Raw genomic sequence first — 137,039 nt, forward strand, 5'->3', positions numbered from 1 at the left:
TGGGAGGCTGAGGCGGGCGGATCACAAGCCCAGGAGTTCGAGACCAACCTGGCCAATATGGTGAAACCCCGAATCTACTAAAAATACAAAAATTAGCCAGGTGTGGTGGCGGACAACTGTCCCAGCTACTCGGGAGGCTGAGGCAGGAGAATTGCTTGAAACCGGGAGGCGGAGGTTGCAGTGAGCCGAGATCGGCCACTGTACTCCAGCCTGGGAGACAGAGCGAGACTCTGTCTTAAAAAAAAAAAAAAAAAGAAAAGAAAAAAGAAAATGCCTCTGCCGACAGGATAGCAAAAGAAATAGCCAATGCCTCCACACCCGCTAATATTCCAGCCCCTACTCCAGAAGGCTAGTATTTTTCTTTCTCCTCTATCACTCTCACCTGCTCTTCTTCTGACAACCTGCTCTACCAGTCTTTTCCAACTCAGGGCAAGTGGTTCTTAGATCATGGAAAATTCACTCTTCCTGCCTCACAAGCTCAGTCCATTCTTTCTTCCCTTCATGACCACTTCTATGTGGGATACCAGCCTCTGGCTTGCCTCCTGCAGCCCCTCATCTCCTTCCCTTCATGGAAATTCATCCTTAAGACCATCACCTCTCAATGCTCTGTCTGCCATGCCACCAGCCCCCAAGGCTTTCTCAGGCCTTCTCCTTTTCCTATGCATCAGGCTTGTGGATTTACTCCAACACAAGGTTGGCAGATTGACTTTCCGTAAATTTAAATATCTGCTTGTTTGGATCGACACCTTCACCAGATGGGTCGAGGCCTTTCCCACTAGCTCTGAAAAGGCTACTGCGGTCATTTCTTCCCTTCTAACAGGTATAATTCCCTGATTTGTCCCCCCTACTTCTATTCAATCTGACAGTGGTCCGGCCTTTATTAGTCAAATCACCTAAGCAGTTTTTCAGGCTCTTGGTATTCAGTGGAACCTTCCTACTCCTTACCGTCCTCAATCCTCAGGAAAGGTAGAACAGACTAATGGTCTTTTAAAAACACGCCTCACCAAACTCAGCCTCCAACTTAAAAAGGACTAGACAGTACTTTTACCTCTTGCCTTTCTCAAAATTAGAGCCTGTCCTCGAGGTGCTGCAGGGTACAGTCCATTTAAACTTTTATATGGATGCACTTTCTTGCTCGGCCCCAACCTTGTTCCAGATAAGGCGGGAGACCACCCCTCATATTGTCTTATGCCCAATTTCTGCCTCCAAAGAAAGAAGAAGTAAAAACTAAAGGCAGAAATGAAATCCACAAGCAGACAGCCCGGCGTGTCACCCTGGGCCTGGTAGTTTAAAGATCGGCCCCTGACCTAATCAGCTATTTGCATGAGAAGAGCACTGTGAAGATCCCTGTCCTGTTCTGTTCAGTTCTAATTACTGGTGCATGCAGCCCCCAGTCACGTATCCCCTGCTTGCTCAATCAATCACGACCCTCTCACGCGGACCTCCTTAGAGTTGTGAGCCCTTAAAAGGGATAGGAATTGCTCACTCAGGGAGCTTGGTTGTTGGAGACGTGAGTCTTGCCAAAGCTCCCGGCCGAATAAAGCCCTTCCTTCTTTAACTTGGTGTCTGAGGGGTTTTGTCTGTGGCTTGTCCTGCTACATTTCTTGGTTCCCTGATTGGGAAGCAAGGTGATTAACGGACTGTCGAGACAGCCTTTTAGGTGGCTTAGGCCTGTCTTGTGGAGCATCCCTGCGGGGGACTCCAGCCTGCTTGAGTGACGCGGATCCTGAGAGTGCTCCCAGGTAGGCAATTGCCCCAGTGGAATGCACCCTCAGAGCAGCACGTGGCAGGCCCCCGTGGAGGATCAACGCAGTGGCTGAACACCAGGAAGGAACTGGCACTTGGAGTCCGGACATCTGTAACTTGGTAAGTCTGGTCTTTGGAACTTGCCTACTCCATTTGAGTGGAAGCGTGGCCTGATCACCCACGGCATGCCCGTATCGGCACTTTGGTTTTTGTTTTTGACTTGACTTGGATTGCTTGATACTTTGGTTTTGCTTTTGACCTGGCTTGGATTTCCTGATACTCTGATTTTGGGTCTGATTCTGGTTTGGTGTAAGCTGAAACAGTGCGTGTGTGCCCTTTTTACCCATTCTTTGTTTTGTGGTGTGCGTGTGGTGTAAGCATGGTGTTTTGTCTCAAGGAAACATGGGTCAAGCACAAAGTAAGCCCACCCCACTAGGAACTATGTTGAAAAATTTTGAAAAGGGATTTAAGGGAGACTATGGAGTTACTATGACACCCGGAAAACTTAGAACTTAGTGTGAGACAGACTGGCCAGCATTAGAGATAGGTTGGCCATCAGAAGGAAGCCTGGACAGGTCCCTTGTTTCAAAGGTATGGCACAGGGTAAACTGTAAGCCAGGGCACCCAGATCAGTTCCGTATATAGATTCTTGGTTACAGCTAGTTTTGGACCCCCCCCACAGTGTTTAAGAGGACAGGCAGCAGCAGTACTAGTACTGCAGTCACCCCCACTACTTGGACTGCACCCCAAAACTTGTCATCCCTACTATCTTCTGTCTCGTCATACTCCTATTCACCATTCTCAACTACTCATAAATGCCCTGCCCCTGTTTACACTGCCGGTTTACACTTTTTCTCCAAACCATCGTAGCGGATATCTCCTGGTACTATCCCCAATCCACCACTCTTGACTCCCTCTTGGAGAGGATAGATGATGTTTGCTGACAGGGCACCCTCCAATGCTTTCACCCTGATGAAGTCATATTATTTACTTTTATACTCACTCTTATTCTCATTCCCGTTCTTATGCCACCCTCTAACTCTCCCCATCTATCTTCACCACACTGTCAATCTCACTCACTCTCTCCTAGCCATTTCTAATCCTTCTTTAACAAACAATTGCTGGCTTTGCATTTCTCTTTCCTCCAAAATCTCCAAGGCCTTGACTTACTCACTGCTGAAGAAAGAGGACTGTATATATTTTTAAATGTAGAGTGTTGTTTTTACCTAAATCAGTCTGGCTTGGTATATGACAACATAAAAAACTCAAGGATAGAGCTCAAAAACTCGCCAACCAAGCAAATAATTACACTGAACCCCCTTGGGCACTCTCTAATTGGATGTCCTGGGTCCTCCCAATTCTTAGTCCTTTACTAACTGTTTTCCTCCCTCTCTTATTTGGACCTTGTGTCTTCTGTTTAGTTTCTCAATTCATACAAAACCGCATCCAGACCATCACTAATCATTCTATACGACAAATGCTCCTTCTCTAACAACCCCACAATATCACCCCTTACCCCAAAATCTTTCTTCAGCTTAATCTCTCCCACTGTAGGTTCCCATGCTGCCCCTAATCCCGCTCGAAGCAGCCCTGAGAAACATCACCCATTATCTCTCCATACCACCCTCAAAAATTTTCGCCACCCCAACATTTCACCACTATTTTGTTTTGTTTTTCTTATTAATATAAGAAGACAGGAATGTCAGGCCTCTGAGCCCAAGCTAAGCCATCATATCCCCTGTGACCTGCATGTATACATCCAGATGGCCTGAAGCAAGTGAAGAATCACAAAAGAAGTGAAAATGGTCAGTTCCTGCCTTAACTGATGAAATCCCACCATTGTGATTTGTTCCCGCTTCACCCTAACTGATCAACTGACTTTGTGACATTCCTTCTCCTGGACAGTGAGTCTCAGGAGCTCCCCACCGAGGGCCTTGTGACCCCTACCCCTGCCCACAAAAGGAAAAACCCCCTTTAACTGTAATTTTCCACTACCTACCCAAATCCTATAAAACTGCCCCACCCCATCTCCCTTTGCTGACTCCTTTTTTGGACTCGGTCCACCTGCACCCAGGTGATTAAAAAGCTTTATTGCTCACATAAAGCCTGTTTGGTGGTCTCTTTACACGGACGCGCATAATAGGCCAATACAGATTTGCCTGGCTCTGCCTTTGTGCCTTCATGAAGATAGTCACTATTTTTTTGTTGTTGTTGTTTAGACAGAGTCTCGCTCTGTCACCCAGGTGGAGTGCAGTGGCATGAAATCGGCTCACTGCAACCTCCACCTCCCGGGTTCAAATAATTCTCCCACCTCAGCCTCCTGACTAGGTGACTGCAGGCACATGCCACCACGCTTGGCTAATTTTTGGTATTTTTAATAGAGATGGGGCTTCACCATGTTGGCCAGGCTGGTCTTGAACTCCTGACCTTAAGTGATCCACCTATCTCCACCTCCCAAAGTGCTGGGATTACAGGTGTGAGCCACCATGCCCGGCCAAGATGATCACTATTTCTTAGGATTGTCTCTGCTACTGCAGTGCCATTCCCAGGCAAACATATCTAAATTTGCACATTTTCAGGGAGGCATTCTAATAATAATCTCTTTAACAGTTTGGGAGTTGCTTTAGTTCCCTAGGGCTGCCACAACAAAGTACCAAAAAATGGGACCTCATGCGGTAGCTCACCTGTAGTTCTAGCTACTTGGGAGGCTGAGACAGGAGGATTGCTTGAGCCCAGAGGGTTGAGGCTGCAGTGAGCTATGATTATACCATTGCACTCCAGCTTGGGCGATGGAGCTAGACTCTGTCAAAGAGAAAAAACAAACGAACAAACAAAAAATAGGTGGCTTCAAACAACAGAAATGTATTGTTTCATAGTTATGGAGGCTAGAAATCTGAAATGAAGGTAATGGCAGAGTCATGCTTTCTGATAGCTCTATGGGAAGAGAATCTTTCCTTGCCTTCTCTGGCTTCCAGTGTTTGCATTCAATTCTTGAGTTCCCTGGCTCAGAGATGCATCATTCCAGACACATGGCTGTCTTCTCCCTGCATGCCTTAGACTGTCTTCTACATGTGTCTGTCTCTGTGCACAAATTTCCCCCTTTTTACAATTAGGCTAGTCATATTAGATTAGGGCCTGCTCTAATGACCCTATTTTAACTTGATTACCTCTGTAGAGATCCTATTTCTGGATGAGGCCCCATTCTGTGTACTGGGGATTAGGACCTCAACATATCTTTTTAGGGGGACACAATTCAACCCATAACAGGAGTCACACAGATCTGGGTTCAAATCTTGGCCCTACCATTTATTAGATATGATCTTGGTCAAGTTATTCACCTTTCTGAGCCTCAGTTTCTCCACTTTTAAACTTGGAATGATATTATTAATTACCTCATAGGGTTGCTATGAGGATAAAAAGGGATAATGTTTTCCAAGGGCCTGGCAAGTGAAGAAGAGGGGCATTTTCACGAACCTATTACTTTTTTTTTTTTTTTTTAAGAGAGAGAAAAGCTCTTCCCAGAAGACTTTTGGAGAAACGGGACATATTCCCATGTCCTAGTTACCAAGGAAGCTGGGAAACTGAATATTTGACATTTCCAGCCTAAACAAAGGGAGATAAGGCTCTGACAGCATGGGCAACATGGGGAGATCCTGTCTCTACAAAAAAATACAAAAATTAGCTGGGTGTGATGGTATGCACCTGTAGGGAGGCTGAGGTGAGAGAACCACTTGAATCTCAGAGGTTGAGGTTGCAGTGAGCCGAGACTGCACCATTGCATTCCAGCCTGGGAGACAAAGTGAGACTTTGTCCCTCCTCCCCCCACCCCAAAAAAAAGTACCTGTTGTTACGTTGTGGGGAGGTTATTCCTTTTTTTTTTTTTCAGACAAGGTCTCACTCTGTTGCCCAGGCTGGAGTTCAGTGGTGTGATCTTGGCTTACGGTAGCCTTGACTTCCCAGGCTCAAGTGATCCTCCTGCCTCAGCCTCCCGAGTAGCTGGGACTACAGGTGCCACAATATCCAGCTAATTTTCATATTTTTAGTAGAGACAGGATCTTGCCTTGTTGCCCAGGCTGATCTCGAACTCCTGGGCTCAAGTGATCTGCCCGCCTTGACTTCCTAGAGAGCTGGGAATGCAGGAGTGAGCCATCACACCTGGCCTATTCCTTAGATTTTATTTAGTCTTAGATCTCCAACCATCTGGTAGGATTTAGGAATAATAGTAGTCAAACTCAAGAGGATAGAAACTGTCATTTACAAACATGGTTCTTGACATGGAATCCTTCCTTCAAACAGAAGCTTACAAGGAAGCCTAACATATAAAACACATTTCAGCAGCCCTATTCTGGTTGAAATGGGGTGGGTTGGGAAAACTCAGGCATATTGCACTTACCTTGTTTCTTTGCAGTGTCTCTTAAGACACCTTTGTGGAGCTCCTCAGCCACCTTGAGAGTTAAAAAAAAAAACACTGGGTTAAATGTTCATTGGTGAAGATGCTATTTATACCCAGATCTGTCATATTGGTGTTTGATTTTGAATCTGGGAAAGGAGAATGAAACCCCTTTGCAGCAGCAGGGATCCCAAAGTCCTGTAGACCCATGGGAAGGCTGTTTTCCTGTGGTGTCTCGTGAGCTCTATAGTGCTCTATCTTTCTGATGGAGAGGGCTGTCTGCATTCCCAATAGGATAGCGTCACCCACAAGTTTCTCCCAGGCATTGAGTCAGCTGCAGATCCTGACACTGACTTCCAAGGACAGAGGATTTCTCAGCCTTTTGGTTCATGCAAAGCGTCTAGCTCTTGCTCCCATAGGATTCAGTATTGCTACAATGACCTCAAAGTATAGGAATGGAATGTATCCTCCATAGCATTGCTTAGGACCACAGGCAGGTGTCAGGATTCTTGTAACATCTGAATATGTATTTAAATCTAGTTGTGCAGCCGGGTGTGGTGGCTCACACCTATCATCCTAGCACTTTGGGAGGCTGAGGCAGGCAGATTACCTGAGGTCAGGATTTTGAGAGCAGCCTGGCCAATATGGAGAAACCCTGTCTCTACTAAAAGTACAAAAAGTAGGCGGGTGTAGTGGTACACGCCTGTAATCCCAGCTACTCGGGAGGCTGAGGCAGGAGAATTGCTTGAACCAGTAGGCAGAGGTTGCAGTGAGCTGAGATTGCACCATTACGCTCCAGCCTGGGCAACAGAGTGAGACTCCATCTCAAAAAATAAAAAAATAAAAAATAAACAAATAAATCTGGTTGTGTGCTAATATAGCCCAGTGGCTGAGACTCAGGTTTTGCATCTGTTGTGATGATTTTGAACCCAGCTTTGCCTCTTTCTTATTGTACAAGCTTGACCCAATTACTTCTCAACCTTAGTTTTATTATATATAAAGTAAGGACAACAATATTTTCATCTTAGAGCCGTTGTGAGTATTAAGTGAGGTGATATGAGCAAAAACACTTTTCCTTGTGTATATTCTCAGTAAGAACCCCTGTCGCTGCTGTTGCAGAAGACAGATGTGCCTTCAACACTGGAGAACACGTTTACTTCCTAGCTGGGACATGTCACAATTTTTGCTGTGAACATTACTTTTGACCACTTGACCTTTTCTTCAGAAACATCATCTTTGCTGCAAAAAGCCTCCCCCTACTCCCCCACTCCCTCTGTGTAGCAGGGAAAGGCTCTTAGGATGTCCTATAGTAACCTTGCCACCACTTCCAGTTCAGCACCAGGAGCAGCGGTAGAACAGAAAGAAGTTGGTTGGGATGTCAAGCATACCTAGATAGCCTGTTATTTTGGCACAGGCATGGGTGAAAGGGCTGAGAAGTACATAGTGAGCTGGACAGGAAAGGCAGAGGCAGAAAAAATGGAGCGTTCTAAAAAGAAAAAAAAAAAGCAATGACCTTTTGATTACCTAAAGCCCCAGGCCTGAATATTAAATGCTAAATGTTTGGAAGCGCAAAGACAATTTGAGTTTCTCTAAAATCAAACCTGGGTGTGATCATTGTACTACAGTTATGATGGAGTTGAATGCTTAAGTGTTTAAGGATGAAAACCTCTCTCAAACTTCTGGTTTCAATCTCCAGGCTGCTAAACAGACTCTAGATAATGAGATCCAAGCATCCATATTCTAAACAAGCTCTCCAGGTGATTCTGTTCAGCCACTCACTGGTTGATTTTTTGGGGGGATGCATTGACTTACTCCAAACCCACATCCCTGGGATACATGCTCTTTCAATGTAGTGCAGAAGTGCAGGATTTCTTTTGATGTCTAATAATAATGATCATATGGGCAGAATTTCATAGAAGTTGAAGGAAGTCTGGTTTGGGATCAGGAAACCTCAAGTTTAATAATAATTTTCTTTCAGTTTCCCCATAGGAGCTTGGCCTAATCCTGTAGCTGCTGTCTCTCAGAGATAATGGTTGCTCTTTGCATTGCCTCATGATTATCACAGGGTCTGTACAACAGCAGGGGCAACCATGATTATCTCTTCTATGCAGTGTGACAAAATTTCTTGTTATCTTAGATTTTTCTATGCTTCTCAATTTTTCTAGGCATATTATAAACTGTCATACTTTACTTATCTTGAATTTAGCTGTCTTACAGTCATAGTAAAAAACTAGAAGGGAAAAATACATTTATGTGCACACACATACATATATACATTCTCTTTATTCTCTCTCTCTGTCTCTTTCTGTCTCTGTCTCCCTGTCTCTGTCTCTCTCTCTCTCCCTCTCTCTCTCTTTATCTCTCTCTCTCACACACACACACCCTTTTAATTAAACAGCCAGACCAGATGGCACTAAGACTTAAGATACTTTACATGTAGGCAATCCTCTTAGACTCATACTCAGAGCTTATTTACTCTTATTTTATGCCTAATTCTAACAGAACTTCTTATGTAACTTCCAAGCTTCAAGTAGAATAGGTTCAGCAAACAGACAGAACAAAAGTGGGCAAAATAGGTAGATATACTGAAAGCACCAAAATCTGAGAGCTAAATGCCCAATAACCAGGCAGAAGAAAAATAAAAAATTATATATACCAGGTAGAGAGAATTTTGGAGTCACTAAATTTAAGAGTAAATAATCCTCTGTGCCTCCATGGATCCTGGCAATGCTGTGATATTGCACGGTACAATCCCTCCTGTTTTCGGTCATGACAAATCTGAATCATCAAGAAGGCTAGATTAAGTTCTGTATTTTATGTTTAGGAAGCACGGGTGTAAGTGTTCTAGCTAAGAAAAATTTATATCTAAAATGTTTAAACTTCCAGACAAGATTTGGCTTCTGGGAATCATAGAGTTTTAAAGTTGGAAAGCATTATAATTATTATTATTATTTTGAGACAGGGTCTCACTCTGTTGCCCAGGCTGGAGTGCAGTGGTGCAATCTTGGCTCACTGCAGCCTCAACCTCCTGGGCTTATGTGAGTCTCCCACTTCAGCCTCCCAACTAGCTGAGACTACAGGCTTATGCCACTATGCCCAGCTAATTTTGTTTATTTTTTTTGTAGAAATGAGGTTCCACTATGTTGCCCAGGCTTGTTTCAAACCTGTAGACTCAAGCGATTCTCCTGCATCGACCTCCCAAAGTGCTGGGATTACAGGCATGTGTCACCGTGTCCAGCCAAGCATCATGATTTTAATAAAACTTTAATTTATGAAGTGGTATAGGACGATAACCCTCTCCATTGAGCTGACCAACCAGGTGTGACCTTCTGTTACCCATCAATTGAAGTTGGTGAGCTAGACAGAGGAAGACTTTTTGCCATCCTAGTATTAGACGAATCCTAAGACCCTTTCTAAAATTGCAGAGAAAGAAGTTAGAGGTAAAGGAAAGAACTTGTTGGTTGCCACACATAGCACGTGTCCATACTTTTTTCCTACTTCTTAGGCCCTTCAATTATCTTATACTCCCACCGCATCCACAACATCCTCCCCACCTTTCATCTGCCCTACCCTGCCTATCTCATGGGTCCAAATCTATTCCTATTCTTTAGCCTAGCTTCAGTGCCACCTTGTCCAAGAAGTTGTCTGGAACCTACAACTGAAACTCATCTCTCCTTCTCCAGGCTTCCACAGGCTGCTACCAAGCACTCTCATTGTACTTTTCAATTCAAATCTTATAGATTTTTCCTTTTTAATTTTGGTTTCTTCCTCTTAATAGCCTATAATTTGCTTGAGGACAGAATCTGGATTGATTCATTTCTGTGTCTTCAATAGCACCTGGCATAGTCTTTCACATTTAGTGGGCGTTTTATAAGTGTTTGTTGAACGGATAACAAAGAGACAGCTTTCATATTTGTCATTATTACATTGATAACTACCTTTATCCTTTGCATTTGTCATTGTTACATTGCTGACATAGAGAATTAGAGACTACAGGGAAAACATGTACTTACTGATAGAGGCATTCATATGGAAAATTAGTGCTCTTACTCTTTTTCCCTCAGAAGAATAACAACTTTCCCTTAGAAGAATAACAACTTTCCCTTTTCTTAAAATGTGAGACCTGAGAGTAAAGGCATCTGTCAAATAGAGAGAAAGTCATTGAACATTGTAATGCAGCATTATACTTACGACTATAGCTTCAAGTTACATTTGTTTGACACTCTGGTTCATTGGGTCTTAACAAAAGTAGTCTAATAACATATTTGTGTAACATACAGAGATTTCACAATGTGCACAAACTCTTGGCTGTCAAATGGCAGGCCAAATAGATGCTATTATCCTTGCTTTTTTGATGAAGATTCTGAGGCTCATTGAACTAATGTGAGTTCCTCAAGTTTACATAGGAAGCAGCAGAACCAGGGGGATTTTTTGTCAGCTCTGTCTAACGTGAAAACCAGCAGAACATTCAGAAATTACAAATTCAAATGTTTCTTGTTTGGTTTGGCCTGAGTGCTCTATCCCACATATGAACACTCACAGTAAGCATTGATTCTACCACTTTTTGCATTTTCTACCCTGAGATGCTATTGTTATTTTAAAATATGGAGACAGTGTAATAGTTTATTTTATGCATCAACTTAGCTAGGCCACAGTACCCAGATATTTGGTCAAACACCAGTCTAGATGTTGCTAGGAAGGTACTTTTGAAAAGAGATTAACATTTAAATCAGTAGAACAGTAAAGCAGATGACCCTCCATCATGTGGGTGGGCCTCCTCTAGTCAGTTGAAAAGCTTAAGAGACGAGGACTGAGGTCCAGACTGCCTTCGGACTTGAGCTGCAACAGTAACTCTCCTCTGGGTTTCTAGTCTGCCTGCCTGCCCTACAGATTTCAGAAATGCCAGCCCCCAAAACTGTGTGAACTAATTTCTTTTTTTGAGATGGAGTCTTGCTCTGTACAGTGGCACAATCTCGGCTCACTGCAACCTCTGCCTCTGGATTCCAGTGATTCTCAAGCCTCAGCCTCCTGAATAGCTGGGATGATGTGTGTGTACCCGCTAATTTTTGTATTTTGAGTAGAGATGGGTTTCACCACACTGGCCAGGCTGGTTGGTCTTAAACTCCTTACCTCAAGTGATCTGCCTGCCTTGGCCTCCCAAAGTGCTGGAATTACAGGCATGAGCCACCGTGCTCAGCCTGTGTCAACTAATTTCTTAAAATAAATCTCTCTCTTTTTCTTTCTCTCTCTCTCTACACATTCTATTAGCTTTGTTTCTCCAGGGAACCCTGACTAATATAGACTGCTCCTAATTTATGAGGATAATTTATTTTATAAATGTATTTAAGCTTAGCATATAAGAGCCCATGAATTTATAATGATACAAAATTTTTTAAACAGAAAAAAATCACCATAGCAAAAAACAAACAACCAAAAAAACCTCAAAAAAATTAATAAATTGGACACCACTTGAAGTAACTAAGGTTTCAACTTCCCGTTCTGAAAATTGACCATTAAAAGGAAAGAGTTAAGCACTGATTCTGTATACATTGCACTGCAGGATAACCAAGCCCTAACTGAGAAGGGAAAGTTCTTTACAAAAAAATTCTAGCCAATAAATATGGAAGGACTGATAGAGCTAGAGCTGTTTTCTAACATCGAATGTAATAATTGATTCAAGCAATTATCAACAAGGAATGAAACCGTGAGATGAAAGGTAGATGAAGAACTTTACAATGGCTTGATCATGCTTATATTCCCAGAATTCACTCATCAATTTGAGTACCACTAAAAGTGGGACAATCACACATTATAAACCTCCCAGTACAAGGATATTTGCAGCAAACAGAACCATCTGGGAAGAATTCTTATCAAAAAAGATGAGGCTGCATCAGGCCTTTCGCTAATGTCAATGTATAGGAAATATGGCAGATAGAACAAATTAGAGCAGACAGTAAAACAAAAAGACAAACTCCCAATGGGTAGGCAACTAAGAGTAGAGGAGTGTTACTCATAATTGTACTGGGACAAAAGGTATAAACTGGGGCTGTCTCATGCAAAACTTGAGGCGTGGTCACTGTAAGCATGTGGTACATTCTAAAAGATGACTGACCTGGCTTCTGCAAGAAGTCAATGGCATGAGGCAAAGGCAAGAAAGCTTGTTCTAGATTAAAGGAGAGTTAAGAAATATTAGGACCAAATGTGATGATGGACCTGGTTTGGATTCTGATTTCAACTATTAGGGAAATATGCTGCCATTGACTGGGTTTAGCTGATACCAAGAAATCCTTATGTCACAGATACTGTAAGAAAATTGAGGTAATGTGAGAGACTATCCATATTTTTTAGAGATGCATAATGAAATATAGAGGAGTAAAATGACATGATATATATGATTTTCTTTAAAATATTTTATTAAAGGATAGATTAGGCTAATATGGCAAAATCTTGATAATTACTGGTGATAATTTTATGGAGACTGTCTACCATTTTCTCTATGTCTTAGTATATCTGAAAATGTTCATAATCAAAATAAAAATCTAAATCTGAAAAGAAACATTTTCTCTCTTTTGTTTTGAGACAAGGCCTTCTTGCTCTGTTGCTCAGGCTGGAGTGCAGTGGTGTGATCACAGCTTACTGCAGCCTCAACCTTCCAGACTCAAGCAGTCCCACCTCAGCCTCCTAAGTAGCTGGGACCACAGGTGTGTTCCACCACACCCTGCTGATTTTTTTTTTTTTTCTGTACAGACGAAGTCTCCCTATGTTGCCCTGGCTGGAGTTGAACTCCTGAGTTTAATTGTTCCCCCCACCTCGGCCTCTCAAAATGCTGGGATTATAGGCGTGAGCCACTGTGTCCAGCAGAAAAAAGCATTTCTTAAAAACCAACATGGTCTATGGTTGTTGGGTCTAAGAACACAACTATTTGCCTATTTATAGTTTATAGAATAATGTTAATATCTAATATACATTGTACTTGCTAATGAAGTTCTAAGTACTTTATATGTTATAGTTAATTTAATTCCATAAGCCCTGGAAGGCAGGTATCTACTGTTATCATTCCCATTTTACGTATGAGGAAACGGAGGCACTGAGAAATTAGCTACCCAAGGTTATATGTCAAGTGAGTTTAAAGCTAGAGTTTGAACTAGGCAGTATATCATTAGCATCCATATGTATTCTTATCCATTCTACTATTTTATGCTTAATGTTAATTTCCAAGAATAGAGTAGTATTAATTCTTATGTGACATAAAACAATGAATTGAGATGAAGAAAAGAAAGAAAGAGCTTTCTTTTTTTTTTTTCCTTTATTCTTTTTTTTTTTTTTTTGAGACGGAGTCTTGCTCTGTTGCGCAGGCTGGAGTGCAATGGCGTGATCTCCACTCAATGCAACCTCGCCTCCCAGGTTCAAGTGATTCTCCTGCCTCAGCCTCCCAAGTAGCTGGAACTACAGGCCCATGCCACCATACACAGCTAATTTTTTTTTTGTATTTTTATTAGAGACAGGGTTTCACCATGTTGGCCAGGATGGTCTCGATCTCTTGACCTCGTGATCCACACACCTCTGCCTCCCAAAGTGCTAGGATTACAGGCGTGAGCCATGGCTCCCCGCCCAGTAAGAGCTTTCTTTTATGGGGAATCTTAGACAAAATTTCAGAACAGATGAGGTTTACCTTGGCATGTTCCTCTCTCTATCCCTGGGTGCTCCTACCTCCATCTGCATCTCTCCTCATGACCCCAAATGTCTAGTAACTTTAGGCCTTTCTAATTCCTCTGATCAGAACTGGCTGACGATGAATGAAGCTCCACATGCCCATTTCACTAGATTCTAGGTAGTGTGGGTCTGGGTTGGGGCCTTGGATGTTGCATTTCTAATAAGCACTCAGGTGATTTTGATGTAACTTGTCACACTTTTAGAAACAGGGCTGGTGTTTCACTACCCATAAGCGTGCATCATACCCTACCTTATATTCTATCCAAAGTGAACTACTGTTCTCCATTCTAAGAATTTCATCTCCAAGTCAAATTTCAATTCCCTATTCCTTACTTTAACATGAAAGGAAAGAAATGGAATCAGACAAATGAATTCACACTAAAATGAGAATAACTAATATCAGCTCCCTCAAAATTCCCAGAATTGTTTGCATTTTCCTAAAAAGAAGATAATTTGCAACCAATTTAAAGATCAATTGATGGATGAATGAACTCATTCATTTAATTATTTGACAAATGTGTGTTGAGCGCAGACCATGTGCTGGGCACTGAGAATACAAAGGAGAATAAGGCATGGCCTCTGGCTGCGAGTTGCTTATGCTAGAGTTGGGAAGAGAGACCAGGAACAAATGATTCTAACATAATGGAAACGTGTCCCTATGGAACAGAAAACCAAACACCGCATGTTCTCACTCATAGGTGGGAATTGAACAATGAGAACACTTGGACACAGGGCGGGGAACATCACACCCTGGGGCCTGTCATGGGGTGGGGGGTAGGGGGAGGGATAGCATTAGGAGAAATACCTAATGTAAATGACGAATTAATGGGTGCAGCAAAACAACATGTCACATGTATACCTGTGTAATAAACCTGCACGTTGTGCACATGTACCCTAGAACTTAGAGTATAATAAAAAATAAATAAATAAAAAAGTGTCCCTGTGGAGTTTAGGACAGGGTTCTATGGGGTCACAGAACAGGGTTTCCTAATCCAGAGTGGTGGAGAAGGCAAGGGATCAGGAAAGACTGCACTGAGAAGGAGGCACATCGGCTGATCTCTGAAGTTGCCAGCAAAAATTCCAGAGGCTAAAAAAGGGGAGGGTTTATGTAAGAAACAGAATACTCAAGAAACACCAGAACAGAGTGAGATGGGGGAGGATAGCAACAAATGAAGCTTGAATATATGGGTGGGGGCCTTTGTAGGAACTGAGGGATGCCTGGGTCAGTCCTTGTGAGTAAATGGGAAGTTCAGCTCACTTGGGGCTTTTCCTTCTCTTCCCTCCAGCAGTATCACCCTTGGGGAGCCCAGAAAAACATCACAGAAAGGAGAGAGTGGCTTAAGTAAAATTCCAGTTCCTTTCTTCCTTGAGAAATTTGGAGATGCAAGGCTGAGACCCCTTGCAGCTGACTACTTGGAGGAGTGCTAACAGCCTTTGCTGTTCCGTGGCAAATGGCTAAAAGGAGCCTACACGGAGTGGGGATTCCAGACCAGCCTCAAACAAGGCTGCTAGCTGAGTCTGATGGGAAGCTGCTGGAAATTTCTGAAAACCCCAGTAAGAGGCGAGGTGAGTAGCTGTCTTTGTCTCCCCTTGATCCTTGGAAATTGAACCTTCAATTCTTGGAAAATTAAACCTTTTTCAGGTTGGCTGATGGCAATGACATGGCCCAGTTTTCCTTACTATTTACTTCTTTGGCCTTCAGCCAACATCTCAAAGTCAGTCTCCTGAGTCAGGCCAGGACAGTAGTCCCACGTCTGCTGATTCTGCAGTAGAGACTGGAAAAATGTGCCCACTTGGTCCCTGCAGGCTGGAAGCACTTGCATCTTCTCTGGCTCCAGGCAGAGGCATCCCTATTGCAGTCTGTTAGCGTGGAGGCTGCATTATGAAATTCTCTCCCAAAGTCCCTTTGCCTTTCTTTCAAACACTTACACAACTAATAGAGATTCATTGTAGAAAAATTGGAAATTATACCCAAGCATAAAGAAGAAAATTTTTACAATTTCCCAGGGTTTAATACTGTGCATGCAATTTTAGGATGTGTGCTTCTAGCATACATATGTACATTATACTTTTTGTAGTCATGGGATCATATTGTATATGCTGTTCAGAAGTTTGCTTTTCTCATTTACTATTATGTGATTATTAGCCTACTACAATATCAGTATATTTGTTGCTGCAATGAGGACATACTATCCCATTGTAAAGATGCACCATATGTTATTAAACTATTTTCATTTTTGAACATTTAGCTTGTCGCCGATGTTTTTTTCTTTATTCATCTTTGTATACACTTCTTATACACTTACTCAACTTTTTCCATAGAGGACATTTTTGCAAGTGGACCTGCTGGGTCAAATGTCTTCACATTTTAAAGGCTTTACACATATACATCTGATCAAATGGCCCTATAACTTGTATGAATGCGTACACCTGGTAGCAGTATAAGAGTACTCATTTTCCATCATCATCATCATTGCTAATATTTAATGAGCACTTAGTGTGGGTCTGGCAAATATCCAAGCATTTTTTTCAGAACAATTCATTTAATTGTCACAACTCTGTGGTAGATACCATGGTTATTCAACATGTACAATAGGGAAACTGCAGTACATAATTATATTTAGAAAACAGAAATGTAAGGCCGGGCACAATGACTCATGCCTGTAATCCCAGCACGTTGGGAGTCCGAGGCAGGCAAATCACCTGAGGTCAGGAGTTGAAGACAAGCCTGGCCAATGTAGTGAAACCTTGTATGTACTAAAAATACAAAAATTAGCTAAGCGTGGTGGCGCATGCCTGTAATCCCAGTTACTTGGGAGGCTGAGGCAGGAGAATCGCTTGAACCTGGGAGGTGGAGGTTGCAGTGAGCCGAGATCACTCCACTGCACTCCTGCCTGGATAGAACAAAACCCTGTCTCCAAAAACAAAAAAAAAAAAAAAAAAAAAAAAAAAAAAAACAAGAAAAGAGAAATGTGTAAGAAAAAAGGAAAAAAGGAAGAAAAAGTAATTTCTCCATCTTCAAACCGCATTATCTGTGAAGCAGCCACTTTTAAAAGTTTTGTATTTGTCTGAATGTTTTCTATGCATATAAAAACATATAAGTGTGTGAATGTACTCTTTTGCTTTTAAACTACAAAAGAGATCATACTACATAGACCAACACACTCCTCTGCAATCCGGATTTTTCTTCTAACAATATGTCATGGCCATCTTCCCATGGCAGTTCATGCAGATTACCTCATTTGCAGGTGCACGGCATTCCACTGTATGAATATACCATATTGGTTCATGTGTCTCCCTCATCTTCCCAACCAGGCTGTAAATTTTGCACATCTATAGCATAATCCTATGGCTCTTATCAAAAGTCTGAGCTCATAGCAAGTGAACACTGAATGGAAAAAGTTATTTTCTCTAGAGTGTATGTTTTCACCAAAAACCCAAGTGCATTAAATGGAACTGCCAGTTGGAGACAATCTACCTTGGGCGTTATAAATCTCTAGGTTTTAGTTAATACCATTAGCAACTGGCTGCAGTTGGGTTGGGGGATCTTGGGGAATCTCATGGCTCAGTTTTTTTTTTGTTTTTTTTACAGAGTCTCGCTCTGTCGCCCCGGCTGGAGTGCAGTGGCACAATCTCGGCTCACTGCAACCTCTGCCTCCTGGGTTCATGCCATTCTCCTGCCTCAGCCTCCTGAGTGGCTGGGACTATAGGCGCCTGCCACTGCGCCTGGCAATTTTTTTTTTTTTGTATTTTTTGTAGAGACAGGGTTTCACCATGTTAGCCAGGATGGTCTTGATCTCCTGACCTCGTAATCTGCCTGCCTCGACCTCCCAAAGTGCTCGGATTACAGGCATGAGCCACTGCGCCTGGCCATCGATGAGTATTTTTGTGGGAGTCATAACACCTTTGAAGTTTACCAGTTAGTTGCATCATCAAAAGCATCTAAAGTAGGGTGGAAAATCACTAGAAAGGCACTTGGGGTCCTGGGTTCTGGCACTGATTCTGCCAGGTGGTATCCTGAGCAGGGCGCTTTTCCTGTCTGCTTCTTTTCGCTGTTACATTAGTGGTTTGGACTGACAGCCATGGGGGCTTTTTCTAGCTTTGACATCTCATGAATTTATAAGCCAGAGCAAAACCCACTTTTGTGAGCCATACGGTAAGAATGGGCCTGACAGCTCATGTTCTAAAGAATAATTTTAACTCTTGGTTTGTACACTTGACATTTTTTGAGATAGAAAAATAAAGAAAGGAGAGCATATGATATGGTCTCAGAGTGAGAGTGAGAAGTGAGCCAAATCTGCCGTATGGTCTCCCAGAAACAGTGCAGGGGAAAATCAGTCCATGCTATTTGTTCTTTCCTACTTCAAGCACTTTCCAAACAGATTTGCAACTGAGATTCGAAATGCTGTGTTATGAGGACCCAGGAATACTCGAAGTAGGGTCATATGTAAATTTACTTATTTTATTTATAAAGTGAGAAAAAGGTGTCAACTTGTACATACACTATGATCATAAGTATGTAAAATATATACTTAGAACAGCAGAAAATACAACAAAACGGTATAGTATAATGTGGGTAATGGGATTATGGGTGATTTCCATTTTTTTTTTTCTCTACACTTTGCTGTATTTTCTCAAAGTTTCCCAAGTGAATAGGCATTACTTTTAGAATCAGAAAAATACAATCAGGCTGGGTGCTGTGGGTCCCACCTGTAATCTCAGCACTTTGGGAGCCTGAGACAGGAGGATCTCTTGAGCCCAGGAGTTTAAGACCAGCCTGGGCAACATAGTAAGACCCCATCTCTACAAAACATTAGCCTGATGTGGTGGTGCTGTAGTTTCAGCTACTCGGGAGACCGAAGTGGGAGGATTACTTGAGCCTGGGAGGTTGAGGCTGCAGTGAGCCATGATTGCACCATTGCACTTTCGCTCAGGTGACAGAGCAAGACTCTGTCTCCTCACCAAAAAAAAAAAAAAAAAAAAAGGGCGGTCAGAAAATAAATCTTCAAATATTAATTAAAAAAAGAAAATAATCACACAAATGCTACTAGAGATCACTTTGAGGAGTTAATATCATCATTATCTTCTCTTTCTTTTCCTTCGCTCCATTTTTTAAGTTTGCCTTAACAAATGTGTATTAATTTTAGAAAGAGAAACAACCCCACTAGGGCAGCTGCTACTCCAAATTCATTCTCTCCCTCTTTCTTTTTACTGGAACCCTGATTTTGTTGGAAATGGCAATGTAACTAACAAAAATCTATACCTTTCAGTCTTCCTTGTAGATAGAAGTAAACATTTAATTAAGTTCTAGCTAATGAAATATAAGCATACATTGCTAGTTGGGCCTCTCAGCTAACTAAATGGGCTTGTGCCTGTTTGCCTATTCCCTCTTTCTCCCCTCCTGGCCTCGAACTCAGACGTAAAGTTTGGAACTGCAGTGGCCAGCCTTTAATGAGAAGACAACCTCAAAGATGAAGTAAAGCTGATAGAACAGAAATAAAGGTGCCTGCAATATTAGTGGCATGTTGGAGCCACTGCATCTGGCTCAGCCACTTTTCTTCAACATCAGAGTGAAAGAAAGAGAGCAAACTCGGCGGGGCGCGGTGGCTCACACCTGTATTCCCAGCACTTCCGGAGGCCGAGGCGGGGGAATCACGAGGTCAGCAGATCGAGACCATCCTGGTTAACACAGTGAAACCTCATCTCTACTAAAAACACAAAAAATTAGCCGGGCGTGGTGGCAGGCACCTGTAGTCCCAGCTACTCGGGAGGCTGAGGCAGGAGAATGGCGAGAACCAGGGAGGCAGAGCTTGCAGTGAGCTGAGATGCTGTCACTGCACTCCAGCCTGGGCAACAGAGTGAGACACCATCTCAAAAAAAAAGAAAAAATTAAAATAAAGAGAGCAAACTCCTCTTGATATTGATATTTCTTTTTTCTTTTCTTTTCTTTCTTTTTTTTTTTTTTTTGAGACAGAGTCTTATTCTGTCACCAGGCTGGATTGCAATGGCGCGACCTTGGCTCACTGCAACCTCTGCCTACCAGGTTCAAGCAATTCCCGCCTCAGCCTCCTGAGTAGCTGGGACTACAGGCGTGCGCCACCAAGACTGGCTAATTTTTTATAATATTTTAGTAGAGACGGGGTTTCACCATGTTGGCCGGGATGGTCACGATCTCTTGACCTCATACGTTCTTTCTCGTGATCTGCCCTCCTCAGCCTCCCGAATTGCTGGGATTACAGGCATGAGCCACTGCGCCCGGCCTCCCCTTGATATTTCAATCACTGTAGCTGTTAGTCATAGCTGAGCACAATTTCTAACAAATACACCCACTTAAAAAAAAAAAAAGAAAAACACACACACATCAATTCCTAACTATTGCGAACATCTTATAAAAAGGTTTTAGGGGCAATGCAATTGAAATTCACTTAAAATTAAGGAAATAAAAGGCAATGTTCTACTAAAAATTAAGGATGGTCCCTGAAGATCCAACACATCTAATATGTTTCACATTGTTAAAGTTCCATGCACGGTGGCAAATTCATTATTTTTTACATTTGGGGACAATAAGTTTGTTAATACACGCCAGCAACTAGGAAGTCAATGCATCACCATATGCCTGAACTGAGAACATTTGTCACGGTTTACGTTCTTTCTAAAGAGTGCAGAACAGACCTTGACTTGTAGAATCACCAACGCGGGGACAGTTACTTGAAATGTCAGATGGAAAACATGTTAGCAAATGGGGTGTGTGCATGCATCCTGTGAAAGGAAAGGCCTCAGCCCCCTGTTAAGCTTCCTGCTGCAGCTCCCTCATCAACAACAATGCTGTAGCCACGGGCAGTTTTTCAGGACAAATCCTCCTGTCACTAGTTTCCTCATTCAGGGAGGTCAGGTTAGAAATGAGAGGAAAGATCAGAAACAAAGAAATAGGCAGGGTCAAACATGCCATAGCCAAAAGGTCCTTGGCATGTTGTTAATTAACTCCACTCCTACTTTTGTGTAGCTGAGTAAGTGAAGCTAGTGCCTCCTAGGAAGTTAGTGGCTGGGCTAAGAATTAGAACCCCATAACCCCAGGCTGCTGCTCCAAGGTGTAGTCTGTAGAATCAGGAATATGGATGAGAACCAAGCACAGGGTCAACTGAAGCAGAGGTGTTGGTAATATCAAGTCAAGGGTCGCACCTATTTTCCTGATAGTTCAGTAAAGGCACCTCCACTGAGGAAAAGAAGTTTGGGCTGGATGTGGTGGCTCAAGCCTGTAATCCTAGCACTTTGGGAAGCCAAGGCAGGAAGATTGCTTGAGTCCAGGAGTTTGACGCCAGCCTGGGCAACGTGGTGAAACCCCATCTCTACAAAAAATACAAAAATTAGCCGGGTGTGGTGGAGCACACCTGTAGCCCCAGCTACTTAGGAGGCTGAGGTGGGAGGATCCCTTGAGCCTGGGAGGTCAAGGCTCCAGTAACCCGAGATCGCGCCACTGCACTCCAGCGTGGGCAGCAGAGCTCTCTCTCTCTCTCTCAAAAAAAAAAAAAAAAAAAAAAAAAGCAGCAGCAGCTTGGGTAATTTGGAGCCAAAGTGGGCAGAGAGACAGAAGGACTAATCTGTTGAATCACTTTCTCAACCCTCACCTTCCCTGTGCTTGTGGAATTAAGTGTGAATCCTGGCTTTCTCTCCGTGGCCTCATTCATCACAAGACTACCTGCTGCGCTTTCCCAGCCCTCTATGCCTGGGGACATCAAAACAGCCCAACTTATTCTCTCCTGTGTCTAGGAACAGTTTGTTTCCATAGGATAGTATTCTTATGCTACAGTGGATGTAAAAATCCTCTCTCCTTTTTCCCATGAGAAACAAAGTCATCTCCAAAGGATGGAGAATTCCTGACATGTTCATTTGTTTATTGGGTGCTGCAGGGAGGTGAAATAGATGTACGAGACACACACTCCTTTTTTGAGGTGCTTAAGATCCAGCCAGGAAAAAGAACACAGGGGAAAGGACTAGGATTTACAAACTAACAGAAGAACTTTCCTTTGTGTATTAAAAAACTCACCAAGGAACTCTGCAAAGCAACCTTAGCAATACAAAAACCAAATTTGAAATGTACTGTTTTTTAATTTTTTAAAAAAACTTCCTGGATCAAGTTCTTGGCAAAGTTCCCACCCCTACCAATCTAGACCAAAACCTGGGGTTAGATGGGGGAAGATTGGAGGTGGATTATTCCCATTACACATAGACAAACTCCAAGGTGATATGGTGGAGTGGTGCAGAGCCGGTCTTCCAAGTGAGGGATACAAGAAGATTCAAATAATGTACATATAATTTATAAGAATATGCGTATGTGTATATGTAATATGTAAGTATATACAAATGTATACTTTTGTATGTTTTGTTTGAACACACACACACGTACACACACGAGTGCTAAAATTATAAGTATATAAGTATATACAAATATAAGTATAGATAAGTATATACAAATGCATACTTTTGTATATTTTGTTTGAACACACACACACAGGCACACACGCACACACAAGTACTAAAATTATCTTCACTGACAGGAATGCATGATCAAAGGCATTTGAAAGCCACTGGTTTAGAGAATGAGCTTCAGAGTTCCAGTTGCCTAAAATATATAAAGTTGGGAAGATGACTTTACCTCTCAGGGTTACAGTGAAAATTCAGGCAATGTATGCAAAGCGCTTGGTATAGTCTTTTTCTGCCACTTGCTAAGATTTACAAAGACAGAACTCATGTCTGTTGTGTGCATTGATTGTATCCTTCAGGCCAGGCATAGCATCTGCACAAAGTAGGTGCTTTACAAATATTTGTCAAATAGATAAGTGGTCTGTAGGTATATCCAATTCTTTGCACGTTTACCGGACCTCCACCTGTATCTGTGCTATATAAGCAACAAAATTGGAGTACACAGAACTGAGAATAACATTATGATGGAAACGACCTTCAACTCACCCTCTGTATATTAATAGGTAAATCATTCACAAACTTGGGTAATTTATTATTAGAAACAAACTATTTACAACACACCTGACGGCTGATGGTGATTCACCAGCATGCTACAAACCCATGGATTTGAACCACTGCTATAACCATAACTTATTACACTTTGTGATCTAATCTGATGGGATTCGTTCATGAGACACACTTATAAAAATCTCTGTATAAACAGTGCTTATTTATAAAACCAATAATGGACTGGGCATGGTGGCTCATGCCTGTAATCCCAGCACTTTGGGTGGCCTAGGTAAGGATCGGTTGAGGACAGGAGTTTGAGACAAGCCTGGGCAACATAGTGAGAACCCTGTCTCTATAAATTTTTTTTTTTTTTTTTTTTACAAAGGAAATTATGAGGGGGTAGTGGCAAGCACCCAAGTAGTCCCAGCTACTTGGGAGGGTCACTTGACCCCAGAAGTTCAAGGCTGCTGTGAATTATGATTGTACCACTGCTTTCCAGCCTGGGCTGTAAGAGCAAGACCCTGCCTCAAATTTTTGTTTTTGAAAAAGACCAATTATGGGTAAAAAAGAGAAAATGAATATAAAGTCTAAGAGCAGAAGAGATGTAGGTTAAATACAGAGAAATATTCTTGATCGTGAGAGTTGTCAAATCCAGTCTTGCTGCCATTTAAGAAATCAATTATTCCCCTTTGGCCCCTGGATCTTCTGGTTTTCCTCCTGATCATGTGTATAATGACTGCTGCGTATACATTTTTGTCTCCAAAATTCTATAATCATTTTTCTCCCTCCCCCAATGGCAAACAACTTTTCACAGACACATTTCCATATAAGAATGTCTTTATCAATTCTGACAAACAATCCAGATTCCAAATTCCACTGCCACGTTTCCGCTGAGCCACTCTTGAGCAAACCCTCCCTTGGAGCGGCACACTTTTCTCTCCCTGGGTCTTCCTGATTCCTCCAAGCCAAGTACTTTTCTTCCTAGTGTCTCCTGAGCTTTGTATTGTACCCCTGTCAACTTCAAATTGCAGTTGAGGCCACCAGGCTGGCAATGCGTCAAGCAGAGAACCAGCAGATCCCAGCATATGGCTGGTGTTTAATTAAATAATGGCTGAGTACAGAGAAGCCTTGAGAAAAAAAAAATATGCGCAGACAACTTCCTACTATCTTGGGAGGATGTGAAATAGCTAAAATCTTTCTCAATCCTGGTGTTACAAAACCCTTATCTGGAACACTGGCAGCCCAAGAAAGTCAAAGTCGAAATAACTGTACAACAGAGGTAGATAATAAGTGATCTCATACTTTCTGTATCTCAATCACTAGTGTCTTCAGGGAAGATGACGTGATGAGAAAGAGACTGTTCTTGCTCCTCTTGGGCAATACTTGTCTGTGTCTGCCCTCTAGTTCTCAGGAATTGTTCTAATCAAAGAGATTATGTTATTTTGCACTCCCCAAAAGTGATGGCAGGGAGAGACAGATCTCAAAAGTGTGACTTTTCTGCACCCACCTTGCTGAATCATCGTGTTGCTCTGCATGGATTCTGGGCAGCTATAAAGTTATAGTGTAAACTCAGGACTAAAAGTCAGGATCCCTGGATTCTGCTGATCCCACCCTTTCAACCTAAAGGTGTTTGCATGACAGTCTCAAACTCCCTTGTTTCTAAAATAAAAATAACAGTTCCTCCTCTTACAAATCTTCAGGAAGATTAAATGAGGTGTCTGGCACTCACTAAGTGGCTTTTGAAGTGTATATGGGGTATCGGAAGAGACTTGGATACTTTAGGGATAATTCCGAACTGTCTTTGCTTCACTCTAATAGTTTTGTGCTTGAACCCCATAATATCTTCCCTTTGTGATTTGTCCCTAGTCCTTCTCTATGGAACAGAGAGATTTTACCTCTATTCCTCTCAATTATACCTTACATTCCATCTGGCAAAACCACAAGCACATTTTTCTACTAAGGATTTTTTCTTCTGTATTCTACCCTCTTATTTATTTATTTATTTTTTGAGACAGAGTCTTGCTCTTGTTGCCCAGGCTGGAGTGCAATGGCGTGACCTTGGCTCACCGCAACTTCTGCCTCCTGGGTTCAAGCGATTCTCCTGCCTTAGTATCCTGAGTAGCTGAAATTACAGGCATGCGCCACCACGCCTGGCTAATTATTTGTATTTTTAGTAGAGATGGGGTTTCTCCATGTTGGTCAGGCTGGTCTCAAACTCCTACCTCAGGTGATCTGCCCTCCTCGGCCTCCCAAAATGCTGGGATTACAGGCGTGAACCACTATGCCCAGCCTACCCTCTTAAAAAAACACAACCTGGTGGTGTGCTCCTGTAATTCCAGCTACTTGGGAGGCTGAGGCAGGAGGATTGCTTGAACCCAGGAGTTCAAGACCAGCCTGGCCAACATAGTGAAACCCTGTCTCTAAAACAAACGAACAAACAAGCAAAACAAAACCCCCACAACAAATGGTTACTCAGCTTGTGCAGCATCTATTTCCTAGGCAGCCTCTATTAAGTTTGGCCTTCAAGTTTCTCCCCCCAGACTCTAACTCAGCATAATGTCACACCCAATAGAATCATGTAACTGACCCTAAAGAGCTTTGACATGTTAAACAACTCATTGCACATCCTAACCATTCCTTTTAGATACTGAATTAGTTTGTTAGGGCTGTCCTAACAAAGTACTGCAAACCATGTGGCTTAAATAATGGAAATTGATTGCGTCACACTTTTGGAAAGTCTGAGGTCAAGGCATCAGCCAGGCCATGTTCCTTTTGAAGGTACCAGGGAAGGATGTATTCCAAGCTCTCTTCTACCTTTTGGTAGTTCCTTGGCTTGTGATTGCATAACTCCATTCTTCATATGCATGCATATCTGTGTCCAAAATTCCCTTTTTATAACGACACAGTCCTATTGGATTAGGGGCCCACCATACTCTAGTGTGACCTCATCTTAACTAATTATACCGGTAATGACACTATTTCAAAATAAGATTACATCCTGAGGTACAGGGTAAGGACTTCAACATATGAATTCTGGGGGGACAAAATTCAACCCATAACAGACACTATGTTTTCTTTCCAAATTTCTACAGCACGTGACAGCTGTCTAACCTTTCATGCCCCTTCCCCTCAACACCCCCATAAATGTGTCTAAACTATCCTGAGCCGTCTCTAGCCAGCAGGTCATGAAGTCCTCTACTTATTTTCATCTTATTTGCTGGTAGTGGCTTCACTTTTTTTGAAATATCACAATATGCCAGATACTTTATGTGTGTGATTCTAAACCTTGTCCATCTTAAGATTATATCCCTTTTTTTTTTTTAGAGATGAGGTCTTGCTATGTCGCCTAGCCTCGTCTCAGACTCCTGGGCTCAAGGTATATATCATTTTTTTAGTTGAGGAAAAAGGCTCAGGAAGTTAATTGATGCACAAAATGTTAAACAGGTCGGGCGTGGTGGCTCACACCTGTAATCCCAGCACTCTGGGAGGCCGAGGCGGGTGGATCACTTGAGGTCAGGAGTTCAAGATCAGCCTGTCCAACATGACAAAACCCCGTCTCTCCTAAAAACACAAAAAATTAGCCTGCATGGTGGCATGCACTTGTAATCCCAGTTAATGGGGAGACTGAGGCAGGATAACCACTTGAACCTGGGAGGCAGAGGTTGCAGTGAGCTGAGATCTGGCTGCTGCACTCTAGCCTGGGTGACAGAGTGAGACTCTGTCACCAAAAAAAAAAAAAAAAAAAAGCAAAAATAAACGAACAAAAAACACAAAATAGTAAACAGCAGATAGTGACAGAGGGGAAATTGAGCGAGGCTTTTCCAGTATAAAGTTCAGGCTTAGTCCAACTCTGTCCTGGTGTCTTTTGGAATATTAGGAGATGTTCCAGCCAAATTACAATAATTTATTTTTCCTCTGATAGGGCATCTTATTCACAGGAGAAAATCTGAAAGTCCTTTGGATTAAACAGATGCTTTTGGAGCAACTTCCTAGGCATGCAATTCTAGCAGAGGAGAGAGACGGGGTTGGTGGAACAACCATGGGTTTATTCCTGCTCTTTAATAGCTGTGAAAAAACAGATGGTAGGAGGTGACCCATCTAGAATTGAGTTCAAATCCTGCTTCTTACATGGATAAACTGCATGGCCTTGTGCAAACTCGAGCTGTTCTATGAGCCTCTACTTCTTAATCTTTGAACTAGTTTTAGATGTGACTATCTCACAGGGAGCATGAGGATTAAATGATATCATGAATAAAAAGTATCTGGCACGTAGCAAATTCTTGATAAATCTCCATTTATCTCCCTCCCTTTCCTTGCCTTGGAAGTGTTTAGTTTGGGTCCTTCCCAAAGCTATCATCCAAATTAAGCCAAAACACTACATTTGCTTTAATGCAAATGTGCATGATAGAAGAGTAATGAATTAAAATATACTGGAAAAAGGGAGTCCTAATTCCATAAGGAAACAAAAATAAGGCAGTATTTGAATGTCACATAAACCTCTTGGTTCTAGCTGGCAAGCCATTCCACCAGGTCTTAATAGCAAAATATTAAAACATTAGGTGGAACCTTGCAGTTGTGCAACTTATAATTCCATTAAAAAATAAAGCTATATTTAAAAATAAGACACAATTAATGAAGGTTTAAAATAAAAGCAAGTAAACAGATCATGCTGTAGGAAGGTAAGTGGCAGGGGCAAATAGGAAAAAGGTGATAATAGGACCTCAGTTCCTGGGTTGTTGTTTTTTTTTTCTTTTTTTGTTCTCCTCTTTTTTTTCTGTTAGCTCTGAGGCCAAATATTCTTGGGAAGAAATCGCAATTTCTTCTGGGCTTATTTCCTTGCTGGTAATTTAAAAAAAATTTTTTTTTAGACACAGGGCCGTGCTCTGTTACCCAGGCTGGAAGGTAGAGAGTAATGTGATCATGGCTCACTGCAGCCTCAAATTCCTTGGCTCAAGCGATCTTTCTGCCTTACCCTGCTGAGTAGCTGGGACTACAGGTGCCAGCCACCATACTCAGCTAATTCTTTCACTTCTTATAGAGATGGGCTCTTGCTATGTTGCCCAGGCTGGTCTCAAACTCTTGGTCTCAAGTGATCCTCTTGCCTCAGCTTCCCATAGTGCTGAGATTACAGGCATGAGTCACTGCTCCTGGTCTGTAAAATTCTTAGTTCTAGTCTTTACAAGATTCTAAGGCTTCATTTTATATTGAAAAGATTGTTTTAAAGACTGAGAAGTTGGTTCCTTCTTGAAGAACAAATTGAATGAATCACAAATCAAATGAACCAGAGGCTTGGAATAACTCAATGCCGTCTATTCCAACACTCTCTTTAGAGTATTTTTAGTTTTTTCCGAGAGAGAAATATAAAATGTTCAATGCATCTGATATTGAAGTTAAGAAAATAAAATATTCTTCTCTCTTGGATTCCTATTAAAAATAAAATTTTCAAAAATTTTAAAAGAATATGAAGTAAACATTCATTTAAAAGTATTTCACTTATGTTTTATATTTTATAATATATAATATATTATTATATATTATATTATATATTATATTATATAATATATTATTATATATTATATAATATATTATATTATATAATATATTATTATATATTATATTTTATAATATATGATATATGATTATGTATTATATTTTATAATATATGATATATGATTATGTATTATATTTTATAATATATGATACATGATTATGTATTATATTTTATAATATATGATATATGATTATGTATTATATTTTATAATATATGATATATGATTATGTATTATATTTTATAATATATGATACATGATTATGTATTATATTTTATAATATATGATATATGATTATGTATTATATTTTATAATATATGATATATGATTATGTATTATATTTTATAATATATGATATATGATTATGTAGTATATTTTATAATATATGATATATGATTATGTAGTATATTTTATAATATATGATATATGATTATGTAGTATATTTTATAATATATGATATATGATTATGTAGTATATTTTATAATATATGATATATGATTATGTATTATATTTTATAATATATGATATATGATTATGTAGTATATTTTATAATATATGATATATGATTATGTAGTATATTTTATAATATATGATATATGATTATGTATTATATTTTATAATATATGATATATGATTATGTAGTATATTTTATAATATATGATATATGATTATGTAGTATATTTTATAATATATGATATATGATTATGTAGTATATTTTATAATATATGATATATGATTATGTAGTATATTTTATAATATATGATATATGATTATGTAGTATATTTTATAATATATGATATATGATTATGTAGTATATTTTATAATATATGATATATGATTATGTAGTATATTTTATAATATATGATATATGATTATGTATCATATTTTATAATATATGATATATGATTATGTATCATATTTTATAATATATGATATATGATTATGTAGTATATTTTATAATATATGATATATGATTATGTAGTATATTTTATAATATATGATATATGATTATGTAGTATATTTTATAATATATGATATATGATTATGTAGTATATTTTATAATATATGATATATGATTATGTAGTATATTTTATAATATATGATATATGATTATGTAGTATATTTTATAATATATGATATATGATTATGTAGTATATTTTATAATATATGATATATGATTATGTAGTATATTTTATAATATATGATATATGATTATGTAGTATATTTTATAATATATGATATATGATTATGTAGTATATTTTATAATATATGATATATGATTATGTAGTATATTTTATAATATATGATATATGATTATGTAGTATATTTTATAATATATGATATATGATTATGTAGTATATTTTATAATATATGATATATGATTATGTAGTATATTTTATAATATATGATATATGATTATGTAGTATATTTTATAATATATGATATATGATTATGTATTATATTTTATAATATATGATATATGATTATGTATTATATTTTATAATATATGATATATGATTATGTATTATATTTTATAATTATTATATATGATTATGTATTATATTTTATAATTATTATATATAATATAATATAATATATTATGTATTATATAATATTGTATATAATTATATACAATATTATATATATCATTATATACATAATAATTATATATTCACTGGTTATATATAAAATCAGTGAATATATATTAATCACTGAATATATATAATGAGACATTTAATATATATTGAATATATAATATATATATTTTATGGGTGTTTATATATAGTCCCATGAAATACATACATTCAATATATATATTCTCTCTCTATATTCCCATAAAATATATACATATTTTATATATATATTCATAGGAATATATATATATATATTCATAGGAATATATATATATATATTCATAGGAATATATATATATATATATATATATATATGAACCTGCCCTTTTCTTAATGTGAGCTTCATCTGAACTAACCTTATTTCTTTCCCTTTCATGGGAATATAAGTATATAATATATAAAGGGTAGGTTCTTGGAAACTGCCTGTGAATTTATGGTGTTTCCTCATTCACTTTATATTTTCATTATAAAAGTGAAGATGGTGGCTGAGCGCGGTGGCTCACGCCTGTAAACCCAGCACTTTGGGAGGCCGAAGTGGGCGGATTACCTGAGGTCGGGAGTTCGAGACCAGCCTGGCTAACATGGTGAAACCCCGTGTCTACTAAAAATACAAAAATTAGCTGCGTGTGGTGGCAGATGCCTGTAATCCCAGCTATTCGGGAGGCTGAGGCAGGAGCATTGCTTGAACCCGGGAGGCAGAGGTTGCAGTGAGCCGAGATCGTGCCATTGCACTTCAGCCTGGGTGATAAGGGCAAGGCTCTGTCTCAGAACAACAACAACAACAACAAAAGTAAAGATGGCTTCTTGCTCATAAAGGAAACAAATTTCCTCTGAAGGGTTTTCAATATAGTTTTTAAATCACATACTTAAGAGAAAATATAATCTTCTGATAAAATAAGAAACAAATTAAATTAAAAATAAACATCAAAACCTGAAAACAAAGTAACTGGGATTATCTTCACGTTTGTTACAGATACTTAACAATCCAAAGGCAAAACAGTGCTCATTGTCAAAGCTGGCAGGGCAGGCTGACCAGGCCCTCCTCTTCAGTTTTCTACAGGAGAAACTGAAATTGAATTTCTCACGTTTTCTTCACATGTTGGACACCATCAGACCTTCACAACCAATGGCCTCTATAATTATTTTGCTTTCAAGCTTTGTTTTTGTTATTTCTTCTGTCTAAAAGGCCATCTCCTGTCCTACCCTTCAAGATTCCAACATACTTTGGTTCTTCTGGAAAAATAACTACTTATCTTTTAAGACAAATCATCTTATCTTTGGTACCTGAGTCTAAGATGAAATTGGCCATTCAACATTATTCGAATATTTCTTGAGTGTCTTCTGTGTGCCAGACACTCGTGTCTCTGTTGACTCCTGCATCCTATGCAGACTTCTAGCAGAGCATCTGCAAAGCTTTCTTATCTTTCATTGTCTAAGTCATGCCTGACCCTGCTTCCTTCTGTTGGGCGGCAAAGATCATATGGCAGGGTCATGACACTCATTTCTCTTTATTTCCACACAGGTCCTGATGGAAAGAAGAGGTTCAGTAAATCTCAAAGTAAATACATACGTTTCTCTGAGCTCAGGGAAGGGAGGGTTAATAAAAATACACACAATGGAGATAATAATTCAAAAATTTTGGAAATAGACTAATGAACAGGGGAAAAAACATACAATTCAACATCAACAAAGAGAGTGAAGGGAGAGCAGGCAGTGTCTGGGGACAGATACACCAAGCTGTGGGGTCTCAGAATTCTTTCAATGAGTTTTCAATAACTTTGTATTGGATCAGGCCGGATTTGAGGATTGGAGATTAAATTTTTTATGAGGCATATGGAAGGAAATATTATCAGTGATCATCATCATAGCTAACCCTGTGTGTCAAGAACTGTCTCAAGTGCTTTGGGTGAATTAACTCATTTAAATAGCCCCAAAAGCTTAGTGGTCCAATCACTATCCCTGAGGCACAGAGGTGGCTCAACTTAACCATGGCCACACAGCTAGCAAGTAGAAGAGGCAGGATTTGAACCCAGGCTCCAAGCTTTGTTGTTTTAGTTGTATGCATTCCTTATTCTGTCTTGGAGTTGGGAATAGAACGTGAAGAGCTGGTAGGTACAGAAATAATAATGTTCTGAAGTCTGAACAAGTTCAATGGGGTTGCCTTGACTGGGTGCAGCAGCTCACATCTATAATCCCAGCATTTTGTGAGACTGAGGCAGGAGGATTGCTTGAGGCCAGGAGTTCAATACCAGCCTGGGCAACATAGTGAAACCCCATCTCTACAAAAAAAAGACAGGCGTGGTGGCATGACGTTAGAGTCCTAGCTACATGGGAGGCTGAAGTGAGAGGTTGCTTGAGCCCAGTTCAAGGCTGCAGTGAGCTATGATCACGCTGCTGCACTTAAGCATGGGCAACAGAGCAAGACTCTGTCTCTTAAAGAAAAGAAAAATAACAACAAAAAACTGGTTGCCTTGGAAAGAAAGAATTTGCAAAGAATAGACTAGACTGGAGTTAGTCTCATTCCTTATCACATACACGCACGTGCACGTGCACACACACACACACACACACACACAATATTGCATCCTTTCTCAAAAGTCATTCTCTCCTGTGAGTTGCAAGGACAGCAACATCAGAAATGTACCAGTAACCAACTTCACTATACTACAGCATTGCTGACAGTTTGCATTTGGAGAATTTGACTAAAGACCACTTTGGGCTTCTTACCTTAAACAGTTACTTTTGTCACAAAGAAGGTGACGAGAAAACAGCAAGTAAGGCAGAGCTCTCACTTCCTTCATCAAGCAGGATACATGTGCTGAGAGAATTGGAGCCACGATAGGGAGCAGTTTGTCTCTATGGAAAGTCTAGTGGTCTCTCCCCTGTGTCCCTTAGCCAGCCTCATACCATGGTGCTTTTCTTTCCTAGTGGAGCAGGATCCCCCAAAGAAAGGCCAGGCCCCTTTGGCCAGTGGGGCCCAGCGACACTTGGGTGCATCACCACCAACCGGATGGAGGGCTGGGCCTCGAGAGTGGCCTCGGGCGCGTACTCCTTACTGGGATCCTTGCCTCGGCAGTCGTATAGCACGCAGGAGATGAGGAAGACCAGGAGCAAGATGACGTAGCTCGCAACTAGGATGATCAGGTTCAAGGTAACAGGGTCGATCTCCAAGTAGAATTCCATCACTTCTCCCACGGTGGAGAAGTGGGTCTAGAGAAAGGCAATTGGGGTCAGTTTGGGCATTGCAGAGAGCAGATCTTAGAGCATCGGAATAGCTACATTGGCTCTGGAGTAAAAATACATTAATCCCTACTGCTCCAGGAGACCTCGAGGATTAAAGCTGCTCGGTTTAATAACTTAAGCTTGCTGTTAATACCACAGCCACCAAAACACAGAAGCTGTCTCTCATCAGTTCGCCTACACAGAGAGAGAAAGAGAGAGAGAGAGATGGCTCATGAGTTACTGGATCATGGTATATAAGTAGAGCATTCACATAATTCAGCATCCACACAGGCAGTTTGGTGAGCAAAAGTAAGTGTTGTTAATAAGCACTCCAAGATGACAGCTAAAAATTGGATTGTCCTGGACAACTGTGCTGTCTTTGTATAAGGGATGTTTAGTGCCATGTATGGAGTGATTTGGAAGATTAGGTCAGTAGGCTTTGGAAGTAGATGTGATTCTTCAACAAGAAGAAGATACTAGTGCCTGATATTTTCACCCTTTCTTCATTTGTTGCCATGTTTCTCATTAGTTAATTCAAAACTACTTTTTGAGTACTTACTTCCTGTGTTTCAGACACTTCACTAAGCAAAGGGGATATGGCAGTGATAAGACAGAGAAGCAAGTAGTCTAGCAGGAAAGATAGCCTTTAAAGAGATAATTGCACAATTCACCATTTAAGAACAGTGGAAATCAGTTTATAAGGGACAAATAGAGGGTAAGAGGACAGCGTGTCCCAGTGTGGGTCAAAAAAGCTTCCATGCAGAAGCGACATTTAACCTATGACCTGAAGGATAAGTAGAATTTAGCTAAGTGAGAAGAGACAGGGAAGATTCTTATAGCCACAAAGAACTGCATATGTGAAGACCCGAAGAGAAGGGAGCCTGGAAAATTGCAAGCACTGAAACAAGGGCAGTGTGACTGGAGCATAAAGAGAATGGGAGCACAAGGTGGGAGAGGTAGACAGGGGCCAGAAGGCACAGGCACTTGTGGGCCATACTCAGGACTTTAGATATGATCCTAGAGCAATGGGATGCCATTGAATGCTTTTGCACAGGGGAATGACACTACTGAATTTGCATTTTAAAGAGATTCCCGTATGCTGCCTCAAGGATGCAGAAAAACAAGCAAATTGAGAGGAAGATCAGATACTGATCAGATTACAGTTATTCCTTGATGTACAAATCACTGTCCTGCCTCAGTTGTAGCCTGGTCCCAATAGTCCCGCATAGGCTACTTCATGGGCATGTGCCCTGCGCAGCTGCACAACGTTCCATTCTCAGAAAGAGCTCACACTTGGTTTAATGCTCTGCTGTTGCCATCTTGAAATTCTTCTTTTCAACTTTGCACTGGGACCCACAAATTACGTATCTGGTCTTGGTCTCATATATGTATTTTTGGCCAGCTAGGGCATCAGTAGCCTTTTCTCCAATAGCTAATAGGACTTTTTGGGTACTCCTAGTTAAAAGCTGAAGTTCCCAAAGGTCTGCTGGTTTCTTAGTGTTAAGCTTCAATGGGCTAGTGTCTTCCTGTCAGCCTCCTTTATACTGAGCTTCCATGGGAACCTGAGCATTTGAAGATGTTGTAGTATGGGGTTCTTATGCATCTGGAGACGTTTTTCCAAATAATATTGTCCATGATTCTATGGTCCTGGACTAACTTATGGAATTATAATCCAGAAGATGCATGATTCTGAAACACCATAGATTTAGGGTCAGCCTTATTGGAATCTATTGGGTCTCTTTTGAATACAGATACCTGGATCAACCCTAGATCTACTGAGTTAGAATCTTTGGGACTAGAGTCTGGGGATCTGTATTAATACAAATCTTCATGGATAATTTTGATCTGCAACCAGGATGGAGAATCATGGCTATAAAAGTAGAAAAAAAGGACGTGAAGAAAATGGGCCAATATGCAGTCACCAGGGCTTTGGTGATCTGTGAAGAGCTATTCCAGGGGGCATTCAGACACAGAATTCAACACTGTCCAAGGTTTTAAGTCTGACAGATTCAGAGAATTAATTTTGTGCTTGCAAGGACATAGCTTTTTCTTCCTGAAGGCAGATCTACAGGAAAAGTCCATTTATAATTGGAAAGTTTCTGGTAAGCACAGAATCACACAGCAAGTAGAGTTGTCTGTTGCATCTGTAAGTCACGTGCAATGCACCAGACAGAAGCGAGGCTTTAAAAGGCAGCATTATGTACCAGATGCCTACTTTCTTTTGCCCACTCGGGACTCTAGATTCGTGACTTCTATAGTAAACTGAGTCTGGATAGCCCAGGTGCCTCCATGTAACAATATTTAGGGGAGTTATTTGGTGACTTTAAATAGATGACACAAGGATTGGTTAAAATTGACTCTGAAATAAGAACTACATACAGTTTAGTCCACATTAAATTAAACTGAAATATATGCAACAGATCTGCTCTATTGAGTGGAGTTTTCATATCAGATCTAGGTTTCTCTGTGTAATGGTGATAATCATTAATCATGGTGAGTGATCTGGTCTGGCCTGTCTTCTTGGATTGCCCCCATTCTGCTGATACCCGTGGTGTCCCAGAATGTTTTGTTCAAGGCTATTGTCTTTGGTTCCAGTATCTTATTTCTATTAGCAGAGAGTTTTTTGTTTCTGTTTCCACCAGTGCTCAAAGTTCATTTGAAGTCCAGTCTCATGAAGGCTTCACTTCCTTGCAATGTCTTCGGTGAAATGCTGGGTGCTTGTTTTACTTAATTAACCTGGGTGGCTCCTTTATTCATACTGGGGCTAACCTCACCCATCTTTCCTTCTTTTGCTGTCTTTAAGGAACTTTCCTCTTGTGCCATCTAGTGGCCAAAGCAGGGGCTGCTAAATAAAGAAAAAAACTTGGCAATACACAAACTGGGACGGATGACAGGGTGACATAGGTAAAAACAATAACAAGCGGCATTTCAGAAGAACCCCTTGAGGTAGTCCGGACATACTAATTCCTTCGTTTATTCCAAATATGAATTGTGCACTTACCATATGCTAGCAAGGTACTAAGCACTTTAGAGCTTGATAATGTGATACTGAAACCACACTGTAAAACAAATGTAGAGCTCAGAGGAAAAAAGGAATTATCAACCCAATTTTTTAAAATGAGAAAATTGAAGCTTAAAGAGGCAGTGGAATTGAATGAGCTTATTCTCATTCCCTTTTTCCCTCTCACCCTCTCATCTCTCTTTTCTACTGCATAAAATATGAATAAAACAGGTACATGCATAACTTATTCTATGGAGTATTCAAGACCCATTGGGCAGGTATTCCATGGGTCTTCAGTTGTTTACATATTTATTTGCAGTGTAGTTCATTTTGATGGCTGGCCTGGAATATTACTTAATAATACCAGATAAATATGTGTCCCATATAAATACATTTTTAAGTAAGTAGAGTTTATTACTTAAAACAAACATATTTTTGTATATCAACTATTCTGGATGAAAATTTATCTCTGGTATTTCAGAGTGCCTTGCTTCCTTGATAAAATATGGTATCCCAAAAGTCTTAGTGCCTTAGAGAAGTGCCAACTTCAGAGGTAAAAATGTTATAAACTTATTTAAAAAAGCATTGGGAGTTTGATTATTTCACAGTTGAGGACATTCAGGCACAGGGACGTGACTTTCTCGAGTCCAAACAGATAGTAAATGACAGAAGCAAGACATTAAAGCAATGTTTTTGAATTCTAGTCTAGTGTTGTTTTTTTTTTTTTTTTTTTTTTTTTTGCGCTGGAACTATTGACTACATAGAAGGGAAAGTGAAAGAGGGAAAGATGCTGTAGATGCTAGAAAAGTGAGAAAGGTAATAATGAACAAAACCAAATACTAGCCATCTAGATTTTCAAAAGTCCACTTGTCCCTCAAATTTGTGCTAAGAGGACCATAACCTAACTTTCAACCTACCACCCTTCTCAGCCTCCTACTTGTAATCAAGCAGGTGGCTCACTTGGGAGCCTCACCTGGGAGCCTGTGGAGAAATACTGCCATATTTTGTCGCAACTTCAAAGTCTTTCCTTCCATCTATACTGGGTTGAATAATGTCTCCCCTCAAATTCATCCACCTGGAATCTCAGAATGTGGCCTTATTTGGAAATAGGGTCTTGGCAGATATAATTAGTTAAGGGTGAGATTTCACTGGAGAAGTAATGTGCCCTTAATCCAATGACTGGTGTCCTTATAAGCAGGCTGTGTGAGGGCACAGAGACACACAGGGAGGAGATGCTATGGAAAGATAGAGAGAGATCGGAGCGAGGCATCTTGCAAGCCATGGAATGCCAAGGACTGCAGGCCACCACCAGAAACTGGAAGACAGGCCTGGGACAGACCCTCCCTCAGAGCCTCCAGAAGTAAACAACCCTGCTGACGTCTTGATTCCAGACTTTCAGTCTCCACAACTGTGGGAGAATAAATTCCATTATTTTAAGTCATTCATTTTGTGGCATTTTGGTATAGCAGTCCTAGGAAACTAACATACTACCTATCTAATGTGTGAATAAAACCAGATGTGGCTTGCAGCAAACCATGAGGTATACCAAGCTCTTTTAGATCCTCTTCTATTTTATTTTGGTGCTTGCCCCTTATAGACTTGAGCTTGGTTCCTGGCTCTTTCTTCTCAGGTATGGCTCCATGAAGAAAACGCATGGGATGAAAGAAAATTACTGTATGTAAAATTTACTTCTATAAAAAATAAAGACCTTCAGTTTAAAATAGCACTTGGCTGGAAGCCCCTGATGTAGCCTTTTATATCTTCCCAGTAAAATTCCTCAGAAGACACAGAAAAAAGATATAAAAACCTACAAAACAATGAAAAACAATGTAGCTAGGGATAATATTTTTAAGATGCTATGGTGTTGGTTCTCCCTCTCCTTCCCAAGACTTATTTGAACCAATTTCTCTTCTCCTTCATCATCCAAGATTTCTAAGGGTATTGACTCTCAGGAGAGACACAGCCTAGAAGAGTCACATTCATCATTCTTGAGCTCCTTTGTAAAATTCTGTACACTTATACCAAAGTCCATAGACTCTGAGCCAGGCATTGTGGGGGAAAGCAAAGGCCATTTTTAGAACTACAAAATATTGGCTTTGTGTATCAAGAGACCAAAAGCATAAAGTTTATATAACAGGCCAAAATGTAGGAAAGAGAAAGTGAGGAATGTGAACAGTCTTCCTTTTTTTTTTTTTTTTTTTTTGAGACAGTCTCACTCTGTCACCCAGGCTGGAGTGCAATGGCACAACCTTGGCTCACTGCAACCTCTGCCTCCCGGTTTCAAGCAATTCTCCTGCCTCAGCCCCCTAAGTAGCTGGGGTTACAGGCACCTGCCACCACGCCCGGCTATTTTTTTGTAGTTTTAGCAGAGATGGGGTTTCACCATGTTGGCCAGGCTGGTCTCAAACTCCTGACCTCAGGTGATCCACCTGCCTCGGCCTCCTAAAGTGCTGGGATTACAGGCATGAGCCACTGCAACTGGCCAGCCTTCCTATTCTTGAGGAAGATTTGAAAAAGGAATTCTAAGGGGAGGTGACAAGAGATTAGATGTTAGTGTATCCCTGAGAAGACGCTTCTCCCCAACACTCCCTATACCATCTTTTAGAAGAAAGACTATATAATCACCTAGATGGGCACTCCAAGGCAGAAAGGGTTCAGCTTTGATTACATAGTATATTCTTGGAAGACTGCCAGGTTCCTGGAGAAGTCTCATGCCCTATATAACACTGAATGGCAATATGCTGGAATAGTAGAGAACAATGTCCAGGAAAGGTAGCTAACTAGAGAAACCAGGGCTACCTTACTATTGAAGGTATACTAAGATGGTGCAAAGAAAATAATGGAGAGTTTCTAAGACTCTGAAATAGGATTGAGATGCAAAAGGTAAGAGATGGGCCTGGCATGGTGGCTCACACCTGTAATCCCAGCACTTTGGGAGGCCAAGGAGGGTGGATCATCTGAGGTCAGGAGTTCGAGACCAGCCTGGCCAACATGGTGAAATCCCATCTCTACTGAAAATACAAAAATTGGCCAGGCATGGTGGTGCACACCTGTAGTCCCAGCTGAGGGAGTCCCAGCTCGGGAGGCTGAGGCAGGAGAATTGCTTGAACCTGGGAGGTGAAGGCTGCAGTGAGCTGAGATCGTGCCACTGCACTTTAGCCTGAGCGACAGAGTGAGACTCTGTTACAACCACAACAACAACAAGTTGAGAGATGCCTGATTGAAAAGACTTCATGGTTCTTATTACCAAGGTCACAGAGTGAACAACTCGGGTATATGGAGGTATCATTTAGTGATGTGGATGACTGAGGGAAAGTAAATTTGGGAGGTGAATCAAGAGTTATCCTTAGGATTAAATTGGAGATGATGAGAAGACAGCTGGATATTTGAGTTCAGATCTTAGTGGAAAAGTCAGTGTTGCAAATATAGATTTTAGACTTATCAATATATAGGTAATATTTACAGTCATAGAACTGAATGAGATGACATTAAAAGAAGGTGTACATTAGGAAGAGAAGAGGGATAAGGACAGAGCCTAGAGTATCCCAACATCTAAATGTTAAACAGAGAAGAAGAAATCAACAAATAATAAAGAGGAGTGAACAGAGAGATAAGAGGAAAATCAGAAGCACTTAGTGTCATGGAAATCCAGGGAGAAGTATGTGTCTTAGTCCATTTTGTGCTGCTATAATAGAATACTTGAGACTGGATAACTTGGCTTACAGTTCTGGAAAATGGGAGATCTAAGATTGAGGGGCCACCATCTGGCGAGGGCCTTGTTGCTGTGTCATCCCATGGTAGAAGGTAAAAGGACAAGAGAGAGCATGAGAGCAGAGCACGACAGGGTGAAGAGGGCTGAATTTGTCATTTCATCAAGAGTCTACTCTCTTGATAACTAACCCACTCCCACAATAAAAGGATTAATCCATTCATAAAGACAGAACCCTCATGGCCAAATTTCCTGTTAAAGTTTCCACTTCTCAGCACTGTTGAATTGGGGATTAAGTTACCGATACACGAACTTTGGGGAACACTATTCAAACTATAGCACTGGGTTCAACAAAGGCAGTGACCAACTAGGTTTAAAGCTGCTGAGTGATCGATCAAGTAAAATGAGAATAGACAGTTGACTGTTAGTTTTGAGATTTTGCTAAAATTAGAAGGGGTTTTCATAGGGTGGGATGAGAAAGAAAACCCCTAAAAATAGGTGGAGAAAAGAAGGTAAAAAAGTGGACCGTGAGTAAAAATAATTTTGAGGAGTTTGGTTGCGAAATATTGAAGAGAAATGGGAAATAGCTGGAAAGCAGGGTGTCAGTGAAACAAAGTTGTTTCGTTTTTGTTTTAGATAAGTGATATGAAAGCATCATGTGAGCCCATGGGTTGTGAGTTGTGAAAGGGCAATTGATAATATGAGAGAGAAAAGGAAAAGTTGTATGAGACAGAAAAGGATAATATGAGAGAGAAAAGGAAAAGTTCCTTGAACAGCGATGAAATCCAGAGGAAACGTGGAACTAGAGGTAGGGACAATGCTTCCATTTATCAAAAGAGAGGAAAAATAAGTAGGTTTAGAACAGCTTTGGTGGTGAGAATATGAGGTTTGTTTCATCTGATATTTGGGGTGTTTTTTTTTTCTCTCACCTAGGAATGAGTTAAGATCATTAGCAGAATTTGAGTGGAGGAAATGTACTGTGTATTTTAAAAGAGGTGAATTTTTGAAATAGTTATTTTGACAAAAAGGAAGACAAATATCCTAGAGAAGTAGGGTAGGAGTGCTGGGCAGTGTTGAATTCCCCTTTGACATGGGTTGTCATGAATTTAAATTGAGATAGTAGTTCAAAGTAGGCAGATAGTTTGGTTAAGCAGATTGGAGGTTAGTCAGTGAGCAAAATAGAAGGTTGGCGCAAGAGGGTGTTAGGAAGGAAATAGTTCTGTTACTACACCAAAACCTGTACACTGGGTAAGGAGGGATATGAGGGCATGTGGTGTGTGGGTGGAATGTGGCGGGAAATTGTGATAAATGGTGGAGTGAGTGCAATGGTGGTCCCTGTGTGGTCAAAGAGAGTTGGAGCAGAGAAGAGGAGTTGGCACACTGGGAGGACTGGCAGTGGTGCTTCAAGAGGAGTATGACCGGAATTGAGATTCTGAAATTATTTGCAATGACAAGATGTAGGGAAGACCATTAGAGTGTATAGCAGAACGGCATATCTTTGGAGTTGAGATAATAAAAAATCTGCAGGGGCAGAGCATTGCTGAAATTGTCTAGAAGAACAAAAGTGTAAGAGGGAAGAGAATGAGGTGAGCTAAGTGCTCAAGTCCTTGGTAAGACAATGGTGGTCAGGAGGTTGCTAGACAATTGTTGTTGCTCACCATATGAAAAGAAGAGGCATTTGGTGAGTAAGTCTGACAACATGTCCTTCACTGATGTATGGACACCACGCCAGCTCAGGATTTTGATGGAGAAAGGTGAAGAAATGTTTAGAAGCAGCTGTTCAGGGTTGTAAATCACCTACTTAAATTGTAGGTCCTGAAGTACGTGGGTATGTAAATTTTTTGTGGTTGCTGTAACAAATTTCGTGGCTTAAAAAATTGGCTATTTATTCTTTCATGATTCTAGAGGCCAGGAGTCTGAAATCAGTACTACTGGGCCAAAAACAAGGTGTTGGTGAGGCTGTACTCCCCTCAGGGGATCAAGAGGGAGAAGTTCTGGTCCTTGCTGTTTTCAGCTTCTCATGGATACTGGTATTGTGGTCGTATCACTCCAATCGTCAAAGCCAGCATCTTCAAATCTCTCTCTGTTCCGTCTTCACATTGCCTTCTCCTCTGTGTGTGTAAAATCTCCTTTTGTTTCCCTCTTATAAGGAAACATGTGATGGCATTTTGAGCCCACCCAGAAAATCTAGTAGAATCTCTTCATCTCAAGTATGTAGTAGGCACAAATTTCTTTTTTATCCTTCACAATTTCATGGATAGAAAATTCATTCTAACCACCAATCTTAGCAACCTCTAGCATAAATTTGTTTTCTTATTAAATAGAGAACTTTCACACTTTCATTTAAAGGAAGCAATTTATGGCTTCTGTTTGGCATATCCGAATTGCTGGCATCACTACTCTTGCACTTTGGGGCTAAGTAAAATAAGGGCTACTTGAACACAAGCACAGTGATAAAGCAACAGTTAGTCTGAAAACTGAGATGGTCACTGAGTGACTAATGGGCAGGTAGCATGTACAGCGTGGATACAATGGACGAAGGGATAATTCAGGTCCCAGGTAGGACGGAGTGGGACGGCATGAGATTGCATCAGGATGCTCAGAACAGCACACAATTGAAAACTTATGAATAGTTTATTTCTGGAATTTTTCACTTAATATTTTCAGATTGTGGTTGGCAGAGGTTCACTGAAGCTGTGGAAAGTGAAACTGTGGATAAGAGGGAAGCCACTGCAATAGTAGTAATAATAACTTTTACTTAACAAAAATTATCTTGACCGGCAGGTGCTGTGGCTCACACCTGTAATCCCAGCATTTTGGGAGGCCAAGGCGGGTGGATCACCTGAGGCCTGAGACCAACCTGGAGAATATGGTGAAACCCTGTCTCTACTAAAAATACAAAAATTAGCCAGGCGTGGTGGTGCACGCTTGTGGTCTCAGCCACTGGGAGGCTGAGGCAGGAGAAGCTCTTGAATCCAGGAGGTGGAGGCTGCAGTGAGCTGAGATTGTGCCACTGCACTCCAGCTTGACTGGAGTCTTGTGACAGAGCAAGATTCCATCTCAAAAAAAAAAAAAAAAATCTTGACCTAACATCTCAGAATGTATGAAAGAAAAGCAAGGAAGGAAAAGATGAGTAGAGCTAGGCTAACTTCTTTGTCTTAAATAAGGAAAACAAAAATGACACCAATTCCTCTTAACTTCAGCAATTAGAGAGAAGAGTTTTGTAGCTTGCTTTTGAAAGTATTGACAAGAACCCTTAGAAAAAATAATTGCATCATGCTAGCTACCCTGTTTTAGGGATAACAAATGTGATCACTTCCCTGGTCTGCTTTCCTTTCTGCTGCTCTTGTTCCCTTTTCTGGTTAGAAATGTTTCACACCCATGATGACATTCTGTATTTCCTTATCTGAATATCATACCATCTGGAGGCATTCTGCATTCCTTTTGGCTTTGGACTTTTTATAACCTGTGATTAGGGTATAGATGAATAAAGATGTCTACTTTATCTTTCTCTAGTTTCCTATGTAGGATTTATATAATGTTAGTGTTCATTTATTTGATGTGTAGATTGGACTTGGGAGGACATGCGTGGATTTTAGATGTATCCTTGCCTCCAAGATGTAGAGAATGCTCAGATGCAACTAAAACTTTGACAGTGTTAATTGTCAGGATGCTGAAAGCAATCCGGAGAGGGAGGTACAAGCACCATATGGAATAGCAGAAAATCCTGGGGGCTCTACATTTAAAATATATTGGGAATGCAAACTTCTCTTACCATGTTCACCGCTTTGACTTTTTTTTTTTTTTTTGCCAACCCACTCTTACCTCCCAACTTGATTAATGCAACTAGCATACCTGCTTAGATTTCTCCACCGCCCCTCACTTAGTCTATTTTCAACACAATAACCTGAGTGAGCATTTTAACACATGTCAAACCATGTTATTCCTTTGCTCAAAACCTTCTAATAACTCCCCATTTCACTCCATCAAAAGCCAGCATTCTTACAAGGGCAGTAAGGCACTGCACAAGCTGGCTAACCTACCTCTGTCCTCTCATTTTCAAATACTTTCTCCCTCACCTGTTCTACTCTAGCCACTTCGGTGTTTTTTGGACACTCTAAGCCACTACCATTTCAGGATCATAGTACTTGCATAGTACCTGTTCTATCTACATGAGATGTTCTCCTCCGATTATCTGCATAGCTGGTTCCCTGCTTCCTTCAGATCATTGCTCAACCATGACTTTTACGGCTTTCCATGACCATTCCTTATAAAAGAAAAACCTCCTGTATTAGTGTGTTCTCACATCGCTAATAAAAACACACCTGAGACTGGGTAACTTATAAAGGAAAGAGGTTTGATGGACTCACAGTTCCACGTGGCTGGGGAGGCCTCACAATCATGGCAGAAGGTGAATGGGGAACAAATTCACATCTTACATATAGGCAGGCAAGAGAGTTTGTGCAGGGGAACTCCCACTTATAAAACCATCAGATCTCATGAGACTTAATCAGTACCATGAAAACAGTATGGGGCAAACTGCCCCTGTGATTCGATTATCTCCACCTGGCCCTGCTCTTGACATGTGGGGATTATTACAATTTGAGGTGAGATTTGGGTGGGGACACAGCCAAATCATGTCACCTCCATCCCTGGGCCACTCCTTTTCTCCTTTATTCTGCTTATTTTCTATGGCACTTGTCCCCATCTGACATGTTCTTAGTGTTGTCATGCATTTTGTTTGTGATATGACTCTCCCCACTAGAAAGTAAGTTCCATGAAGGCAGGAAGTTTGTTGTATTCATTGTATCCCTGTACACGGGCCCAGAGCATGGCAGGCACATTCTAAGCATTGAATATATATTTGGGGAATGAATGGATGAATAAGCCATTCACAAACACATCTCTTCCAATATTAGGAAATAATGGTGATAAAAAAAGATCTTGGCAGGGGATTAGAGAAATATTGTAATGAGGAAAGAGGTCCTAGTTTAATGCTGTGGGCTGAATTGTGTTCTCCAGAATTCATATATTGAATCCCTAACCTCAGAATGTGACTGTATTTGGAGATAGGGCCTTTAAAGACATGATTAAGTTACCATGAGGCCATTAAGGTGTCCTTTGAAGAAGAGGAAATTAGACCACACAGGGAGACAGCAGGGATGTGCATGCTCAGCAAAAACACCACGTGAGGGGCTGGGTGTGGTGGCTCATGCCTGTAATCCCAGTACTTTGGGAGGCTGAGGTGGGCAGATCATGATGTCGGGAGATCGAGACCTTCCTGGACAACATGGTGAAACCCTGTCTCTACTAAAAATACAAAAATTAGTTGGGCATGGTGGCACGCACCTGTAGTCCCAGCTACTTGGGAGGCTGAGGCAGGAGAATTGCTTGAACCTGGGAGGCAGAGGTTGCAGTGAGCTGAGATTGTGCCATTGCACTCCAGCTTGGGCGACAGAGTGAGACTCCGTCTCAAAAAAAAAAAAAAAAAAAAATGTGAGGACAAAGCAAGGAAGCAGCTATAGACAAGCCAAGGAGAGAGGCCTCAGAAGAAACCAGACCTGCAGACATCTTGATCTTGGACTTTCCAGAGCCTCCAGAACTGTGAGAAAATAGGTTTCTGCTGTTTAGGGCACCTAATATCTGGTATTTTGTTATGGCAGTCTTGGCCGACTAATACATCCAGCTTCAGGGAAAAGTAATATTTTGAGTTGGGCTTTCAAATTGCCTGGCTCTATTTATATGAAGCCGAATGGAAAACATAAGCTCATTAAAAGTTTCTTTTTTCAGAAAAATTGTTTCAAGTTTTGAGGATAACATATTAATATCTAACCTCCTAAGAAAGTTTTTCTTTTTCTTTTCTTTTTTTTAACTTTTATTTTAGGTTCAGGGGTACACGTGCAGGTTTGTTACATAGGTGAACTCATGTTACAGAGGTTTGCTGTACAGATTATTTTGTCACCCAGGTACTAACCTTAGTACCTAATAGTTATTTTTTCTGGTCTTCTCCCTCCTCCCACTCTCCACCCTCAGGTAGGCCCCAGTGTCTGTTGTTCCCCTTTGCGTCCATAAATTCTCATCATTCAGCTCCCATTTATAAGTGAGAACATGCATTATTTGGTTTTCTGTTTCTGCGTTAGTTTGCTAAGGATAATGACCTCCAGCCCCATCCATGTTTCTGCAAAAGATATGATCTCATTCTTTTTTATGGCTATGCAGCATTCTGTGGTGTATATGCACCACATTTTCTTTATGTAATCTGTCATCGATGGACATTAGGATGATTCCACGTCTTTGCCATTTTGAATAATGCTGCAATGATCATACACAGCATGTGTCTTCATGGTAGAAAAATTTCTATTCCTTTGGTTATATACCCAGTAATGAGATTGCTGGGTTGAATGGTATTTGTTTTTTAGCTCTTTGAGGAATCACCACACTGCTTTCCGCAATAGGTGAACTAATTTACACTCCTACCAACAGTGTATAGGCGTTTTCTTTTCTCTGCAACCTGGCCAGCATCTGTTATTTTTTGACTTTTTGGTAGTAACCATTCTGACTGGTATGAGATGGTATCTCATCGTGGTTTTGATTTGCATTTCTCTAGTTCACTAAAAGTTTCTAAGGGTCCAGTAGTTTCAGAAAGTCCATTATTACTAAGAGAAAATGGTATTCTATTACTAGTAACAATTGTATAAAGCTAGCGAAAAAGATGCCCTATTACTAGTAGCAATTGTATAAAGCTAGGATTGACTTCAATCCTGGAATAGTGAAGGATCACCTAAGAGGTGGGCTATCATTACATTGTCATCATCATAATTCACATAGACTGAGAGCTTACTATGTGCTAAGTTCTCTTCTAACTGCTTTACATGCACTGAGCCATCTGATCCTCCCAGCAACTCTATGGAAGTTTATCCCTCCATTTTACAGATGAGAAAACTGAGGCACAGACAGGTTGAGGAAGTTGCCCAAGGTCGTATGTTTTTATGTGGCAGAGCCAAGGCTTGAATCTAGGCAGTGGCAATGGAGCCTGCACCTGTAACTTCTATACTGTACCTCCTTTTATATATGTTCCCCTGTCTACAGAAGGCTTTTTCTGTAACATTGAGATGTGCTAGTTCTTAGCTTAGCCTTCTGTTAGCACCAACCTACTTTTCAGCTTTATTTTCATTATTCACATATATTTGGAAAAACTGTGTCATCCCTTGTCTCTCCACTTTTCCTTAACTCTCCTTCCCATTACCTTGCCTCATTGATTAATTGATCGATTGATTGCTGTTCTAGTTTCTTATGCCTTCTTTGCTCATCCTTACCTAAAATCCATCTTTAATACCAAGTCCAAATCCTACCTCCCCCATAACATTTTACATTACCCTTCTCCTCTGAAAATTTCATTGTATGCACAACTAATTTAGAATTAATAATGTACTTCCCTATTAAAATTCTTTTGATGACTGAATATTCTATACAAATCTTCCTAAGATTTAACTTTTCACCAGTTTTGTGTTGTGTCTTCAAAATAGATTTAATTCACTGAGGATAGGGACAAAATATCTACTATATATGATACTTTGTACATAATGAAAGTGTAATAGACATTTATTGATTTTTTTTTTTAAAGACAGGATTTCATTCTGTCATCCAGGCTGGAGTGCAGTGGTGTGATATCGGCTCACTGCAACCTCTGCCTCCTGGGTTCAAGTGATTCTCCAGCCTCAGCCTCCCGAGTAGATGGGACTACAGGCAGGCGCCACCATGCCTGGCTAATTTTTGTATTTTTAGTAGAGATGGGGTTTCTCCATGTTGGCCAGACTGGTCTTGAACTTTTGTGCTCAAGCGATCCGCCTGCCTCGACTTCTCAAACTGCTGGGATTACAGGCGTGAGCCGCCACACCAATTACAGAGCTGTAATTGATTTGTTTTGATTTGGGAAAACAAACAAAAAACTGGAGATAGAGAAAGGAAACAAATGTGGCCAACAAGGCCATTCTAATTTATAGCTAGCACCATTTTGAATGAATTATATATGTTAGCTCCTTTAATCTTTACAACGTTTCTCTAAGAGCAATACTACTATTATTATTATTAATTATGATTATTATTTGAGATGGAATCTCACTCTGTCCTCCAGGCTGGAGTGCAGTGGTGCGATCTCGGCTCACTGCAACCTCCACCTCCCGGCTTCAAGCGATCCTCTCGCCTCAGCCTCCCAAGTACCTGGGATTACAGGTGTGCGCCACCACATCTGGTTATTTATTTATTTATTTATTTTGTATTTTCAGTAGAGATGGTGTTTCACCATGTTGGCCAGACTGGTCTTGAACTCCTGAGCTCAGGTGATCCACCCGTCTCGACCTCCCAAAGTGCTGGGATTACAGGTGTGAGCCACCGCGCCCGGCCGAGAAAGACTATTATTATCCCCATGTTATAGATGAGGGAAATGAAGCCTAGAGGTAGTATGCAGTTTGTCCACTATAACACAGTGCAGGCAGCTGCAGTCTGCCTCCTCGCCAGCAGAGGGCATTAAGAGACCACGACCATGTGTAAGTCTAAGATTTATGGTCCAATTTTCCTTCCCATCAGGATCAGGAAATGGACAATAATGGCTTTTGGATGATCATGGAGTTTTCTCATTTTCCACTTCTTTATATCACCAGTGACATTCTTTGGGCAACAACAGAAAAAATAAGCTAATTTTTTCCCACATGACCACACACAGTTTGCCTCTGGCTCATTTCTTTCCCCTCCCCACACTCTCAGTCTCCTTCCCCACTTCCAGGAACTGTTTTCCCCTATAATAATGCATTTGCTGGAATTATCTGTGGGGAATGTCCAAATCCCAGGATACCACCAAGCCTCAGGGCTCAACGGTGGCTCTACTCCCCTCAGCTGTTGGCTCTCAGCACTCTTAAGATCATTTTATTATTGCAAGCCTGAAAAATGAAATTACTTCGGAAGAAGATACCCTCCCAGTTCTGCAATGCACTCAAAAAGTGTCTTTTGGATGATCTTTTGTTTGGCAGATTTGTAGTTTAAAATGGTGGTGGGGGTGTTTTGTAGAAACAGAATGTGATTCTGCTCTACGTCCTCATGTTATTGACCATCTTCGAAAAGGATTTTTACTGCTAGAATGTGAGAAAAAGAGAAAGGAAAAGTTATATGGACCAATTATCTCTGGCTGCTAAGGAACATTCAGAGATGAAAGCTGCCACAGCCAGAAACAATATTTCTCTCCTGGTGGGGATTCTCTGGTTTCCTCAGAGTCCTTAACTTCTGAGAATATGGTTTAAGTAGCAAGAATTTTAAATTTAGCCAAGATCTAGTGAGCCATAGCTTCTAGAAGTCAGGGTACATCAGAGAAAGGAGGGACTAAGAACATTTGGCGCAATCCACTGATTTTATGATCAGGTCGCTAGGCCTGTGGGATCCAGTTTTTCTCAGTCTGTGGCTCTTTCCCTCACATCTACTCTTATTGTCAACTAAAGTGACCTGTCAGGGAAACTGTGTTTTCTTTATAGGTTTGCATGAGGGTGACACTATAGGCAATTTGAAGTATCTTTTTCCTTCTTTTTATAGGTTTGCATGAGGGTGACACTATAGGCAATTTGAAGTATCTTTTTCCTTCTTGGAGAGAAACACTGCATGTGCATGCTTACCAAGAGAGGGCACCCTCTGAGCAGGAATTTTCTCTTGTAGTCCATTTTACAGTCAGAAAAAATAGGCTGCCACTCTACAGATCAGGGGAGAAGAGAACTATCAACTTAGGTTTGAACACCTTGTGTCTGTCGTCAGAAAGCATTAAACTTAGCAGGGGTGGCAGAAATCAGGGTCTGCCTACTTAGCCCCAGAAGACTAACACCTACCCCTTTTTCTGCACCTGCGTGCAGCATCATATGCGTGTTCATGCTGGCCTTTTCCTGAAATGCCTTTCCCGTTCTTCCTCCTCTGGAAAACTCCTAGTCACTGGTCAGAGTCTTAGGTTGCACCCTTCACTTTTCAGCCTTCTCTCCTTTATATTCCAGAACTTTTCACATGCCAGGATTAGAGCACATATTACCCATTATTTTAGTCTGTCTTACTGTTTGCAATATGAAGCCCTTAAAAATCTACATTGTGTTATCTCATTGTTCTCCAACTGCCTAACCTCATGTGAGGCACAATAATAAATGCCTGACAAATGCTTGTTGCCTATGTGAACACATAAATCAATACCATTGCTCACGATTATTTACTAACCGGGATAACATCACAGGTGGGTGGGATTATTCAAGGAAGTTCTTTTTTTTCAATTTTATATAATATATATATTTAAAGATAGGGACTTACTCTGTCACCCAGGCCTGAGTGCAGTGGTGCGATTATAGCTCACTGCAGCTTCAAGCTCCTGGTCTCCAGTGATCCTCCAGCCCCAGCCTCCCAAGTCGCTTGGATTATAGGCGCACACCACCAAGCACAAGCACAGCTATTCAAGGAAGTCTTTTTTTTCTTTTCTTTTCTTTTTTTTTTTTTTTTTGAGATGGAGTCTCGCTTTTGTTGTCCAGGCTGGAGTGCAGTGGCACGATCTCAGCTCACTGCAGTCTCTGTCTCCCGGGTTCAAGCAGTTCTGCCTCAGCCTCCTGAGTAGCTGGGATTACAGATACCTCCCACCACACCTGGCTAATTTTTGTATTTTTAGTAGAGACAGGGGTCTTACCATGTTGGCCACGCTGGTCTCGAACTCCTAACCTCAGATGATCTGACCATCTAGGCCTCCCAAAGGGCTGGAATTACAGGCGTGAGCCACTGCACCAGCCTCAAGGAAGTCTTAAACCTATAACGTAATTGTTTTTACTCTTTCTGCTAAGACAGTTGGAAGAAAATGCAATTTGCATATACAGAAAAGTAGCTAAAGAGCTCTGGATGAAGAACCAGGAAATCTGGGTAGAATTGAAGCTCTGCCACAAACTGCCTGTGTGACATTGGATAAGTCACTTATATTAGTGACCTCATATTTTCAGGGGATTCCTTCAGATGTTTGCTCTGGGTCTGTCTAGCACCAACTATTTAAACTTGTGTAAAGAAGAACTCATAGATGTTGACATTTATTCTGAAGAAAAAATGGAGGTGACAGAACTATCCTTCTCAGGTTTCCTCTTGCTGCAGTATAAAAGAGATATTCATACAGAGACAATACAAAGCAGAATATGGTTAAAAAAATGCTAGTTTGTTTTACAAATAAGCAGCCAAATTTTGCCCAACAACTCATAATTAATTTACCATTAAAAATATTTCATACTATATATCCAGGCTGGGAGCAGTGGCTCATGCCTGTAATCCCAACACTTTGGGAGGCTGAGATGTGTGGATCACTTGAGTCTAGGAGTTCAAGAACAGCTTGGGTGACATGGTGAAACGCCCTCTATACAAAAAATACAAAAGTATCCAGATGTGAGCCTGGCACGGTGGCTCACGCCTGTAATCCCAGCACTTTGGGAGGCTGAGGCGGGCGGATCACAAGGTCAGGAGATTGAGACCATCCTGGCTAACACAGTGAAACCCCATCTCTACTAAAAATACACACACACACACACACACACACACACACACACAGTATCCAGATGTGGTGGCACGTGCTTGTAGTCCCATCTACTTGGCAGGCTGAGGAGGGAGGATCACTTGAGCCCAGAGGTCGAGGCTGTGGTGAGCTGCAATGGCACCACTGCACTCCAGCCTGGGTGATGGACCCAGACCCTGTCCGAAAAACAAACAAACAAACAAAACAAACACATTTTATATAATACTGAAACCTAACTTTTCCTTCTCAATAAGTTAGCCTATGCAAATACAGCTCAGTTGTAGCAGATGAATCTTCATTGCTCATTTAGGTAAGTGCATCCTCAGCCATCTTGCTGATAAACTGAGACTGTTTCCATCAACGTTCATAGAAGATGCAAATAAATCCCTTTGGGGATGATGTGTTTAACTAATATTTCATCATCAAACTGGAAGCTGAGTTCTCCTCCTAAGCCCTAGTGAGGAAAGAGAAATAAAAGAGAAAGTTTGATCTGAAAACAACAAAGCTTTAAAAATCCCCAGAAGGATCTCTAAACTCCATGGGGATTTGGCAAAAGGTCATTTGGAATGGATTGTATGTAGCCAGGATAGGAACCCAATTTGGCTTCCAGAGATTGACTGAGGTGGTAAAGGTCGAGGGTAGGAGAGAGGAGGATTACAAATCAATCCAGCCCAGGGATGTGAAAACAGTTAGTGCTGCTCTAGGAACTCAGAATGATGTGGACTTCACCTTCCTCTCTGCCATTTACACACTACGCCCTATGGTCCTCCTTTGGCAATTGAAATATTGGTGGAGGCAGAAGGTTTCCCTTTTAGCAACTGGGATGGGAATGTAAGAGATTGTAGAGCTAATTAATACAGACTGCCCCAGACGCAGTTAAAAATGCAGGAGAGGCTGGGCGCGGTGGCTCACGCTTGTAATCCCAGCACTTTGGGAGGCCAAGGTGGGCGGATCAAAAGGTCAGGAGTTTGAGACCAGCCTGGCCAGCACAGTGAAACCCCATCTCTACTAAAAATACAAAAATTAGCTAGGCATGGTGGCGGGCACCTGTAATCCCAGCTTCTCAGGAGGCTGAGGCAGGAGAATCACTTGAACCCAGGAGGCGGAGGGTGTAGTGAGCCGAGATCGTGCCACTGTACTCCAGCCTGGGTGACAGAGCTAGACTCCGCCTCAAAAAAAAAAAAATGCAGGAAAGCAGAAGGAATTGCTTGGATGTAGAAATTCTCATTTGGGAATTGTCTGGGGGGAATGAGGAAGAAATAAGTGACAGGTTTTTTTTTTGACCCTCTTCCCTTAGGCAAGTTCAACTATTAGATTCAGGCAGCCAGGCACAGGGAAATAAATAAAATTTCCTATTTAAGCCTACCTAATAATAATGATTTAATTTCCCTTTTCCTCCCCACAGTCATGACAAAAGTTGTGGATTTTGTGGACTTTCAGATTCCATTTCTATCTCCTTCCAAGCCATCCTTCTAAAGCAAGATATCTTCTTAATCACTCCTATCATTACCAACTTTCAGTGGCTCTCCATGGTTATTAAAGGCCAAACATCTCAAGCATGCAAACATCTCCACAACCCCAACGCTGCCTGCCTTTCCCTTTTCTTCCGCTGACCTCCCCACATGACCAAACTTCCCTCAATAATGTGGCAGTTACTTGTAAGTTCATGCCCTTGCCCTACTTTTGGCTTGGTGAACCCTCATGGATTCTTCAAAACTGGCTCCAATTGTCACCTTCTTTTGAAGTTTTTGTATCTTCCCATGCCAGAGGCTTTTGATAACCTCCTTATATTGTCTTAGCCTGGTGTATATACCGGCTTCCAGTTTTGTTTTCATTTCTCTTTCCCTAACTACATTGTGACCATTTGTTATTCCTACTGTGGCCCTACCCCCTAGTAGTGTCAGTCATAGGACTGATGAACAATAAATATTTGTGGAATCAATGAAGCTCTTGGTAGTTAACCTTTGGCCTTGATAAGGTGGACATGTTTTTATGTATTGGCTGACGTACCGAAAGAAATCAATGTCAAAGGGAAAAAGTCTTAAATTGTGTTTGTCCTTTGAAATCCAACTCTTTTTTACTTTGTATGGGCTACTTTTATTGTGACTAAACATCAGTACACAGTCACTGTTTTACATAAACATGGAGCTATAGTAGACATAATTGTTTAAGAAGCAGAATGTAACCATAATAAATGAGGAGGACACAATAGTACGGAATAGGCCCCAAGTAGGAGCTAAACAAACCAGACAATGGTAAGATAAAGTGAAAGATAAGGAGATAACACTCACAGGGATATTTGCCATCATGTAGAAGAGGTATTTCTCCATTGTGTAGGAATACATATGTCACCCAAGTGTCAGTTGTGTGGGTGACCCCAAGTACCCTCACTTTCTGGTCTGAGCCTGAATTTTAAAATTGAAGTAAGATATTGCTATCAAAAAGTCTCACCTGTGTAATTTTGTAGAGTTTACATGTCTTTATGCCCCGTTATGCTTCCTAAATATTGCTCCTCATTTCTGCTGTTAACTTTCTTTTTCTCTTTTACTGAAGCTTTGCAGTAATGGAGGGATGATGGCATAGCATCATGTAGATAGCAACTTGAAACTGAACATTAGATAGCTTTGTGCTGAAATTCATCAGCCATTCTTCACCACAGGGAATATCTTGCTGGTTTGGTGGAGGGCTGACCTTCCTTCTTGTAGCTCATACCTTCTCCTTATCTCCATTCTCTTCCTATTGTCTTGCCTGAGTTATTCACTGAGATTCAAAGTTCTTCTCACTTAATTGTGCAGTGTTTAACTTCTCTTTTAATTTTCCATGTCCTTCCAGACTATGCCCTGGAAAGGTCACATAGGTGAGGTCCAACACAATGGATGTTACTTTTTCAGTGAGCAGCATCTCCATGGATCTGATGCTACTCTGTAAATGTGCAGATGAGACCACAGTTTGCTCTTGTTTCATGTAGCAGTTTTCTTCTTTGGGACACCCATAGAAATAGCTGCTTTCTAGACTTAGAATTTTCTGAAGCCAAAACCATGAAAATCCAGAATGTCTGACCTGAAAACATTAAAACTCAAACAAATAGAATATGTATATGTTTTTTATGTTCTTTTTCTTTTGTGTATACATTTTCAGCAATTTACCCTCATGATATGAAATCCAGAAGTGTAAAGGCAACATGGAAAGCTATTCTTGTAGCATAAAAATTGGCCATGATTCAAAAATGAATCAGATGCTATCGGCAGGCTTTCTTCAGACCCATTCTTCCTTATCCAATCATGCTTTATGTCACCCCAGTTTAGTGATTTACTTTTAGTGGAATTTAACTTGAATGTCTTAAAATACCATCATTACATATATTTAGCTTTGGTTACAGTTATAAATTTGTTTAACAAGCTACATGAAATATATAGTTGGCAATGGTCAAAGTAAATATACCAATGAGATGCTCATAACTAGTTAGCCTGTTTAAAAAAAATCCTCAGGAATAATAAAAAAATAAAAAACCAATATAGCTGTCATTAATTGAGTACTCCTATGTGCTACTCTTCCAAGCACTTACTATGTAATAACTACCCCACAACCACCATATGAGGTAGGTACAAGTAGCATTTCCCTTATACAGTTGAGGAAATGGGGGCATAAAATGTTTAACAACATGTTCAGAAAAAGAAGGACTTAGCACATGGTCTATTGAGCTACTTTTGGCCTTTGGATCTCATGCTGAATTTTCTGTATTTCAAATGAGATGAAGAAGCTAAAATTCACAGAAGTGAAGATAGTTGCAAAGACGGGTTCACATCAGCGGACACCCATTTTGGTGCTCTTTGCATTGTAGCACCTGATCCTCCTTTTTTCTCTAAGGGGTTTGGGGTTTCAGTTTTTGCCAAAGAGCATGTGTGTTTTGCAGCTATCTGGGAGTAATTAACAAATGGCAGCCATAATACTCCAGTAGCTATTTGATTTGTCTGTTGCTAGGAATGCTTTGCCATTGTTTCCAGAGAATAATTATTATGTATTAACCTGTGCCTGATTCAGGAATGCAGTTGTACATTACAATAAAAAGTTCCACTGCTGTGTCCCTCCATTTAACCTCATAAATTCAGTGTATCATTCTCATTATACAGTAAAGCTTAAGCTTTATAGAACTAGAGACTGGTGCAGAAAATAAGATAAAATGTCCTCAATATGAATCATGTTTTAGTTATCTGAAGTCTCTGGTGCCAAGCCACTTCTCTGTATAGTTAAGCTACAAGTTAATGCAAAAAAAAAAAAAAAGCAAGCTATAGTTTTCAATTCAGTTACAAAAAAAGCCTATTTAGCGGATTCTTTTTGTTGATAATAACGGAAATCAATTTTAATTAGTCTAAGCAGGAAGGGAGAATTTAAGATAATGAAAGAAGACATGAATGTATTCTGGAAGCCAGCAGCAGAGATGGAGCCGTGACTCAAAAGGGACTAGAGATGGAGAGCCATGAGGAGCCCAGAAAACAGGCTTTCTTTATTTTGTCCTCCATTTTTCTCTTCAAATGTCTTTGCAAATATATCTCTATTACTCATCTACTCCTAAGACAAGGGCTGAGCCTCAGTTCTCAAGTTAATATAGTGTCTGTATAAGTGAACTGTCATTGAGATTTTACTTTCAGTCACAACTGTAAATTCCTAAGAAGGGGCTCTGATTGGCTCAATTTGGTTCTGGTGCTCAGCCATTGTGCACTTAGCTGAGTTCTAGGCAATGGTGTTATGTGACTAAAACATGGCTTCTAGGGTACCATTCTTGTCACCCAGGGGCTAGAATGGAGAGCTGTTCTTAGAGGAGAAGGAATTATAAGCTGGGCAGACACCACAGAGCTCTCTGTTGTTACCATGCATAGTAGTCCATTTTCATATTCCTATGAAGAAATACCCAAGACTGTGTAATTTATAAAGAAAAATGGAGTCACAGTTCCACATGGCTGGGGAGGTTTCACAATCATGGCAGAAGGCAAAGGAGGAGCAATGGCTTCCCAAGTAGCTGGGACTACAGGCGTCTTACAGGGCAAGAGAGCTCGTGTGGGGGAACTCCTCTTTATAAAACCATCAGATATCGTGAGACTTATTCACTATCACAAGAACAGCACAGGAAAACCCACCCCCATGATTCAATTACCTCCCACCAGGTCCCTCCCACAACATGTGGGGATTATGGGAGCTATAATTCAAGATGAGATTTGGGTGGGGACACAGCTAAACCATATGACCATGTAACTAGGTCTCAGTGTAAAACAGCCCTTAGAAATTCAACGACTGTGTCAAATTCAAGAATATTATCTCTTTTATCTAACTAGGCATATTTGTAGACTAGATGGCTTGAGTATGTAATTAAGGCAACATATTTTAAAATCAGCCTGAATAAACCAAAATGTTAATTGGAATCTACGGCAAACCAAAAAATATAATGAATCCCAAAGCTAAGTGGAAGTGTTTTGGATTATTCTTGATACCACACCATTAATTTGTGGGGATAATTGGGATGCATCCAAGCTTTTAGTCTTGCTGACGATGTTTAAGAGTTAAATTAGTTGACCACATTTCCTGCTGTAATTGTTGGTCAGATCCTTGGAAATGGTAGGGTTTTCACATGCTTCCATATAATTATAGAAATCAATCTAGGGGATGCACAAAAAGAGAAAAAGGAATTTCTTGTTATGTTCTTAGTGTAAATTTTGTATTCTCCTATGACTTGAAAGAAACTTGATGGATCATCTGGTCTGATCCCCTCATTTTACAGATGGAAAATGAAGTGGAGAGAGGAGAAGTGACTAGCCTTGTTGTCAAATGACAGATGAGTAACAGATCCAGGACTAAAATCCTAGATTCCAGTCTTTTATTATGTCCTATTATAAAAACTAGGATTCACAAAACATATGATAGTACTGCTGGGTAGTTACATTTTCACTAGTTTTGTTGGTGGTGTTGTTGTTTGAGACAGAGTCTCACTCTGTCACCCAGGCTGGAGTGCAGTGGCACCATCTCAGCTCACTGCAACCTCTGCCTTCTGGGTTCAAGTGATTCTCTGCCTCAGCCTCCCAAGTTGCTGGGACTACAGGTGTGCACCACCACGCCTGGCTAATTTTTGTATTTTTTGTAGAAAGGCAGTTTTGCCATGTTGGCCAGGCTGGTTTCGAATTCCTGGCCTCAAGTGATCCACCCTATCTTGGCCTCCCAAAGTGCTGGGATGAGCCACTGTGCCCATGAGCCACTGCACCCAGCCTATTTTCACTAGTTTTTAAATTGCTTTTTTTCCCAACATCTGGACTTTACTTATTCAGTATAATATTTTTTCAGGCCCTGAGTATAAATTCTTTGGGTAATTTTTTGGCTAATTTAACTTACCTGTAGCAATACTCAGCAGCATAGACGATTAGATAATAAAGAAAAAAATTTCCTAACTATTATTTTGGCAAAGGACTAGGTTTAAATTTTCTTAATTACAGAAGAAAAAAACAGCAAACAAATAGCATTTTAGTTTGGAGTAAATTTGTTCTTCACTACAAATTGTTCAGATATCTATAAGGACAAATTTCCATATTATAATTTTGTGTGTTGCAACTATAAAAATACTTTATCTTAAATGCCTTTTATCCTTGTTTTCCCCACTCCATCAAGACAGACTCAAAGAAGAACTGGGCTTTAGATTAGAAGTTAAAAACTGGCTCATAGATTTATATGTGCACAGTGCTCTTTCAATCTTTCTGTTTTCATTGTTCATAACGAACAGAGGAAATATGACTAAAGAGATTTTACTGATCCAAAGATGCTAAATTCCAATATGCATTCTGAATTCCAAATAATTTGGGAAATGAAGCATGATGATAAACAGGAAAATGAAAAAAAAAATGTAAGTGTAATGTGCCAACCTTCCTTGGCCAAATGGTCCGGGGTTAGAGTTCTGAATTCCTGGATTGTAATTTATCTGATTTTTAAATGTATATAACATTAATTTGCTTTTTCAATTCTACAGAATAAATTATTTGATTCTCAAATGAATATTTTTAATTTCAAGAACAAGTTTCTAAACAATAAAAAAGAGCTTTTATTATAATTTTAAGTAAGATCCTTGGTGATTATAATTAAAAAATTAATAAAAATTATTATCAAAGAACAACAGAATCATATTGTAAAAAAAAAAAAAAAAAGAACTACAGGGGTCCTGCTCCCTAACATTGAGTCATGTTCCCCAGAAACATAAACTTTCAACTCTTAGCTGACTCTTCTGAATTTTAACCCCATATTTCTAAATGTGCTAAAAATGTATTAATTTTTTTTCAGTCGTAGACATTATTTTATTGATTGACTTTCTGTACACAGTTTTTCAACTCCCTGAGCTACAGCTGTCGCAGTATTTGCATAGTCATAATATTATGAATGATGAATTTTTACTTATCCAAAAATTATAATATCAAGAAGATGGGGTTAGCAGAAGTATGTGTATGTGTGTATATAAGGGATTTTCTTTTTTTTTTTTTTTTGAGACAGAGTCTCGCTCTGTCGCCCAGGCTGGAGTGCAGCCGCGTGATCTCAGCTCACTGCAAGCTCCGCCTCCCGGGTTCACGCCATTCTCCCGCCTCAGCCTCCAGAGTAGCTGGAGCTACAGGCGCCCGCCATCACGCCTGGCTAATTTTGTTTTTGTATTTTTAGTAGAGACGGCGTTTCACCATGTTGGCCAGGATGGTCTCGATCTCCTGACCTCGTGATCCGCCCGCCTCAGCCTCCCAAAGTGCTGGGATTACAGGTGTGAGCCACCGCACCCGGCCAAGTAAGGGACTTTGGTATACATGGATCTACATTTTTGTTTTGTTTTGTTTTTTGAGACAGGGTCTTACTCGCATTCAGGCTGAAGTGCCGTGGTGCAATCATAGCTCACTGCAGCCTCGAACTCCTGGGCTCACGTGATCTTTCTGCCTCAGCCTCCTAAGCAGCTGGGACTACATGCGTGCACCACCATGCTCAGCTAAATCCTTTTTTTCCATCATCAATGGATGAAATAATATCTAAAATAAGAAAACAATGATCAAGCATTTAAAAGAAAGAAAAGGAATGGAATCACTGGGCAGATTCTGCTCCTTGATGAATATATTTGTTTTCAATTAAAATGTATATTTTAAATCAAAGAAATACACAATTACATGTTTCTCTTTTGAACAACTTTTTGTTTTTCCCAGCATTAATCATTGCCTAAATTTTTGATTAGCCCTTTTTCCCATATTTCTGTCACTAATTCATTCTATATTCCACCAGTTGAATATGTTTTTTCAGCACAATCAACATTTCAGATAGTCTATCAGTTCTTTTTTTTTTTTTTTTTTATGGAGTCACCCTGTTGGAACTTTCTATTCTCTTCTGCCAATCTTGACAGGTCTCTAGGCTTGATGACCAGCGAACATCCTGCGACTTCCCTAACTTCATACTGGAATTTCTTCCCCTTCCTGTGTGAGATCCTCTATTTCCTGGATCCTCTGTCTTGGGCTACTTTCTCATTTTGTAGATTTTATTTTCCAGGCACTTGTTAAGAGGGGGTGCTTGACCATTAAATTTCTTGAGACAGTATCTCACATATCTGAAAACATTTTTATTCTACCCTCTTATGTGATTAATAGCATGTGTGCACATGCATATGTGCTTGTGTAGAGAATTCTATGTGGAAACCGATTATTTCTCCGAATCTTGAAGACATTACTTCTTTGTCTTTAAGCTTCAAGAGTTCCTGTAAAGAAAGCTAGTATTATTCACAATATTTTATATATACTATTTTTTTCCCTGAATTTGAATTTTCACAATGATGTATGTTAATGTGGGTTTGTAAAAAATTCATTGTGCTGGATACTCAGTGCAATATTTTAATCTGTAGATTTCTGTCTCTTTTCTATTTCAATAGGTTTTTGGGGAACAAGTGGTGTTTGGTTGCATGAATAGTGGTAATTTCTGAGATTTCGGTGCACCCATCACCCAACCAGTATACATTGTACTCAATGTATAGTCTTTTATCCCTCACCCCCTCTTCCACTCTTTCTCCCCAAATCCCCAAAGTCCATTGTATTATTCCTATGTCTCTGCATCTTCATAGCTTAGCTCCCACTTCTGAGTGAGAACATACAATATTCGGTTTTCCATTCCTGAGATAGTTCACTTAGAATCAATGGTCTCCAATTCCATCCAGGTTACTACAAATGCCATTATTTTGTTTCTTTTTTTGGTTGAGTAGTATTCCATGGTGTGTGTATATATCACATTTTCTTTATACACTCATTGATTGATGGGCATTTGGGCTGGTTCCATATAATCTATAAATCTCTATCTTTCAGTACCAGAGCATTTTTTCTTGAGTTATTTCTTAAACTTCTTTCCTCCAAGAAAACCTGAATCTCTATGGGTGGGTTAGGGCTTGTTGACTTCATTTTAGAGAGACTAGGAATGGACCTGGCTGATTTGTTGGGGGAATTCTCAAAACTCCTGAGCCTCTCAGTTTCCCCATAGAGGAACTCTTCAATTTCCTGACTAGGTGTTATAAGCCTGGCTACCAATGTTGAGAAACCAAGTGGAAGAAGAGAGCCGATTGGTTATTCTCCAAATGACAAACTTCCTGTGTGTGTTTTTGTTTGTTTGTTTGTTTGGTTGTTTTTGCTAGACTGAAGAAGGGATAGGTAACCAGTTTGCTGAATGGTGGAGGAAGTTGGGGAGTATAACTCCTTCTTATATAATCCTGAAATCCCATCCTTCATCTTGATGTTTTGAGACAGCTAGTGACACAATATTCTGAGCCTCTCTGAGGTTCTTTGAAATGAGTTGCTTGGATCTTCTTGGCTTTCTCTTCTGTAACCTAGATTTCTATCAAATCTATTAAGCCAATTACTACTTAATCATTCTTTTCAAGTTCCAATATTTTGCTGACACCTTTTATATACTATTATCATCTCTATCATTCTTTTTATTCCTGTGTATTTATATAATTTTAATTTATATCTATTTAGTTCTTTTATTTTCTTCCTTTTTGGAAGATTGATGGAAAGACAGATAAATAGATATGTTCTTCTACCATATTTATTCTTTAGGGGAATCAGGACTTGACCCTACTATGCTGACTACTTGACTCAGTTCTTATATTTTTGATTTCAATGATTTGTTTTGGCAGGCTAATCTCTAATGTTTTCTCCACATTGTAATATCAAATAGCTATTGAGAGAAATATTGTACCTGGCTGCTTAACTTGCTTTTCTGATTAGAATTCTTTCTAATTTCTCTTATTTCTTGCAAGTCATAGTAAAAAAAAGATGCAAAATTAGTAGAAATAGATAATACATTGAAAGTATAATCCCAGCGCCTTGGGAGGCTGAGGCGGGCGGATCATGAGGTCAGGAGATCGAGACCAGCCTAGCCAACATGGTGAAACCCCGTCTCTACTAAAAATACAAAAAATTAGCCAGGCGTGGTGGCAGGCACCTGTTACCCCAGCTACTTGGGAGGCTGAGGCAGGAGAATCACTTGAACCCAGGAGGCGGAGGTTGCAGTGAGCCGAGACTGTGCCACTGCACTCCAGCCTCAGCAACAGAGTGAGACTCCCTCTCAAAAACAACAACAACAACAAAAAACAAACAACAAAAACACAATTAAAATGAAAAGATGTGAAGTAAACCTGCACGTATGAGAAAGCATATAATCTCACCAAATATAAAATATTGCACTGAGGTTCAAAATGCTGATTATAGAAGATAGGATGAAGACTCCTATCATAGTTAGCTGTTCACATGAAAACAAGTTGAGAGTTTAAAGGGTATATGTGACACACATTTTGCCAATGTTATTAAGAAAACAAATGTATTTATAAGTTGCAATGTATAAGTATATAATTTAAGTTTTAAAAGATCAGACCACACCTAGAATTTTGTGCTCATTCTCAGTATAGTACTCTATTTTTAAAAGGGAGATTTTCAGCAGAAGTATATCCAAATAAAAGTGTTTAGGATGGTGACAATTTCTGGAAGCAGGTCCCATGGGGAATGATTAATTTTACCATAGACAGCCTGGAGAAGGGATAATATGATCTAAAATATTTGAAGGGGTATCAAGTGGGAGAGGGAGCAGATTAATTTAGTCTCATTCTAAAGGTCAAAAATAAGATGAATTTAGTGATTCATATCTAACGGGAGCTCTCCTGTTAGATATGAATTCTTAGGAAGACAGACTCTTGAAAAGATTCCTCTTTGAGGCGAGGTTTTGAACCAGACACTTGAATCATCTGTCAACATCCTTTTAATGAATAACTTGTTGGAAAAGTGCCTTTGAAAACATTTTTGGCTTCCTGTGACTTGGCTTAATTTAGAAAACACGTGGTTACTTTGTCTTCAACAGATTCCTTACAGTCACCTTGAATTCATGAATGATGTGATTGACTTTTGGTCTACAGCTTTCGATAGTGAGTCCCTCAGTGAAGACCTTCCCTATCACATTTTTTATTCTCTGCCCTTTTCTCCTGTCTACTTTTCTTTTATGTTATTCTATTTAATTTTTATTTTTAATTTATTTTTAAATTTTAAATATAATTTTATATATTTAAAAATATTGTTTGTAGTTATTATTTGTAATTATTATGGATACATAATAATTGTACATATTTATGGGGCTACATGTGATATTTTGATACAAGCATACAATGTGTAATAATCAAGTCAGGGTAATCGGAATATCCATCACCTCAAGCATTTATTATTTCTTTGTGTTAGGAACATTTTGATTCTACTATTTTAGTTATTTTGAAATATACAATACATTATTGTTGACTATAATCACCCTATTCTGCTACCAAACACTAGACTATTTGTTTTAAAATCTTTATTAAGCTATAACCGACATATGATAAACCAAGAATATAAAGTGTACAATTTGACAAATTTAGACATATGTATACACATAAAATTCTTTTGTTTTTCTAATTTGATGATCTCTTACCTTTAATTGAGATGTTTAGACTAATTACATTTAGTAATTGATGATTAATGATTGTTATGCTTCAGTTTAAATATGCCATCTTGCTGTTTGTTTTGTATTTGTATCATCTATTTTTTTATTCCTATTTTGTGCCTTCTTTTGGGTTATTACAAGTGTATTTTCATTCCTCCTTGCCTTATCTTTGTGCTATTTTTGCCACATATATTACTTCTACCTAAGTTATATATGTCATACTGCATTCTTCTTATTTTGACTTAAACCAATCTTCTGGTGATTAATCATATATATATATATATATATATATATATATATATATTTTTTTTTTTTTTTTTTTTTTTTTTAGACAGAGTTTTGATCTTGTTGCCCAGGCTCGAGTGCAATGATGGGATCTCGGCTCACTGCAACCTCTGCCTCTTGGTTTCAAGCGATTCTCCTGCCTCAGCCTCCTGAGTAGCTGGGATTACAGGTGTGCAACACCATGCCCAGCTAATTTTTGTATTTTTTGGTAGAGAGAAGGTTTCCCCATGTTGGCCAGGCTAGTGTCAAACTCCCGACCTAAGGTGATCCACCTGCCTCAGCCTCCCAAAGTGCTGGGATTACAGGTGTGAGCCACTGTGTCAGGCCTCTTTTATAAGTCTGAGAAAGTCTTTATTATACATTTTTGTGAATGGTACTTTTTCAGGTTTAGAATTTTAAGATGTGAGGGTTTTCTTCTTTCGGTATTCTAAAGATGTTGTTCCACTGTATTCTAGCTTGCATTGTTACTGAACAGGAGTCAGCTATTATTATTTATATTACTTTATATATAACATGTCTTTTTCTCTCTGGCTGCTTTTAAGATTTTTTTTTTATCACCGCCAGGCGCGGTGGCTCATGCTTGTAATCCCAGCAATTTGGGAGGCCGAGGCAGGCAGATCATGAGGTCAGGAGTTCAAGACCAGCCTGGCCAAAACAGTGAAACCCCCATCTCTAGTAAAATACAAAAATTAGCTGGGCATGGCGGCAGGCACCTGTAATCCCAGCTACTCAGGAGGCTGAGGCAGGAGAATCGCTTGAACAAGGGAGGCGGAGGTTGCAGTGAGCCGAGATCCCGCCACTGCCCTCCAGCCTGGGTGACAGAGCTAGACCATCTCAAAAAAATAAAAAAAAAAAAAAGATTTTCTATCACTGGTTTTAAGCCTGATGTTTATGATGTTTTATGGTTTACTTTTTTTGTGCTTTGGATTCATTGAGCTCCTTAAATCTGTGGTTTTATAGTGTTCATTACATTTGGAAAAAAATTACACTTTTTTACTTCAAAAATTTTTTTCCTACTTATTCCTCTCTCTCTTCTCCTTCAGCAATTCCAATTACATCTTATTAGGCCTCTTGAAGTTGTCCCACAGCTCGCTAATGCTCTGTTTATTTTTTGTCTGCCGTGCATGCACGCGCGCGTGTGTGTTTGTGTGTGTGTGTACTTCATTTTGGATAGTTGCTATTGTTGTATCTTCAGTTTACTGGTATTTTCTTTCACAATGTGTAATCTGTTATTAATTCCATATAGTACATTTTTAATCTCAGAAATTGTTGTTTTCATCTCTAGAAGATTAATTTGGGTCTTTTGGAAAATATTTTTTATATATCTACAAAACCTGATTAGTTTTACACCTACCATCTTGAACACATGAAATATCATTAACAATTATTATTCTAATGTCTTTTTATACTAATTTTATTACCTTTTTCTTTTCTGGGTCTGTTTCTATTGATTAATTTTTTTTCTTTTTTAAAATTATACTTAAAGCTCTGGGGTACATGGGCAGAACGTGCAGTTTTGTTACATAGGTATACACGTGGCATGGTGATTTGCTGCACCCATCAACCCATCACCTACGTTAGGTATTTCTCCTAATGTTATCCTTCCCCTAGCCCCCCCACCCCCTGACAGGCCCCGGTGTGTGATGTTTCCCTCCCTATGTCCATGTGTTCTCATTGTTCAACTCCCACTTATGAGTGAGAACATGCAGTGTTTGGTTTTCTGTTCTTGTGACAGTTTGCTGAGAATGATGGTTTAATTTTTGTCCTTAGCATAGGCCATTTTTTCTTGCTTCTTTGCATGCCTGGTAATTTTTGATTGTATACCAGACATTGTGTAATTGTTGGGTGCTGGTTATCTTTATATTCTATATCTTGTATCTTATATTTTTATATTCTAGTAAATATTTTTACCTCGTTTTGGAACACAGTTACATTATTAGCAAGTAGTTTGATCTTTTTGAGTCTTGCTTTTAAGCATTTTAAGGTAGGACTAGACTGGCCTTTGATCCTGAACTAAATTTTCCCTTTACTGAGGCAATACCTTTCTGAGTGCTCCACCTAATGGACTATGAATTACAAGGTGTTCTACTCTGCCTGGTGAGAACACGGACTATTCTTGGATTTGTGAGCCCTAGCAGTGGTTACTTGTGCTCTTTTTTGGATGTTCCTTCCATAGTCTCATACAGTTTTCTCACATGCATGCACCTGTCAATACGCAGCTGAACATTTGAGGGGGACCTTTTGAATAATTCTGGAGCTCAATCTTTTTCTCTGCATGCATAATTTCTCTCCAGGGACCTGTCTTGCAAATTCTAGCCACCTTTGCCTTCTCAGACACCCAGCTCTCTCTCCTCAATTTAGGGTGACGGCTGGGCTCTGCGTGGGTGCTGCACCCCTGCAGTGTTGCCTGGACAGAAATATCTGTCTGGGCAGTAAACTAGGGCAACAGTGATTACCTTATTTGTTTCTCTGAGTTTCAAGTATCTCTGTCCTATAGTGCCTGATGTCTACTGCTTGAAAACCACTGTTACATGTTTGTTTTTTTTGGTTGTTTAGTGAAAGAGTAAATCCAATCACTTGTTACTCCATCTTGGTTATATGTAAAACTCCTGTTGTTCTATTTTTGTGATAAAACTTAAGTTCCAGGCCACGTGTGGTGGCCCGGGCTCATACCCGTAATCCCAGCACTTTGGGAGGCCGAGACGGGTAGATGACTTTGAGGCCAGGAGTTTGAGACCAGACTGGCCAACATGGCCAAACCCCATCTCTACTAAAAATACAAAAATTAGCCAGGCATGGTGGTGTGTGCTTGTAAGCCCAGCCACTCGGGAGGCTGATGCAGGAGAATTGCTTTAACCTGGGAGGCAGAGGTTGCAGTGAGCTGAGATTGTGCCACTACACTCCAGCCTGGGCAACAGAGTGAGACGCTGTCTCAAAAACAAAACAAAACAAAACAAAACAAAGCAAAACACAATTTAAGTTCCTTGGCTCTGAACCACTGACTTCTACTTCGGAATGCTTACATAGGCTGCTTTAGGTGGCAGCATTAGGCATCATGTCATCATTCCTAACTTTACAAAAGCTATTATGAGGATCCTTATTTCTAGCATGTGTAAAGCAGTCCCATTCCTACCTCAACAGATATTTGATGAGTGCTAGATCCCTGATACTTGGGATGAAGCGGTGAAGAAGATAGATAAAACCCTTTCCTTTAAAAAGAAAAATTTAAATAAATAATACGGGCCGGGTGCAGTGGCTCATGCCTGTAATCCCAGTACTTTGGGAGGCTGAGGTGGGCGCATCACAAGGTCAGGAGTTCGAGACCAGCCTGACCAACATGGTGAAACCCCATCTCTACTAAAAATACAAAAAATTAGCCAGGCATGGTGGCATGTACTTAGAGTCCCAGCTACTCAGGAGGCTGAGGCAGGAGAATTGCTAGAACACGGGAGGCGGAGGTTGTAGTGAGCCGAGATCGCACCACTGCACTCCAGCTTGGGCGACAGAGTGAGGCTCCGTCTCAAAAAAAAAAAAAAAAATAATAATAATAAATAAATAATACGATAGCTCCCTATCAGTACTTTTTTACATTATTTATTATTCTTTGCCACCTGATATACCATATGTCCATCAGTTTATTTTTTGGTTTTTCTCCAGGGAAATCGTAAGCTCCGTGAGAATAAGGACTTTATTTTCTTTCATTTCAAGTGGTTAACATACAGATTTTTGACCCCTTCCTCAGATTTATGGATACTGAATTTCTGAGGGTGAGGCCTGAAAATTAAAAATTTTAGCAATATTCCCAGATAATTTGTGCCGACTCTGTGGTTGGTGAACCACTGGTTTAGGGTATAGTAAAGGTTGAAAGGAAATTTAGTCATAAGCTGCGTAATGACCTTTTGGCCAACGATCAACAGCGTATATAGTGGTCCTGTAAGATTATGATATCGTATTTTTACTGTACCTTTCCTATGTTTAGATACACAAATACTATTGTGTTACATTTGCCTACAGTATTTGCTACAGGTTTGTAGCGTAGGAGCAATAGACTATACGATATGGTCTAGGTGTGTAGGAGGCTATGCCATCTAGGTTTGTGTAAGTTCAATCTATGCTGTTTGCACAACAGTGAAATCCCCTAATGATGCATTTCTCAGAATATATCCCTGTCATTAAGCGACACATGACTGTAGTTATTTAAATGAAACTGAATGATGTGAGTGTGTGTGTGTGTGAGTGCACACATGTGTGAATGTGGGTTTGGGTGTGGATTTAATGCTGAAGGGTTAGTATTTCCAGGAGAGGGAGCGGCATAAGCTCTAGGTAGTAAGGAACTATTTTAGGAAGTATTTTTAGCTGGAGAGGGATATAATTAGTTCTACATTTTTAAAAAGATCGCTCTGGCTGTAGTGAGGTAGTTTTATTTGTCTAAAAACTTCTGCCTTGTAGCTGAGAGGTACCATATGCAGAGAAGAGATCATGTGCTGGGGATCAAACAGAGCAGACACAGATTCTCACTAGCTGTGTGACTGACAAAAAGCACATAACTTCTCTGAGTCTTACTTTCCTCATGTGTAAAGTGGGGAGAGCAATACATTTCTTATTGGATTTTCTAAGGGATTGACTGGCTTACTTCAGTAAAACACCTTGTACATAACAGACCTGGGAATAATGCTAGTTTCTGATGGTACTCATTCTCAAGGTGCTGTTGCCCTTCAGAAGAAAACCAGAAAAACACAGCCAACACTGGCATCTCAGATCAGTGTTGGCAAGTTGTAAAACCAGCCACAGGTTGGAGAAGTCCTGCACAATGGGTGGGTGTGTGTGGGTGGTGAGACTGTGAGTAGGATGGATCTTCTAGAGTCAGTGTCAGAAAAAGGAGAAGGAAGTGGTATGACCAGTTCTTGCTGAAAAAAAGACATGAGGCCAGATGCGGTGGCTCACGCCTGTAATTCCAGCACTTTGGGAGGATTAGGCAGGAGGATTGCTTGAGCCCAGGTATTTGAGACCAGCCTAAGAAGCATAGTGAGATCCTGTCTCTACAAATAATTTAAAAAATTAACCAGGAGAGGTGGCATGCACCTATAGTCCCAGCTATTTGGGAGCCTGAGGTGGGAGGGTTGCCTGAGCCTGGGAGGTCAAGGCTTCACTGAGCCATGATCGCACCACTGCACTCCAGCTTGGGCAGCAGAGACAGGGCACCACCCTGTCTCCAAAAAAAAAAACAACAAAAAAAAGAAGACATGAATAATTTATACACAGACAGTGTTTATCATCAGGGACTGCTGAGACTGGCAGCCAACTATTCAGTAAGATCTTTCTCAAAGACCAGTACAGATCACTTTAGTTCCGGCAATGAAGTTTTCCAAGTATTTCATCAGATTTCCCTCTTCCCTGGTTATACATTGCTCTTGAATGAGAATAAAACCATTAAGAACATTCTGTGCTTTCTCTTCTCTTTTCTTCTTTTCCCATTCCTGTCCTTCCTTCTTTCTTTTTCTTCCTAACTTCTATCTTAAACAATTAGCCTCTAAGAGTTGGACCTGTTTTACATTTTCCTCTTACTGGAAGTGAATGATGATTTGAGCAGAGATCTATGTTCCCAAGTCAGCATCATGTTCTTCCCTCCCACACAACCCACTGCTGTGTGTAATCATCTCTCATTAAGTTTCATGTCATCTGAGTGCAACTCCTTTCCCCTTTCAGGTTGCCCTTAATGTTCATTGTACCCTGCTTTCAACTGGATAGAATTTATGGGGTGATATCCAGGGTAAACCATGCTTTGCTGAAACATTATTTCATTCAATAATACAAATGAACAACTGACCACACACAGTCATACACACATAATCTTGAGTACCTACTGTGTGCCTGGCAATGTTAATACCAAATACATATTGGTGAATAAAACAACCAGAATCCATGTATTTGTGGGAGAGGCAGACAAAACACACACATACGTATATGTATATAATAAGAAATGGTGATAAGTTTCATAAAGGAAATAAACAGGGCACATTAACAGAGAATAACAAGGGGAGAGGGAAGAAGCTTATTTGGCTTGGCCCTGGAGGCATCTGTGAAGATAGGAAATTGCAGAAGGAGGTGGGTCAACCATGCAGAAAGGAGGGATCAATGCACTTAAGACAGAAGGAACAGTATGAGTGAAGGTCCTGAGGCAGGAAAGAGCTTTGTGTGATGAACTGAAAGGAGACCAGTGTGGCTTGGGCATCAGGTGTAAAAGGCAAGAGTGGCCCAAGATGAAGCTATACAAGGATTAGATTATGCTGATCTTTGTAGACTCTGGGTAAGAATTATGAGTTCTATTTTAAGTGCATTAGGTAGACTTTGAAAAGTCTTGTGAAAAGCATGTGATTATCTGATTGTTATTTTAGAAAGATTTCCTCTAGCTTCTCTGTGGAAAATGAATCGGAGGAGCAAAGCAAAATACAGGAAGCCCAGTGCAGAGGCTATCACAATGGTCCAGGAGAGAGATGGTAGTGGCGTGAACCAAGATGGTAGAAATAGCTATAAGAAAATGAGCATATATCATGCTTATTTTGGAAGCAAAAATGAAGGCATATATTTGGGGTTGAAAGAGGGTGATGAAGGATGACTTACAATTTCTAGCCATTTATTGAGTGGAGGAAAGGCCAAAGAGGGGTGGTTTGGTGGTGAAATCAATAGCTTCATTTTGAAAATGTTAAGTTTGAGATTCTGGGAGATATGCAAGAATACATATCAAGTAGGTAGTTAATTTATAAATCTGAAGTTTAGAGAGGAACTCAAGGTAGTGATTACAAATTATAGCTCCATCAGGTATTATATAGATGGTATGTCAGTGGGAGATCAATTAAGATTTTTAAAATGAGGCACCCAAATATAGTGGATCAAACAAGGCACAAGTTTCTTTATCATTCATGTCATAGTTCAGAGATAGGTGGGTGATCTAGTTAGACAGCTCCACTCCACAAGGTCATTCATGGATTCACGGCACTTTTATTTGTCATCCCTTGAATATTATTTTTCTCTGTATGGTGGAAATTTGTTCATTAGCACCAAGACCACATCCTATCATTCAGAAATAGGGAAAAAGGTGCACCTTCTTTTTAAGGAAATGACCCAGGGGTAACACATGTTATTTAGCTGCAAGAGAGGCTGTAACATAGACTCTATAAACTGGATGGCCATATGCTACCTGATGAAATGTCAATTCCATTACTAAAAAGAAGGGGAGAATGGATACCAGAAGACAAGACATACTGTCTGCTACAGACAGTAAAAAGGCAAAGCCTGGATGGGCAGGGTTTCTCAATGTACCAGCAGCACTTTGGAACAGATAATTCTTAGTTGTGGGAGGCTGTGCTGTGCATTTTAGGATTGTATACTCACTATCAATGTTTAGCAGTATTTCCAGCCTCTGTCCTTTAGATGCCAGTGACATACTCCCAGTTGTCACAGTAAAACACGTCTCTAGTCATTGGCAAATGTCCTCTAGGGGGCAAAATCACACCCTGTTGAGAACGACTGGGTTATATCAGGAGAACGAGTATAGAAAAAGAAGGAGTGCTGCCACTGGGGTTTGAGAAATGCCAACATTTAAAGATTGGGTAGAAGAGGAGTAAAGGAGACAGGCAAGGAGTAGGCAATGGTATATAATGAAAACCAAGACTAAAGAGTGTCACAAAAGCCAATATAGGAGGCAGTTCCAAAATGGTAGGAGTGATTGACTATGTGGAGTGCTACTATGGAATCAACTGAAACGAGGGCAGAAATGTGCTCATAGGATTTGGTAACATGGAGATTACAGGTGACGTAGACAAGAGTAATTGCTGTGTAGTAGTGGAGGTGAAACTCAGCTTGTAGTGAGTAAAGAGTAAGTGGAAAATGAATAAGTGGACGTAATGTTTGTAGACAACCCTAAACAAATGAAAAAGTACAGAGAAATGGAGAAGCATCTGGAGGTTTATGAGAGTTTAAAAGGGGTGTGGTTTTGTTTTTAATGAGAGATACTAGGAGGTGTTTGTATGAGCCGAAGGAAATAATCCAGTACACAAGAGTGCCACCATCCAAACATGTAAAGTGCTTGGAACTGCATTTAACAAGTAAACTGTATATTAAATATTAATATTACTCTATCAATTAGAGATTAAGTGGGCAATTGTGCTTTTAGATCTTGCTACAGATAGAACATTTTTGTCCCCCTCCAAATTCCTATGTTGAAATCTTAACCCCCAAGGTTAAGATTTTTTTCTTTTCAGAATTCCTTCAATTTTGATTGTGGGGATAAAATCAGACAGCCACTGAAGATAGAATACAGTTACTGGGAGTAATCACAATGCTGTTCTCTTTTATAAAGTGGATATGATGTGTTATTTATTCAATTAATGCACATCACCAAAAATTGTCCTTATTCCTTGATTGTCTCTTTTTTTTTTACCAGTCTCTTGTTGAAGTGGCCTCATTGTCTGGGAAAATACTTGAGGTTTGTTGTCTCACAGCCACGGAGATCAAGGATGTGGACACACAATGAGTGAGGTTAACAGCGGAAATTTAATTGGGAAAAGAAAGAGAATAGCTCTCTGCTACACAGAGTTGTCCTGAAACAATAGGTTGCTGGTCCACAGCAAAATGCAGGGGTTTTTATAGATGAGCTGGTGGGGAGGTGGTGTCTGATTTACATAGAGTGCAAAAAACTGGTTAGGACCAGGTGTGCCATTTGCCTATGGCACAAATCTCTGGCCGCCCCCGCGCCAATCTTCTATTATGCAAGTGGGTTCCCTGCCTGAGCTGTGCCATGTTGCCCATTTTTTTCTTAATGTACACGTGCTAACAAAAAATGGAAGATGGAGCTTCCATGGTGCACACGCCTAGCCCCCAGGTAGCCCTTTCCTATTGGTACAGCTGCTGGCATTCCCCTGTGCAAGCTTCCAGCTTGCTTATCTATATTTGCAGCTTGATTTTTCAGGCTGCTCTTTGTTGGAAAAGAAATGATTTTTTGGGCTGCTTTTTGTTTGAAGGGAAGCTCTGCTAAGGACTCGTTTGCCCTCACTATCTGTCTAAATAATTTCTTTCTAACTAAATCTGCCTAAATAATTTCTTTCTACCTCCTGTATCATTGCTCTGCAAAGAGAGGATACCTGGCCACCACATTGGCCCATATGGTGCTGCCACTGGTCAGATTTCGGACTATGCTAGGCAGCTCAGAGACCTCTGCTGTTATCTGTCACATTGCATCTCAGTCTCTCAGAGTTGCAGTGTGGGGGGTCTTGTTCATTGTGTTAAAGTCAATGGTGACACTGAAAGCCACACCAATCTCATCAGTCCTGGCATAGTGTCTCCCAATTGACCCAGAGGAATCATCTACTTTGTGAGACAACCTGTGCCTGGTCAGGGCTTCCGATAATTCCTTGATAAATGGCATGAATGGTTTTGGCTCAGTGAGAGGGTATAACATTTGAATAGAGTGACTATAGCAGGGAAACTGAGGAATGTTCTCTGTTCATCTCCTTCTCTTACATGGAATATATGTTCAAATACCATATACATGATCCTGCACAGGCTGAAGGAGGGTTCAGTTACATTCAGAACAACTTCTTCCACATAGAGTGTTTTCTGGAATCTCATCACGTTTGGCCACATCTTTTGTTAGCCGAAATGTTTTCCCTTCGGGCTCAATTGTAAATTCCCCTTTCTCATTCAATTGCATCTTGATTTCTGTAATGTAACATTCATCACAAATGGCGAGATACTCCATCACCAGTTTTGCATCCTTCTTATACGCCTTACCAACTGCTCCCTTATTGGGTATTAGGTAGACAGCTTCATATTCCTTCCCTGTGAATTGAGACTCTGCACTCAAACAAACGTCATGGTTATTTACATATTTTGGATACTAACCTATTATTTGTCATACACATTGCAAACATCTTTTCTGGTCTCTCACTCATGTGTTAACTTTATGTTTTGTGCTCACTTTTGCAGCACATACACTAAAATTGGAACGATACAGAGAAGATTAGCATGGACCCTGTCTGTGCAAGGATGATATGCAAATTTGTGAAGTGTTAACTTTATGTTTTATTTTGTCATTCTAACATTTTCTTTTTGTCATGTACTCAAATATATCAAACCTTTTGTTTAATATTTTTAGGCATATTCTATTCAAAAACTTTTTCTTTATGGGTTTTGGTTTTTTATGTCTTCCTCTCCCAATGTCACAAAGATATTTCCCCTAATTTAGAATCTTTTCTAAATGTTTAAAAAGTTTGCTTTTCAGATTAATGTTTTAAATTCATATGGAATTCACTTTTTTTTGCATATGGCTTGATACAAGGATGTATCCACTTTTATTAACTTCCAAATGGATAGCCAAGTGTCCCACACCATTGACTGACTAGTCTTTCCTTTTCCCACTGATTTGTAACACTGCTAAATCTCCATATGTGTGTAGTTTGGATATTGGTTCATTTGTCTATTGCCATGCCAATATGACAGTGTTCTAGTTATTGTGATTTAAAAGAAGTCTTGATGCTTAGTCAGGCAAATCCTTTCCTTGTTCATCTTCTTCCCAATATTCATGTTTCTTCTTGTTCCCTTATTCTTCTATGTGAATTTTTGAAGTAGCCTGTTAATGCCGTGAAGAAAATCTTTGGACTAACATTTATGTGATATACAATGTTTTAATCCCTTCATTTTAAATCTTTCTGTGTCCTTACTTTCAGGCCTGTCCTTTGTAAACAAAATCTATTGGGATAGAAAGCAGAACAATCTAATAGTTTATCTTTTCAGAGGAAAGTTACGTTTATTTACATTTATTGGGGTATATTTGTGCTGCTTTAAAAAATCATTTTACTTTGTGTTTTCTATTTTTTGCCTTCTCCCCTCCCCTTTTTTTCTTCCTCCATTTCTGCCATCTATATGATTAATTGCATTTTACTTATTTCCTATTTTGCTTCTCTGTAGAAGTTCTACATTCTATTTCTATCCTTTTAGTAGTTGCCTTTACACTTTAACATATATACAGTCCAAAGTCTAAAATAAATCAATTTCTTTAATCTCTTTTTAAACAATAAAAGATTCTTAGCTTCATTCCATCTCTATTTCCAAGTTTTGGTTCCTTAGTTTGAACTGTTTTTAATCACCTCCACCAACACTGGTCAATATTATTTTTTAAATATCAATACATTAGCTTTACTCACAAGTTTGCCAATTTCTTTTCTTTTCCTTGCTTCTTTAATGCACCTCTTTACATCTGGGTTTTGGGTTCTTTTAGCTGAACTATATTCTTTAGAAGCAGTTTAAGTGAGAACTTAGAAACTCAGTTTTTTTTTTGCCCGAAGATATATTTACTTTGCCCTCATTTTTTCTCATGAGAATTTAGTTGAGTGTGGGAATATAGATGGACAAATATTTTTCCTTAGCTCTTTGCAGAAATCGTTCCATTGTTTTCTGGCATCTATTATAATGAATGGGGAGACTTTTCGATGTAATGGTCATTCTTTTGTGAGTAATCTCGTTTCTCTAGGTGATATGGATATTTTCTCTTGCATTTCCTATTTTGTTACTTCCCTACAGTATATGTAGGAGAATTTTGTTGTTTTTTTCATTGCTAGGAATGATCTTTTGATGTGAGAATTTAAGTCATTCTTAAGTTCTGAAAAAGTTATTATTCGATTTCTATTTCAATATTGCTTTTCCCCTCACTCTCTGTGTTCTCCTACAATTTTTTTTTAGACCCAAGTGGGCCCGTCTTTCTCTCCGCTTCAGTTCTCTTAACTCTTTTTTTCTGTTTTCTTTTTTTTTCTTTCTTTCTTTATTTTTTTTAGACAAGGTCTTGCTCCATCATCCAGGTTGGAGTGTAGTGGCATGATCACAACTCACTGCAACCTCAGTATCCCGGGCTCAACAGATCCTCCCCCCTCAGCCTCCTGAGTAGCTGGGACTATAGGTACTTGTCATCATGCCCAGCTAAGTTTTAAAATTGTGTTGTAGAGATGGGATCTTGTTACGTTGCTCAGGTTGGTCTCAACCTCCTAAACTCAAGCAATCCTCCTGCCTTGGCCTCCCAAAGTGATAGGATTATAGGCATGAGCCACCATGCCAGGCCTTAACTTTTGTATTTTCCATTCTGTTGCCACATATGATGCATTCCAACATCTTCATCAGCTCCGTTTTCTAATTCATTAATTATTTCCTCAGCTATGAATAATCTGCTTTTGGCCCAACCATTAAATATGAAGGTTCGTATGTACTTATTTCAGTGACTATGTGTTCATTATCAAGATTTCTATTTGGTTAAAAAATGTTTTTAATTCTTAAAAAAATTAAAACGATTATTTAAAATATTTTAATAATGCATTGTGTTTATGCTCCTTCTCTCTTTAAATATAAAAACATTTATTTAACATTTTTATACTGTTTTATTTGCCATTTTCTATTGCGAATTCCTACTATTTATTGCATCTTCTGACTTTCTTTTATGTGGCTTAACTCATGTGGTTCAAAATTATTTTCCGTAGTAAACTCATTCTTAGTGAAAGTTGAGTCTGCATGACTTGAGATATATCTTCTTCTTTATAGGATGATCTGAGTTTGTTTCTTCTAAAGCTCAGTGGATTTTTACCAATTCTGGATCTGTTTTTGTGATAATTTCTTGGCTTCAAGTGTCCCATCAATTGGATTGTGTCAATTTAAGGCCAACGATTTCTTATGAGTCTAAACTTTTAGCCATGACACCTGATGGGTAGCTTTCTTACCATGTATCCAGGCCAACAGAAGAGTATTTCAAGTCCAATTTTATGGTATGATGGCATTTTTCATCACTAGCTTTTAGTAGGGATTCAAGTTCAGCACCTTGCCTTGCAGGAACCTGAAGTACAGGAATGCCTCTTGTCCCTACGGTTTTTGCCAGTTTCTGATCCTTCTGGGAGTTCTTTGGCTTTGTCTGCTGTTCCTCACCCTGCCTTTCATTTCCTGCTCTATTCCTGGACCCGAGAATTTTCTTTTATTATTGTTATTATTATTATTTTTGAGACAAGGTCTCACTCTATTGCCCAGGCTGGAGTGCAGTGGTGTGATCATGGCTCACTGCAACCTTGACCTCCCCAGGCTGAGGTGATCCTCCCACCTCTGCCTCTCAAGTAGTTGGGACTACAAGCACATACCACCACACTTGGCTAATTTTATTTTATTTTTTGTATTTTTTGTAGAGATGGGGTCTGACCATGTTGAGCAGGCTGGTCTCAAACTAATAGTTTCAAGCCATCTGTCTGCCTCAGCCTCCCAAAGTGCTAGGATTACAGATGTGAGCCACCGCGCCTGGCTCCTTTTATTATTATTGAATAGTTTGGTTACATATTTAATTTTTTCTTTTTGTTATATTTTCTCCAGTGTTTCTATGTTTATCATATGGAAGGACAGCCTTTCCACATTAGCTAAGCTTGCCAGATTATCAGAAGTCGCTTTTTTTTTTTCTGGCTTTAGAAGAGATTTTTATTCCCCGACTAGTTAAGAATTCTCAAGTTCCCAGTGACACAAAAGATGGCAGAAAAATAGCTTAAAACCTTTTCTTCTCTTTTCCATCCATCTATCGCACCCAACCACACACGTTTCCTGACACCCACGGTGGGTCTGACACCGCGCAGATAAATGAGACGTGGTCCCCAAGAAGGCGCCTCCAGGCTCTCCAGGACAAGGATCACAAAACTGCAACACAGAGTGATCCCGCCCTGGAGAGGGAGCTCCAGGAGGAAGAAGTGTTAGTCCATCTCTCTGGCTGCAGATGTCCCCAGGGGTGTCAGCCTGGGCACCGGCAATCGGGGGCGCCCTCCTCAAATCTGACAGGGATACCCTATGATGTGACACTTTCCCTAGACACCCATCTTCCCACCATCTTCAGAGGGCGTGACCCCTCTCTCCCCACTCGGTCCCTTCAGGAACAGATTCCATCTCTCGTTCTTGCTATCTCAGTCCTCATCCCCACCCCCCTGCTCTAAGCTCTCAGGGGCCCACAGATCAGATGGCTTCCCCGGCGGGCACTGTCTCCCCTCTGTATGTCCTGTGGGCAGCCACAGGTGGGCATGCACGGCAGGTGCACAGCATGAGCACAGCAGGCACACACACTGACCCGGTGCCACTCAGCACCCTGCGGGTGGCTGCTCCTGGCTGAAAGCTTCCTAGCACACTCGTGTGGGTGGCTGCTCCTGGCTGAGAGCTTCCTGGTGCACTGGGCTGTGGCCTCTGGCTTCTAGCTTATCCCTCCAAGAGCTACCCTGGTCCACACAGGAGGCGGCAGCAAGGCCAATCCAGGGTCTTAGGATGGGGGTGGAGGGAAGGTCGAGCAGTTTGTAGACAGGGGTGAGATCTCCCCAGAGCTCAGCTTCACGACATGCTGCTTCCAGTTGCAGCCAAGTGCAAGGTATGGACTCTGTGTGGATCCCGACTTGAACAAACCAATGCTAAAAAGAGGTTAGGATCAATATGGACTAGATATGCATGACATTAAGGAGTTACGATTCATTTGTGATAATGGTTGTGATATTGGCATGGTGGTTATGTAAAAGTAAAAGTAGTTCTCTTCAACTGAAATATCTACTGAGGTATTTACAGGTACAATGACATGATATCTGGGATTTGACTTTAAAATGCTCTAGCAAATTCTCTGTTTGTCTGTTATTGGTGTATAAGAATGCTTGTGATTTTTGTACATTGATTTTGTATCCTGAGACTTTGCTGAAGTTGCTTATCAGCTTAAGGAGATTTTGGGCTGAGAAGATGGGGTTTTCTAGATATACAATCATGTCATCTGCAAAACAGGGACAAATTTGACTTCCTCTTTTCCTAATTGAATGCCCTTTATTTCCTTCTCCTGCCTGATTGCCCTGGTCAGAACTTCCAACACTATGTTGAATAGGAGTGGTAAGAGAGGGCATCCCTGTCTTGTGCCAGTTTTCAAAGGGAATGCTCCCAGTTTTTGTCCATTCAGTATGATATTGGCTGTGGGTTTGTCATAGATAGCTCTTATTATTTTGAGATACGTCCCATCAATACCTAATTGATTGAGAGTTTTTAGCATGAAGGTTGTTGTATTTTGTCAAAGGCCTTTTCTGCATCTATTGAGATAATCATGTGGTTTTTGTCTTTGGTTCTGTTTATATGCTGGGTTATGTTTATTGATTTTCGTATGTTGAACCAGCCTTGCATCCCAGGGATGAAGCCCACTTGACCATGGTGGATAAGCTTTTTGACGTGTTGCTGGATTCGGTTTGCAAGTATTTTATTGAGGATTTTTGCATCAACGTTCATCAAGGATATTGGTCTAAAATTCTCTTTTTTTGTTGTGTCTCTGCCAGGCTTTGGTATAAGGATGATGCTGGCCTCATCAAATGAGTTAGGGAGGATTCCCTCTTTTTCTATTGATTGGAATAGTTTCAGAAGGAATGGTACCAGCTCCTCCTTGTACCTCTGGTAGAATTTGGCTGTGAATCCATCTGGTCCTGGACTTTTTTTGGTTGGTAAGCTATTAATTATTGCCTCAATTTCAGAGCCTGTTATTGGTCTATTCAGAGATTCAACTTCTTCCTGGTTTAGTCTTGGGAGAGTGTATGTGTCAAGGACTTTATCCATTTCTTCTAGATTTTCTAGTTTATTTGTGTAGAGGTGTTTATAGTATTCTCTGATGGTAGTTTGTATTTCTGTGGGATCGGTGGTGATATCCCCTTTGTCATTTTTTATTGTGTCTATTTGATTCTTCTCTCTTTTCTTCTTTATTAGTCTTGCTAGCGGTCTATCAATTTTGTTGATCTTTTAAAAAACCAGCTCCTGGATTCATCGATTTTTTGAAGGGTTTTTTGTGCCTCTATTTCCTTCAGTTCTGCTCTGATCTTAGTTATTTCTTGCCTTCTGCTAGCTTTTGAATGTGTTTGCTCTTGCTTCTCTAGTTCTTTTAATTGTGATGTTAGGGTGTCAATTTTAGATCTTTCCTGCTTTCTCTTGTGGGCATTTAGTGCTATAAATTTCCCTCTACACACTGCTTTGAATGTGTCCCAGAGATTCTGGTATGTTGTGTCTTTGTTCTCGTTGGTTTCAAAGAACACCTTTATTTCTGCCTTCATTTCGTTATGTACCCAGTAGTCATTCAAGAGCAGGTTGTTCAGTTTCCATGTAGTTGAGCGGTTTTGAGTGAGTTTCTTTTTTTTTTTTGAGATGGAGTCTGGCTCTGTCACCCAGGCTGGAGTGCAGTGGCACAATCTCGGCTCACTGCAAGCTCTGCCTCCTGGGTTCACGCCATTCTCCTGCCTCAGCCTCCTGAGTTGCTGGGACTACAGGTGCCCGCCACTATGCCCAGCTAATTTTTTGTATTTTTAGTAGAGACGGGGTTTCACCATGTTAGCCAGGATGGTCTCGATCTCCTGACCTTGTGATGTGCCCACCCTCAGCCTCCCAAATTGCTGGGATTACAGGCGTGAGCCACCGCGCCCAGCCTTGAGTGAGTTTCTGAATCCTGAGTTCTAGTTTGATTGCACTGTGGTCTGAGAGACAGTTTGTTATAATTTCTGTTCTTTTACATTTGCTGAGGAGTGCTTTACTTGCAACTATGTGGTCAATTTTGGAACAGGTGGTGGTGTGGTGCTGAAAAAAATGTATATTCTGTTGATTTGGGGTGGAGAGTTCTATAGATGTCTATTAGGTCTGCTTGGGGCAGAGCTGAGTTCAATTCCTGGATATCCTTGTTAACTTTCTGACTTGTTGATCTGTCTAATGTTGACAGTGGGGTGTTAAAGTCTCCCATTATTATTGTGTGGGAGTCTAAGTCTCTTTGTAGGTCACCAAGGACTTGCTTTATGAATCTGGGTGCTCCTGTATTGGGTGCATATATACTTAGGATAGTTGGTTCTTCTCGTTGAATTGATCCCTTTACCACTATGTAATGGCCTTCTTCGTCTCTTTTGATCTTTGTTGGTTTAAAGTCTGTTTTATCCAAGACTAGGATTGCAACCCCTGCCTTTTTTTGTTTTCCATTTGCTTGGTAGATCTTCCTCCATCCCTTTATTTTGAGCCTATGTGTGTCTCTGCGCGTGAGATGGGTTTCCTGAATACAGCACACTGATGGGTCTTGACTCTCAAACAGAGAGCCAAATCATGAGTGAACTCCCATTCACAATTGCTTCAAAGAGAATAAAATACCTAGGAATCCAACTTACAAGTGATGTGAAGGACCTCTTCAAGGAGAACTACAAACCACTGCTCAATGAAATAAAAGAGGATTAAAAAAAATGGAAGAACATTCCATGCTCATGGGTAGGAAAAATCAATATCGTGAAAATGGCCATACTGCCCAAGGTAATTTACAGATTCAATGCCATCCCCATCAAGCTACCAATGACTTTCTTCACAGAATTGGAAAAACCTACTTTAAAGTTCATATGGAACCAAAAAAGAGCCCGCATCACCAAGTCAATCCTAAGCCAAAAGAACAAAGCTGGAGGCATCACGCTACCTGACTTCAAACTATACTACAAGGCTACAGTAACCAAAACAGCATGATACTGGTACCAAAACAGAGATATAGATCAACGGAACAGAACAGAGCCCTCAGAAATAATGCCGCATATCTACAACTATCTTATCTTTGACAAACCTGACAAAAACAAGCAATGGGGAAAGGATTCCCTATTTAATAAATGGTGCTGGGAAAACTGGCTAGCCATGTGTAGAAAGCTGAAACTGGATCCCTTCCTTACACGTTATACAAAAATTAATTCAAGATGGATTAAAGACTTACATGTTAGACCTAAAACCATAAAAACCCTAGAAGAAAACCTAGGCAATACCATTCAGGACATAGGCATGGGCAAGGACTTCATGTCTAAAACACCAAAAGCAATGGCAACAAAAGCCAAAATTGACAAATGGGATCTAATGAAGCTAAAGAGCTTCTGCACGCAAAAGAAACCACCACCAGAGTGAACAGGCAACCTACAGAATGGGAGAAAATTTTTGCAACCTACTCATCTGACAAAGGGCTAATATCCAGAATCTACAATGAACTCAAACAAATTTACAAGAAAAAAACAAACAACCCCATCAAAAAGTGGGCGAAGGATATGAACAGACACTTCTCAAAAGAAGACATTTATGCAGCCAAACAAGACATGAAAAAATGCTCATCATCACTGGCCATCAGAGAAATGCAAATCAAAACCACAATGAGATACCATCTCACACCAGTTACAATGGTGATCATTAAAAAGTCAGGAAACAACAGGTGCTGGAGAGGATGTGGAGAAATAGGAACACTTTTACACTGTGGGTGGGACGGTAAACTAGTTCAGCAATTGTGGAAGTCGGTGTGGCAATTCCTCAGGGATCTAGAACTAGAAATACCATTTGACCCAGCCATCCCATTACTGGGTATATACTCAAAGGATTATAAATCATGCTGCTGTAAAGACACATGCACACGTATGTTTATTGCAGCACTATTCACAATAGCAAAGACTTGGAACCAACCCAAATGTCCAACAATGATAGACTAGATTAAGAAAATGTGGCACATATACACCATGGAATACTATGCAGCCATAAAAAATGATGAGTTCATGTCCTTTGTAGGAACATGGATGAAGCTGGAAACCATCATTCTCAGCAAACTGTCGCAAGGACAAAAAACCAAACACCGCATGTTCTCACTCATAGGTGGGAATTGAACAATGAGAACATATGGACACAGGAAGGGGAACACCACACACCAGGGACTGTTGTGGGGTGGGGGGAGGGGTGAGGGATAGCATTAGGAGACATAACTAATGCTAAATGACGAGTTAATGGGTGCAGCACACCAACATGGCACATGTATACATATGTAACAAACCTGCACATTGTGCACATGTACCCTAAAACTTAAAGTACAATAATAATAATAATAATAATAAAATGCTCTAGCAAACAAAACAAAACACAAAAACCTGATGGGGACTTAGGGTTCATTATACTTTCTATTATTTTGGATATTGAAATTTCCTTTCCAACTCATATTCTTTCATTCCCACGTTTACAGTCTTCATTATTACCTCACAGTGGGCCTCACTGGAGATTTTACTGGTGTAGTGCAGAACCTCCAGCTCTATGTCCGTCTTAAACACTCGGCACTCAACGATCTCTGGGTGAAGAATGGTGTTGTTGACTTTGAACTTGCTGATGCCCTCGAAGGAAGCCTCCCTGCAGACGCTGCTGCTGTCTGTGTTGACGCCACGCAAAGTGAGGAGGACAGAGGGCTTCTGTGACGTCAGGACAATGGCAATCTCATCTGCGTCCTGGACGTCGTCCACGGCATACTTCTCCTTGAAGTGCTCCTTGGAATGGATCTTTCCCATCCAGGTGGCATGGCTGGCAGGAAGCCTGGGCACAAACAGGGCCGACTTCCCAGTGTCAGCGTCGATGAAGCCGTAGCAGCCTGGCTCGGTGACACCGAATGCGCAGTGAAAGAAGGACTCCTGGCGGAAGAGGAACCAGGTGTAGGTGCAGTAGCGCTGAGTCTCCTCTTAGCCCTGCAGGACCACTACTGAGCCGGCCTGCACAGCAGGGTTCTTCCGCAGCCCCTCACACCGGCGCTGCCGGTTCAAGGCAAAGAGCGCCAGAGGCACCTTCAGGGTTTCCTTCCCCAGCCAAAAGGAAGGTCCAGTGGCCACCGCCATGTTCGCCCAGCACCGGCGTCACGTGAAGTCTGAAGTCACTCTTATCCAGTTACATTTGACAGATGAGAAAATTAAAGCTCAGAAAGGGTAAGTGCATTGTCCAACATTTCCATCCAGTCAACGATGCAGCCAGGAGTGGAATCTGGTTCTGTTAAGCTCTAGAGCCCATCCTCAAGCACTACAGCACACTGTTAAGTTTGAGTGGTAAAGGTGGATGGATGGCCTGTTAAACAGCTCAGAGGTAGGAATGAGTGAGTTATGCATGGGAACCAGCAGTCAGGGGCGAAGAAATGAACCAATCGGTCACAAAAGAAATGATTCATAATGTGGATCCAGAAGGGAGATATTTGTGAATGGCCAAGATCAGGATTCAGTTTTTGTATGTATTGTGACAGATAAGAGAAAATCTCTATGTGTTCTTGAGTTTAAGAGCTAACACAATGGGTGAGATTAATGGTCATAGTGCTCATTGTGAAAAACATGAAAACACATGAATTCTGCAGTTGTTGCAACTTGTGAGATGCAGTGAGAGCTTGTGAGATGTCAGATTTGGCCCTGAGTGAAAGATGTAGGAGAGGTCTTTGTTATGCAAGTCTCTGGCATTTACTGCAACTGACTTGAACAACAAAATAAAAGATCTAAAAACACTTTGGGAATAGGTATGCATCATTCTGAAAGGGTATTACTGACGATAATGAAACTTCATGATAACAGTGACTAAACTAACAAATGCAGCAGAAGGCTCTGATCTCCTGAATGTTCACTAGTTGCTCAAGTGTAAACCAAGGGTCTCAACTCTACCTGTGCAGCCGTGTGCCCATTTTGTAGAGGGGAGCATCAAGATTTGAAGAGGTTAAATATTTGCTTTACATTATGCAATTAGAAGTTATGATTGGCCAGGCGTGGTGGCTCACGCCTGTAATTCCAGCACTTTGGGACGCTGAGGAGGGCGGATCACGAGGTCAGGAGTTTGAGACCAGCCTGGCCAACATGGTGAAACCCTGCCTCTACTAAAGATACACAAAGTTAGCCTGATGTGATGGTGCATGCCTGTAATTTCAGGTACTCAGGAGGCTGAGGCAGGAGAATCGCTTGAACCCGGGAAGCAGAAGTTGCAGTGAGCCGAGATCTTGCCATTGCATTCCAGCCTGGACAACAGGGTGAAACTCTGTGTCAAAAAAAAAAAAAAAAAAAGAAGTTATGATTGAGACTCAGGTCTGTCTGACTCCAGCTGTTAACCACTATGTTCTAAGCTCTACTATGGTCAAGAGATATCCTTTGAGCACATTTTTCAAGGTAATATGATAAACACCATGGGGAAGAGAAATCTTAATCAGACATAGTATATATCCTTGACAAATTCACAGTGTACTGGGAAAGTACTAATCTCCTATAATGCATGGTGGAAAGTGATAAGAAAACAATGAATTCAGGGATGGAGAATTCACCTTTCAGAAGGCTGCCTGGAGGATGTGGCAGTTGAAGTAGGCTGTGAAAAAGGGGTAAGATGGGGCTATACTGCACCAAAAGAATAAGAATAGAGAGGAAAGAGGCGAGTGTTCCAGGTGAGAGGCAGGCCAGCAACAAAAATGAAGAGGTGGCAAACACAAGGCAGTTTTTGGAAAAGTTAAATGGCCAGTTTGATGGGACAGAAAGAGTATGTGTGGAAGTAGAGAAAATGCTGAAAAAAATACAATGCAGATTTAAATAGTATGAGTAATAATTATAGCTCATATTTGCCAGGCACCTAAAATGTGCCAGGCACTGTCCTTGGGGCTTTAAACTTATTATCTCACTGAAAAATTTCTAACTAGACTGTGAGATTGATATTATCCCCACCCTCATTTTACAGATAGATCTACCTGTAAAATCAGTTATCAATTTATCTGTAAAATGGGGGTGGGAATAACACCACTCTTGCAGTCTAGTTATTTAGAGAAGTAACTTGTCTAGGGCCTTATGAAGATACTGGTGAAACTGAAACTCAAACACAAATTTATCTAATGCTAAAATTCTTATTCATGAAACCATATGGTCACCCAGTAAACATTACTGTTGATGCCAAATAAACTCTGCTTTAGAGCCACAGTTTTGATCCACTGGTCTTATTTTTTTTCTCCTCTGATTTATACATGTCTGACATACGTTGTCATTTCTCTGCAAACTTTCAGAGGACTAGGAGGGAAGAGTAGGTTCTAATTTCATCCTGGGGAGAAAAAAAAAGAAATGGAAAATGAGTTTAATTACTCTCTGCGAAAAAGCTGTCTCTTCTCCCCAAACTTAACAATATTAAGATTAGGTCTTCACATGATGCTGTAAGAGAACGGACTCATCCATCATTAGACATATCCTGGAAGAGGGACTGAGGGGATTATTTCCTGAGGCTCTGGATAGTATATCACTTGAAGCACCTTATAAGAAGGGATACTGTGCTTGGCTTTACACAGGATTGCTGATTTAGGGTGATCATACAACCTGGTTTGCCAAAAGGGGTCTTTATTTATGCCTATTAGCCTGGCATAATTATTAATGAAACCATCTTTACTCCCAAGTTGTAAGAGTTTAGAAGATGAATTATATGGTTTCCCTACTGAAGGTCAGAGTAATGAGAGGTTAGAGCAGCTGCCAGCACCGTTGCCTTGGGTGAGGTTTCTGTCTCACAGGGAGTTGCAGCCAAGAATCTGAAGGATTCTGCTTCTTCACAGTCTGGATGAATAAATAATGCCATAGGGATGTGAGCCTTACCCATTACTGAATGACTGTGGGTGTCCTTGACTGCTATCCAGAGATAGTAACATCAAGTAGTCTTCTTGGCATTTGAGGGGATGAACTGTGGGTAGGAGAAGAGGAGGGGCTTTACTCATCCATGAAGTCAGCAGTTTGGGGAATAGGAGGATATGGGCTAAGAACTTCAGTCTCAGGGGATCTCATTGAATTAGGGTCATGTAAAGGGAGACACATTGCACCTTGGTGATAGAAGGCTCCTTAGTGAGGCATTTATAAAGCCCCCGCTTAATCTCAGGAAGAATGTACCGACGTTGGAACAGTTATTCATAGTTATTGAAATTTCTTAGGCCAAAAATTAAAAAGTGTATAAATGACCACCTATCTTGGGTCACTTCTTAACTTGGCATGCTTTATTATTATTGATGGTTTGGAGGCTATTTTGTAATGCAATTTATTCAGAAGGTATGTATTGGGTACCTAGAAGATGCTGGGCCACTGGGCTCAAGGCTGAGATTGGAAGAAATAGAAACCAGAATAAGATAATGTTGTTCTTGTTCATAAAGCTCATTCTCAGCATCCACTACGATATACCATTTAAGCAAATATTTAAAAATACCCCAAACAATACTGTATGTTGTTTATGGAAACATTCATATATAATGAAAGTACAAAAATATGCATGAGAATAATGCAACAACTTTTGGATACTGGTTAATCCTAAAGGGAGTGGGAGGGAAGGAAAGGGATGGCTCCAGGCTTTAGCTGTATGAAAAGCATTTTATTTTGGAGGAGGAGGGGTAGTGGGGGTGGGGAAGAGAGAGAGACATGAAATAAAAATAGCAACATTTTATCATCCATTATATCTTATTTAAATGTGTTAAATCTTAAAATATACCAGTGCACTTTTCTAAATGCCTGAAATATTTTATAATCAAAAATTAAAGTAAAAAAGGCCAGGCGCTGTGGCTCACACCTGTAATCCCAGCACTTTGGGAAGCTGAGGTGGGCAGATTACCAGAGGTCAGGAGTTCAAGACCAGCATGGCCAACATGGTGAAACCCCATGTCTACTAAAAATACAAAATTAGCCATGCGTGGTGGTGCATGCCTGTGATCCCAGCTACTTGGGAGGCTGAGTCAGGAGAATTGCTTGAACCCAGGAGGTGGAGGTTGCAGTGAGCCGGGATCATACCACTGCACTCCAGCCTGGGTGACAGAGTGAGATTCTGTCTAAAAAAAAAAAAAAAAAGAAAAAAGAAAAAGTGAAACTGTCTAAAAAAAAATTAAAGTAAAATTGTACCCAATAAATGTATACAACCATAATTTGTCAATTCACAATTAAAAAAATTAAAATTTACAACAGCCTTGTAAGGAAGATAGACCCATTAAAATGGATGGACCTTTTGTCATTACAAAGGCTTTTCCACAAAGCTGGTGAAGAAGAGAGATGGAAGGAGGAAGAGCGGGCAGAGAAGAGGGTGAGGCTAGGGCTCCTGGGGTCATGGAGTCTATGAAAAATCTGCAAGTGTGGTTGGACCATTTCACAAAAAGGGATATCTATACGCAATTGGAAGTTGTGTGAGATTCTCTAATGTGAACCTCTTCATCTACTCACATACAAGGGCCTGGTAAGAGTTGTTTTTTAAACTGAGGGAAGTGTCAGGTTCTTATCCTTGGTGATTCTGGCACAGAAAGAAATAGCATAGCAGGCACAGAATCAATAACCTACACGGTTGGTTAGCTCAGTGGAAGCGGTAGTTGAGAGTCAGAGTAGACCAAAAGGATCTACCTCTTGAGGAATTCACAGACAACTTGAGGAAGACTTTGGATTTTCACAGGGCAGGTCTTAAGCGTGAGTGAAATTGAGGCCATCTTCCCCAAAGCTGAAGAGCAGGGAGATCTCATTGGATCCTGGGTGATGCGGGACTCAGTAAACCCTTCAATGACAGTCATAAGTGAAACTCTAGGAAAAGATAGGGAAGGTATTTTCATTAAAAAAAATTTGTGGATACATAGTAGGTATATATATTTATAGGGTACATGAGATGTTTTGATAGAGGCATGCAATGCGAAAAAATCACATCATTGAGAATGGGGTATCCATCCCCTCAAGTATTTATCCTTTGAGTTACAAACAATCCAATTAACTCTTTAAGTTATTTTGAAAAGTACAATTGTTGTTATTGACTATAGTCAGTCCCCTCAAGCATTTATCCTTTGAGTTACAAACAATCCAGTTACACTCTTTAAATTATTTTAAAAGGTACAATTGTTATTATTGACTATAGTCACCCTATTGTGCTATCAAATAGTAGGTCTTATTCATTCTTTCATTTTTTTTTGTACAATATGGGGATGATAGAAGAAAGACAGGGGTAGATATAATGTGAGGGAGACAGAAAGAAGGAAGTAAGAATAAAGGCAAATGCATGTCATAGGAACTTGGAGAGAGGCACTTGGGGCTCCCCGAGGTCTCACTGAGGGATGCTTGAGGAAGAAGCAGCCATCCCGCTGGTCCTTGCTGGCTGAGAACATCCCCAGGTCCTCATGGAGCATGTGCGACAATAGAGGACTTCACTGTCCATACTCATTAGTGTCCTGAAGGAGATGGTGTTGGAGCATGGTGGCTGGACTTACCCACATGATTTGCTTTGTCCTGCCTTTCAGACTGTGGGCCACCAGGTGTTTTTTTACAAGGAGTCCTACCTGCAAACATACCAGGTACTTCCTCCAAGTTGATGATTTATGACCACAAAATGGGCTGAGGTTCACAGTCCCTTTAACACCATAGGCAAGAAAGTAATAACCTAGAAACACAAAGGAAGAGGAATTATATTTTGCCATCTGCTGCAGTCACTGACCAAGCTTTAATCTTTTTTATTTTCTAGGTCTAGCGTTAGTGGGGGGCAGGTAGTAGCTTAGTTCCTAGATGGGAAAGAAGTTGGTCACAAGCAGATGGAGTAAGGGGTGAGATGATGAGGGAGGGGTAGGGAAGAGGGAGGAGGCAAGAGCCTGGAGGACTTCAAGGGAGGAGAAGCAAAACAGGTTTCTTGGAAATGAAACTGCTTCCCCACAAGAACAGCCTGATGTGATAAGGGCAAAGTAATGAGAAACAGACAGCTCACATTTCCCTGGAAGTGCAGAGCCAAACAGCAACTGGATTTTGGCTGTTCCCAGATCACTGTATTAACCTAAGTCCCTCCCCAGGCCCCAAGTGGGAAATGGGGTGGGGGAACCTGTCTTCAAAGGCTCCCCACTGACTCCATGGCAAAACCCAAACAGCAAGCTCTCCTCTCTCCACCTCCCAACCAATATTGCTCTTACCAGCATTGCAAATAGGGGGTGAATAGTCCTCCCTCAGCCCACTGCGTCCTTCTTCCAAATCTCCCCTCCTGTGTCCCCCACAGCTGCTTCACTAAATCATCCAGCTCAGAAAGACCTGTCCACATGCTTGCCACTTATTCTCTTGCTGTGTGGAGGGCTTGTCTAATTTTAAGAGGCAGAAGGTAAGTGGAGTCTCCAATTTCATACAGCTCGCTGGGAGAAGGCCTCATTTGATAGTCCTTGTTCAAGGGAGTCAGTGGTGGGATCTGACGTTGGATCAAATGGATTACCCCTCCCACCCCCTCCTAACCCAATATTTTGGCTGAGCTCCCCCTAGGCAGGATCCCCAGAGTTTTCTGCCGCTTGTAGCAAAACAGTCTGACTTCTTGCACCATCAAATGACCATGGTTTCTGAAACCTGGCAGGAGCAGCCTGCTTCTTTGCCAGCTGGAAAGTGGAAGGGGCAGGTCTGTAAGAAGAAAGTGAGACCTTGACTTCAAGCTGAGAGATCCATGGACCTGAAAAAATAAGGCCAATGTTCTCACCCAGAGTCCTCATCAGAGCCTAAGAACAAAACTAGGGGCAATTCCAAAGCAGAGACAGCTATGCAAAGGCAAAGATGGACATCTGTCACTTCAACGAGAGCCCTGCTGAGGAGGTTAAAAGAATAAGAAGGGGCCGGGGGTGGCGACACACATGTGTAGTCCCAGCTACTTGGGAGGCTAAGGTCAGAGGATTGCCTGAACCTGGGAGGTTGAGGCTGCAGTGATCATGATTGCACCACTGCACTTAAGCCTGAGAGACAGACTGAGACCCTGTCTCAAAAAAAAAAAAAAAAAAAAAGAATAAGAAGGGGTAGTAATGTAAATTTCCCATGTTTGCTGGAGACTGGTTTCTCCACAGGGTTTCCTCACTTGGTCCAAATGGCCTCTAGATTTCTTAGTCCTAGATCCAACTTGGTGGAACATGAGCTCTCTTTTTCTTTTGTCATGGAGCCTGCGCAGCATATTGTTTGAGGTTCAGATTGCCTGTGCGTGCTGAGGGCTCTAAGTAGTGAGCTGGGTACTGCTGGGTGACTGTGGAAAGAATTGAAGTCTTGATCTGTGGGCTAACAGAAGAAGGACACATGGATTGATTTACAAATGGCTTAGTTTAGACTCACAAAGGTGTTCAGATGACTGCAAATTAAAAGGAAAAGCATGGGGTACAAAATAATCTATGTATCTGACACTTAAGAAACAATTATACAAGAGTCTTATCCACTAGAATTAAAACTCTATTCGGTTAGGGGTTTTGATTTGTTTAATTTCTTGCTGCATCCCCAGTGCCTAGTATTCTTCCTAGGCATACTGAACGTATTAGACACTCAATAAAATTAATTTGAATGAACACATCTATTCCAGCACCAAATCTTCTTTCATAGTAATACTTGTTAGAAATATTTTCTAAATTTTATTTATTTATTTACTTACTATTTTTTACAGATATCTCTCTCTGTCACCCAGGCTGGAGTGCAGTGGTGTTATCATAGCTCAGTGCAGCCTCCAAACTCCTGGACTCAAGCAATCCTCCCTCCTCAGCTTCCTGAGTAAGCTGGTGCATACCATGCTCCTGGTGCATATCACCACATTTGGCTAATTTTTCAAACATTTTTTGTAGACGTGGCATCTTGCTTTGTTGCCTAGGCTGGTCTCCAACTCTTGGCTTCAAGCAATCCTCCTGGTTCAATCTCCCAAACTGCTGGGATTACAGGCGTGAGCCACCGTGCCGGGCCTTCTAAATTTCTTGTAATTTTATAGCAGCTGGAACAGCCTCAGACAATTGTCATCTTAAGTCACAACTGCAATATGCATCTTGCCATGCCAGACTTCAGTGTTGCTGGATACAGCCCAGCAAAGGAATATTACATGGCAATTAATTTTGCATTCAAGAAGAGACTGTAAATCTGTTCATTCAACTAATATTAATTGAGATCTTACTTGAGCCAGGCACTCTACCCTGCTGGAGTAAGGACTTCATTGTTCCTTCCCTAATGGAGACTCCAGTCTGGTGGAAGTGAGAGGCATCATTACTTAGTCAAATGAATAAATATATCATTACAAATCATAATATAATGATGATGGCAGCTAACATTTACTGAATGCATAACTGCCTGCTAGGGATTGTGCTAAGCATTTTGCACGTGCTATTTAATATTCTTAAAATTGAAGTAGCCAGGTAGCCGGGTGTGGTGACTTGCGCCTGTAATCCCAGCACTTTGGGAGGCTGAGGCGGGTGGATCACCTGAGGTCGGGAGTTTGAGACCAGCCTGACCAACATGGAGAAACTCTGTCTCTACTAAAAATACAAGAACACTGAACTGAACGCTTGTTGGGATGACCTGCCTGCAGAGAGGAGCTACTGTCTCTGCTAGGAGCTGAACTCTTGTCAGGACACCCTGACTATAGAGAGGAGCTGCCCAGTGTGGGTCTTCTCTGAGCTGTTCTATTGCTCAATAAAGCTTCTCTTCATCTTGCTCACCTTCCACATGTTTGCATACCTCATTCTTCCTGGTTGCAGGACAAGAACTCAGGACCCACCAAATGGTGAGGCTAAAAGAGCTGTAAAACAAACATGGCTGAAACATGCCCCTTGCTCACCACGTTGTGGGTGAAGAGAAGGAGAGAAAAGCTGCAGCCCTTCAGGAAGCCCAGACCTGGGAGCTCCCTGAGTCAGGGTTATGACTCCCTCTTCGGGGCCCTGCAGTTCCTGGCATCTCCAAGCTTCCAGGCGCCACTGCATTCCCTGGTGCCAGCTGGAGAAGCTGCTTCCGGTGTGCCTGGTCAGCCATAGCCTCACAGAGAGCCGGTGCCCATGCTGGCACCTGGAGCTGCCTACCCTGTGGTAGCAGCAGGCGTGTCTGACTACACAGTGACTGGACCCCACGCTCCCTCACACACCCCTCGTTCACTCACACACCCCTCGCTGCTCCATGCCTGACTCAGTCTCCCTTGGAGACATGGGATCCAGGCTGGTAGCATGAGCTGAGTGCAGCCTGCCAGGCCAAAACAGAGGAACAAGCCCAGCAGGCCTGAGTAAAACTCGGGCAAAGGCGTCACTGGCCACAGGTTTCTAGCCAGAAAAGTGACACCCCAAAGATCTCGTAACAGTAATTTACATTCCCACCAGCAATGCATAAGCATTCCCTTTTCACCATATCCATGCCAAGATCTCTTGTTTTTTGACTTTTTAATAATGGCCATTCTGGCTGGGATAAGGTGGTGGTATCTTGTGGTTTTAATTTGCATTTCCCTGATGAGCATTTTTTTCATGTTTCTTTGTCATTTGTATGTATCTTCTTTTGAGAAATGTCTATTCATGCCATTTGCCCACTTTTTGATGGGATTATTATTTTTTTTTCTGGCTGATTTGTTTGAGTTCCTTGTAGAAGCTGGATATTAGACCTTTGTCAGATACATAGTTTGTAAGTATTTTCTCCCTCTCCATGAGTTGTCTGTTTGCTCTTTTGATTATTTCTTTTGCTGTGCAGAAGCTTTTTAGTTTAATTAGGTCCCATTTATTTACTTTTGATTTTGTTGCATTTGCTTTTGAGGTCTTAGTCATAAATTCTTTGCCTACGCCAATGTCCAGAAGAGAAAAGCTAGTATATTTTTGAAACAGAAAGTCGGTGAATGATGTAATGATGATTAATCCTATGGCCCATCATGCTCAAATATAAGAGAACCAATGCCACAATTAAAATATAAAACTCAAAATTTATTTTTCCACTCTTAACTTTAAGATTAGTAGTTTACCCAGCACTTTGGGAGCCTAAGGCGGGCGGATCACAAGGTCAGGAGATCCAGACCATCCTGGCTAACACGGGGAAACCCCGTCTCTACTGAAAATACAAAAAATTAGCCGGGCGTGGCTGTGTTCACCTGTAGTCCCAGCTACTTGGGAGGCTGAGGCAGGAGGATGGCACGAACCCGGGAGGCGGAGCTTGCAATCAGCCAAGATCACACCTCCGCACTCCAGCCTGGGTGACAGAGTGAGACTCTGTCTCAAAAAAAAAAAAAAAAAAAAGATTAGTAGTTTAATATCAGCAAAACAATATTATCCATCACATTAAAGTAATGCCTCTGATTTGAACTTTATTAGCTGAGTAGAGTTTGACATTTATTTTATAAATTGGTGTACGTTATATTGTTGTATAAGTATAAAGAGCTTATGCTTATTTTATATTTGTAGATATTTAAGTAACCTTATGATAAAAATAAAATACTGTAAATCAACACCAGTTTTTTACACTAGTGATTTACACTAGTGTCTGTGAAACTTTTTTCTCCTCTTTATGGGAGACTATTTGTTACTGAATTTTGTGATGACAATATTATTTTAATTTTTCTATATCAAAATTACTCATCGATGATATACTGACTGGCACTACATATTAATGACTGTCATTTGAACAATAATCACTTCGAAGCTCTCCCCTCCAAATGCACAGTGCATATGCATAACATGTATGAGTCTATCTACGCAATGCTTTTAGCTTTGAAATGCATATTCGCTATAACTGCATTTATCAAAATTTTATCTAAAATATACTACATTTCTACTATGTTTCATATACATATGCAGATTACATCATGGAACTATAACAATAGCTCTATGAAGTATACACTAATACTGGACCCATTTTATTGGTAAGCAAGGTGAGGCTCAAAGATAAAAAGTGAATTGTTCAAGGTTATAGGGTTAGTGACACAGAGAAGGGATTCAACTGAAACAATATGACTCTCTATATGTTCTCTTAACCATCAATTTTTGATAGCTTGTCCTTTAGTAATACCTATAATTTGTGTATAGATTGATTTTCTCCATTAGACATGAACTCTTGTAAAGCAAAAATAGTGTCTTAATTTTTTAACAACTTTAATTGAGGTAAAATTCACATACCCTATAAAGCACTCATTTGTATAATTCAGTGGTTTTGTGCATGTAACATTATTACTTTTTATAAATTGTGATTATATATAATAAAATTTGTCGTTTGTTCATTTTAAGTGTACAATTCCGTGACGTTAATTCCATTTACAATGTTGTGCAACCACCTTCTCTATCTATTTCCAAACTTTTTCATGACCCCAAACAAAAACTCTGTAACCATTAAGCAATAATTCCCTATTCCCCTCTTCCCCAACACCCTGGTAATCTCTAATCTACTTTCTATCCTTATGAATTTGCCTAGAATGGTACATTATTGATCTTTATTCCCCATTACCTTGAACAGATGCCAAACTTGTAGGAAGTGGTCAATCCATATGTGTTGAACCAATGAGGAATAAAGACATGTTGTCCTTGCATCTTTGCCTAGACTATAATTTTTTTAAATGCTCCTCATTCTTCTGCACCAACATTCCTTCTTATACCGTCTTCATTTACAACCCAGTTTATTAACTTATCCTCTCTAGGCAACTCTCCTCTTGTCCATGCCCTTATGCTCTATCATCCAGAAATATATAACATACTGCTTCAGCTGCACAGAGGTAAATGAGCTGATAAAACAGCCAAAGATTCTGAGATAAATGAAAAAGGCTCCCACACAATCAAATGAATGACCATGACTAAGGGCATCTCACATGGGCATAGATGATTAAATAGCAAGTCCCTGAACCGCTATCACTAGAAGGTATAGAAAATGAATTTTCTGTAAGAATTCACATCTTTAAGCAATGAGAGATGCATTTTCAAGCTGAACTCACCTGAATGTCATTCTCTGTCAACAAAAGCCATGGAGGTAACCAACAACCTCTTCTTTCTACAGTACAGAACAGAGAAGGGCAAGAGGAGGAGCAGGTTTAGCAGAGAGGCAACACTAGGACACGTTGTTTCTGAAGTGGTTTACGAATGACAAGTAGAAGTGGTGAATACAAAATGAAAATTAGAGGAGGTAGTTCTTCCAGTTGTTTAAAAAGAGAGAGAAATAAGCAACAGCTGCAGCTTGTGTTCTGCTATTTGAAGGTGAACTCTTCCTTTAGAATTTCAGACTTTTAGCAAGAGCATAGCGGTTGAAACTACAGAAATGATGTTGATACACTTAAATTCAGTACTTTCAGCAGTTGCAAATAGATAAAGAATTTTCTGCATTTTGTATAAAACCACCGATAGAATAAAGTAATAGTGGCCAGGCACAGTGGCTCACACCTTTAATCCCAGCACTTTAGGAAGCTGAGGTGGGTGGATCACGAGGTCAGGAGTTCAAGACCAGCCTGACCAGGATGGTGTAACCCCATCTCTACTCAAAATACAAAAATTAGCCAGGTGTGGTGGTGGGCGCTTGTAATCCCAGCTACTCAGGAGGCTGAGGCAGAGAATTGTTTGAACCCGGGAGGCGGAGGTTGCAGTGAGCCGAGATCGTGCTCCGGCCTGGGCGACAGAGCGAGACTCACTCTCAAAAAAAGAAAAAAAAGCAATAGTAATATATGGATCCATATATTAAAACAATAAGTAATATATGGATCCATATATATTAAGACAACAAGTAATATATGGATCAATAATTAAAACAAAGAATGGGATCAATGGACTATTAAAAACATGAACAAGGTGAGAGAGATAAGAGGGAAAAGGAAAGAGGGGAGAATATTCAAAACATGAACAAGGTGAGAGAGATGAGAGGGAAAAGGAAAGAGGAGAGAAAAAAGAGACTCTAGGACATACCAAGACAGAGGTTTTGCCCTGAGCTACACCTGAATAAGAATTCACTAATTTCTTAAAAACGAGGAAATGAAATTTAATACTGGAACACTATATATTTCTTTTATATCATATGTATAGATTTATGCTTAGGTTAACAACTTAGTAAAGTGAATGTTGTTTCTCCCATATTGTGGATTAAGTCATTCTTAACTAATAATTTTGTGGTCTTTAAGGAGTCCCAGATCAAATCCATACCTGGGTCACTTGTTTGCAATAGGCACTATAAAAAATTATATTGAAGATTCTGTTGCTAAGCTAAGCAGTGCCCCCTGAAGATTGTTGCCTTGACAAGGATAATCACTCTTGGATGAGTTAGACATTGCAGAGGTACTTGATGGGTGACCTGCATGGGCCCTTTCTCAGAGCCTTATTACCATGTATTTTTCCAAACACTTAGTAGAGATAAGAGTTGGCCTCATAAACCTTAGTTATATTCATTAGGTCCTAGGCCAGTTTATTCTTTCATTTAGGAAGTATATATTGAGTATAGACTCTGCATCAGGGGCTTTACTGTGTAAAATGCTGGGAGACCATGAGAATACCTGTCAGTGTACAATTTTCAAAATGTTAAAAACATAATTCTCATGAAAAACACAGAGAGCAAATGTCAAAGTTGTATTTGAGTCATTCATGAGGGATTCATCAAGATAATCAAGCCGATTCAAAGAAAGATATGGGGTAAAAAAAATATGCTATATATACATATATGAATACATATGTACACGTAGAAAAGGAGAGAGAGAGATAGAAGAAGAGAGTCAGTGTAACCAAAAAAAGTGCTGGAATAAGATTTCTAAATTGGATTAAAAAACGGTCAATTTCTACAGTATAGTAAAATCGTAACTTTGGGGGTAATAATTCTGTCTACTAGACAAAAATCATTTACATATTATCAGTTTCCTACAAGTTCGACCTTAACTTTACAGAGTCTGGCCCTTTATTAAAGTAAAAAGTACGTCAAATGAAAACCAGTTGACCCATGGACAGGCTTATTACCCAATGCTCTATGACATGGACAGAACACGCAGTCATCCTTCTTTCCTTATTTCTAAGTTTTGGGTGATCTTTCTTCACATGATGAACAAAAGCAGAGTCTCTACGCTCAAGGATCTATCACCTAGTCACATTATCATTGCATTACCGATTACACAAATACATGGAGATTTCAACTGTGTTGAGAGTTGTGAAGGAGGGTACACAATGGTTATAAGCGTTTACAACAGGGATTTTTCTAAGCAGGGGATCAGGAAGGCACCAGTGAGGAAGGAGACACCAGAGGGGGAAACACTGGGGAACATTGGGCAGCAGTGAACCAGATGGGCCCTCATTTCTTCCCTACCCACACATCTCTCCATGGCTTTAAGCACCATGTATGTGACGATTTCTCTCACACGTACACATTTAGTCCTTTCTCTCCTCAAAACTTCAGACCTGAGAGTTCACTTGGATGGCACACAGGCATCTCACCTTGGCATGTTCAAAGCAGAATTCTCAGTCCTGCTCACACCAAACATCAACCCTTCTCATAGCCTTTCTGTTTTAGTAAGTGGCACCACCGTCCCTCCAATTGATCAAAACAAAGGTTTAGGAATTCTTTCCGATTTTTCTCTTTCCCTCACTCTTTCCCTACCCCAAAGCAGTTTGTCAATTAACACTGCCTGCTCCTCCCTTATAGTATGCAAAATCCACCACTTTCACACCACTACCCAGGGCCAAGACATCAACATCCCCTCTCTCGTGAACTATTTCGATGTTTGCATCAAGACTTCATTCTCCACTTAGCAGCCAAAAGGTAAATCTCAGCTAAAAGGTAAATCCTATCCTGTCGCTCTTCTAAAATCCCTCCAGTGGTAATTGGAATAAAATCTAAACTCCTCCCACTGACTCACACAGCCCTACGACACCCGACATTCGTAACTTTTGACTCAACTGTTACTATTTCCACTCCCACCCCGAGCCCCACCCCTAACTCCACTCTGGTCACACAATCCTTCTTTCAGTTCTTCAAACATTCCATGCTTATTCCCAGCTTATGGCCTTTGAGCTTGTAGTTCTCTCTTTCTGACATATTTTTCCTTGTTACTTTTGCCTGTCTGTCTCCTTTCGTTATCCAGATCTCAAGCTTAAATATTACATCTTTAGAAAGGTCTTCCCTAACCACCCATCCAACCTACACCTAGTTTCTCTCCATCAGATCTTTTGACTTTAATTCTCTGCATGATATCATCATGAGCTGCTATTTCTTCTTGTTTACTTCCTCTTTTTTCTCTGTCTGCCCTTCCCAACCCAACCCCTCCATACATGTCTTGAATTTTAGTTGTAACTCCAGTGCCTACAACAGTGCTTAACACATAGCAGGTTCTAGAAAATAGTTTTTGAATACATGAACAAGCAAAGAGGGAAAGGACAATCACTCAGACAAAAAGAGACAAAAGGAACATAAAGGACTGAAAAAAAAATTCAGCGTAGTGAGAAGCTGGGAGCACAGAGAGTAGGAGGGAGCAGGGTGAAAAGGACAGCGGAGAGCAGAAGCCTCCAGCCCACGCAGCACTCGGAGGGATTTTAAGGAGTTTCATCTTCATCCAAATACTAATGAGAAGGCAGACACAGGGCTGAGAAAAGGATAATATGCTAGTGATCTTGAACTCAAACTGAAAGAGACTTAATAGGAAAAATAAGGCCACTGCTGTAGTGATGGGCCCCCGGGTAGTCAGAGCAGAAATGCACTGACCCACATCAGTTCATTTCTCTCCCCATGACACACACAGTCATCATCGCTTCCAGCCTCGCCACCATAAAGTGAACAACAGCCCATGGAATGAACTTTCACTTCTTCAAGAGCATAATGCTGCTTTCCAACCCAGGCCCGCCCTGCATGCGGTTTCCTCTACATACAAAGCTCCTCCAACTTCCACATGCCTAGTTAACTCCTTTTTTCCCCTTCATTTCTCTGCTGAAACCTCATTTTCTCAGGAAAAGCCTTCTTGGACCCTCTCCCCGCCCCATACTGTGTCAGGGCCCACTGTTATAGTTCCCTGAACTGTAACTCCAAGAAATTACCATTATTTCTTTCATAGCAGTAATCAGTATCACATGCGGTTGAAAATGAAAGCTGTTAGACTGCGTAGCATCCCAGATTTTCTACGTGGTAGCTGTGTAAACATAGGCAAATTATATAATCTCCTTGAAGACTTCAGTTTCATCATCTGTAAAATAGGAATAATAGTCCCTACTTCAAAAATTTTTTTTTTTTTTTTTTTTTTTTGAGACGGTGTTTCGCCTTTGTTGCCCAGGCTGGAGTGCAGTGGCGCGATCTCGGCCCACCGCAACCTCTGCCTCCGGGTTCAAGAGATTCTCCTCCTCTCAGGGGAGGCCTTCCCATGCCCCGATAGTGCAGAGATGCCTGACTGTGCAGCCTGGGTTGGGTGGCTGCAGCTGTGCCCGAGGGGGTGGGGCTCCTTCCTGCTCTGTGGAGTGGGAGGCCCGAGTCTGCAGCCATGACTTGGGCTGTTGTAGCTGCACATGGGGAATTCCCTCCCCATCAGCTCGGAAGTGTTGTGATTCCCACTTGTTGCCAGCTCCACGGAGTGTGCAGCCCTGGCTGAACTTCGCTGTTGCAGCCAGCGTAATGGTAGCGGCTGCCCCAGATGGGCTGCAGGCACCATCATTAGCACAGCCCTCTAGGAAAAGCATTATGGCGATTTCTCAAAGAACTAAAAGTAAATCTACCATTCAATCCAGCAGTCCTACTACTGGGTATCTACCCTAAGGAAAAGAAGTAGTGATATTGAAAAGACGCCTGCATGTATATGTTTATGGCAGCACAACTCACAATTGCAAAGATAATGGACCATCAATTGATAAGTGGATAATGAAAATGTGTTATATATACACCATGGAATACTACTCAGGCATAAAAAATGAACAAAATGATGTCTTTTGCAGCAACTTGGATGGAGTTAGAGGCTATCATTCTAAGTGAAGTAACTCAGAAATGGAAAACCAAATATATATTCTGACTTCTAAGTGGGAGCTAAGCTATGGGTACACAAAAGCATACAGAGAGGTATAATGGACACTGGATACTCAGAAGTGGGGGGAGTGAGCGGGGGTGAGGGATAAAAAATCACATATTGGGTACAATGTACACTCCTTGGTGACCAGTGCACTAAAATCTGACTTCACCACTATACAATTCATCCATATGACCAAAAACCACTTGTACCCCAAAAGCTATTGAAATAACAAGATTATATGTATATGCGATTATATATATATAATTATATATATGTGTGTTTTCCTGGTTTATATATATAATTTATATATATACATATATATACGTATATATATGTATATATACAAAACCAGGAGAAATTCTAACTGGGTTAAATATATAAATATATATTTATAATTTCTTGTTTGTTTGTTTGAGACAGAGTCTCACTCTATCACCCCGGCTGGAGCGCAGTGGCGCCATCTTGGCTCACCGTAACCTCTGCCTCCTGGGTTCAAGCGATTCTCATGCCTCAGCCTCTTAACGTAGCTGGGTTTACAGGCATGTGCCATCCTACCCTGCTAATTTTTGTAATTTTAGTAGAGACAGGGCTTTGCCATGTTGACCAGGCTGGTATCAAACTCCTGACCTCAAGCAATTGGTCTGCCTTGACCTCCCAAAGTGTTGGGATTATAGGCGTAAGCCACTGCACCCAACCTATAATTGTTTTTAATAATTATTATAGGCATTACAGCCCAAAAAACTGAATGACATTTCTTCACGTGAATCTATTACTCTTACTTATACTGAGAAGTGGATATCATAGCATCCACTCACAACTTAACAGACTACTGGCAGACACAGCACAAGGAGTTTTGCATTTAAGGTATCTATGTGATGTTCTTCTACGTGATGTTTCAGTTCTTTCAATTCCTTTCTCTGCACAACTGTAAACCTTCAATTAAAAAGTGCTCTGTGGGGTCATTTGGCCTTTACTTAGTGCTAATGCAATTAGCATCACAAAAGCAAGGGCCCTGAAATTGTATGGAAAAACTCTGTTATCCAGTGGTCATCTAGAACAGGCAGAATGTTTTTAGATTAAGTTCAGTGATGTATTATCATTGAAGTGAAAACAGAATTTAAAATTCACATGGAACTTTCAGACCTCAGGGTGTGCTTTTGCTGATACTCATGTGTGTGCAGTTGACGGTTTGTTACAGTGCTACATATTATTGATGTTCCAGTGCTCTTTTTGTATTTCCTCTCTTCCTAAGCTTCCTGGCTGACACAGCATCTCTGTGCATAGCCTTCTACAATCATCATGTTACCATGCAAATGGAAAGTCTAGTTATATCTATATCTACATTTATCTGTCCTTTTTTTTTTGAAACAGGGTCTTGCTCTGTTGCCCATGCTGGAGTGCAGTGGTGCGATCTCAGCTCACTGCAACCTCTGCCTCCAGGTTCAAGTGATTCTCCTGCCTCAGCCTCCCAAATAGCTGGGATTACAGGTGCACACCACCACCCCTGGCTAATTTTTATATTTTTAGTAGATATAGGATTTCACCATGTTGGCCAGGCTGTTCTTGAACTCCTGACCTCAAGTGATCCACTTGCCTCGGCCTCCCAAAGTGCTGGGATTACAGGTATGAGCCACTGTGCCCAGCCTGTGTATTTTTATGTAAATTTAAGGTAAAAAGTAGCACCATTGGGTGCCTTTTCAGAATTGCTCTTTGTTGTATCTTGCATATTATTCCTCCACTGATGAGAAATTCTGATAAGATAAATACCACTGAGCAACTATAATTCATAGGAATACTTTGTTTAAGGTTCATGACTAAATTTCTGTATCACAGATTCCCAAATCTGAAATTATCTGAAATTATAGCCCATATCCAAATATGCAGCCGCTAAACTCAAGTTAGAACTGTGATTCTTTCTTAGCTGCGTCTTTATTTTCTGTAAATGTGAGAGGATTGCATAAAATAATCACTGGCACTATGGTTAGGCCAAGTATTCTTTGATTCTCGGGTTTCTCATCTGATTTAATTAATCTTTTTTATGGACTACAGTAATGTCCCCACTGGACAAGAAGATTCATGAGGATTGGAACTTCATCTATTTTCTTTATGCTTTATTCCTCAGCATGAAGTTTTGCACATATTAGGCACTCAATAAGTAAGTATAGAATTAGCATTTATTGAATCTCAATAATATAACCCCAGACATCAGATTTGTCTCTATTCACCAGCCACACAGATTTGATCATGATATTCTTCCACTTCACAATCTCTGAAGGGACTCGCATTGCCTACTTAGAAAGTGAAATCTAAATCCCTTCCAGTGGCATCTAAGGGCATTCACAATCCAGTTCGCCGTACATGATGATGTAGTAAAATGTCAGCCAGGAAACTTAGGAAGAGAGGAAAAACAGAAAGTATTAGTCCCATTTCCGCCACTCTGCCCTCTGTACAACAGCCACATTAAACTATTTATTGTGACTTACTATTATGACTATGAAACTGTCATTTCATTGCTCCATCCAACAATTTTGAAAGTGATACCTTTTTACAAGTTTGATTTGCATCTCCAGTAAATGTAGAGAGCTGAGATTTCCCCACATATTTTAAGTAAATGACTTTGTTTTTGTCATTTTTGCTATGGGTATATGGGTATTTCATTTTTTCTCTTATTAATATGGGCATTTTACTGATTTGGAGCTTGTGTTTAATTCTTAATATATGACTACTACTAATTTTTATGATAAATCCTTTACATAATCTTAACACTCCATTCATTTGTTCTTTTAACTATTGTTTCATAATTTTTTCTTTATTTTAAAATATTTTAGTTTGTGTAATCCAAACTTTTTCTGGAAGTCTGAAAATAATTTATCTTCTCTAAACAATGAAAAAATATATGCTATTGGTTATAGGTGTTTTACATTAATTATTAATATTCCTCTATTCAAAATGTCTGTTCAATTTCTCCTATTAGTTTACTAAATTTATACCTATGATATCTGTATGCATTTAGCAAAATTAAACTTTGAAATAATTAAAAATGGTATAATTTAGCATTTCCAACTTCTTCCTCTTGCTCTTATTTTTATTTGATCTGTTGCTAACTATATTTCCTTTGGCTTATAGTTGAATGTTTGAAAGTTCAAGTTTTTCTTTTTTATTTCCACTTGGACTTTATCTTGTCATTTCTAAGCTAAAGAAGTTAATTGCTGAATTTTTTGAGTCCTCAAAAAAGCTTACTGAAAGTTTATGGGAAACTGAAAAGATGTGGAGATTTCTAGGCAACTGAAAGTTTTAAACATTTTTTTACTTATTGTAAAATTCCCTTCCTTCCTTCCTTCCTTCCTTCCTCCCTTTCTCACTTTCTCTCTTTCTTTCTTTCTCAGAATCTTGCTCGGTCACCCAGGCTGGAGTGCAGTGGCATGATCTTGGCTCACTGCAATCTCTGCCTCCTGGGTTCAAGCGATTCTGCTGCCTCAGCCTCATGAGTAGATGGGACTACAGGCATGTGCCACCATGCCCAGCTAATTTATTTTATTTTTTGTATTTTTAGTAGAGATGGGGTTTCACTATTTTGGCCAGGATGGTCTTGAACTCCTAACCTCAGGTGATCCACCTGCCTCAGCCTCCCAAAGACTGGGATTACAGGTGTGAACCACTGCGCCCGGCCTGTAAAAGTAGTTTCTATACTTTCATTTAACTGGACAATCCAAATAATAATTTCATTTTCATTCATGTCAATTGAGAAGTGCAGTACCACATTCCCTGACATCAGGGAACTCTCCATCTAGTTAGGAGCACAGAAGAGGAACAGATAATGAACAATACTGCAATTCATTAAGGGCCCTGCTAGCTGTATGAGTAACGCATTACAGGAGTGTAGAGGTAAGAAATTATAGCACTTAACCTTTCTGAAGTAGAGAATTCTATGATGACTTCATTAAGAAAATCATCTTCCCAGAATTTTAAGACTGAGTAGATCACAGCCAGTAGGAAAAGGATATTTTACCTAGGTCATACTCATTGTATTATGGCTTGGAAGAATGTTTCCTTTCTAAGTATTTTACTTTTAGAGAGGTGATAGTGCCTTTGATTTTTCTCAATGCTTTTGTCCCTTGGCTATGCTACTGAGTGTGAACAAATTTCCTATTGTCTAAGGGACTGGTCATGAGATATAGGATACCACTGTTATAAAACTTTCTTTCTAGGGTTTTTGTTTTATTTACTAATGGGATTCATCCAGCATTTTCCAGTGTTTTCCATGGTACATCATTAGGCCTGAAGGATGTGCTAAGGAAACAAAAGTTCAAATATTTGCAAATAGCCACATGTGATTCCTTTCTTGGAGATTAACAATGCATAGCTCTAACAGTGAGGTTAAAAAATCATACTGGCAGGCACAAGATTTCATCTTTAAAAAAGTGTTGTATTTCTTTCATAAAATACCTTTATAAGCTGCTAGGAGAAGAAGGTGTGGCACCGAGGACTTGGGTTAGCAAGATACAAAATCGCGCAAGAGACAACTAACTCACTGTGCATTGGAAATGCAAAGGAATTTGAGGGTGGAAGAAGAGTAGAGAAAAGAGTGGGAGCAAGAGAAAGGAGAAATGAGTGTGACTCAGTGATGTGGTGGATTTTAGTTATTTGCATTGCTGCCATGTCTGTTTATTATAGTCTGTTGCACACACCAAGAACTTGTACAAGAAGAATGTAACTGATTTTTGCATGTAGATCAACACCAGACTGGAATTAGAGTAAGGCACAGTAAAGAACCAAGATTCAGAGAAAGCCAGAAGACAGAGCCATTGGTGATTACAGGCACGTAAACCTTGTAGTATTTCATTGAAATCACGGGGAAGATAATGGATTTTACCTCAAGGCAAAAAGAAGGGGTTCATACAATCTTTTTTTAATCTTAAAATACAGGAGACCACAGCTGGCACGGGGATTGTATGCATGCAGTAAATGTGTTATTTTTATAATCAGATTAATTAAAGATTCTGTTTTTATTTCTAAAAATAATTCTCAAATTTTGTTTTGCTCTGATAGGCTTTTGGTAGGTATTTGGCAGCAGAGTACTCCACAAGACTATCTTCTCCAAGATTACAAACCCCACGAAGTGTCTGGAATGTAGCTATTTAAGGTTGCCTATTACAAATACACATGTCTTAGTAGATAGTCGAGCTGAGGTAAGGTTGACATTTTTAAGTGCAAATTGTTAAGTCTGAGAAGCACAGGTGATGAACACAAGGATATCTCACCACTTCTATTAGGTGGCCTAAAGGAGTGTCCTCAGTTCAGCATCTCATAACAATCAATATATTGGTTTAGGCTTAAAACATTCTTTAACTTATTCCTGATTTTCTTTTGTTTGGGAGAACCAGGGAGCTGGAACCTCACCTAATTGCAACTTTTAAGGTCATTATCTATTCTTGAAAATGTATTCATACTGTTTATATTTCATTTTCAACCATCTCGATCCCTGGAAATACACTGTTTGGTCCCTAGGTTCACCTATCACCTTTAGGTCATGACCACAGGTCTACAGATTTAACCTCCATGCCATGGATTGGCCTTGGACCTAGAGTTTTCTTAGATCTGGTATACCACAGCTTCCTGGAACTTCTCCTGGTGCTTTGCTTCTGCCCACATGGGTAGGTGCTTTGCTTCTACCCAATCTCTGCCTCAAGAGTCCAGGTAGCATAGGGGTTAAGAGTGTGCAATTGGGTGCCAAATGGTTGACTTCTAATCTTGGCTTGGCTGTTTAGGAACAGTGATTGTGTAAGTGATTTGACCTCTCTAACTCTCAGTGACTCATCTGTAATGCGGGAATAAAAATACTTCCTTCCTCAGAGATTGTTGTGAAGATTAATTAGATAACGCATGAAAAATCCTAGTACATTCTCTAGCATATCATAAGTGTTCAGTAAACAAAAGCTGTAACTTTATGTATTATTTCAATTTCTATTTTCCTCCTACCTTCTTTGGTGCTTTTGTTGGGCTGACAACAGAGCCTGCCGAACCTCCATCAGTTCCCACACTTTCCCTTCTTGTCAGCAGGATGCAGTAGAAAGAGCATGGACCTGGAAATGTGATAGACCTAGTTCAGAACTGTGCTTACACAACTTTTGTGAACTCATGGCCTTGTATTGTATAATATTTAATGTCCTGAAGCCTTAGTTTCCTCACCTATATAGTGGAGATAATAAAACAAACTTATAGAGGTTGTTGAAAATTAATAGATATCCTCACCCTTCCCACTCCAGTGAGCAAGGTGCCTTGCCCATAGTCAATTGTTATTGAAAACAAGCACCCCACTTTTTCCTCGTATCTAAATTTCTTTCAGATTCCACCCAGGTCATCCAAATTCTGATCTGGGATCAACACTGCTCTCCTCCTATTCCTACCTTACCAGAAAGGCCATGTCTTTAGGCCTTATGCAAGGATACACTAGTAGAATGGTGAAAACCTGGATTTGATTCCTACTTTTCCCCATGTTTGTGCTCAGTAACTTCAGGTAAGTTTTTAAATTTCTGACATTTAATTTTCTTCTTAAAATAGAGAGAATGAAACTCATTTCAAAAGGTTGTTGTGGAGATCAACTTAAATTTGCTTACATAGTAAATTTTGAACACCTGCTATGTGCCAGCCATAGTGCAAGGTACTGGGATTTCAATAGTGAGCCACCTAGAGAGTGCAAGTGTATGGTGCTTAGCACAGTGCCTGGTATACAGGAAGCATGAACATGTAATGTATGTCATCATCATCATCATCATCTCTACATCATGCTACATAAGCACAGAATAATTCAATAATTACAAATAAAATAAATACATTTTCTATAAAATATATTTATATAAAATGTAAATAAAATAATTACATTTTAAATTATCTAATCCAAATCAAAATAAATAAATCTTTGAATTATTTTAGGAATTCTTGGGAGCTATGTCTTCTCACAGAGGTTTCCGTGATCCCCATGAGCATCTAGCTACAGTTAAAAGCCACAGTAATGTAAAAATGTATTCAAATGATGCCAACATACAACTGAGGTTGTAAACCACTGGTGTAGAGTCTACTGTAGTGTAGTTAGTACCCGACTGAAGGAGATGAGTAGGCCAGGTTGTCCTAAAGAACTAATAATATTTTCAAAATTAAGTGATTGAACAGTGGAATGGATAAATTGTGGTATATTCATATAATGGAATACTACACAGCAATGAAAGAGAATCTTGTTAAATGTAACAAAGTGGAAATCTCACAAATATTATATTGGCCAAAAGATGCCAGATGGCAAAAAGAGTACATACTGTATGATTCAATGTATATGATGACAAAGACAGACAAAACTAATCTATGATGACAGAAGTCAGCATAGTGGTTCCCTCCAGTGGTGGGTATTGATTGAGAAGGTTATGAAGGAAGCTTTATAGTTAGATAGACAGATAGATAAACAGCTTTGTTTAATTCATACACACATACACATGTGTGTGCACATGCATGGAAATTTACCTAGGTGTTTATTAAAGATACGTGTACATTATCAAATGTAACATTTACATCAATAAAATATAAATTAAAAATTAGGTAATAAATATCTGCATTAGTCTGTTTTCATACTTCTGTAAAGATGCTACCTGAAACTGAGTAGTTTATAAAGGAAATAGGTTTAATTGACTCAGTTCCACATGGCTGGGAAGGCCTCAGGAAACTTACAATCATGGTGGAAGGTGAAAGGGAAGTAAGGACCTTTTTCACATGGCAGCAGGAGAGAAGAGCCAGCCAGAGCAGGGAAAACTGCCTTATAAAACCATCAGATCTCATGAGAACTCACTCACTATCATGCGAACAGCATGGGGGAAACTGCTCCCATTATCCAATCACCTCCCACCAGGCCCCTCCTTTGACATGTGGGGATTATGGGGATTATAATTCAGTATGAGATTTGGGTGGGATACAGCCAAACCATATCGGTATCTGTATAGACCTCTCACTCTCTCTGATATATAGTGTGTGTGCATATATATAAATATACATATATAGTGTGTATATATACATATATAGTGTGTGTATATGTATGTGTATATATACATGTGTGTATATGTATGTGTATATATACATAATATATATGTATATTGTATATATGAATGTATATTGTATGTATATAGAAATATGAATAATAATATATACATATTTCTCTCTCTCTCTCTCTTTCTTATTTGCCTTTCAGTTCTTGCTTGGTTGATGCTGGCACCATTAAATTTTTATCATTAAATTTTGTTTGTGTTTTCCAAGTGTCTTTACTCTTCTCCGCCTTTCTCAGGCTTCCCAGCAGCACTTAGTGAGGAGGAGGCTGATCAATAGGTGGTGGGGAAAGTAGCTGAGCAAACATAAAGGTAGACTTGAACTTAAACTGCCCTGTCAATCATCAGTCATTCTTAAAGTGGGTCATCTGTATATAGATGATCACTTGTTATAAGGGGATGTTAACAATTTTTTCCCTTGGAGTTGGCAGTGGAGCACTGGGGTGTCTCACACTGGCCCAGAAGAACATAGAATAATGGTAGTGACAAGATGCAGGTTTTTAGTTCTCCAAGTTATTATTTGAGTATGTGATAATGGCCTTGGGTGTGTTGGGATAGGATAGAGGTAAGAATAGGGAGGAAAAATACGGGCTGAGAACACTTTCCTACATACAGATTTTGGCATCTGCCATCCTTTTCTTTAGATTTGGTTGATACCAGAGAGGGTAAGAGATGGTGCTGGCCCAATTTCCTGTCTCTTTATGACTTGGCAGTGGAGAGTGGCCATGCTGGTGCCTGTGTAGAGTATGGCTTGCCCCCAGAAGTTTGAAAAAGAAAGTAATCGATAGGCAGACACTCACTATGTTATATGTGACTATGTGCTCTGAAAATTCGCTTCCCAGCTGGGCCTGCAGCCATGGAGAGGAGAAGAGTGGAGGCAATCACCAAGGTCTCTAATGGATTTTTTTTTTTTTTTTTAAGAGTAGATGAGAAGGAGAAAGAGAGAAATAGGGCTAGAACAAAAGAGAAAATAGAAACTGAGTGGTGCTGGGAAGGTAGAAAAGACAGAAACCAATTACTAAAGAATAGCTGCTTGACAACCTCCAAATCATAATTAGGAGAGGCTTCCTGGCCTCACATTTTCCACATAAACACTCAGGCACTGGGCAAAGTTAATGGGTCCCTGACTGCTGCACAAGAGAGAGCCTCTGTCCAAACCCAGCAGTGATTGACGTCACAGACGGAGTGTCTCAGAGTAATGTGCTCCGCTCCCCTCATTTATATGTTTGACCCTAACCTTTCCCAGATGTGCAACTGTTCTTCCTTCCAAAAAGGGGCTTTCAACACTGGGCATTGTGTGCTCTCTGAATCCAGCCCTGCAGCAAAAACAAAAGTCCAAGTTCCTGAGTTTTGGAACTGGACTTGTGAGTTGCAGTATCTCTGGACTGTTTGGTGTCCCCTCTGGAAGCTCGTATAATGGGGTTTCTGTGCTTATGTGCTTGTGATCTCATGCCTCGAGCTGCTCCTTAGTATCTGGCTGGCCGCCTCTCTTTGGCCACGAAGAGGTGGGAGTACGACAAGGCACAAACAAGGTCTTTTATGATCTGGTTCCAGCCTACTCCTCCACTCCTGCCTGAATTCCTTCCATTCCCTGGTTCGAGGCACAGATATGATTTGCCATTGTACTACGACGTCTTGGTGACCCATGGTCCTGTGGCTTTCCCTACCTTGTTTAGGCTACTCTCTTACCCAATTCTCTCTCTTTGATTTGGTGGACACCAAGCCTCATTCAGTTCGGAAGGTAGTGCAAACTTCCTCTATTCCTGGAAGTTTTTTCTAACTCCCTTCCCTGTCCCCTCCTAGTTTGAATTGGCTGCCCGCTTTGTAACTCTCCAGCGCTGCTTTGCAAGAATCTTCACCTTAACCTCTTCACTATTGGTGTGTTTACCTCTCTCTGCTTTATGTTTGAGTTAGTTGTTCATGTGTCTGTTTCTCTAACTCAGTTGTAAGCCTTTTAAGAGCAAGGACCAGATCTTGCCCATCTTTGAACCTCCAGCATTTAGTACTTAGCCTGGTATGTAATAGGTATTCAGTAAATATTTGTTGAATGAATTCATGAATATGGCCAAGGAAATGAGGATGATGATGTAACATAAGTTATGTACAGTGTCTTGATGACTTTGGAAGGGTTAGTATTAACAAAACATCAAGACTTGTTACCTCTAATGAAGAACAGCATAGGAAAATAAACATTAAATTTATACAATAGGGACAATTACTGCTGCTATTACAGGTCACTTAACTGATATTATCTCATTTTCTTCTTACCACATCCCTTTTCCAAGTGGCATGTGGATTTTATAATCATTGTTTATATTATTTCAAGTTTCTTGACAACATGATTTTGTAGCCTGCAGTGGAGACGTGTTCCAAGACCTCTCAACCCTTTGGAAAGCCCTAAATCCTTTTGCTGCAAAGCAAGTGTACTATCTATTACAACGCAGCTAAACAAAGGATTATGGCTTCAAAAATCCCTCTGTGCTTTTTACATGAAAATCAAACTTCCCTTCCCCTGTGCACTTGGAGTTACCAGCCCTCCTTTCCCCAAATGTAAGACTTCTGATGTAAGGCCAGATTCATGGAGGGAGAGCAGAGGCCAACAGCTGGGCTTAATTAGTAGGCTTTTGCCCTTGTATCTTGAAAAACCTATGCTCCACACTAGGCTTTCATTTGAGAGAAAGGGAACTCGAGTTGTAACAAAATCTCCAAATGCAGAAGAAAAGAAGAGAGGGCTGAGGAAGCATTTGCACCAACTTGCCTTCCTATGATCTGACTTTGGTCTATCTACTCATTATATGGTCCTCTCTCCCCTCCTCCTCAAGGAATCTGACTCCAGTTGTACAGAACTCAAAGAAAGCAGAGGAAGTCTTGATGCTGTTGCTTTAAACCACCAGGAGGCAAATATCTCTTTTCTAGTGATGTAAAGATGATTTCAGGACTTATTGTAGTCAGAGGGCTAGAGGCTTCAAGGTATCTACTTACTACCATTTTCAATTAGTGGAGTTGGGATAGAGAGAAAAGGAGTGGGTAAGAGGGAGAGAAAAAGAAAAGTCCACTTACCTGACCTCCCCCTGGAATCTGGTGATCTGACCATTGCCAGAAATGGTAATGTCTTCCTATAGTGAAAATTTTTCAGCTTCCCACTGAAAGATGTCTACAGATGTCCATAGCAATGTTCAAATTGTTGCCTCTCTTTATAGATAAGTAGACCTGCATGTTAGCAGAGTTAAGGGCTAAGTGGATTAGGCCCTTCAGAATTGTTCAGAATTCATAACTATGTAAGATAATTTATAAATTATGTAATTAATGCTAAAACCAGTCCTTAAATATTTTGGTTTCCTTTTTTTCTATGCAAGCCTCCTTAAGAACTATGTTCACTGAAACAGGATAAAGTGGCTTTCTAGTGTTATGGGGATTTTCCCAAGGAAGCTGTGTATTTATGAAGCTGAGAGCTCTGTAGGAAATTAATATTTTGAATCAGGAACAAAAGATGTGTGTTTTTCCAGAGTTATGGTGGCTAGGAATGTGAAGATTACACTCTCCCTTGTAATTTCAAACTCTTTGTTATTTTCTTTAAATGTAATAATGTTGGACATAGAACTTTAGCTTATGAAAGCTTTAAAATCATAGGATAAGACTTGCATCCACTTAAACTTTGGTTGACTGATATTTCCAAGTAGATAAAGCTGAAAGAATGATGGGAAAAAGTAAAAATAATCCTCAGCCAAATCAGATAGAGGGACAAGAGGAGAGAAGGGAAAAGAGCAAAACACAAACCTAACACACCAAAAAGGAGGGAGGAAACCTGGGAAAGTGAAGCTATCCCGATTACTTCCCCAGTCAGGAAATTATTGCTTAGTTAATTTAATGGGTACAGGGGAGAGCGAAGTCAACACACTATGGTCCAGATGAGAGATTTAACTCCCACTTGCAAAAAAAAAAAAAAAAAAGAAAGAAACATTCCACTCCAATGACAGTGGGTAGGGAAGAATAATAAAACTTAGTAGTGATGTTTTAGGGATTATGATCTACTGAATTACTGTTTCTAACAGACATGATGTGACTATATGCAAAGCATGGGTCAGGTATGTATAAGAATAGAGAGAAATAGGTCACTTGATCTTCCATCAAAGTGGCCTTGAGTTTTCTGAAGGGATATGAATTAATGAGATGAAAAGGTAGTCCAGAAAAACTGAGTGTTGGCTGAGAATAAGTCCCACCCACCCTAAGGTTCCAAACTGCATAGCTGGCATTGTGAACCATTTTTCTCTCCTGTCCCCGTGTGTGGTAGATGCTCACTCTCTCATTCTTTCTAGATAGCCTTTATCAGATTAAGGAAGTTCCCTTGTATTCTAGTTTGCTAAGGATTTAAAAATTATTCATGTAATACTAAAAAGTTTTATATCTTTTTCATCTATTAAGGTGATTATATGAGTTTATTTTTCTTTATTCTCTTAATTTGCGGAATCGTATTGGTTAACTTTAGTATGAAACAACAGGGCACGCCCAGAATAAACGCAACTTGGTTATTCTTTTTGGGAGATTGCAGAATTGGATTTACTAATACTCTGTTGAGGATGTTTGGATCTGTGTACATGAGTAAGAGACTGGCCTATACATTTTCTTCTTCATAAATCCTTGGTGCATTTAGCTTAATATTATATCAAGATTCTATTGGCTTAAAAATGGGTTTATAATTGTTTTCTCTTCTACTCTCTGGAAGAGTTTGGCTAAGACTAGTTTTGTTTCTTTCTTAAATGTTTGGAAAAATTCACTGCTGAAGATACCAGGGCCTAAGGTTTTTCTTCATTTATTAATTAGTATTCAACTTATTTAATGAGTACAGGACATTTGTACATATAAACATATATGTATATGTTTATTTCAATACCTTTTGGGGTACAAGTGGTTTTTTTGGTTACATGGATGAATTGTATAGTGGTGAAGTCTGAGATTTTAGTGCACCCGTCACTCGAGTAGTGACAGTACACTGTATTCAATATGTAAGTTTATATCTCTCATCCCCCTCCTACTCTCCTTACTTCTGAGTATTTAATATCCATTATACCACTCTGTATACTTTTGCATACCCATAGATTAGCTCCCACTTAGAAGTCAGAACATACAGTCTTTGATTTTCCATTCCTGAGTTACTTCACTTAAAATAATGGCCTCTAGCTCCATCCAAGTTGCTGCAAAAGACATTTCATTCTTTCTTATGGCTGTATGGTAGTCCATGGTGTATATATATACCGCATTTTCTTTATTCATTCATTGGTTGATGGGCACTTAGATTGCTTTCATATCTTTGCAATTGTGAATTGTGCTGCCATTAACATATACATGTAGTTGTCTTTCGATATAATGACTTCTTTTCCTTAGGGTAGATACTCAGTAGTGGGGTTGCAGGATCAAATGGTAGACCTACTTTTAGTTCTTTGAGAAATCTCCATACTGTTTTTCGTAGTGGCTGTACTAACTTACATTCCCACCGGCAGTGTATAAGCATTTTCTTTTCACCACATACATACCAAGATCTCTTGTTTTTTGACTTTTTAATAATAGCTATTCTGGCTGGGGTAAGATGGTATCTCATTGTGGTTTTAATTTGCATTTTTCTGATGATTAGTGATGTTGAGCATTTTTTCATGTTTGTTGGTCATTTGCATATATCTTCTTTTGAGAAATGTCTGTTCATGTCATTTTCCCACTTTTTCATGGGATTATTTGTTTTTCTTCTTGCTGTTTTGTTTGAGTTCCTTGTAGATTCTGGATATTAGACCTTTGTCAGATACACAGTTTGTAAATATTTTCTCCATCTCTGTGAGTTGTCTGTTTACTCTTTTGATTATTTCTTTTGCTGTGCAGAAGCTTTTTAGTTTAATTAGGTCCCATTTATTTATTTTTTGTTTTTGTTGCATTTGCTTCTGGGGTCTTAGTCATTAATTCTTTGACTGGGCCAATGTCCAGAAGACGTATTTTCTATATCTTTCTTGCATTTATTTTGGAAACTATATCTTCTTATACTAGCTTGCACAATATAATTTTTTTAGGATTGTTCCTTTTATTTAAAATTTCAAATATATTGGTATAAAATTATTCATAATTGTTTTATATCTGTGTGATATGTAGCGATGTCCATTTTAACATTCCTGTTGCTTTTAATCTTTCAAAAAATTGATCTAGCTAGGCATTTATCAATCTTACTAAGAAGTATTTTCAGTGAATCAACCTGTGGCTTTGTTGAAACTCTTTAGTGTTTGTTTGTTTTCTAGTTCATTATTTCTATTCTTTTAAAAAATGTGTCTAAAAATTTTGGGAGGGTTTAATTTGCTAGTCTTAAAAACTAACTTAATGCTTAGCTATTTGATTTTCAGCCTTTCTTCTTTTCGAATATGTGCATGTAATGTTGTACATTTCTATTCAATAGGGTCTTATCTTCATCTCACAAATTCTGATATGTCATATTTTCATTAGTATAATTTCAAAATATTTTCTAATTTCTATTGTGATTTCTACTGTGCTCCGTTAAGTTTTTAGAAATTAGTTGCTTAATTTCCAAACATATAGGGATTTTATTACATACTTCTAACTTAAGTCCACTATGGCCAGAGTACATACTCTAGATTACTACAATCCTTTGAAATTTTTGAAACTTGTTCTGTAAACTGGCATATGGCAATATTTGTTAAATTCCCAAGAAAACTGGGAAGAATGAATGGGTCTTGGAAAATTTTGGAGTAATTGCTCAATGCATAAAAATTGGGACAAGTTTGATAATTACATTTTTCAAATCACTTATATTCTTACCCATTTATTTTTGCCTGTGATCTCATTTACTGCAAAATGTGTGTTAAAATTTCCTAGTATAATTTTAGATTTGTAGATACTGCATGCAAGTCTTGTCATTTTTTTTGCTTTATATCGAGGCTCAACTATAAGGTGTATACAGATTAAGAATTGGCATATCTTCCTGTTGAATTGAACCTTTTATCATTAATCGAAATGTTTTTATCTCTAATAGTTATTCTTACCTTAAAGTCTGATTAGAGTGACGAGAATATAGCCATGTCACCTTTTTCTTGGTTAGTGTTTGCACGGTATTTTCCCATTCTTGTACTTTTTTTTTTTTTTTTTTTGAGACGAAGTCTCGCTCTGTCACCCAGGCTGGAATGCAGTGGCGCGATCTCTGCTCACTGCAAACTCCGCCTCCTGGGTTCAGCCATTCTTCTGCCTCAGCCTCCCGAGTAGCTGGGACTACAGGCGCCCACTACTACCCCCAGCTAATTTTTTTTGTATTTTTTAGTAGATACGGGGTTTCACCATGTTAGCCAGGATGGTCTCGATCTCCTGACCTCGTGATCTGCCTACCTTGGCCTCCCAAAGTGCTGGGATTACAGGCGTGAGCCACCGCGCCCGGCCCCATTCTTGTACTTTCAATATTAATTGCTTAATTTCTAAATGGTATTATCTGTGTTTCTTATAAGTAACACATATTTGTATCTTTTGTTTATCCAGTCTGAAAGTCTTTGTCTTTTAATTGGAATAGTTAGTCCATTTGTTGCAATTATTAATATACTTGTATCTGTTTTGCCATCAAATTTTTAAATTTCAGTTTATCTAACTAAAGTTTCTTTTTAATCCTTTCTTATTTTATACCCCTTTATAACAGGATGTTAGCTTACTCTCATATACACTGTTTCCCATCGTCCATTATGTTGATAATACTTAGACCAATAGTTCAAAGTTTTAGTCTCAGAAGCTCTTTATCCCCTTAAAAAGTATTGGGAATTCCAAAAACGTTTTGTTTATGAGAGTTATATCTATGAAAACTTATATTAAAAAGTAAAACTAAGAAAATTTAAAATATTCATTTATTCATTGAAAAAACCACTACATGAGAGCATAAGTAATATATTTTTATTTAAAAATAACTATATTTTCCCAAACAAGAGGGGCATCATTTTGCATTGCAGCCAATTAAAAAAAAATTCTGCTTTAGAGAAGACAGCTGGATTCTCATATTTGCTATTACATTCCTTTTTTTAATAATTTCATAAATTAGATAGTCTCTAGAAAACTCCACTACACGCTCATGAGGGAGAGCAAAAAGGCAAATAACATTTTGGCATTATGAAAATGGTTTTGCTCTCATGGATGACTTGAAAAGGTCTCACAAACCACACTTTAAAAATAGCTGACCAAGACTAGTGATTCTCAAGCTTTAATGGTATATTCAAATCATCTGGAAGACTTGTTAAATCACAGATTGCTGGGACCCCACCTGAGTTTCTGATTCAGTAGGTCTGGGGTGGAACCTGAGGATTTTCATTTCTAGTAAATTCCTAAGTGATGCCAATGCAGCTGGTTTAGGAACTATACTTTGAGAATCACTGATCTAGACCTTTAATTCTGGGTTATTACAGATGTAATTTCTCTTTGTCTTGGATTGTAGCTACTCCTTTTTTTTTTTTTTTTTTCCCGAGACAGAGTCTCGCTCTGTCACCCAGGCTGGAGTGCAGTGGTATGATCTTGGCTCACTGCAACCTCCGCCTCCTAGGTTCAAGCAATTCTTCTCCCTCAGCCTCTCGAGTAGCTGGGACTACAGGCATGCGGCACCATACCCGGCTAATTTTTGTATTTTTTAAAGTAGAGACAGGGTTTCACCATGTCTGCCAGGCTGGTCCCGAACTCCTGATGTCAAGTGATCCTCCTGCCTCAGCCTCCCAAAGTGCTGGGATTACAGGTGTGAGCCACTGCACCCAGTTAGTCAATTGTAGCTATTTTTAAAATTGTGATCAACAATACATAACATTTAATATTGTAACCATTTTAAAGTGTACAGTATAGTGTGTTAACTTTATTCATCTTGGGCAACAGCTCTCTAGAACTTTTTTTATCTTGTAAAACGGAAAATCTATATCTATGAAACAACAACTCTCCTTTTCTTCCTCCCCTCAGGCCCTGGGAACTACCATTCAACTTTCTGTTTCTAAGAGTTCGAATATTTTAGATACCTCATGTAAGTGGAATTTTGGTGTATTTGTCTTTTTGTGACTGGCTTATTTCACTTAGCATAATGTCCTCAAGGTTCACTTTTGTTTTTGCATGTGGCAGGATTTCATTCTACTTTAAGGCAAATAATATTTCATTGCTTGTATATACCACATTTTCTTCATCCATTTATCTGTTGATGTATATTGTAGGTGGCTTCCAACTCTTGGCTATTGTGATTATGCTATAATGAACATGGGTATGCAAAATATTCTCTCAAGATCATGTTTTCAGTATTTTCTTTGGATCTGTACTGAGGAGTGGGGTTGCTGGATCATATGGCAATTCTATTTTTAATTTTTGAGGAATCTCCATACTGTTTTTCAAAGTGGCTTCACCATTTTATTTATGTATTTAGAGACAGGGTCTTACTCCTGCTGCCCAGGCTGGAGTGCAGAGGCATGATCATGGCTTAACTGCAGCCTCGATTTCCCAGGCTCAGGTGATCTTCTCACCCCAGCCACTTGAGTAGATGGGATTAAGGCATATGCCACCAGGTCCAGCTAATTTTTTAACATTTTTAGTAGAGATGGGGTTTAGCCATGTTGCCTGGGCTAGTTTTGAATTCCTGTGCTCAAATGATCCACCTGCGTCAGCCTCCCAAGTGTTGGGATTACAGGCGTGAGCCACCATGCCCAGTGACCATTTAAATTCCTACCAATAATGCACAAGGATTCCAGTTTCTTGATATCTTCTCCAAAACTTGTTATTTTCTCTTTTCTGTTTGTTTGTTTGGTTTGCTTATTTGTGGTTAATGACATGGGGGCAAAAGCAACTGCATCTTGGATGCTAATCTGCCATGTTGACTTCTGATTAACTCCAGTTGTGGGAAGGCCTCAAAGATTTTCATTTTATCTATTGTTCCTTGTGTAAAAGCATGTACTTGTTGTAAAGCCTGCTCTTAGGTTAAAACAACCTTGATGTTATCATACTTCAGTTGCCCTACACATCTCTTCTGAACCATGAATACCATTTTTTATGGTACATAAGCCCTGGATCATAAAAGAGATGGTGCCAGGATCCGCCATCTTGTCTCGCTGCCTGAGACACAGACATGGCATTGTAAATCCCTATTAAATGTTTCTTTCTGAGAAACTGGATATGTCAGCCTCTTTCTTCAGCCTCTCAGCTTCCTCAGACTTTTGGAGGTAGGTTTGCATAGACATGTTCACCACAGAACAAATGACCATCCTAACGAATATGAGGTGATATAGTATTGTGCTATTTTCATTTCTCCAATGATTGGTGACGTTGAACATCTTTTCATATGCTTGTTGTTCATTTGTTTATCTTCTTTCAAGCCCTGTGCTTATTTTTTAATCAAATTTCTTGTTGTTGTTGGGTTGCAGGGGTTTTTAAATATATTTAGATATTAACCTATTGCAGGTTGAGCATCCCTAATCCAAAAACTCAAAATCTGAAATGCTCCAAAATCTGAAACTTTTTGAGTATTGACATGGTGTCACACATGGAAAAGTTCACACCTGACCTCATGTGACTGGTGACTGTCAAAAAGCAGTCAAAACTTTGATTCATGCATGATTAACAATATTGTATAAAATTACCTGCCAGCTATGTGTATAAGGTGCATATGAAATGTAAATGAATTTCATATATAGACTTGGTTTCCATCCCCAAGATATGTCATTATGTAAATGCAAATATTCCCAAATCTCAAAAAATCTGAAATTCAAAACATTTCTGATCTCAATATTTCAAATAAGATATACTCAATCTGCCTCAGATATATGGCTATAAATATGTTCTTTTATTTCATAGGTTGCCTTTTCATTTTGCTGATTATTTCCATGGCTGCACAGAAGTTTTTAAGTTTGATGTAGTCTTATTTGACTATTTTTGCTTTTGTTGTCTCTACTTTTGGTGTCATATCCAAGAAACCACTGCCAAATTCAAAGTCATGAAGGTTTTTCTCTATGTTTTCTTCTAGAAGTTGTATAGGTTCAGGTCTTATGTTTAGGTCTTCAATACATTTTATGTTAGTATTTATATATGGTGTAAGGCAAGGACATACACATGGTTATGCAGTTTTCCCAACATCATTTGTTGAAGAGATTATCTTTTCTGTATTGTGTAGCCTTGGCACCTTTGCTGAACATCATTTGACCATATATGTGAAGGTTATTTCTGAGTTCTCTTATCTGTTCTGTTGGTCTATGTGTCTGCCCTTATGCCAGTACCATGCCGTTTTGATTACTGTAGGTTTGTAATATGTTTTGAAGTTAGGAAGTATGAGGTCTTCAGCTTTGTTTTTATTCTCAAGATTATTTCTTCTATTCAGAGTCCTTTGAGATTCCACAGGAGTTTTAGAATTTTTGTTTTCTATTTCTACAAAAATACCATTGCAATTTTGATAGAGATTGCATTAAATATATAGATTGCTTTGAGTAACATGGACATTTAAAAATACTAAGTCTTTCAATCCATGTACAGTGGACGTCTTTCCATTTATTTGTGTCTTTAGAATTTCTTTTAGCAATGTTTTGTAGTTTTCAGTGTACAAGTCTTTTGCCTACTTGTTTAGGTTTATTCCTACGTGTTTCATTTTTGTTGATGCTATTGTTAATGGGGTTGTTTGCTTAATTTTTTTTTGGATTGCTCATTATTAGTGTATAGAAACACAACTGATTTTTGTGTCCTGAAACTTTTCTGAATTTGTTTATTATTTAATAGTTCTGACAGTCTTTTGTGAAATCTATAAGGTTTTCTATGTATAATATCATGTCATCTGTGATTATGAGAATACAGATAATTTTACATTTTCATTATCTATTTCTATTCTATTCATTTCTTTTCTTGCCTGATTTAAAAAAAAAATTGTTTTTGGCTAGGACTTCCAGTGCTAGTTTGACTAGAAGTGTTGAGAGTGGGCATTCTTGACTTGTTCCTTTTTGTAAAGGGGGAGTTTTCAGTTTTTCTTCTGGTCCTAATTTGTTAATTGCTTTTTTTTTTTCATCATAAAAGGGTACTGCATTTTGCCATAAACTTTTTCTGCATCAATTTGATATAATTATGTGGTTTTTGTTTTTCATTCTATTAATGTGGTTATTAGATTGATTCTCATATGTTGAACCATCCTTGCATTCCAGTAATAAATGCCACTTGATTATAAGTTATAATTTTTAAATATGCTGTTGAATTTTCTTTGTTAGTATTTTATTGAGGGTTTTACATGAACATTAATCAGGGGTATTGGTCTGTAGTTTTCTTGTCTTGTAGTATTTATGTCTCATTTTGGTGTCAGTGTAACTAACACTAGCCTCACAGAATGCCTCATAGAAGTGTTCCCTCATCTTTTTGTTTTTAAGAGAAGAATTGGTGCTAATTTTTAAAATGTATGGCAGAATTCTCCAATGAAACCTTATGATCCTGGGCTTTTCTTTGTTGGGAGGATTTGGTTACTGATTTATTTCCTTACTTGTTATAAGTATGTTCTGATTTTTAATCCTTTATTATTTAGTCTTAGTAGATTACATCCTTCTAGAAATTTATACATTTCTTCTAGGTTATTTGTTGCTGTATAATTGTTCATAGTAGTCTTATGATCTTTCTTATTTCTATAGCATTGGTTGTAATGTCTTCTCCTTTTTGTTATTTTAATCTTTTCTCTTTTTTCTTAGTTTTCCTAAAGATTTGCCAATATTGTTGATCTTTTCAAAGAACTAATTCTTATTTTCACTGATTTTTCTAATGTTTTTCTATTTCATTTATTTATGCTCTAATGTTTGCTATTTTTTCCCTTCTTTGGTTTTAATTTTTTCTTCTTTTTTTCATTCCTTGAGTTAAAAAGTTAGGTTGTTGATTTGAGATCTTTCTGCTTTTTTAATATAGGTGTTTAACATTATAAACTTTCCTCTTAGGAGTACATTTGCTGCATCCCATAAGTTTTGGTATAATGTGTTTTCATTGTCACTTGTCTCTAGATATTTTTAAATTTCCCTTTGATTTGTTCTTTGATTATTCAAGAGTGTGTTAATTTTCATATATTTATGAATTTTCCTGTTTTCCTTTTGCTATTAAATTTTAGTTTTATTCCATTGTAGTTAGTAAAGATACTTGGTGTGATTTCAATTTTCTTAAATTTGTTAAGACTAGTTTTATGGCTCAAAATGTGATCTACTTGGAGAATGTTCCATGTCTTCTTGAGAAGAATGTGTATTCTGCTGCTGTTGGATGGAATATTCTGTATATTTCTGTTAAGTTCATTTGGTCTATAATTTTGTCCAAGTCCTCTATTTCCTTGTTGATCTTCTGTCTGGTTGATCTATCATTTATTAAAAGTGGAATATTGAATTATCCTACTATTATTGTGTTATTGTCCATTTATCCCTTCAATTCTGTCAATGTTTGCTTCGTATATTTGGGTACTCTACTGTGAGCTGTATCTTCCTGGTGAATGTACTCTTTATCATTATATAATGTCATTCTTTGTCTCTTGTTAGACAGTTTTTGACTGAAGTCTATTTTTTATATAAATATGGCCACTTCTGCTTTCTTTTGATTACCATTTGCATGGAATACCTTTGCTATCCTTTCTCTTTAAGCCAACGTATATCTTTATACCTAAAGTGAGTTTCTTGTAGAGGGTATATAGTTGGATCTTTTTTTTTAAACAAGAAACTATTCAGTCATTCTATGTCTTATAATTTGACAGTTTAATCCATTTACACTTAAAGCAATTACTGATAAAGAAGGACTTCCTATTGCCATTTTATTGTTTTTGGTATGTCTTGCAGTTTTCTCTCCATTTTTATTTCTTGCTGCCTTCCTTTGTGATTCATTGATTTTTTTGTAGTGACATGCTTTGATTTCTTTCTCATTTTCTTTTGTGTATATTCCATAGATGTTTTCTTGTGGTTATCATAGAGATAACATAAAACATCTTCTGGTTATAAAATATATTTTAAACTGATTATAACTTCAATAGAATTTAAAACTCTACTCCTTTTCATTCTCTACCACCCATTAATGCTATTGATGTCATAAATTACATATTTTAATATTTTATATTCATTAATATAGTTTTATAGCTAGTTATTTATATGCTTTCTTTTAATTCTATACCTGAATTAAAGGTGATTTATATACCAGCATTACAATTTGTTTCTGTATTTATTTATATATTTACCTTTATAGAGAGCTTTAAATGTTCATATACTTTTGTGCTGCTGGTGTTAGCATTCTTTTATTTCAACTTGAAGGTCTCTGTTTAGCAATTCTTATATGGCAGGTGTAGTGGTGACCTCCCTGAACATTTATTGATTTGGGAAAGTCTTATTCTTTCATTTTGAAGGACAGTTTCCCCAGATGTAGAATTCTTTGGTAATTTTGTTTTCTTTTAGTGCTTTGACTATATCATGCCACTCCATTCTGTTTTAAAATGTCTCTGCTGAGTTATCTGCTGATAACCTTATGAGAGCTCACTTTTTAATGACAAGTTGCTTTCCTCTTGTTGTTTTCCAGATTGTCTTTGTCTTTGACTTTTGAAGGTGTTATTATGACGTGTCTCCCTATGGGCCTCTTTGGGTCCATCCTAGTTAGAGTCCTTTGAACTTCTTGAATTCGGACATCCACTTTCTTCCTCAGATTTGGGAAGTTTTGGGTGATTATTTCTTCAGGTAAACTCTCTGCTCCATTCTCTCTTTTCTCACTTTTTGACTTCTATAATTCATATATTGGTCAGCTTGATAGTGTCCAATAAGTCCCTTAGGCTTTCTTTTATTTTCTTCATTATTTTTTTTTTGTTCCTCGGACTTTATAATTTTAAATGAACTGTTTTTTAGTTTCCTAATTCTTTTTTCTGTTTGATCAAGTCTGCTATTGATACCCTGTAGTAAAATTTTCAATGTAGTTATTGTATTCTGCAGCTCCAATATGTTTTGTTCTTTTTTATAGTTTCTATCTTATTTTGATATTCTCATTTTGTTCATGCACTGTTTTTCTGACTTTGTTTAGTTATTTGTGTTCTCTTGTAATGCATCAAACTTCTTTAAGAAGATTATTTTGAATTCTTTGTTGGCTAATTCATAGATTTCCATTTCTTGAGAGTCAGTCTCTGGAGTTTTCTTGTTTCTTTGATTGGGTTATGTTTCCTTGTTTGTGTGCTTTGTAATTTTTGTTGTGATTTTGCATTTGAAAAAAAATAACCACCTCTCCCAGTCTTTAAGGACTGGCTTCACATAGAAGAAGACATTCATCAATCAGCCTGGTTGGAGGTTCCAGAGGTCTTTCAAACCTTTCTTGGGGATGCATTTTCTCTGGGTTTATTTCTCAATTAGATAGGTTTGCTGGTTTTTCAGGAGCTGTAGTCTCTTACTCACTCTGGTGGATGTTTATGGCACTGCAATTTTCTGGCACTTCCACAAGCCACTGAGCTCTCTCTCTTCTCAATGGCCCCCAGGACTTTGAAATATGCCAGTTTTCCATCAGTGCTTTGAGCCAGGTGAAACAGAAATCAGTTTCTTAGGAAGCCCCCAGCAAAAGCCAGAAGGTTGGACACATATTTCTCTCCTTTTTTTCCTCCTATGGGAAAAGCCATGATCTTGGTACTTTCTCCCTATCTTGATGAGCTATGTTGGCTCTGTCTGCAGTATTGCAAGTTCTCTGGTGCTGCTTCTAAGTTGTTGAGCTCTCTTTTGTTCTCAGAGGCTACCAGGAATCCAAAGTATGTAGGTTTCCCCATCAATGCTCTGTGCTAGGCAAGACAAAAACCAGTCCAGGCATTCCCTTCAAAAGCTGAAATGTTGAATGTGCATTCCACTCCTCTCTTTTATTTCCCAAAGAGAAGCTATATATTGGAGTTTTCCTTTTGATCATGATCTGTGCTAGCTTTGGGGAAGGTCTGATGCAGTTGACATGAAATGGCTTTTCTTACCTGTTTCGGTGGAGATGTTATTGGCTTTCAGTTTGCCTGGGATATTGCATCTTCCTAACTGGTTTCCGGCATTCTTATAAAGGCATTTTTGAGCATGTATTGTTGTTGAGTCAAGGTTTTTGTTGGGGAGTGAGGTCTTGGGCTTCGTATTCCACCATCTTGCTGATATCACTCTATAGCTACTTTTTAAGGTAACATCAAAATCTATCAAGGTATTAGATGGTCGTTACTTTATATAAATCTGTGCCATCTCCTGGAATGTTCTGTATTCTAATTAAAATGCTTAATACAAAATTTATTTCAGTATGAATATTTTTGTGTCACTCTGAGGATTTGTATGCCTGAGAATATGTTTAGCATCCTCTCATACTTAAATGACAGTTTGGCTGAATATGAACTTCTTGCTTTAAGTACATTTTTCCCCCAATACTTAAAAATATTACTCTATTTTTAGAAATTCTTTTTTTGCTGTTGGTTGTTACTAGTGTTGGTGTTGAAACATCTGAAATTAATCCGATTCTTGATCAGTATTGCAGGATCTGCTTTTTATTCTCTAGGAGCTTTTGTAACTTTCTCCTTGCCTTTGATATTCTTACATTTTTTAATAAGATGTCTAATGTGGGTTTTTCTTTATTCTCCTCTTTGGAATTATCTGACTCTTTTACTGTAAAGTGTCCTCTTCTTCCTTCTTTTCTTTTATTTGGGAAAATTTATCTCCATTACTTCTTCAAATGTTTTCTTTTATTATTATTGCTTTCTCTTTCTGGGATTTCTATTATTCTCATATTACTAATTCTAGTCGTATTTTGCTCTCCCTCCACTTCTTAGATTTTCTTTTATGTTTTATATTTTCTTGCCTTTTTATCCTTCCTTTTGAGAGATTTTTCTCAATCCAGTTTTTCACATTTTGAATCTATTCCTTAGCTAATTCATGCTATTTATTTGATTTTTTCTTTATTTTAACTAGGTTTTTAAATATCTATTATTTCTTGTAACTTTTATCATCTCTTTCGGTTCTAACGTTTCTTCTTTGGCACCATATGTAACCCGCAAGTTGTTTTTATTTAAAATAGTTGTGCTTTTCAAATGTATTTTTATTTTGCCTTGTGAGATCATTTTCCCCAGGAGATACCGGCTACTTTGTCAGAGAAGGGTAGATCTTAAGCTGCAGCAGCCCTAATTAGCTCAGGTTAGGGAGCTAAGCCCTTGGGCATGGTAGGTGGGGGATGGGGTGGGGGGTGGGAGGGAGGGGGGCAATGTCTGCTGATATCTTAAACTCACATGTATTTATTCTTGAAGTATATGCTTCTTTTCTCCCCCCAGGGCTAATTAAACCTGCTTTCCTTTTGGTTTTCACATCTATTAATAAAATGATGTGGCTCATTTCTCATCCTCCTCCAAGAAGTGGCCAATTTCTGGTGGGTTAGAGAATTCCCAGGGGCTATAAGATAGAAATTGATGCTATTTTAAAAATGCCAGAGAGTCTTCCACTATGCCTAAATATGGCCATGGGAGAAGGCCAGGTACAGAAAAACCAATTAGTTACTTCTGGCCCTTAGGTCAAGGCCTCATTCTTTGTCCAGAGGAAGTAGCATCCTGAGATTGTAAAAGCTAGTCAATCTGAAGAGTTTGGAAGGGGACGAATGGGGAGTCTCTGCTCAAGGTTAGTCTCCACCTGTTTTTCTTAATGCCTCACAAATACATATCTTCTGCACTCCTTTGTTTGTATTACCTTGCACACCTGGACCAGAGCTGAGAGCCATAAGGATGAGGACAGAAATTGTTTGCCCGAGGCAGCAACAGAGAAGAGCAAGAGGAAAACACCAAGAGTTCCTATCTTATTGTACTCTCCCAATGTATGCCATTATTACTTCTATTCAAAGTCAAAGCCTCACTCATACACCAGTCCTAAACAGTATAACTCCAGCTCTCTTGACAAATTTCTAGGTATTTTCCCTCTTCAGTACTTCAGAGGAAGGAGTCAGCCATCATACTGGTTCAGTGTCTTGGAATATCTTGATTTTAATCTTATTTCTAATTTTTCCAAAAGTTTAATCTTGGACAATTTACTTTATTTCTCCTTATTTTTTTTTTCTTTTTCTTTTTCTTTTTTTTTTTTTGAGACAGAGTCTTGCTCTGTTGCCCAGACTGGAGTGCAGTGGCGTGATCTCGGCTCACTGCAAGCTCCGCCTCCCAGGTTCACGCCATTTTCCTGCCTCAGCCTCCCGAGTAGCTGGGACTACAGGCGCCTGCTACCCTGCCCGGCTATTTTTTTGTATTTTTAGTAGAGACGGGGTTTCACCATGTTAGCCAGGCTGGTCTCAGACTCCTGACCTCGTGATCCGCTTGCCTTGGCCTCCCAAAGTGCTGGGATTACAGGCGTGAGCCACCGTGCCCGGCCCTTAGCTTTCTTAGAATAAAACGGGACTAATACCTAACCTTGATATTGATGTAAATATTAGAAGTAACATATAAGTCATTAGTGCTGTTATTGGCATAGAGTAGAAATTCAATAAACCATAGCTCCTATTATAATTATTGCTTTTGTTACTGTTGTTGTAACAGAAAAATTAGAGCTGAGCCTGCCTTTCTGTTCAGCAATGGGATGTTCTGGATAATGGGATGCAATGTTGCTGTGCTCTTAGTATAAAAGGTCATCTTTACTGTGTTTAGGATAACGTCACTGAGATTGTTTATTTTCCCTTTGGGGCTATGTATAACCACTCAGAGGATTTGGGGGTCCGGGCTCCAGGAAATGGAGATGTAGCTGACAGCTGTCTTATGAGGGGAAGTAACTGACCCCTATAACATGATCAAAAGCAGAAGGAATGGTGTGGGTGACCATTGTGGATATTGGGAATAGCCATATTCAGATCCAGCATTTACTTTCCTTCTTGTCTGTTTCAATTCTTTTCTGTTAGAGCCCAATGCCTTCAATAAAGGAACATTACATACTACAGAGTGGCTTTCTTGTGCTTGGGTAATTAAGAGATATAACTGTCCATTTTGGGGATGATGAGTCTTGAGAAGTTTGATCATGACATAGTAAGAAGAGTCTACAAAAAGCTGGTCCAATCTCAGATGACTGACTGAGCTGACAAACAGAGTGGACCTGTGGGGCAGCCCAACAGGCCTCAGGGATTCTCAGAAATACTTAGGGTGGGGAATATGATAAAAGACTGCGATTCCTAAAGTAGCAAGATAGGAGATAGAAAATTCTGATTTGACATTAAAGGAAAGTATGCCTCACTGTAGGATGGAGGATCAGGACCTTTGCCTTGCATTTTCTAGTTCCAAATGATCTGTGTTAATATTAGCACCCTCCAGCACTCTATACCTGCTTGCAACAGAACAAACGCTTGTTGCCTCCTCTCTTGCTTGGAGGGCTCTTGGGGACAGAGCTTTGACTCTGAGTCACTTGATTGTCAGCCCCCCTGCCCTGGGTACTTGGCTTCCACTGTGGTCAGCAACATTGATTTCTGCAGTGGACCTGGCAACATTATGGTCAGCTACATCCACTGTGGGGCCTCAGCAACATGTGTCCTCAATTTTCTCTTCTCAGGGCGGATATGAAGTGGGAAGCCAAGAAAATATGTCTGCTTATTTCTTAAACTTATGCATATTTATTCTTGAAATGTATGCTTCTTTTTTCCCTGAGGGCTAATGAAACCTATTTTCCCTTTGGTTTTCACATCTAAAATTATGTGGCTCATTTCTCATCCTCCTCCAAGAAGTGGCCAATTGCTGATGGGTCAGAGAATTCCCAGAGTGCATAAGATAGAAACTGATGCTATTTTCAAAATGCCAAAAAGTCTTCCACTATGTCTAAATATGGCCACAGGAGACATGTGTTCTTTAATTATGTTCTCCCAAGTTCAATAATTACTTAGGAAGCTTCTTGGAGTGAAGGATATCTGAGCAATTCATAGGGGCTTTCATTGCCTCCTAAGTCACTTCTATAAACTCCACTCTACAGACCTCATAAATTCCAACAGGGCTGGACAAAAGCAAGCCCCCCTTCTCTGGGACAGCCCCTGTTTCCTTCTACTCTAAGCAGTGAATCTTACAGCCTTTGTTATGGACTCCTCAGATCTCTGTACATAGCAACCAGGGCATGAGGTGAGCTGGTCTCTTCCCATTAAACATGATGCCATCAAGCTGTTCCTGTCAGTTACTGCCACTAAAATTACAGCTGTTGGTCACCCCTTAGTGGAAAGAGGCAATCTCCTCCCTCCTCTTCCTTCGTCAGTTACTACCATTAAAATTACAGCTGTTGGTCAGCACTTAGTAGAAAGAGGCAACCTCCTCCTTCCTCCTGCTTCTTAAAAATAACATGCCTTTCACTCAATCCCTACTAGAAAATGCACATACCAACCCAGAGAAAGTTAAGCTGAGAACCCCAGTAGGCTGAGTTTTGAACCTCAGGACACACTTGCCAGGCTCTCAGGGACTCAGCTTGAGCCTCCATGCTTCCCACCCTCCCACTACAGCTGTCTCACAGTTTGGGCTCTGAGATAAGAGGTGTTTCATCCTTCAAAGAAGAAAAGTCCATCAGGAAAAAAAAAAAAACCCACAACAATCCCATAAGTCATGGAGGAAAGAAAGAGACAGGTGTGTGTGTGTGTGTGTGTGCATGTGTGTGTGCCCCCATGCATGCTCATGTGTGCACACACATGGGGTTCTTATATGTGCATTTAATGGGCATACATGAATTTTTGTGTGCATGTGTCATGCAGGTAGTGTGTTGACAATCAGAGAACTTATCTCCTTTTTCTTTTCTTTTTTCTTTTTTTTTTTTTCTGAGATGGAGTCTTGTTCTGTCACCAGGCTGGAGTGCAGTGGCGTGATCTCGGCTCACTGCAGCCTCTGACTCCCTGGTTCAAGTGATTCTCCTGCCTCTGCCTCCCGAGTAGCTAGGATTACATGTGCCTGCCACCATGCCCAGCTAATTTTTTGTATTTTTAGTGGAGACAAGATTTCACTATGTTGGCCAGGATGGTCTCAATCTCCTGACCTTGTGAACCGCCTGCCTCGGCCTCCCAAAGTGCTGGGATTACAGGTGTGAGCCACCACGCCTGGCCCTTAACTCCATTTTCCTCTAATTTTCCTATCCACAGCCTCCTTTTCCTTACCCTAAGGTAACCTTTTAAAATTTATTTGCTTCACTTTATCTATTTTTGTGTGTATGTGTGCAGCAAGAAACTGAACAGAATTTTGGCAAAGAGGGTTGTTTGTAGATGTGAGTAGTTCCTCTTGGCTTGGTGGAGGTCTTTTTCCTGGAAGCCACTTCCTGGGGCTTACGTGGGGGAGAGGACACAGTCTTCTGTTGAATTTACAAACACTGCTTCCCTGGCCACCTGCCCACCCTTGATGAGAAGGTTGTGTGCTCTGTATGAGGAAGAATGACTTGAGGCAGCCTGTTAATCCTACCTAAGTAAACAGAATAGTAAGTGGGAAATGACAGTGGCTTTTGACTATCTTTTTAAATAAACTAAACCCAAGTGCCTATTTATTTCAAAGCTTCCTCCATTTAACAATGTCTTAGAAACATCTCTCAGATTTTATATCTCATGATTATTCTTTGATGACTCACTGATACAATCATATTAACCCAAGTTCCAATCTCCTTCTATCTGGAAGCATTACATGAGATTTTAGAGTCATACGGACTCAAATATTGAATTGGATTACCAGCCATGTAATCTGTAATGAGATAATTATTTCTCAGTTGCCTCATATGGAAAAAGGAGATAATAGGAAGATAATAGTGATAACTACCTAATAGGGTTATTTTACAGATTAAATGAAACCAATCTTGTAAAGCTTTTAATAGAGATACTTTTCATATAGTAAATCTCTTTAACTATTTTTATCTTTTCTCTCTGCTCCTAGCTATTATCTGTGCCAAATATGTCAATCTTCTCTCTCCTGCTTTCCTACTGTATTGGCTTCTCAGGGCTGCCATAAGAAAATATCACCAATTGGGTGGCTTAAAGCAACAGAATTTTTTCCCTCACTGTTTTGGAGGCTAGACATTTGACATCAAAGTGTCATCAGGGCCCTGCTCCTTCTGAAGTTTCTAGGGAAGAATTCATCCTTACCTCCTCCAGCTTCTGGGGCTTCCGGCAGTTCTTGGCTTGTGGCAGCATAATCCCAAGCTTTGTCTGTCTCCACATGGCCTTCTCTTTTGTTGCTGTGGCCTCTCCTCTTCTTGTAAAGACCCCAGTTATTGGATTTACAGTGCATTCTAAATCTGGTATGAGGCTAGGCATGGTGGCTCATGCCTGTAATCCCAGCACTTTGGGAGGGCAAGGCAGGAGGATCACTTGAGGTCAGGAGTTGGAGACCAGCCTGGCCAACATGGTGAAAACCCATCTCTACTAAAAATACAAAAAAGAAAAAAATTAGCCAAGCATGGTGGTGAGCACCTGTAATCCCAGCTACCTGGGAGGCTGGGTCATGAGAATCGCTTGAACCCGGGAGGTGGAGATTGTAGTGAGCCAAGATCATGCCACTGCATTCCAGCCTAGGTGGCAGGGTGAGACTCCATCTCAACAAAAACAAACAAGCAAAAAAACAAATAAAAAAAAGAAATAAATCCAATATGATATTATCTTGTGATCCTTCACCTGCAAAGGTCCTATTTCCACATAGGGTCACATTCTGAGTTTCTGGGTAGACATGAATTTTTTGCGGGATGTTGGGGGGACTATGCTCACTTTTCTTCATCCTCACTGCCATGACTTAGAGCAATATTCACCTGTGTGACTCTACTACCCTGTGAACTGATCTGACATTTCTCTGGTCTCACTCATATCCATTCTCCACATTGCTTCCAGAGAGGTCTTTTAAAAGTACAGACAGATCTAATCAAGGGTACCTTTTTCTCAAAAACCTCTAAAAGCTCCTGGTTGTCTTTAGGGTAAACTTAAACATCTTAGCATTCAAGGCTCTTCACAAGTTGGTCCCAAACTGCTTTTCTAACCTAATATCCCACTGTATTCTGCACTACTTTCCATCACCTATTCCAGCCCACTCTTAACTAGGTCCAAGGGAGAAGTTCACTATTGCAACAGCCATGATGGGCTTGTTCTGGGGTAAGGTCTTGGAGACCAGGCCCAGTTGAGTGGAAGGTTTCTTGACAGTGCCTTGAGACAGGCATTAACTCAGGCGTGGGTGTAAAGGTGGAATTTGGAGGCCAGTTCTAGAGAACATGGGTCAAACACCAGGCCTGAGGGATAAATTTAGTTCCATAAACACAGATGAAAGTGTTAGAGCCAAGACGAAGAACAGGCTTAGGAGGGGAAGACAAGTTGGTGATATACTTGAGACTCTAGTCCTTGAACTGAATGAGTATGATGAATCCATTCACATATTGGAGGTTGTCCAACTGGCCTGGGCTGGGCTGGCTTCTTAGCACTGGGGCAGAGTAAAAAGTGCATTCTACGGTCAGTTTCCACAGGTCCCTCTGGTCAGCAGGGAGGGACACATGGACCACAGAGGCCAGTGACCTAATCCTTGTGACTCTCTGTTCTCTTCTGTGTTTATTCTGTGGGACTTAAAGCATAGACAACTCCAGGTCATAACTTGTATTTGTAGCTGTTTGCTGTTGTGGTTTCCTAAGCAGCTGGGCAGATGGAAGGACTGAGCCTTCACTCTTTTTGAGGATGTCAGATCCGGCCTGTCTTAACTTTTGCTCTATGCATCTTCTGGTTCCTGAGTCAGTTTGGACCCAGGCTGAGCATTAATCAGGAGGCCAACCTCCACCAACTGAGGGAGCTTGACTTGGTGGCCTCTAAGGATTTCTAGCTCTGATACTTTAAAATTGAATCCAGCAAATTAGCTGAAGGAGGCTTCATTTTCTCTTTCACATTTGGCTGATTTGCTCAATGCATGACTTGCTGGGTAGCTGACATCCTGTGATCCTCAGACACAGGCTGCAGTTAAGAAAGCAATGAGGGACTTAAGCTGCTTTAGAAGTGATTTAGAAGGCTCACAAGGTAAAACCACCTCTCAGACTTATGTTAGAATTTTTTTTTTTTTTTTTTTTTTTTTTTTTTTTTTTTTGAGACAGAGTCTTGCTCTGTTGCCAGGCTGCAGTGCAGTGGTGTGATCTTGGCTCACTGCAACCTCCGACATCTGGGTTCAAGCGATTCTCCTGCCTCAGCCTCCCAAGTAGCTGGGACTACAGGCATGCACCACCACGCCGAGCTAATTTTTTTATTGTTTTTAGTAGAGATGGGGTTTCATCACTTTGGCTCTCCTGACCTTGTGATCCACCCGCCTCAGCCTCCCAAAGTGCTGGCATTACAGGCGTGAGCCACCATGCCCGGCCACTCATGTTAAAATTTTTAACAAAAGTTTCTTTCTTTCTTCCTTCCCTTTTCCTTTCTTTCTTCTTTCTTTTCTTTCTCTTTCTTTCTTTCTTTCTTTCTTTCTTTCTTCCTTTTCTTTCTTTCTTTCTTTCTTTCTTTCTTTCTTCCTTTTCTTTCTTTCTTCTTTCTTTCTTTCTTCCTTTTCTTTCTCTCTCTTTCTGTCTCTCCTTCCTCGTTCCTCCTTCCTCCTTTCCTTCCTCTTTCCTCCCTTCCTCCCTCCCTCCCTCCTGCCCTTTCCCTCTCTCCCTCATACAGTACTGTATTGTGATAATGGACATAATTTATGGATGAGATTTGCATTCCCAACAGTCTTTGGATCTTGATGCTTCTGCACTATCTGGAATTTTTTATTTTTGAAATGGGTCCTGGGGACCAGATGTTTTGAGTATGTTTAAATCTGGCTTGAAGGTGGGGGGCAGAAAAAACACAAAAAATATCTGTCCCCTTTAGCTTTTTAAATGGCACAGTTGACTGAGGAAGCATAGTGTATGAGCAAACCTCCTAAGAGCTCCTGACGCTGGTCATTTGTTGAAGGGAGGCTATTTTAGCTGTACCTCACTGCTACTTTTTTTTTCTTCTAACAGCCTTCTAGTTTTGACTGGCTTTGCCGGAGTAGTTCTATATTTCACTGACATAATCATTTGAGACAAATATGCTGAGTAGGTTTGTGCTTGTAAATTACGTATGTTTACAAGAATATTCCTCAGGAATGCATTGGTACAACATTTCTGGAGGGCATTTTAACCACCCATATTAAGAGACTTAATGATATTCATAATCTTTGACCCAGTCATTCTGCTTTTAGGAATTTCTCCTTCAAAAACAGTAAGAAAGTGTACACAAGTTATTCATCAGTTTTACTTATGAATGTAAAAATCTGGAAGTAGTGAACATTTCCAACAAAAGATATTGATTAAATAAATTACATATGTCTTGCAATGGAATGCTCTATGACCATTAAATGATATAAATAAATATTTAATAATATATGAGGATGCTCATGCACACTGTCTAATGACATGTATATTAAAGAAACATATTCACGGTAACAGTGGCAACCTCTAAATCAAGCTTGTCTAACCTGCGGCCTCTGGGCCACATGTGGCCCAGGACAGTTTTGAATGCAGCCCAACACAAATTTGTAAACTTTCTTAAAACATTATTAGTTTTTTTGTCTTTTTTTTTTTTTTTTAGCTTATTTGTTATTGCTAGTGTTAGTGTATTTTATGTGTGCCATGACAATTCTTCTTCCAGTGTGGCCCAGGGAAGCCAAAAGATTGGACACCCCTGCTAAATGGTGGCAATGTGGGTGCAATTTTCATTCTTTATACTTTAGCATATTTTACTACACATGCAATTTCCTTTAATTAGCAATAATCCCTCTTATGATAATAAAGAAAATTATATATGTGCAATGAAAAGAAAACAATAATCCACATTATTAAGCATTAACTTTAATACTAAAATATATTTTAAAGATATCTTTTTTTATATAAGATGCCCTGAGCAAGGTAGAAATGATCCTAAGTATGTTGGAGTAATATATTTTCAACAGGGAGATGAGTTTAATGTTTTAAAAAATATTTTTGTTTTCTTATGGAAATCCTTTTTGATTCCGTTCACAATGTAGAGGCTCCATCTATCTCTACCTGCTAGATCTCAGTATCCTTTCGTTACAGCAAATGTTTGTTGAGAATCTACTTTATGTTCAGTATTATATGAGGCATGATGTAGATACAATACATAAGCTCTGTCCTCCAGAAATTTATAATCTAGTGGAAGAGGTCAGTATTATATATTTAAGAAAAGACTAGTCTTTGTTATGGTTCAGCTCTCAAATTTCAGTGGCTGCTCATAACGGTTTACTTCATGTTCATGTGAAGGTCCTGGTCAGTTGGCACTTCTTCCACAGGCTGTGATTAAGAGGTTCTGGCTCCTTCCAACTTGCGTTTCTGCCATAAGACCTTGAATTTTCTGCTGAAACCTCTGCATCCAGCCTGCAGACAAGTGAAGGGAAAGGGTAGAAACTTGCACAGGAATTTTCCATCAGCCAGTCCAAGAGGAGCATTTTTCACTTCCCCCCGTATTTCATTGATTAAAATTCAGCCATGTGGCTCCATTTACGCGAGGGAGTGGGGCAGCCTGGGGAAGATGTTTCTCAGCAACAGTGCTACCCTGCTGGACAGCTGGTGATTTTTACCATAAAACAAGATAGTAATAAGGATAGAATGAGGTAAAAAGCTTTATAATTACTTCCTTATTTTTTTGTTTTCTGATTTTTATCTAATTGTTGTAATGAAATCAGTGAGATCCATGATTCAAGCTATTAAATCCATTGTGCCTTTCACCAACCCAACACTCAGTGGATAGTTTTTGTGGTGTCTACTCTCTGCCAGAGCCTGGATAAGCAGGAAAGACTGAGGGAAAGATGCTTGCCCTTATAGATCTAGGGGTGTCCTTATGCACATACCAATCGTGAAGAAGTGGAGCCAAGTGTCTGGTATTTTACAGTGGCTTCAAGTTAGACAGACTTCTATTCAAATTCAAATCTTGGCCATGACAGAGGCCCTCTGTGACCTTGAGAAGGTTATTTAACCTTTTTGAAATGTGATTTTCTCATCTACAAAGTGAGTCTTATCCCACAGTGTTGTCTTTATAAGAATTAAATAATAAATAATGTGTGAAGCCCAAATGTCCTGGGTCTTAGAAACTCAAGGACACAAGAAAATAAGGTCTCGTATATTATAAAAAATAATTTCTTAAAATCAAAAAAAATTCATGATCATGATTAACATTTAAATAGTTGAGAAGGGCACAAAGTAAAACATAAAAGTGCTATTACCCTTTGCTTTAAGTCCTAACCCTCAGAGGTAATCATATTTACCCCTTCTTGCCTAACTTTCAGAGATTTTCTACGTGTAGGCAAGCATCTGCACATATATGTGTATGCTTTAAAAAAATTCCGAATGGAGTTATGCTAAACAGGGTTTTGTATCTTTCTTGCTTTGTTACATCAGAGACCTTGGACATTTTCCCATATCACCGTATATGAACCTATCTTACTTTTTTTAATAGCTGAATAATGCCTCACAAAATGTGTATATGTCACAGTCGAAGTGTTCCCTATTGATAGATATTTGGCTTATTTCCTGACTTTTCCTATGGCTACAATGCTGCTACAAATCCCTGTGAACATTTATGTTTATATACATTAGAGAGCAGTTCTGTGGGATAGATTTCTAGAAATGTAGTAACTGAGACAAAGGTTACATGCACTTTATATTTTGACAGATACTACCCAATTACTTTCCAATTAAATTGTACCGATTTTTATTTTCACCAACCAATTTATGAGCATGCTTTTCCTTCCCCACATTTGTCACTAAATCACTTTTGAGATGGAAATGGAATTCCACTATTGCTCAATATGCATTTCGTTAATGACCAGTCATGTTGAGCATCTTTTCATGTTTATCACTATTTTAATTTCTCTTTTTTCCTCAGATCTATGTCCTTTGCCATCATTTATATAGGATTGTTTCTCTCTTTTTAATAAATAATGTTTAGGGGATCTTATTATAAGGCTATTATTTGGGTGTCAAGTGTAAATATTTTCCAATTTGTTATTTTCAATCTTTGTTCGTGGTATTTTTGCTATTTGAAGTATTTTTATTGCTATATTTATTGTTCTTTTATATTTTTGGTCTCTGGGTTTTGTACCATCATCAGGAGGGACTTTCACCCTAGAAGATTAATTTGAAAAAGTACTTTTGTTTCATTTCTTATGTTCAGGGTATTTTAAAAAACGTTTGAATCTTTGATATGCCTGGAATTTATTTTTGAATAATGGTTATGGTGGTAGGCATCTAGCTTTATTATTTTTTCTAAATAGGTAGTTATACTAATATTATATCATGAATACCTTACTTGTTCCCTACTCATACATATTACTCACTGCATATCCCCATGTATTTTGGTATGCTTTTGAGGTCTCTGTGATATCTGTCTTTTTCAGTACTAACAGCAAATAGTGTAAATTAATGAAGCTTTATAATTTTTAAAATAACATCTCGCTAGTGCTCCTTCAATATTTTTCTTTGTCAGAATCTCCCTGATTTTCCCACATTTCTGATGCCATGATATAAGTCACTTATGTGATGTGATTTTATTCATTGCATTTACAAATTACTTTAGGGAAATTCATTTCTTTTGAACATGAGACCTTCCAGTTAAGGAATAATCAAGTGTATTACGTTCCTTAGATAAACTTTAATGTTTTAAAGTCAAGTTCCTTCACATTTCTTAAGTAAATATTCCTGAGTATTTTAATCTTTCATTTTCCTTTTGTAAA

General features: G+C 39.6%; 2 protein-coding genes, 2 long non-coding RNA genes, 1 other non-coding gene and 1 pseudogene across 8 annotated transcripts; 2 read left to right on the forward strand and 4 right to left on the reverse strand.

The window, feature by feature from the left end:
• Nucleotides 1–32,736: 32,736 nt before the first annotated feature.
• On the reverse strand, nt 32,737–33,413 carry SMIM36 (small integral membrane protein 36). The gene has a single exon (XM_054670963.1). It carries the CDS (start codon nt 33,183–33,185, stop codon nt 32,904–32,906), a length of 282 nt encoding a protein of 93 aa, XP_054526938.1. The 5' UTR covers nt 33,186–33,413; the 3' UTR covers nt 32,737–32,903.
• An 18,310-nt stretch (nt 33,414–51,723) lies between these two features.
• Nucleotides 51,724–83,152, reverse strand: LOC134808976 (xaa-Pro dipeptidase-like). Of its 4 annotated transcripts, XR_010153346.1 has the most exons (3): nt 82,850–83,152; nt 59,360–59,527; nt 56,877–57,142 (listed from the first exon to the last, which is right to left on the reverse strand). XR_010153346.1 is itself a non-coding variant. In XM_063799879.1 (2 exons), the coding sequence occupies exons 1-2, from the start codon at nt 83,150–83,152 to the stop codon at nt 51,856–51,858; spliced, it is 393 nt and encodes a 130-aa protein (XP_063655949.1). In that variant the 3' UTR covers nt 51,724–51,855. The 4 variants fall into 4 exon arrangements, 3 of the variants coding, with proteins under 3 accessions (XP_063655949.1, XP_063655948.1, XP_063655947.1); XM_063799879.1 differs by lacking the exons at nt 56,877–57,142; nt 59,360–59,527 and adding an exon at nt 51,724–51,945; XM_063799878.1 differs by lacking the exon at nt 59,360–59,527.
• LOC468412 (glycine--tRNA ligase-like) lies at nt 72,838–76,591 on the reverse strand (annotated as a pseudogene).
• On the forward strand, nt 73,745–73,855 carry LOC112206232 (U6 spliceosomal RNA). Its single transcript, XR_002940416.1, has one exon. It is a non-coding gene; the product is annotated as a U6 spliceosomal RNA (small nuclear RNA).
• A 319-nt stretch (nt 83,153–83,471) lies between the features above and the next one.
• Nucleotides 83,472–85,561, forward strand: LOC134808977 (uncharacterized). Its single transcript, XR_010153347.1, has 2 exons — nt 83,472–83,560; nt 84,536–85,561. It is a non-coding gene; the product is annotated as an uncharacterized LOC134808977 (long non-coding RNA).
• A 16,878-nt stretch (nt 85,562–102,439) lies between these two features.
• Nucleotides 102,440–106,371, reverse strand: LOC107969080 (uncharacterized). Its single transcript, XR_001710650.1, has 2 exons — nt 106,263–106,371; nt 102,440–102,672 (listed from the first exon to the last, which is right to left on the reverse strand). It is a non-coding gene; the product is annotated as an uncharacterized LOC107969080 (long non-coding RNA).
• Between the last annotated feature and the right edge of the window lie 30,668 nt (nt 106,372–137,039).

The sequence above is a fragment of the Pan troglodytes genome, chromosome 19, assembly GCF_028858775.2.
Source record: "Pan troglodytes isolate AG18354 chromosome 19, NHGRI_mPanTro3-v2.0_pri, whole genome shotgun sequence".
NCBI lineage: Eukaryota > Metazoa > Chordata > Mammalia > Primates > Hominidae > Pan > Pan troglodytes.

Bases quoted from the DNA above. Each gene is read 5' to 3' on its own strand.
- SMIM36 (XM_054670963.1), bottom strand. From the start codon at position 33,185: ATGGAATTCTACTTGGAGATCGACCCTGTTACCTTGAACCTGATCATC.
- LOC134808976 (XM_063799877.1), bottom strand. From the start codon at position 83,152: ATGGGAAAGATCCATTCCAAGGAGCACTTCAAGGAGAAGTATGCCGTG. The intron at 60,241-82,849 runs GTAATAATGAAG...CTTTCTTTACAG, and splicing joins CCAGTGAGGCCCACTGTGAG to GAACTCTTGAAGCTTAAAGA.